The sequence below is a fragment of the Eurosta solidaginis genome, chromosome 3, assembly GCF_040869045.1.
Source record: "Eurosta solidaginis isolate ZX-2024a chromosome 3, ASM4086904v1, whole genome shotgun sequence".
Classification (NCBI taxonomy): Eukaryota; Metazoa; Arthropoda; class Insecta; order Diptera; family Tephritidae; genus Eurosta; species Eurosta solidaginis.
This window is the reverse complement of record NC_090321.1, coordinates 214,451,563-214,560,100: the sequence shown is the minus strand read 5'-3', so window position 1 is coordinate 214,560,100 and position 108,538 is coordinate 214,451,563. Positions and strand designations below refer to the sequence as shown.

Below are 108,538 nucleotides of genomic sequence, written 5' to 3'. Positions count from 1 at the left end.
GGCAGTAATAAGAGCGGTCATTACAAAGGGGCGCAGAGTCATATCCTGAGAGATAACTCCCTGGAAATATTTGCACCTTGTGCTTGTCATAGTTTAAATTTATGTGAAGTGCAAGCTGCTGAATGTTGTGCAGAAGTCATCACATTTTTCGGTATTATGCAGAAATTGTATAATATCTTTAGCGCAAGCCCTCAGAGATGGGAAATTCTCAAGGAAAAAACTAATTGCTCCTTGCACAGCATGTCACAAAAATCTGCTCGTGTGAATAGTGTGAAACCTTTCGCAACTCACATTCCCCAAATATTGAAAGCTATTGATGAAATCAAGCTTTTGAATCTGAGTTCAGAAACAGTAACGGATTTGAAAGGTTTTGAAGCATATGTGGGGAAATTTGAGTGTATCCTCTTACCCTCCATTTGGCTCAAAGTGTTGACGGTAATCAACCATCGAAATTTGGTACTGCAAGCTAGAAATTCCACACTGGACGTGGAAACAGAAAATATACGTAGCCTGATTGATGACTTGAAGAAGTTCAGGGATCAATGGTCGATCATACTACAAGAATGTAAGGTTCTGGCAGGGAGTATAGGAGTTGTGAATACCTTCGCAGAGAAAAAAAGGAAGATAAGAAAGCGCCAGTTCAATGAATTACCTGGCGAATCACCTGAGTTTGATTCCAAAACTCAATTCAAACAACAAGTTTTTTACGTTCTTTTGGACTGCTTGATTGGTAACATGACAAGACGTTTCGAAGCCGTAAATGACATTGCGATTAAATTTAGTTTTTTGTGGAAGTATCAGGATCTGACGGAAGAAGAGCTCAGAGAAAAGGCAGCGGCATTCTGCACGATTTATGGCAACGATATTTCTACGGATCTGATAGATGAAATCATTCATCTCAAAGCCATCCACTTAGCAAATTTGGGATGTAATTCGCTGCCACCATTTCAACTTCTGAACAAATTTCATGACTTGAAGATGGAAGTATTATTTCCGAACATCTGCATAGCATTAAGAATATTTTGCACACTTCCAGTCAGTGTGGCTGAAGAGGAGCGTTCTTTTTGTCTATTATCTTGAGTGAAAAATTTTTTACGTTCTACTATGAGCCAAAATCGCTTGACAAGCCTTGTAACATTGGCGTTGGAGTCCAGCCTTGCTCACAGCATTACTTTTGAATCGGTAATTTCCATATTCGCAGACCAAAAAGTTCATATTTAGAAAAAGTTAATGTAAGCAAAACAAACAATGAAATCTAACATTTCATTTATGTACATAAGTGCTCCAGTAAATCTTATTTTATATGAAATAAAACTGACAATATGAATTGAAAAATTTATGTATGTTATGTAATTTTTTTTTACTGGATTGAGTTTATTTTTTAGGGGGGCCCGTAAACGCGAACTGTGCCAGGGGCCCGGCTCGGCTCTCTGCGGCCCTGCAAGCGCCCAGTTGATTTCAGTTGTTGTGGGGGATATTTTATTAAGTAAATTATAAACCAATTGCGTATGATTTTATTTTAATTTACTTATAAAAGTAAAAATGTCTAACAATCTCTGACTGGCAAGTTATAGGGACATTCCATTGACCCGCTCAGCTCTCAAGCTCTCAGCTTATTAGAACTCAGCTTAAGGTCCAGATTTCATATATCACAGTAACACTTCACATCACAGCAGATAACTCGCATTCACTACTATGGGTATAATAACAAATAACTCACACAAAGCACCGAGGTTTCTTATCACTCTGTGCTCTTGTTGTTGTTGTAGCGTTTCTTTGTTTGCAAAAGTTTTGGGGAGTGTTATCGATGGTAACGGTCCTTCGCGGATAAAGATCTGATACCACATTGAACCATTTAAGCCATCCCGTCACCCACCCCTAGTTCCATGAAGAACTCGCCACAACCTTGCCTACCAAAGTAAGAGATTTTGCCACGAGTAGGTGAGGTTGAAAATTGGGTTGGAGAAGTTATAAATTGCGCTATACAACCCCTCGAATCCCTGACTCGCTGCGTTGCTTTACATTATGAATAATTTGCCCTTAAACCTTCTTATGAAAATGGCAGGGACAACAGTTCTACGGAACAGTTCCTTACATTTAGCATAAAAAACCGATACAGAAATGCTTTTATTTTTGTTATAGCCAAGGGATCGGTTTTTTATTGAATTTTTAGTGTTATCTGTTTCATAACAAGCCGATGAATCGTCGATAACACATCGATAAAAAATTGGCAGCACTGCGATAAGAAAACTATAACTCGGTATCAAAGGGATACATTTTTCATATCGTTAATTTTTCGATAAATTTTTGCTGAAACATCGATAACTTTGTGATAACATATCGATAAATTTTCGAAGAATAAACCATTACTTCCCGCTAAGGTACTGTTAACTTTTCGATAGCATTTCGTTAATTTTTTGATTCATCGATAGTTTTTTCATTAAAAATCGATAAATTTTTAATAAAAAATTGGTTACTTTTCAATAACTGTGTGATAACATATCGACAACTGTTTGCAAAATAGTTTATAACACATCGATAAAAAATTGGTAGCACTGCGATAAGAAAACTTTGATTCTATATCAAATCGATAACTTTTTCATAACAAATCGTTAATTTTTTGATAACTTTTTGCTGTAATATCGATAAATTTGATAAAATATCGATAAATTTTCGAAAAATAATCCATTACTTCCCACTAATGTACTGTCAACTTTTCAATAGCATTTCTATAGAAGCATTGGGCGGCAGTAATCAACCTAGCTAAAACATCGAGTGCCCCCTTGCTGAAACACCTGTGATTAGTATCTCTGTTGATCAGCCTCGATGTTCCTTTCTTCAGCGGTTTTTCTACAACCTAAATTATTCCTTCCTGCTTCCTAAGCTAACGAGTTCAACGTGCTCTTGATCCCTCTAATTTTGTGCTCCCCATAACCATCTTCTTTTCAGAGCTAAAAGTTGATAGTGGATTATTCTTCTGAATTCGTTAGAGGTATGGTTAGAAAGCCGCCCCGAGTGAAATCCTTACATTCAATTGCTTTCCTTACTCTGTGCATGCTATATGTGTCTATAAGGTTTCGTATGCGAAGCCGATCCGCCTTGGGGTATGAAGACCTTCCGATAGCTGTTGATGGTACTGTGGTGCAGCTTGAAAAGTGCATTTTATGTAGAACTACTGACATTATGCCGCTAGAGGACGCCAGTAGAGCGAAGTTTACAGGGCCTCGTTGAGATCGAAAGCACAGTGTGCGAGCACCACCGTAAGTTGAAGAGGGAAGTCAAAGCTAGAAGCTTCAATTTGGTCACAGTAAATCATCATTGAGATGGTCGGTTGTTGGGTTTGTGTTGTGTTAACGGTCGATCGATCTTGTACCTTAATGGGGCTTGTTAGCGGAACGTATCGGATCTATGTCTGGCAAAAGACCATCAACATTGATAGCAAAATCTTTGGGCAATCGCTATAACAACAACAAGATAAGGACCAATTAATGAAGAACTGTGATTTTTTAGTTTTTATTCCCGCAAGCCCGGATGAGTACTACAGGGTTAATTGCGTCTCATCTCACTAATTTTGCTTAAATAAAAACCATAACAACGAGATGTTTGCTTTCCAAATATTTTTGTTTTTCATGTTTTGATCTCAATTGCAAATATTATTTTTCTTTATAATTGAAAAAATATCCTTTCTTTTAGCTGGTTTTGAAAATTGAATCACGGCTTAAACCAGTTCGAAAGCAATTTTATTGTCCATGATGATAACGGCAGAGTTAAATGCCACTTGATAAACATTTACTTGTACATTTGGACGTACATACAGATAATAATTTTTTATTGTTTATTTACCAGGTAATTATGTGCGTCTTTGACGGCCGCCGTGGTGTGATGGTAGCGTGCGCCGCCTACCACACCGAAGATCCTGGGTTCACGCCCCGGGCAAAGCAACATCAAAATTTTAGAAACAAGCTTTTTCAATTAGAAGAAAAGTTTTCTAAGCGGGGTCGCCCCTGGACAGTGTTTGGCAATTACTCCGAGTGTATTTCTACCATGAAAAGCTCTCAGTGAAAACTCATCTGCCTTGCAGATGCCGTTCGGAGTTGGCATAAAACAAGTAGGTCCCGTCCCGCCAATTTGTTGGAAAAATTTAAAGCAGCACGACGCAAGTTAGAAGAGAAGCTCGGCCTTAAATATCTTCGGAGTTTATCGCGCATTTCATTTGTTTATTTTTTTAATTAAGTGCGTATGTATGTATGTAAGCGCGTGTACAGCAAATTGAAAAATTCCAGTAGAATTGTTAATTTCAGAAGTTCATATTGTTTTTTGCGTTGTGGTGGTTAAATTGACCTTGAGATTTACAACTTTTACAAATAAATAGTTGACACGAATACAAACATATCCACGTAATTTTGTACGAACGTATACTTACATACATATGAAAACTACTATGGACTTCTAGAAATGTTGCACTGTTGAAAAACGGAAGTTGCGAGATTACCAGCTTTTTGTAGGGTCCCATATTTTGCTCATTCTTGCTCTTTTAGAAGGACGATTACTTGTTTTAAAATATAAAAAATAAATCATAAAATATGCATGCATTCAACTCCGACGCAATGCATTAACCTCATCTTATTCAATAGCATCCCACTGTACACAACCATCTTTGGTATGTAGGCGCATGCGCAGCTACAGTCACAGCTGATCAACATAATCAAATTGGTGTAGAACTGCAATCATGCAGATTAAACACTTTAAATTAAAGGGATTGGCTTTTTGAGGTTATCAAATGGTTGTTGTTAGATTATAAACAAAGGTAAAGAAGATACAATGCGATGTCTGCATAATATTGGCATTATATGTATGTATATTAAGGTGAGCCTAGCAAAAAAAAGCATGCGTACTAAGTACTCTTGAAGTTCAATGTGTAAAAATACAGAGGTAGGTCTAGCAAAGTAATATTTATACATTAACTAACGCTCGTCCAAGGGTTGAAGTTACTTCCCTAAGGAGGTAACTTTACCACAAACAGGGGTACAGTTCTTTTCGATAAAAACTCAAATCCAATTTTATAATTTAACTAAAACGGGAAAAAAGTACGAAGCGCGTTATACCTCTGAAGAGATTTAGGCCTCGTTCTCTTCCGCTCTTCGTCGTGCTGCTCTTTGATTTTTCGTACAAATTGGTGGCAACCCCGCTTGTTTCTAATTGGAAAAACTTGTTTCTAAATTTTTGATGTTGTTTTGTCCAGTAGTTGAACCCAGGATTTTCGGTGTGGTAGGTGGAGCACGCTACCACCGCGCCACGGCGGCCACCAAACTTTATTATTTATCGACCGCGAATTATTGTCATCGGTTTATCGGTTTGTTATCGCGGAGTCATTGCCTTCTTATTGGTTTCTTATCGGTTTGTTAGCAAATGGTGACCGATGTGCCATCGATTTTATATTATATATCAGTTTCTGTAGCAAATCTATCGTTGCAAACCTATAACTCATCGTAATAAAATGCAAAACACGCCGATAACAAATGGGTAACAAATCGCATAAGAAATCTACAACTTTTCGATAGAAAATCGATAGCTATTTAATAAAAAATCGATAACTTTTCGATAACAAATCGATATTAAGCAGATAAAAAATTTATAACATTCTGATATCAAAACAATAACTTTTCGACAAATATCCGATAACTTTTCGATATTTCTCCAAAGCAAATCGAAAACTTTTTAAAAACCGATTGATAACTGTCTGATAACAAATCGAAAGCCTTTCAACTGCAGTCCGGAATTTTACAAAATGATTAAAGGTTTGCTAGGAAATCGACAACTTTTATCTAAATCGATAAATTTTTGATTACAAATCGATAAAGTTTCGAGAACATATCGATAACAAATAAATAATGTGACGACAAACATTTCGTAAAGCTTCTTTCAGAAATCTATAACTTTTCGATAAATATCAATAAATTTCGATCACTTTACGATACGATAACGTTTTAATAAACAAATTGATAACAAATCAAAAACTTTTCGAAGCCAAATCGACATATTTTCGATAAAAGATAAATAAAAAACTGATAACAATTGCATAACACTTTAATAAGACAGAAGTAACACTACGATAACAAAGCGATAGCTATTCGATAACATATCTATAACTTTCCGATTAATAATCGATAATAAATCGACGAATTTTCTATAACAAACCGATAACTCAACAATAAAAAAAAATAAATGTAAGGCGCGATAACCTCCGAAGAGATCTAAGGCCGAGCTTCTCTTCCAATTTGCGTCGTGCTCCTCTTGATTTTCCCTACAAATTGGCCGGACGGGACCTACATGTTTTATGCCGACTCCGAACGGCATCTGCAAAGCAGATGAGTTTTCACTGAGAGCTTTTCATGGCAGAAATACACCCGGAGTGCTTGCCAAACACTGCCGAGGGGCGACCCCGCTTAGAAAAATTTTCTTCTAATTGAAAAATCTTATTTCTAAAATTTTGATGTTGCTCTGCCCGGGAGTTGAACCCAGGGCATACGGTGTGATAGGCGGAGCACGCTACCATCACACCACGGTGGCCGCCGACAACTCTACCATTCTCACTATATCACAAATATATAGTTTGTTTTTTGCCCACCCTAATGAACATTTGTATGTCACATTGCAAAATTGTGTTGGCTTTAGATGCAATATTTTTTAAAGGAGTCGAATTTTAAAACAGATTAGACTAACAAAATCTTGAATTGGAATTCGTTTTTATGATGTCATTGTTTGTAACACAGACATCATAATTGGTATCATCTTCATTCTTCGCAAGTTCATAACGGTCACTGACTTATACAATTAAACTCTGTGATTCTCGAATTACATTGTCCACGCATTCGCAGCTCATTCGACACTCATTTTAGAAGTATCTCATTTGCAATTTCGTTCCTTTGGATATTGCTGAGCTTTGGGAAGCAGCAATGCGTGACGTTGAGATGTGTATTTGCGCCAGCGAATTTGATTAAATTAGATTCGAATGCCTTGCACGCTGCTAGGTGTCATAAAATATCGTCATATTATGTGGACGATGTACAGTGACAGTCCTCAGGTCAAGTGTAATACAATGCCAGACCTTTCTACGGTCTTTTCTCAACCTTACTTCAGTAGGAAGATGTATATCGTTTAGTTTCGGCAAGTTGCCGAATAAAATCTTGACTCACTGCGTAACAAACGTGTACCTTAAGTTACAATGACGATCCGACTCCTGAACATAGAATCAATGCATGGAACTTGAAAGAAAAATTGTAAAGTCGCACTGCTTAAATTGAAAGACAAGCTCGCCCTAAATCTACACTAAGGTACTATATCGCGCCAAGTTGCTATTATTATTTCTTTTCTGAGGGGGGCCCGCGATTTAGATGTACTATGACATTTTTTTTTTTAATTCAGGAGAGTCTTTAGTTGTCCCATGTGCAATTTTTAAGCCGAATTTCAAAAGCAGCGAAAATCTGCATTTCCGTTTTAATATTATAGTGAAGTGTGAAAAATAAAAATCTATATATATAAAAAGAAAGGCTTAAATGTGTGTTAGTTGGTCGCCGGTGTTTGAAGAGATGTGTCGGTCGATTTTGTTCAAACTTTGGTTTGGTTGCGATCGACGTACAGGGTTTCGAAATATAGGCCGAAACGTGGACCCGAGTACCCCTAGAATGTGGATAAGAAACGAAAGCTGTTGATGAGTGCTTTAGTAGAAGGTAATTTTCATACCCCTGGGTGACTAGGGTCTCGAATTATAGGCCAAAACGTGGGCTAGTCAATGCCTAGACAGTGTTTATACAATATGGATATCACATGAAAGCTGTTGATGAGTGCTTCAGTACAGAGTAATATATTATCCAGAGACAGACTGGGACTGGGATTAGGACTAGTGCTGGGACTGAGACTCGGATTGGTACTGGGACTGGGACTGGAATAAAATACATACCACCCTCTGTGACAGACAATAAGGGATGCAGAAGATTGAGAAGAAATTGAGAGAAGAGAAAAGAGAGAAGGAGATTGAGAAAGAGATAGAATGAGACGAAGATGGAGATAGATAAAGCGAAGGCATAGGGCAGAGTCAGACGGAAAAAGCTTATTAAAATGTATGCAGATAGGCCAAATTTAAGGCAGGACAACGTCTGCCGGGTCTTCTAGTGTTATATATAAAATTTGTTTAAACTTTTTATTTGTTTCTAGTATTTGCATATGTAAGACTTTGTGCGCAATATGCAACGCGAATCATTGTCATAAGAAATTAGCACTTACTTGTTTGTCGTGAAATTGTTAATTGCAAAAATGCACTGAAACTCTAGAATATTTTTACTGATTTGTACATAATTGGGAATTCGAAATACATATATATATGCATTAACCTCGGTTGAGGTCAGCGCTAATAATTTTTACTAAATGATGATACATATCCCAGCAAACATTCGGAGTCAAAAAAGTATCATAAAAGGCACCAAAATCGGAGTGCGTGCACTCATCATGAGCTCATTTAAGATTCCGAAATGAGTGTATTTCCTTTCTTATAATTGTCGTCCGATATGAGCCTTATTTCATACATAAATAGGAATCTAAACAGACTCCTATTACGCTCATAATTTACTTCTTATATGACTCATTTTTATGCACTCACTTTTACGCATTTTATAAGGGAAAAGATTGTCACATTCAGGGCAGATTTTTGACACTAGGTATTATAAATATAGTAGCACACCGGGAAACTTTATTGGAAAGTACGATATTTGGAATAGCATCCCTTAAAAGTGGGGCGTACCGACGTCAGCACTAATCTAAGGCATACGAAAGCGCGACACACCAACCGGGTACACTGCGGAAACAATTAGTTGTTGCAATCAAAAAAGTCCAAAATACTTACTTAATTGGCGCCTAACCGTTTAAACGATTATGGCCGTACAACAAGGCGCGTCAGTCGCTTCTTCGTTGGGTTAACTGGCGCCAATTGGTCACACCAAGGGAATTTAAATGGTTTTCACCTGGTCCTTCCAGCGAAGCCATTCGCGTAACATGGCCTAGCCAGCATAGCCGCTGCGCTTCAATTCGCTAGACTATGTTGATGTCTGCGTAAATCTCCTACAGCTCATCATTAAGTCTTCTTCGGTAGTTGCTGTCGCAAAAGCGTGGAGTTCCGTAAATCTTTCGAAAAACTTTTGTCTCGAACCCTCTCAGAGTCGCTTCATGTGATGTTTTCAGGGTCCATGCTTCTGAACCATATAGTAGGACTGGTAACTTGTAGAGCATGATTTTCGTTAGCCGAGCGGGGACTTTACTCTTTAATTGCCTACCTAGTCCAAAGTAACATTTATTGCCAAAATACTTACATTGTTAACGTGCTGATATTTAAGGAATTATTAGACGAAGCGTCCATTAAAGAAAAAGTGTCAGCAAAGTGAACAGTAAGAAATTATGATTATATTCAAATTTAATTTAAACGAAAAAATTTCCAAAATAAAATATGAATATCTGTTCCGATTCATAAAATCTATCTATAAATCTTATAAAATAAAGTCGCTAAATGCCATGTACGCACATAACTTCACACAGAATGCTCCGATTTTAAAACGGTTTTTGCATTTGAAGATATATATTATAGGGGCATGGTAAATTGCCAAAATGTAGTAAAAAATCATAAAATTTTTGTTTACACACCTATAACTCATAAACGGATGGATGGATTTCAAAAAATCGACTTTTCATTAAAACTTCGAAATATTTACCTTCGATCTGCGTCAAAAAAAATACTTGACTCCTTTCTTATATCGGCCAAATTGCTTAAGCAAAAGTAACATTTTTACCAAAAAATGTGTTTGTGTGGTTGTTCGCTGTGAACTGTGCGCGCTAATTGCTTTTGAGTGAGGATGATGCGACACATACATACGTACATACACAGCATTCGCTGCGTTATTTAACTTCGGGCGTATGTTTATAGGTATGTATGGATGTACATCACTACATAGTATAAAACAAAGTCGCTTTTTCTGTCCCTATGTCCCTTTGAATGCTTAAACCTTTAAAAATACGCAACGGATTTTGATGCGCTTTTTTAAATAGATAAAGAGTGATTGAAGAGGAAGGAACTGATGAACATATTTGGCTGAAAATCGGTGGCGGAATAGCTTAGAACCGTTCTGGATAGGGTCTTGAGATCAAAACGTGGACCTGGGTAATCCTGGGATATGTTTGTACAATATGGGTATCAAATAGAAGCTGTTTATGAGTGCTTTAGTACAGGGTAGTTTTCATACCTATTGGTGACTAGGGTCTCCATATTGAGGCCAAAACGTGGACCCGGGTATCCCTAGAAAATGTTTATACAATATGGATAATAAATGAAAGCTGTTGATGAGTGCTTTAGTATAGGGTAATTTGCATACCCCTGGGGTGACTAGGGTCTCGAGATATAGGCCAAACCGTGGGCCCGTGTACCCCTAGACAGAGTTTATACAATATGGATATCAAATGAAAACTGTTGATGAGTGCTTTAGTACAGGGTAGTTTTCATACCTACTGGTGACTATTGTCTCGAGATATAGGCCAAAGCGTAGACCCGGATACCCCTAGAATGTGTGTGTAAAATGGATATCAAACGAAAGCTGTTGATGAGAGCTTTAAAGTAATTTTCATTGTGATATTCGATTTAGTCGAATCAACCGGGCAATATTGATAAATATGCATGCGAAGCCGAAATAAAGACATGAATTAATAATACCCACATACCTATTTACATACGTACTATTCGATTTGCCTGAAATTTGGTATATAAATTTGCTTATATTAGTATTTACTATCCTTTTTTCCGGGAAGTAGACCAGAGACGGACTGGGACTGAGACTCGGAGTGGGACTGGAACTCGGAATGCGACTGGAAAAAAATAGATACCACCCTCTTGGACTGGCAATAAATTATGAAGAACAATGAGAAGAATATGAAATAAGAGAAAAGAGGGAAGGAGAAGGAGACTGAGAAAGAGATAGAGTGAGACGAAGATAGAGATAGGTGAAGCGAAAAAGACGAAGGGAGAAGTGAATAAAAGGATTAAGAAAAAGTGAAGAGGGGGAGGGCAGAGTTAGATGGAAAAACCTTATTAAAATGTATTCAGATAGACCAAATTTAGGGCAGAACAATGTCTGCCGGGTCTGCTAGTACTCATATAAATAGATCAATATTATTAGCGCTCCTACAATGTTTGAGGGGATTCTTTTCTAAAAAAATATTGGCTGGCTGAAAATGTTCTATATGCTTATGTTTGTGCACTAAGGAGATTTAATCTGTCTAAGAATAAGGAAGGATGTGCATACCTATGTTCGTATGCAGCTTATGGGACTCCGAAACCACTTCGCCGATTTTGTTCAAATACGTAGAATAGCTTCACAGCAACCCGAAGAGTGTTCCTGTGAAGTTTCTTTCCGGGAAGTGGTCCAGGGACTGATCTATTCGAACAAATTTTATTCATGGTTCGATTTGTTTTAGGCTTTTTATCATAAGCCACTGAAAGCTGATGTTGCGATTCAGTCGGAAGATGCTTTCACTTATTTAATTTTTCAAATTTAAACTGAACTTTATTGACTTTCTCATGGCCAGAACAATAATTTTTTCTAATGATAATTATAGTTAATTTTTAATTTTTCTAAATTTGAAAAATTGTGTTTTGTTTTTGGAATAGTAAGTAGAAAATTTTTCAGACAACCTGCCATAGCTGCGCAGATAGATCCATTTCGAAGGGTGCTAAGCCTTCATCATCAGTACGCTTTAGGCATGCAACACAAATTTTCAAATTTAGAAAAATTAAAAAATAACAATAATTATCATTAGAAAAAATTATTGTTCTGGCCTTGAGCTCGAATCGAACCTTGAATCATTTATCAATAGGCCGATAAAAACAAAAACAATACCTATCATCCGGTGGCAAAATCCTGGGCCAGATAAATAGTTTTCATGTAAATGCAACAACAACGATTTGAGCCAGATAAATCCAGATAGAAGTCTGGTTCAATTTGTGAGCCAGATAATTTGTTAATTACTTCTTTTTAGGTTGGCAACGCGACCTTAAATATACCTACTTTTTCAAAAATAGATGTCGCTGCTTAGCCTTTCGCCGTATGAGTTAAATGAAAAAGAGCGGCGACATCTGCCTATCACATTTCACGTGTGCGAAAATTTCACGACATCTGCTTCTCAAGTCTCTCAATGATCCAGAGCATTCCCGTGAGAATTGAGCGTGAGCCGGAGCTGTAAAACTCACTGAAAGACGGCAAATTTATTGACTTTCATTTTCCAGCCCTTTTATTGTAAATAATTATTATTATGGCGGCCACCGTGGTGTGATGGTAGCGTGCTCCACCTACCACACCGTATGCCCTGGGTTCGCACCCCGGGCAAAGCAACATCAAAATTTTAGAAATAAGGTTTTTAAATTAAAAGAAGAATTTTCTAAGAGGGGTCGCCCCTCGGCAGTGTTTGGCAAGCGCTCCGGGTGTATTTCTGCCATGAAAAGCTCTCAGTGAAAACTCATCTGTCTTGCAGATGCCGTTCGGAGTCGGCATAAAACATGTAGGTCCCGTCCGGCCAATTTGTAGGGAAAATCAAGAGGAGCACGACGCAAATTGGAAGAGAAGCTCGGCCTTAGATCTCTTCGGAGGTTATCGCGCCTTACATTTTTATTTTATTTTTTTTTTTTTTTAATTATTTGCATGCAGTTAAGAACTATATTTTAATGACAGCTGAGCAGAGATCATAGAGTATATTAATTGTGTTCTCATAACGGTAATCCGTAACAGCATAAACTATTCTATATATCAAAATGATCTGGGCAAAAAAAGAAATTCATCTAGCCATGTCCGTCCGTCCGTCTGTCCGTTAACACGATAACTTGTGTAAATTTTGAGGTATCCTGATGAAATTTGGTACGTAGATCCCTGGGCACTCATTCCAGATCGCCATTTAAAATGAACAAAATCAGACTATAACCACGCCCACTTTTCGATATCGAAAATTTCGAAAAACCGGAAAAGTGCAATAATTCTTTACCAAATACGGTTGGTGGGTTGACTTTTGACGCAGAATAGACAATTAGTAAAATTTTCGACAATGGGCGTGGCACCGCCCACTTTTAAAAGAAGGTAATTTAAAAGTTTTGCAAGCTGTAATTTGGCAGTCGTTGAAGATATCATGATGAAGCTTGGCAGGAAGATTACTCCTGTTATTATATGTGTGTTAACTAAAATCGAGCAAAATCGGATGAATTTTTTTTTAAGTCAAATTTTAACAAAAAATTTAATATCTTTACAGTATATATGTAAATTGTGTCAACATTCAACCCCAGTTATGGTATGGTACAAAAAAATACAAAAATAAAAGAAAATTTCAAAATGGGCGTGGCTCCGCCCTTTTTCGTTTAATTTGTCTAGAATACGTTTAATGCCATAAGTCGAACATAAATTTACCAATCCTTGTGAAGGATGGCCTAGATTCTTTGACGATAACTGTTTTCTGTCAAAATGGGCGAAATCGGTTGAAGCCACGCCCAGTTTTTATACACAGTCAACCGTCTGCCCTTCCACTCGGCCTTTAACACGATAACTTGAGCAAAAATCGATATATCTTTACTAAACATAGTTCACGTACTTATCTGAACTCATTTTATCTTGGTATAAAAAATGGCCGAAATTCGACTATGAACACGCCCACTTTTTCGATATCGAAAATTACGAAAAATGAAAAAATGGCATAATTCTATACCAAATATAAAAAAGAGATGAAACATGGTAATTGGATTGGTTTATTGACGCAAAATATAGCTTTAGAAAAAACTTTGTAAAATGGGTGTGACACCTACCATATTAAGTAGAAGAAAATAAAAAGTTCTGCAGGGCGAAATCAAAAGCCCTTGGAATTTTGGCAGGAATACTGTTCGTGGTATTACATATATAAATAAATTAGCGGTACCCGACAGATGATGTTCTGGGTCACCCTGTTCCACATTATGGTCGATATCACGAAAACGACTTCACATATACAACTAAGTGTAACTCCCTTATAAAACCCTCATTAATACCTTTAAAGTGATACCCATACCGTACAAACACATTCTAGAGTCACCCCTGGTTCACCTTTATGGCGATATCCCGAAATGGCGTCCACCTATAGAACTATGGCCCACTCCCTTTTAAAATACTATTTAATACATTCCATTTGATACCCATGTCATACAAACACAGTCCAGGGTTATCTACCCTAGGTTCATTTTCCTACTTGGTGATTTTCCCTTATTTTTCTCCAAAGCTCTCAGCTGAGTGTGTAATGTTCGGTTACACCCGAACTTAGCCTTCCTTACTTGTTTTTTTTTTTTTTAATGCCCTAAGTACTTGTGTAATGTGTACTGAGTACGTAAAATTGATAATTTTCCATAAAATACTCGAGTATTTCGTACTCGATACTTTTTTCCAAGTACTGAGTAAATTATAAATACATTACCTCGATACTTTTCGCCGATACTTTACCAAGTGCCGATGGTCTACATGTTTAAGATGCCGAAAGTTAAGTAAATTAACACCATAACTTGAGCATAAACTGAGATCGTCAACGATGAGGCAAAAGCTCCGCACTCGATTTAAACCGACTTTTTGAGAATGGTTGAATAGGACACGATTCCTGCATATGGTGGTAATAGTAAAGTACGTGTTTATTGTCCATAATCACTAGCCCCAACAAAATAAAACTTGTCATGCAATAGAGCGTTTTCATTCTTTTATGAAACTGTAGTGGATGGAGTTAGCAGCTTTTGCAGCATCGTTGACGATGTATTGGTATTGAAAACGGGCGAAATCAGATTATATCCACGCTCACTTTGGGAAATGAAAAAAAGGAACAATGCTTTAACAAATACTGATGAAGTGGGGGAACTTAGCGAATGAATAAAAAAAATTACGAAGTTACAATATAAGTTTATAACAATTTTGTAAAATGGGAGTGGCGCCGCTCTCATTAAGCAGAAGAAAATTTTAAAATTTTGCAAGACGTAAATCAAAATCTATTGATATCTTTTACAATTTGACGTGTATTTTTCAATTATATCCGATCAAAAGCGGATAAGGACCACACCTGAAAAAAAGGGATTTTAAATCGTTTTCCACCTGGTCCTTCCAATGTAGTGGGGGCCGCCCTCTACCTCTGCTTCCATAGGCGGGTTCCGATATAAACACTTTCTTGGCCGGAGCATCATCTTTCATTCGCATAACATGGCCTAGCCAGCGCAGCCGCTGCGTTTTAATTCGCTGGACTATGTTGATGTCTGCGTATAGCTCGTACAGCTCATCATTAAATCTTCTTCGGTATTCGCTTTCGCCAACGCGTAGAGGTCCATAAATCTTTCGAAGAACTTTTCTCTCGAACACTCCCAAAGCCGCTTCATCTGCTGTTGTCATGGTCCACGCTTCTGCCCCGTATAGCAGGACGGTTACGATAAGTGACTTGTAGAGTATGATTTTCGTTCGCCGAGAGAGGACTTTACTTTTCAATTGCCTACCTAGTCCAAAGTAGCATTTATTGGCCAGATTGATTCTTCGCTGGATTTCAGTGCTGATGTTGTTGCTGGTTCCCAAATAAACGAAGTCTTTTACTATTTCGAAATTATGGCTGCCAACAGTAGCGTGGTTGCCAAGGCGCATATGCGCTGACTCTTCGATGACAGCAGGTACTTCGTTTTGTCCTCATTCACCATCAAACCCATCTTTACCGCTTCTTTTTCCAGGAGTAAGCAGAACTAACAGCGCGGGTGTTTAGGCCGATGATATCAATGTCATCAGCATATGCCAGTAATTGCACGTTTTTATAGTATATTGTTCCAGTGCGGTTAAGTTCTGCACTAGTATAATTTTCTCCAGCATCAAATTAAAGAAATCGCACGATAGCGGGTCACCCTGTCTGAAACCTCGTTTAGTTTCGAACGGCTCGGAGAGGTTCTTCCCAATTCTAACTGAGCTGATGGTGTTGCTCAACGTCATTTTGCACAGCCGTATAAGTTTTGCGGGGAAACCAAATTCAGACATAGCGGCATATAGGCAGCTCCTTTTCGTGCTGTCGAAGGCGGCTTTAAAGTCGACGAAGAGGTGATGTGTGTCGATTCTTTTTTCACGGGTTTTTTTCAACATTTGGCGCATTGTGAAAATCTGGTCGATGGTAGATTTACCAGGTCTGAAGCCACACTGATAAGATCCAATCAGCCGGTTCACGTTGGGCTTCAATCTTTCGTATAAAACACTTGAAAGGAACTTATAAGCGATATTAGGAAGCCTGATTCCACGATAGTTGGTGCGTTTTGCAGTATCCCCCTTCTTGTGGACTGGGCAAAGAACACTTAGATTCCAACCGTCGGGCATGCACTATTCCGCCCATATTTTTCTAAGAAGCTGCTGCATGCGCCTCAACAACTCCTCGCCGCCGTATTTGAATAGCTCCGCAGGCAATCCGTCAGCGCCCACGGCCTTGTTGTTTTTCAATCTGGTTATTGCTATTCTAACTTCGTCATAATCGGGCGGGGGGAAATATATTCCATCATCATCGATTGCGGGATCGGGTTCTTGATCTCTGCGCGGTGAATTGCTGCTTCCATTTAGGAGAACAGAGAAGTGTTCCCTCCATAATCTAAGCACTCTCTGGACATCACTTACAAGGTCGCCGTTTTCGTTCCTACAGGAGTTTGCCCCGGTCTTAAAACCTTCCGTCTGTCCCCGTATTTTTTGGTAAAATTTTCGGGCGTTATTCCTGGTGGCTAGCAGCTCAAGCTCCTCGCACTCACGCCTTTCTGCTTCTGCTTTTTTCTTCCTGAAAAGGCGTCTCGCTTCCTTTTTCAACTCACGATAGCGTTCACACATTCCTCTTGTCGCGCTCGCTTTTAACGTAGCCCTGTAGGCAGCGTCTTTTCTTTCAGTTGCAACGCGGCATTCTTCATCGTACCAGTTGTTTTTCGTGGTCGCCGGTAACCAATTTTTTCCTCGGCGGCATTACGAAGTGCTTCGGAGATATGCTCCCACTGCTCCTGTATTCCTTCAGGATGAGTTGTGCTCTCACAGAGCACGTGTGCGAGTCGAGCTGTGAAATCATTGGCAGTCTGTTGTGATTGAAGCTTTTCGACGTCTAGCTTTCCTTGTGTTTTTTGTTCCTTGGTTTTAGCCGCTTTGAGGCGGGTGCGTATTTTGGCTGCAACGAGATAATGGTCCGAGTCGATGTTAGGTCGTCGGATCGTGCGCACATCTGAAACACTGAAGGCATGTCGTCCGCCTATCACAACGTGATCGATTTGATTGCGAGTATTTCGATCAGGAGACAGCTATGTTGCTTGATGCATGTTTTTATGCATGAACCTCGTGCTGGATATGACCATGTTTCGAGCACCGGCAAAGTCAATCAGCCTCAGTCCGTTAGGAGAAGTTTCATTGTGTAGGCTGAACTTTCCGACTGTAGGGCCCAAAACACCTTCTTTGCCCACCCCGGCGTTAAAGTTACCAAGCACGACTTTTATATCGTGACGGGGGCAGCGCTCGTATGTGCGTTCTAATTGTTCATAAAAAGTGTATTTCACCTCATCGTCTTTCTCCTCTGTCGGCGCATGGGCGCAAATTAATGATATATTAAAAAATTTTGCTTTTATTCGAATAGCGACGAGACGTTCGTCCACAGGTGTGAACGCCAGAACTTGGCGACAACGTCTCTCTCCCACCACGAATCCGACGCCGAAGCTGCACCTATTCGTATGGCCACTCCAATAGATGTCACAATTTTTTATCTTCTTTCTTCCTTGCTTCGTCCAATGCATTTCTTGGATGGCGGTGATGTCAGATTTTCTGCACCAATCTCATTCAGGGAGCGGACGTTCCAGGTGCATGCTCTCAATTCATTGTCCTTCAAACGTTTGCCATGATCGTCATCAATAAAAAAAAAAAATAAATCTAAGGCGCGATAACCTCCGAAGAGATCTAAGGCCGAGCTTCTCGTCATCAATAGAGAATGTATTTATCCGAGGCTTGTTGTTATATTTCATTGGAGTATGGTTTTACGTGGCGGGTCCCAAGCCCAGCGGGGGTGAAAATATTACTTGGCACGTTTATATAGCGAGCCGCTTGCTCCAAGACAGACACCCGCTTGCAGCCGCACCTAGAGGTGTACAGACGCTGCCGATGAGATCTCCCCCGGCTAGCCCTTAAACCGATTATGTCAGAGTGGCCTAGCCAGGTTGTCGCCTTCTCATATTAGCTCACGGATGTTTAGCGGCTACCCAGAGGATACTTGGCCGCAAGCGACCGGCAGTAGTGAGTTGCTTGAACCGCATGCAAACGAATCGCTCTGGCCATTCCCAGGTGAATGGCGGTCAGAAGCTTTCCCCACTTCCGTGGACTTCTACACACGGTTCCACCCTCTTTTCTACTAAATTCAAAACTTCCGAAGTACTCATTTGGATCGAGTATAGTCGATACTTTTTACTGAGTATGAGTACTAGCATCGTTACTTTGATCCGAGTATTTTATATGATTACCGGTATCGATGCTTTTTTTAAAAGTTCTATCACTACTTGTGTGTATAATCTTATCCTCCTCCTATTTTGGCAAACTTCCATCACTCAATAGGGTGCTTCGTTAAACCATATAAATATTGTTAACAAAAAAAGTGTGATATCTTATCCGCTAACTACTTGACAGGGTGTTCAAGATGGCTACTTTTTAGCGTTTTGGCAGCGGGCCATACGGCCAGCTATCTTCAACGGGTGATAGAAAAAGATACAGGATGAGACCACGATGGAACCACGATAGTGACTTTGGAAATCAGATGATCCATTCTATTTGTAATTTTGACGTCTATGCCGAAGATATCGCACTTGTCGTATCCACAATGCATATAAATTAATAAGGTGCAAAATTATATTCAATAATACACGCTGTTATATGAGCGCACCTAATAATATTCTTATTAACTTAACTGTCGATCAGCTGTATTATTGCCAAAAAAATTCTGATTATTATACAAATTAAAAAATGCCAAGATTAAGTGAAAAATCAAAAATAGAATGTTTTTATTAAGATATTCTTGTAAATGACTTGTTGATGTTAGAGATTTCTGATGAAAATTACGGCTGTTATGTTTGCAAGGTTGCATTCGTTTACACCATGAAATGTACATGATTCCCCCTAATGATATTCAGTCTTTTTCTCTTAGAGCTCAGTTTGAGCTAATGATAATGATGATGATGGGATTGTGTGCCTTCACTTGAGTACTACTCATCAATTGAGTATCATAGCCTATCACCAAAACCCCTCTACCCCCTTAAAATTCACATATCAACACACATTCATCCAAATGTGCAAAAATTTATCAGTGATTGTTCTCAATATGTATGCTTATTGTAAATTAACCAAAAATTTATTTATTTACAATTACATATGGATGTATGTATGTTAGGGCGGGTCGATTTGTGGGGAGGCAAAAAATCGCCTATTGCTCTGTGAAAATCATATTTACCCCTGGGGGTAAAATGCATGTAAAGTGCAAAACCGGCGATTTTTTGAAATGTTTGTATGGTGAACCCCCAGGGGGGTTCCAGGGGGTGTGCCACTGGCATCGGTGGGTCGGGCCTCCAAAGTTAGTGGGGGTCGGTCATACATTTGGACTCGATTGGAGCACTCTAAATGGGTCAAAGTGGGATTTTTCAAAATTTACCCCTACCTGGGGGGGGGGGGGGGGCATCAGAATTCGTTTTAGAGGTATGGTTCCATCGGCAAAGTTTCTTATTTTGAATCCTAGAATACGATTTTCACAGAGCAATGAGCGATTTTTAAATCGACACGCCCTAATGTATGTATATCTCAATACATTTATTAGGCATTTGTTTGCTTTGTCACCAAAGCGCGAAGATCAATTCAACAGTTTATTGAAGAGGTCAGTAACATATGAATAATACATATAAAAAAATCAGGAATATTATGGAATAACATTCGTTGGCTCTTGTTTAAAGAATTGCTAATATTGTTCGGAACTCCGCTTAAGTTGAAACAATTAGAAGTTTTCTAAAAGTAAGAGCAAAACTTAAAAGAAGACACGTACAACCTGCGTATACCTTTTTCAAGAACAGTAGTCACACTGCAGGGGAGGTCAGTAAGTAGTAACCAAAAATTCTATTTCAGAACTAGACCTAAAGTATCAAATAAGTACTAGTAGTAAGTTAGGTTAGGTTAGGTTAAAGTGGACACCTTCGCTGCCCAAGCCGAGACTCACGTAAGCCACTGTAGCCTGTGTAATACCACGAAGCAGCCCTTGTTTCCTTTCTGTATGAAATGGTTCCTACACCAATGAAACTAAACCAGCACATTTGCCTAATATAGCGCAGAAGGTCGTTTATATTTGCGCATCCTAGCTCCGCAAGTCACCCAAAGCAGACATCGGCACCTGTTATTCGACTAGGCTCGACAATGGCATAGATAATGCTTTACGTTTTCTACCTCCTGCTCGTCCCTGCAGCTGCGCCAGCAGTTACTTGTTTGCAGGCCCATACATTGAAAGAAAAAGACTGGTAAAATCAACCGAAATACGAGTAATTTCAACCGAAATTTCTGTCAATTTTTATCCATCGCAACAAGATGTTGAATCAACTGCGCACAAATCGTTGATTCGTAATTGACCGTTTTAGTAGTCGAATGAACAAAAAAAAGTTGTTACGACAGCTTTGTACGAAAGTACCTATGTTGCGGCATTTGCAAGGCAGATGAGTTTTCACTGAGATCTTTTCATGCTATATACATACGTAAATATGTGCATATGTACATATAGTACACAGCATACATAAGTACAAAGTAGAGAGCGCAGTGAGCGTAAAATTCTCTGAAATTTGCTCATGTATTGACTGTTGATCGCTGTTAAAATGACCAGTTGGATCAGTTGTGTTAACAAAAAAATCAGTTATATTGACTAGGAATCTGTCAATTTTACAGAATTTTGTTAACTTAAGAGCGACAATTTCTCTTCTGTTGAAATGACTAAACGAATTTGCTCGCTCAACAAAGAACTCAGTCGAATAAACCATAATTCGATCAATTTCACCGAATCTCCGTTAAGTCAAGAACAACAGAACCGATTTGTTGATTTTACTAGCACCATTTCTTTCAGTGTAGTAGCACCATGGACGCCCATAAGACGATGATCTGTTAAAAGACCCACTAATGGGCTAATAGAGAGGCGATTTAGCAGTATGACTGATTTCGATCTTGTTTCTGGACCAAATTTGCCTGTACATCCTACATGTTGCTTCTACGGCCTTACTCGCGGTAGCTTGTTTCGTGAACTGGAATCCCAGCCAGTGCTTGCAAGTATACAAAGGAGTATTCTACCAGCCAGCAGAGGTGATTGTTGCAAGCTGCTACATTCCTGTTACTGTGGCATGGAACTCATATTATGCTCAGGTCGCACTTATCAGCTAGCTTGTTAAGAGCTTCCCTGCACTTCAACGCCACTTGTGACGATGTATCATTACATTGCAGGGATTTTATGGCAGCTTGGCTGTCGGCTTCACAGATAGCTATAAGCTCATCTTGAAAAACAGTGCAGTGATCTGATAAACGTAGCCTCTTATTTGTGTTGAGCTTCCTTGTAAATATTCCAATGCCAACTCTTTTTTTTTTTAGTTTAGAGCCGTCCGTGAAGACGGAGATTTCTTGACTTCCTGGTTCCATGCAATTTGCCCACCCGCTTCTCTCTTTGATCTTTGTGGAAAATTTGTTGTCCCAGCAAAGGGACGATATTGTGTGGTTTAGATTCATGAATGTATTGGGGACTTGCTTCAGGATCGGGGTATGCAGTCCCTCCAAGGTTCAACTGCGCTGGGCGTAGCCGCGTTACAGGTGGTAGAATATTTCCTATAAAGGTCAATAGGGAGACGAAATAGTATCGTTTTAAAGCTTTGGTGAGAGAGGTGGTGAGGGCACCGCTAGTAAGGTAAGCATAGCCGCCATCCGCTGCATCTTTCTTTGCTCTTGCTAGATTCGATATGGACGAGTTACAGATGTATCATCTATTTTAAATTGAAATATTATCGGTATCTAATTCACAACAAACCTATGATGCGTCGTTAACAAATCGGTGACATGTCGATAATAAATTGGAAACACTCCGATGATAAATCTATAACTTTTCAATAACTTTTTCGATAAAAAGCAAAAAAAAATTACTAACACTTCTATAACACATCGAACATTTTTCGATAACAAAAAGGCAACTTTTTAATAAAATATCGATAGCTTTTCGAAGGTAAATCTTTATCTTTTCTATAACATTTTCATAACATTTTGTTGAGAACATGGCGATAATAAATAAGAAACATTCCGATTACAAAGCGATAAATCTTCGTTAACACATCGATAGCTATTTGATAACATATCGACAGCTGTTTTATAGATAATCGACAAATTTTCGATAATTTCTTGAAAATCTTTCGATAACTTACTGACCAATTCTCAATAACAAATCGATAACATGTCAATATCGAGTCATTAACTTTTTGATAATATGTCGATGTTTATCGATAAGTAATCGATAACTTTTCAAAAATGAATCCATAAAATTTCGAATGAACGTATGTCTCGTCTATAAAATCTCGACAACTCATCGATAATATTTGTTAATTTATAAAAATTGGATAACAAATCGATAACTCGTCTCTACCTCATCGATAACACATCTACAACAAACGTCTCCCTTTCCTTTCGTTTCGAGTCTGAAGTTCTGGAGCTCGGAGTACTCCATTCTGTTCAGTTGAAGCACCTACGAGAGATCGTTCTGTTTTTCTCTTGTCCCTTTTCGGCATCCTTTGTTGTCATTATTTTTCTTAACCACAAAAATACTCCCAGAAGAGTAAGGAGGTACTGAATCCTGTACCCTCCGTTACTGACACCTTGCTTTACTGGCCTTGATAACTAATAGTTTAGCTCCTCCGCCTTAAGGCATTTTTGATTGTGATTGGCTCATACTACAGGCAATCCAAACGCGGAAAGTTTCTAAGCCGCCCTCTGTCTTGTACTCCACCGTTCACTTTTGATTTTCCACACTCCTTCCCTTTTTTCTTCTTCCATTCCCTCTATTTATCACTTTATCTTTAGCTTCCCTTTTAATTTTTATCTTCTCTTCTCTTCGTTAGAAGTGGAAGAGAGGGCTATACCTTATCTTCTCCTTTCACGTGACCTCTCTCTGTTCATATTGCGTTCCTCCTTCCCAGTCCGCCCCCAATGTGATTTTCCGGACCGCTATTCTCTGTCTACTTTTCGAAACCCACTTCCTCTTTCTTTTACCCCATTTCCATCCCTTATCCATTTCTCTCTTGCGTTCTTCCCGAAGATTTTGCGGAATTCCATCGATGTTGTTGGTCTTTTTCCGGATATTGATTAGGTATGTTCCGGAAAAATAAACCATTAAGGTACTAACTGCGTGAACCTGCTAGGTCATTCAAACCTCTCCTTTCGTGAGGAACTGGGTGCGCCAGAACCTTGCCTGTTAAATAAACAATTTTCGCAATGGTAAGGGTTGAAGAAGCTATACATTTCGCCTTTCGAGAGAGATTTGCATTACTCCTTGTCAAAATCGGCTTTTTGTGGGTTATTTCTCTTCCTTCTGTAGTCCACCTTCCCTCCTTTCTGTCGGTTTCCGCAATCCATGCTCTTTCTGACTTTTTATTACTTTTATTTATCATCCCTTTCCAAAACCGCTCTCCTCCTTGTTTCTGCCCTTCTCACCTCATCTTAACCATCAACCTCCCTACCTTATCTGTCACATTCATTCCCCATTTACTTGTTCCCCTCCCACTCATCTCTCACATACATATATTGGATCGCTATACTAAGCATTCAATATCCACTTGAAATTTTGGAGAGAAATGGAGAAATATACTTTTTTCTTTTCCGAAAACTACCTAGAACCTTATTTTTAAATTACATATTCAAATATTTTATTTGAGATTTCGCGTCTCCCTTTCACTATATTTATCCCCATTTTTCCTATCAATCCTCCATTTTCACTTCCCCACTCCCTAACCAATTTCCTTATAATTAACAGTACAAACACATTTTCCATTCTTGAAAGGAAAAAAAGAGTATTGATATGTTATAATTTTTTTTTTTCAAATCTGCTTTGTACGCCATCTCATGCGCCTAAAACTATGCAACCAACTCAGCATAAATAACACACACAAGTATCTATGCACATTTTTTAATTTATTTTTGGAGTTTATACATTTCACATTAGCAATCATACTTCACCATATCCTAGTAAGGGCATACATCGTTATGTATTGATATGTTAGAAATTTTCTATTTCTTAATACTAGCTTTTAATTCCTGAGCTTAGTATGTAAGTATGTTATGACATCTTTAGATTTGACTTAGAATTAAAGTTAAAATTATATTGGCAAACAAACGCGTTTACTTATAATGATAAGCTACTTTTAGGCTGCTGGCTTTTCAGTGCAAGCTTAAGTCGACTGGAAGTAAATCAAAATGCTCGTTAAATCAATGCACTTGCGCGTACGCCAACAGCTAAAAGTATGCTACATTTAGAATACCATCATTTATTCTATATCTTTCACTAAAGGGCCAGCTAGAATAGCAGCTGAATTATTGAGGCACTCACTTAAAAACAAACGTCCCATACTCCTCAAAGTATGCAACGAAATATTCATGTCCATAATTTCGTCATATACAGAGCAGATGAGTCCGTTTAATGTTATATTATTTACTTAATATTAGTATATTAAACTTATATATAGGTATAACTATCAAACTGGATAGATAGCGATCACAATCAAGTAAATACGAATATCTACAAAAAAAATAAGGTTAGTACATTCACGGCAAGGTGAAACGCGAACTTTTATATGAGCTAAAGGAAATGTCGATAAAATTCGATACTCCCAAGCGTTAGTAAAAGTTAATTCTTCTTCGTATGATTAGTACAATTTTTATTTACATATTTAGGTCTAGTATGCAAGCCTCAACAAATTTTGTGAAAACAGATTTTTTTTATAAATTGCTGCTTCTGAATGAGCTTTTTTACTAACACTTAACATTTACTTGAGATTTCTCTAAGCCTGTTTCAATGTAAATTTGTATATTTCAAGTAGTGTATATTAGGCTTTTTTATTTTGACTTAACCCAACTTGTTGTTAGACTTTTATAACAGCTTTTTCTTGCTACCACCTTTGAGTATCAAATTAGACCAATTACAGTAGGGTACTTCGAAGGCCAGTGAGAATAGGACAGCGAGTAAATAGACGATGACTATAAAACCGGATGTCAGCACACTCTGAAATAGGGGAAAATAAAATTATATATAAAAATTAAGCAATTACAGCGTTTATTACAAAGATGGACAAATTTGTGAATCAGAAGTCAGAATTTTTAAATTGGTTTTGATTTTGGAGATATTTGTACCTGAACGTGCTAAAAACACATATTCTGATGTATTTTACTTTGCTTTTTCTTCGTGAAAATTTATCTTTTTGTAAAACAACATATCGTCGCTGCGCCAACAAATTGAGTTATATGTTTTTTTTTTCGATTTTTTTTATTACATATTTATTTAGCACTATCTGCTAGTCACATTTCTGCATTTGCCGTTTTCTGATATCTTTCTTTGGTTAGAAGTTATCAAAAACAGCTATATGCTCTCAGTAGTAGAAATGCTCTGTAAAATCAGTTATACATCTACTTGCGTATAATTGTTTTTGATTGCAGGCGAACCTGCTTTTATTTTTGTGTACAAAAATTATTTTAAAAAAGCTATGTACATATAGTTCAGGTGTCCCGAAGACTAAACATAGATATTAACCATCCTATTATTGAAATACAAGCTTTAAAACAGGTAAAAAGTCATAGACTTAAAATAACGCTTTAGATTACCATAATTGTACATTTTTGGACAGTTGAAATATGAATAAAATGGGATGCAATCTCAATGAAGAAACCGGCTTATTCGAGGACCTCAACAGTGATAGCGGCCAAAATATGGAAGCAACGGGATGCTTCCTTAACGAAGAGACTGGATTATTTTATATACCAGAGGATAACCCGAAAGATAGCGAAGAAATTGAGTCAGAAGGTAAAATAGGGAAGGGGAAACGAATACAAAAAAATCGGAGATTGAGACTTTTAGGAAAAAAATATGAAGGATTGAAATGGGTAAAAAATGAAAAGAATTTAAACGATATTGTATTTATTCAAAACTATAAATCTATGTTAAGACTCGTATGCATATACGTGCATACATATGTATCTAATAAAAACTGAATTATTTGCTTATTAAAATTATAACCTTGATATTTTTAATTACATTTACAAGAATTGGCGAAGAATTGTATACACATCTTTCACGATTTCTTACCCCCACTAGCAAATTGAAATAATTTGTAAAAAGAGCTATGTGCTGTAAAACGGCGCAAATGCTTCATGCGAAGTGGTTGGTCAAAAAAAGTAAAAAAAAATTGCACAAGTCTATTACATATGTGTAGTATAATTAGTTAACAATGCAAACTAGAAAAAATATTCTGTAGGATCACCAGGAAACGGTTTTTTTGCTCTCCTGAAAAGTTGCTGAAAAACGTATAGCTCTTTTTGTTGGCGCAGCGACGATATACAATTTTATAATGTAGCTGTTTTCTCTGAAAAAGTAGTTTTATTTTTTGAAAGTCTCGCTTTGCGATTTGTGATAGTGTTCTTTCAATTGTATTAGGCTTGCTATATTTTCTCCATACAAAATTTTTCACAAATTTGAAGTCTACTTTTAGGCACCTTAGTCACTCAGACACTGCATGTAGGCGCTTTCTGTAAACGTTAGATATTTAGCATTAAATTATATTAAATTAATAAAACGAAAGACTTAAGTAGAAAGGAATTATATCGACTACACCAACTGCTACACTACTCAAAAACCCAATATAAGAGAGCCTGCCCGAAAGTATGCTACACATATTGCACAAAAACGTTTATATCAATATAAAATAAAAAATATTAAATGTAAGGCGCGATAACCTCCGAAGAAATTTTAGGCCGAGCTTCTCTTCCAATTTGCGTCGTGCTTCTTTTAATATTTCCTACAAATTGGCGGGAGGGGACCTACATTTTTTATGCCGACTCTGAAAGGCATCTGCAAGGCGGATGAGTTTTCACTGAGAGCTTTTCATGGCAGAAATACATTCGGAGTGCTTGCCAAACACTGCCGGAGGGATACCCCGCTTAGAAAAATGTTCCTCTAATTGAAAAACCTTGTTTCTAAAATTTTGATGTTACTTTGTCCGGGGCGTGGTAAGCGGAGCGGGGAAAAAATAGCGCTTTCAACCGGTACGTGTATATTTTCCATGAAAATTTGCTATTTTTGAATACTATGGACACATTCAGTCTACGTGAAGCCTCGAAAACAAAACGATAAGAAAAAATCTTATTCGATATCCAGATCTAGCAAGCCGATAATGACCTTTCGAAAAGTATTGGCACATTCCAAGTCTGTACTTTTTCAACAGAACTCCTCCTACCGGCGCGTCTTCACATAATTCAACAAATTATTATTATGGAAGAGATTATATGAGTCCTTATGACATTGCAAAAAAGAGCCTAAGAGACTGCCATAATCTAGTCCAGTGGTGCGTGAAATCAAATGCATATGTGAATAGGCTTTGCATTTGGTAGCGAACTTCACATCCACACGATAAATTCTTCAGCGTAACGAGAGAGAGTTTACGGCACAATTTTAATTGCCCTAAAAGTGATAGCAACGTACCAAGTACAGACGTATGTATCTCTGAATACAACAGAACACTTGCTTGCATTTCATTCGCGAAACATTCGTATATCGTCAACATGCAAACTTCTTAAGTGCGGTACCGATAAGCGGAGGTCTGTACCTCAAACCTCCCTCGAGCAGACGAATTTCGCCTATACCTGATAGTGACTTGGGTAAACAACTTTTATTGGTGAGTCTAGGGATGACTCCCTTTTTACGACTCGTACTTTCCTCTCTCCAATACATTGATGCACTCGCTGCATTCGGGGACGGACCAACCTCGCTTCTACTGCTAAATTTGGCACCAATCAACCACTCGCCGTTTTACCATTCATCTGTCGATCCTAAAATATTTACATTCCATCATCATCTATTCACCATAAACTATCCACTGATCTACAGTTAGCTAGGTCCGCCGATTTACATCTACATTTACATCTACCACTCATCACCAACCACCCATTCGTTCATCATACACCACTCACTATACGAATATTCATTATAACTTAAATCCACTGGCCTTTCTGAGCTTCAACCAACTACCTACCGATTCAGCGAACCATCAGTAGTTTCTAATATTCGATCAGCTATCGGTTCACCAATTCAAGTTTAGCCGACGCGCTGGACTTATTTAGTCTATTTAAGGTCCTCACATACCGGCCAGTTCAACCTAACTGGTAATTTTGGATATCCGTCAATTGATTCATTAATGACTCCTTAAGACGGTTGCATTTAACATCAGCCATTCGCTGTCCGACTCTACTGGCAGCTTTAGCAACGTCCACCGAATCCACCGTAACCCTCCCACTATGCTCTTAACCTTTCCACACCTAGTTAGAACTCTCCGTTAAGTGTGTGTATGTATATCTGCCACAAATACCACTAGAAAATTAGCGTGCTGCATCTCATCAATTAAAACCCATTGTCACACCCCGCTAAATCGCAGGGCTGCAACATCACAATCATGAAGCTAAGAATCATTCTTTTACTGGTGTTCGCTTCCCAAAGAAATTGCTTAGATCAATAAGCTATGCTTCCTCTCGGGGAGGATCGAAATAACAGCATTACCTTCATTTGGCCTCTTCTCACGTCTGTGGGATAGGGACATTTTTTGGCTCTAAAATGCAGATTATTGCTTCATCAGATGCTGCCTTTCATTACGAAACTTCTTTTTTGAAGAATAAAGAGATTAACAGGGGAAAGCTCTTCCGCACGAACTGCCTTTTACCTGGTTTTACTGCATCGCAGGCTCATGTCTAATGCTCTCTCTGCCGTTTGGTTATATTGACCTTGGCTACAAAGGGCGGGACAAACCTTAATGCTGCCCTAGCATGTGAGAGGACTATCTTACTCTCTACTTCGCGCCCTTCTCCCTTATTTGCCTTAACTTAAAAAAAAAAGTTATGGAATGATTCGAACCACTGATATGCAAGTAAAGCGCTCTAACCGCTAGACCATGAAAATGAAAACTAGTCGAAATGAAGACCACTTAAAAACGATTCAAACAATTCGGAATCGAGAACACCGGAACTCAGAACAAGCCTGATTGTGTTGTGGTCACCCCCATACCTAATCTCACTTGCTCCTAGCTTGACGCTAATGATTTCTTTTATAAGATCACCTTTAATATCAAATCAGAAAAGAAATATTTCAATGCTTCTAATCGAACCCCTTTTAGGCCCAATTTATGAAGAAGGTTACTCCCGTAACCTTACAGAAATTTAATTCTTAGGTTATCGAAAAAATATTTCATTTGTTGCAAAACTTTACAAATTTCCATACGAGTTTCAAAGCAAAGAAAACTATGCTGCTAGTAAATAAATGCACAACAACAGCGAAGTAAGCGCCCACATATACATGCAAACAGCAAACTAAGAGCGAAGAAGTAAGAGAAGACAGACACATCAACATGTAAACCACAGATAAAAGTGCAGAAGCTACCACCCACACATACATATATTTGCGCATATAACAAGAAGCCAAACGGTAATATGAGTACCAAAACAAGTAAGGACGGGACTGTCTTCGGATGTGCCGAAGACTTCATACCTTTCATGAATGGGGCTGAACAATATTCTTATCCCGTTCGTAATCTCCAAATAATCGGATGTATAAGATAAAAAATATATAGTGAACAGATGTACATACCTAAACGATTTTTAAGATAAATATAAAATAAAAATTGGCAAAAAACCCCCTTATCTGAACGATCGGTTGTATGGGATATATATTATATATAACTCCGATCGAAATGATTTTTACAGGAAATCTTCTATGATATATTACAATAAATATCACCAAGTTTAACGTTTTTATATTGGAAATTAATGGAGAAATTGCCAAAAATCTTTCTATCTGAACGATCGGTTGTATGGGATATATACTATATATAGCTTCGATCAAAGTGATTTTTTCAAGATATCTAGAATATATATCAACGAGTTTCACGTTTATACTTTCTAAATTGCGGCCGGAAAGGCCAAAATCGTCTTATCTGAACGATCGGTTGTATGGGAGATATATGTTATAGTGGTCCGATGCTCCCGGATCCGACAAATGTCTAATATAATACAAAAATACATCCTTGTGCCAAATTTCGTTGAGATATAAGATATAAATTTGAGGGACTAGTTTGCGTTCAAACAGACAGACGGACGGACATGGCTATATCAACTCAGTTCGTCGCCCTGATCAATTCGGTATACTTAATGGTGAGTCTATCTTCTATATTTCTCAACGTTACAAACATCGGACCAAAGTTAATATACCATTTCATCTTCATGAAAGGTATACTGAGAAATAAATAAGCAACTGTTCGAGAAAGCTGTTGATGAAAAGTCTAGATCCTTGGAGAAATATGCGAACGAGGCAAGATTATAAAAGCAGCGCAAGCTGGGGAATAATGATTCAGTTTGACACTATAATTGAAGTACGCGAGTAATCTAATTGTGAAGTACTACTACCGTAGTGTAGACAAAGAACATTTTGCTATACAGAATATTTGAGTTATTTATTCTACAGTTCAGAGATTCGAACGGTAATAGAAGCGCAGAATAATCAACAGTTTCCCAAAATTCATTACAATATTTTGTTGTTAGAAAGCTGATAAAAACAACACGCTAGCATGTGACAACCTATGTATGGGCTTACAGTGTTTTCTTCGGGGCTTCAAAATCTACTTAGATTAAATATTTCACTTAAATATCCAATTTAAAACAAAACAAAAACTCACCAACACCAACGGATCCGCATGCGTACTCGCGTTTGTTAAACTAAAGACGAATGCTATTACAAATGGATTTAACAAATATATAGCATAGGTCACTCGATTAATATGCTGAAACACCTTCCCCTCTAAAATGCGTGACCACCAAGTACCACGTCCCGTCGCACTGCCCAAAATTGTCCAACAAATACTCAGCCCAAAAAGAAATCGTCCAGCAACAATTAACGTCACAGAAGCCAGCACGGATAAATCACGTTTAAATGTTGAATAAATACAACAGAAAAATGTTAGAATTGCTAAATTCCAAAAACATTTTTCTTTCATTTCACTTAAATCGAATTGTGATTGACGTTCCAGTAGATTCCATGCCGTTATAGCACCCATGACATATGGTAAGACGCGTACAAAAGGACTTATATAGATATCAGTGCCTGTGGCAAAGGCTGAGTCGAAGGATAATTGAAATTTGGTACCAAAACCTATCGAATATGTCCAAATAATGGTGCCAGCGAAAATGGTCACCGTAAAACCTTTGACTAAACGTGGATTTCTGGAAAAGAGTATGGTATATGTTAGGTAAACGTATAAATGTAAAAGTAATCACTTAAACTCACTTGGCATATGTGAAGAGTAATATTGTCGCTAAAACATAGTATTGCATTTCACACGCTAAAGACCAGGTCCAATTGAGGCACATCTCATTGTGATCCCAGTAATTTTGTATGAAAAGTAAATTACGCCACCAATATTTCGAACATTTTTCATCGAAACGATCACTGATATGATAAACGGATATATCGCGTATGTAGGCGTAGAATAAGTCCACTGTGCCTACTATCAGCAAATACAATGGGGCAAGTCTGCAAGAAAATTTAATAATTAGTTAAGTATTTCATATGCAAAATAAAAAAGTGTTTTATTATATTAGGAAGTAAATTCTTTATTGGTTGAAAGCATCATTATGAATATTTTAGTCCGTCGAAATTCTGTATATTTAGCAGGCGGAGCTCTCGCAACCCCAAGCTACTCACGCAAGGAGGGGGTTGCACGACATAGAAAGCTGAAGGTGGTCATAGTAAATTTTTCTCGAAACAGTCGGGTTAGTACCTTTATTGTGCTAATTTCTGGAACGTTTCGTGCAATTTTGCGGAACGCTCCGCATCTATGATCATCAACATAGATATAACTTTTCAAAAGCTTCGGGCAGTGTTTTTATCGCTACAAGAATATCTAGAAGAAGCTCAACAATAATGGAAAATCCCAAACTTTAACGTACTTCCTCTGCTTGGTTAAGAGCTAAGTCTTTCTGATACCACGATATATCTAAGAGTGCTAAGTGCTAGGGGTATGTAGCCAGAACAATCGCCATTATTTAACCAAGGTAGTTGAGAAACCTACATGAATTGAAAGCCACGCCTAACGATCTGCTAGGATGTAATATTAATCATGCCACCTCTTTATTAAGGAAACGGCATCCGCAAGTAGCCCAGGCTTCGGAAGTTAGAACACTAGAAAGAGCCTACCTACGGGAATGGATGTATCTCCCTAAAAGTTAATGATTCCTACATCACAACAAAAACGGAATATACTGTTTCTATGACAGTCTACCTGGAAGGATCGCAAAGTTATGCTCATTCAGAAGTTCGACAGCTCAGCTTTCTCAAGCATATCCCAAATAATCTGTGTATCGGAAGTGGAAAATTTTTCAAGTTCAAATCTATTCGTTTTGCGAAAACTTCGTTACCTAGGAAGCAAACAAAGGATGACTGGATACAAATAGTACAGGTAACAGGGTAGCCAGCTCCTGGGTAAGCAACGATACCATTAGGTTAGTCAGTGTAAAGAGTGTGTCATGAATCGGAAACATGAACCTACCCTGTCGATATAGTGTTCCTCCAATTTGGGCTCAGAGCACAAGAATGGCAACAACCAGAGAAACGAGATAGCCGATGAGTTACAATGGAAAGAGGGCTTCGCACCCTTGAAACCCTTCAACGGCTGAAGGGTAACTAAGGGAAAGAAAAAAAGGGAAATAGAAAAGAAGGAAGGCCAAAAAACTGAAACTGAAACTATACCCGAGATGAAACCAGTACTGAAACCAGGATCGTAACCGTATCATACACTAACTACATAAGGAGCTGAAATCCAAAACTTGACCGAAACGGGCACCGTAACCGAAAATAAAAACAGAATCAAAATCGAAACCTTAACCAAAACCGGATAGAGACTGAAGCCAAACCGGAGCCCAAACCAAAGCCGCAATGGAAACGGGCACCGTAACCGAAAATAAAAGCGGAATCAAAATCGAAACCTTAACCAAAACCGGATAGAGACTGAAGCCAAACCGGAGCCCAAACCAAAGCCGCAATGGAAACGTAACTCAAACCGAAACCGACATCAAAAACGACCATATACCGGCACCAATACCAGACGGAAGATGAGACCGAAACTAAAGTCACAACCGAAGCAGTAATGAAACATGAGCTTATTTCAAAACAGGAACAGATATAAAGAACTCGGAACTCAAACCGGAACCGAAACCGAACCTGGAACCGAGTCCAAAAAGTATCATAAATCGAAAATAAAACCAAACCCTGAGCTAAACCTCAATCACAATCGAAATTCCAACCGGAACCGCAAATGGTATCAGAACCGGAACCGGAATGATCATAGGAGGAAGCTGTTCCCATCGACCTATTCGCGCTGGAAAATGGAAGCTAGGGATTATAGATCACATAAAATCCGTTAGTCTTGAAATTAAGCGAACAAACGCTCCGGCTGTAGCAAAAACCGCTGAAAATAGAACAAAGAGGCAGATCAAAATGATATCAATCGCTGATGTGAAATCACTGATCAAAATGTTACCAAAATGCTCAGAGAATACGTGAACTTAAAAAAAAAAAAAAAACAGAATAAAAATGATATTAAATGGGATTAAAAGAAACACAGTGAAGGAATCTGCAGGCCTGTCAAAACACCTCTCTCAGAACTGCCACGGGATATCTTCTTATGTCGTCAAAACATCATCCACCCAGTGAGGCGAGAATACTCCCCATAAAAGAGGAAACAAAAGGCTGAAAAGTCTGTGTTAAATGCTCAGAAACCTGGACATCACAACAGACAACTGATTGATGACATTCTGCCTCTCAGGAATATAAGGGGAGACCTCCGCAAACAGTACGTAGAGATCCAAAATGAGCCAGCAAAGTCTTGTGCCGATAAATGCCCGTTCGCATAGTCCAACATCCGAAACTCGCAGCACTACCTAGGACTACCTAGGAAGACGCGTATCACTCTGGCACGACTTCGATCTGGATGCTGTAATAGGTTATTTATCCAGAATCAATCCCAACATACACAATGTATGTCCTCCAACCATCTTTGCAATTACAGTGCACAACCAACGCCTCTTGCACCCATCTCTATTTTGTCCAACCTAATTAAAATTGCAAGTATCCTTGGAATTCTTGACCATGACAAATTGTGAGTGATCGCAACTATTGTAAAGAGCGAAGGACTGCTAAAAGAAGAATAAAAGGTATGAGATCCGAAATGCGATGGAGCCAGAACCAAAAATGCGCCAGCAGTGAGAGTTGTAGATAAAGAATGTAGAAAAAACTACGAGCAATCAAGAGTAGTGGCAACATATCACCAACTTCGAAGAAGCCATAAGAAAAGACCTTGTATAAATTTATCTACGCAAAGATGTAGGCCAAACTTCTCTTCAAATTTTCGTCGTGCTTGCTTTTAATTTTTCCACAAATTGGCGTGACGAGAGTTACATGTTAAATGCATGTCAACTCTGTACGGCAGATGCAAGTAAGATGAATTCTCATTGAGAAGCTTTTCATGGGAAAAATGCAAATGAAGTGTTTTCTAAACCATTTAGAAACCACACTAAGAGGAAAAAAGCGGGACTTGGACGAAGGATGCTGTTTAAAACTGAGAAATATTAAAAGCCAACCCAAGCCATTTCCTAGGACATCAAAATGCTAAAAGTGGCAGAATTAAAACTAGTAGCGTCTCTTAATGCGATATTTCTGCACTAGTTTGAAAGTAGTGCGATTTGATTAAGTGTCCCAGACTAGTTCCAGAGACTGAAATATACACGCCACCCAGTAGGAAATCGAAAGGTATAAATAAGCATATAATTACCTTAGATAACGATGAAAAAGTAATTTGAAAAACTGCTTCACATTCTGCCACAAACTATTTGTACGTATTATCTCCAATTGTTTAGCATTTCGTAAAAAGTTGTAAGTTTGAAGGAAACCACTAAAAGAATAAAAAAATTTACATTTCAAACACAAATAAAGCATAATCAATTAATTATACTTACCTTATTGTGAAGAAAACATCCACCAGCAACGGCGCCGAGCTCACATATTGAAAGAAAATATGCTCGCCATAAGAAATAAGAAAAGCTTTATTATGCACTGTAAAATATGTATACCATGCCATATGAAAGAGTACAATCCATATCGAGCATACCGAACGCAATCCATTAATAACAGGAATTTCACGTGATACATTTTCTTTCAGTGTAAACATTTTATCGTAATTCTCCAAAAAATCAAAACATTTCACAAAGTCACGTAAATTTCGGAGCGCATTTGGACCCACACCCGCCGCCAAGGCATCTATGGAGTGGCAAGGCTTTACGTCATCACTACTGGCATTCAGCTGTTGTGCTGTAATATTAACAACTCCATTCGCTGTAATATTAACAACTCCATTCGCTACTACATTCTTCTGCTCTTTCCGCTCCGCCGTCGGTTTCATACGCAAAAAAGCTGCCGCCAATAACATTAGGCTTGTAAATGTCAAGAAAGCAGACATCATTTTAAAATTAAGCCTCTTGTAGAAACTTTCACGCAACTTAAAATCTTTTACATAAACAACTTGCGCTCTGATATCAAAAATATCATTCTCTACAAATATGCCTTCTTCGAAATATGCTTTGGAAAGTTCTTTGATTTCATCCGACGTACACGTTGTGGGCAAACAAAGTCCAATGTGTATAATTTCTTCTGACATCATTTTGATCTCGATCTGCCATGGAGAATTATGACGTAAATAAACTACACGATAGCTGACATCGAAGGGCGATGGTTCGGTGATGATGGCATAATGCATTATGCGTTCATAATTTCTGTTGAGTGTTAGAGCGATTGGACGCTTGACAGCGCCGCAGGCCTCACGACTGCCTAACCAGAAGTTTTGACCGAAAACAAAGCCAGATGGTTTAGTGGCCGATGCGTCGAGCACTGAAATGAAGAGAGTAGTAGCCTTTTTGTATTTACGACCGGAATGTCCATCCAAACGAAACGAAACAATTCATTTGTACGGTTTAGTGCAGTTCATGGTGCAAAACCGTATACAGAATAATCAAATACTTTGGGGCGAATTTCATATTATTTCTATATTGTTAAGTACATTGTACGAAACTGTGCCGAACTTGTATGGTACACTGAAATGTTCGAAGCAGGGAATGAAACTTAGAAAATAGTAAAATCGTACATTTCGGAAACGATGCAATGGCAAGATATTAGAACAAAATTATAAAACTAAATTGTACTAAGGATTGTACCAAATTTATTTCGAAAAGATCCCAATTCTAAGCCAAAATTGTACGAAATTATTCCGAAAAGATCCTTGACTGATATTCCATGTATCCACACATCATTCAAAAATGATCCTCACCAATCCCCAAGAAGATTAAAAAAAAATCATATTAACTAATTTTCAGAGGGCTTAGGTTTAACTGGCCGGTCCATGAGGACCTCGCGCAGACCGAATGAGTCCTTAGTGTTACCATAAGTTTGTTTTAACGACCAAACAGGGCCGGACATCATTCTTAATACCAGAAAACCCTTTAAAGATAAGTTAGGGATCTTTCCGGAATATTTTCATACTGTTTTGACACAAGTTTGAGATATTTTTGGAATGACTTTGGTACAATCCTGGAATAAATTCGGGATTTTATTCAGGACTTATTCGTACCGTTCCCGCTACTACTTCTAGATCTGTTCGAATATATGCAGCGGCATCTGAGGTCATCCTCGAGAACTTTTGGTATTTTTTCAGGTTTGTTTTGCGGATTTATTCGAAAAATGTGGGGATAATTTCGGGATTGTTCTGAATGTTATTTTAGGAACATTTCAGGATTACTTCAGATTGAGGAATTATATTGGGACTGTTTTGTGACTTTTTTGACATTAAGGGAGGAACATTTTAGGACTATTTTAGAATTATTTCCAAACCGATTGGCTTCAGCACCATTACGTAACAACTTTCGGAACAATGTCGAAAGTATTTTAGGTGTTCATCGGCTCAATAACAATGGATATTGACAATTTATCGGTTTCTCAACAGTTTTTATAATTGTTGCTATCGATAATTTATCGGTTTGCTGTAGTAAACCGATAACAGCTCGACATTTCTTGCTTACGAAAAGATTCCGATAACAAGCCGATAAAGGTCATGATTGATAGGAAGCCAATAAAAAGCACATAATTAACCGATATTGGCGGCCACCGTAGTGTGATGGTAGCGTGCTCCGCCTACCACACCGTATGCCCTCCTGGGTTCGCACCCCAGGCGAAGCAACATCAAAATTTTAGAAATAAGGTTTTTGAATTACAAGAAAATTTTCTTAGCGGGGTCGCCCCTCGGCAGTGTTTGGCAAGCGCTCCGAGTGTATTTCTGCCATGAAAAGCTCTCAGTGAAAACTCATCTGCCTTGCAGATGCCGTTCGGAGTCGGCATAAAACATGTAGGTCCCGTCCGGCCAATTTGTAGGGAAAATCAAGAGGAGCACGACGCAAACTGGAAGAGAAGCTCGGCCTTAGATCTCTTCGGAGGTTATCGCGCCTTACATTTATGTTTATGTTTAACTAACCGATAACTCGTCTACAACAATCGTATATCTGTTATTATCGATAACAATACGATTATGTACCGATAATAAACCAATAACTCGGCTATATGAGTTGGTAACGCTGACGAGCCGATAACAAGCCCATGGGGCTTTTCTCAAAGAGTACCAAAATTATACTGAAATGGTCCGATATTGCAAATAGGTCATTTTGGTTTGGTTTTGGACAGCAAACCGGTAAAGCTTTTCAAAAACAGTCTCGATATTAAACTCAAAGCGCCCGAAATTACAGTTATCTGCCTTTATCGATAACAAACTCATAACACATCAATATGAAGTCAACAACAAGCCGATTTTATCTGCTATCGATGACAAATTTTATTTTGATAAAAACTCGTTAACAAATTAGAAATTTGTTAGATTTTTTGCTATCGATATCAATTCGATAATAATTCGATGAAGCTTTTATCAAATACTCTCGAAATTATATCGAAATGGATCTTAAATATTTCTGGTCATGGAAAAGTACAAAGCGATTCCGAATTAGTCCCGAAATAATCACGCAACGTTCGCGTTCGTCCAACGTAATTAACTATGTATATTAGACTGGGTCGATTTATTAACCGATATCGCGCCATCAATTTTTCGATAGGATTTGGGCTCAGGAAAAAAGTTCCAGTACGCATACCCAAAAAAAATTATCGAGCCTGCGAAATTTTATTTTTTTTTTACTTTTTTCGACTTTGATTTTTAAGGTTTTTTCAGGACCTACTAAAAAATTTTCATTTGATTTGTAAAATTTTCATGTATACCCTATCCGACCCAGAAATGTCCGCTAAAACATTGTCGATAACAGTTTTTTGAAAAAAAAAATATCCGTCCGTCCGCCTGTCCGTAAACACGATTACTTGAGTAAAGTTTGAGGTATCTTATTGAAATTTTGTATGAAAGTTCCTGGGCACTAATCTCAGACCGCTATTTAAAATGAACGAAATCGGACTATAACCATGCCCACTTTTTCGATATCGAAAATTTCGAAAAACAGAAAAAGTTCGATAATTCATTACCAAAGACGGGTAAAGCGATGAAACTTGGTAGATGTGTTGAACTGATGACGCAGAATAGAAAATTAGTAAAACTTTGGACAGTGGGCGTGGTGTCGCCACTTTTAAAAGAAAGTAATTCAAAAGTTTTGCAATCTGTAATTTGTCAGCTGAGTATGTAATATTCAGTTACACCCGAACTTAGCCTTCCTTACTTGTTTTATTTTGTTTTCGGTATTGTACCATGGCTTGTGCTGAACCGTACAAATTAATCGTACTTTTGCATGCTCTGATTACAACAAATTATATCACATAAGCGCACGTACCTTTCATCGCCCATGGCTCCTTGCGCAAGATTCCATATTGTATTTGTTTCATTTGTCGGCTACAAGCTGCATTGACATTACTACCATTCGCCATACTCGCTAAACCAAATATAATCGAGCTTCGTCTTAAATATTCATATAATTCGTAATTTGTTTCTTTCAAGTCCAAATCCTCAACGTCACCTTCATCATCTTCATCTTCATCATAATCAACTCGACTAGTATTTAATTTTGGTGGCATGTAATGTTTAGCATCGTAATATTTATTATCGCTTGTGTTGTATTTGTTGTAAAGGTGTGTCGCTGTATCTGAGGATCTGTTGTGCTGGTGATTGTGGTTTCCATAGTAGAGGGAGCTGTTATGTTGTGTATTTACCATAAACTGTAAGCAGATAAAGCAAGCTAAGATAAGCAAGCCCTTATGCATTGTAATGCGCGCAGATCTACGTGATCTCATAGCTATGGCAGGTTTAAATAGGTGAAAATGTTGGTTAAGATATTTCCAGAGTGATTTGTGGTTCCTGTAAGAATAAATAATTTAATCATAAGTTCTCGTGTTGCTTCCTGTATAATAGGGGATTTTTTAGTTGTAGGATACTGCTTGCATTATAGAGCTGGTATGCCTCCCTGAAAAACAATCTTTTCATATTACCGAGCGTGATTTTCCCACCAAGTTTAATGTTTAATTACATAGCATAATAAGTGCCTCCCTAAGCTAGAAACCTTGTCGATTTTGCGAATATTGTGCAGAACTGCATAGCACCCAGCTCAGTGGCTGATCAATTTGGAAGGTAATAGCAGAGCGAAGGAATAGCGGTGTTCTGCGAGCAGTTTCTATTGGAAGACTTTCAGCCAACGGGTATACTCGCCTGATGTATTTGAATAAAGCCATCGCGACATCGGAACATAGCGCAAAGAATCTATGGCCTCTGATCGCGCCTTGTAGGGATGGGCGTACGTAAAAGATGACTTAGCTTTTAATGAATTTAAGCTTTAGAAGAGAAAGAATAGCCGTGAAGTCCGAAAAAGAAGAGAGCACTGTAAGCGTTGTTTCGAACCTGGAAATCAAGATCGATTTGTTGTATTGTGGCCGTAAGATAATCCAGGTGGGTTGAAGGCAGTACGTTGACAAGAATCATTCCAAAACCAGATTGAAGTCCTGGCTGAAAAGATGCGACAAGCCTGCTTATAAAAGGCGGTAGAAAGAAAAAATCACTCCCCAGTTCATGGAGCGTTAAGCAAGCTACTCGTAATCACAAGACTATAAACTGTAAATCTGTTATGTACAGCAAAGAAGGAACTTGCAACAACGGGGAACCATTTTCCCCCAAAGTGCAAAGTAAGGCAAGGTGGAAAAGTGTAGCAGTGTACCAAGATATAGTCAAGTGGTTGAAATACACTGAAGGGACGTAGCAAACCGGCTCCAACTTATTCCGTGATTCTAAAGGTAGAGAACGGTTTGACATCGCTTTTACCTGCGAACATGGACGAAATAACACAACTCCCTGACTGTAGTGCCAATAGCCACTTTTGTACTAACAGCGCTTATGTTAGTCTGAGCTGTAATGAATGTAAATAAATTACTTAAGGCAGCGCCTATATAAGAACCACCTATAAAAGCAGACTGCCTTCAAAAGACAACAAACTTGTCCCTCAGCCCCATTGCGGACTGAACCACACAAAACTCCGTCATAGGACGGTGCTAGTGGCACTCGACTGGTAAAATCTTTTGACACAGTCAACCACCGCGCACTATTCCAGGACATGGAAGATTTTTCCCTTCCCCTTGTCTAAAAATATGCACTACAAACGTTCTGCGTGGTTGGCAAGATTCAACTTAAGAACGAAACATCAAAGCCTAGGAGAATTAAACAGGATTGGTGCAAGGTGGTTTCCTATTTTTTTTAAATTTATACATATCAAAGCTCCCCTCACCACGAGAACGATCTACCAACATTTCCCATGCCGACGACTTCAAAATAATTAGCTATCTACCCCGTCTTTCTTTTTTTTTACTAGGACGATCCGACCAAGTTCACGGCCACTCTGTTAAAGACAAGCAAGCAATTTGTTTTCAACAGTCAGTCACCCAAAAATCTTAGCTGTAACGCTCGAAAGCACTTTTACATTTAAGACACATGGTATCTAAAGTGCAAACCCGCAAGAAAATCTTCAACTCTTGTGCCGGCAGCCCAACTTACAAAGCAGTTGGTCGGCAGACTAAAAAAAACTAAGAAAAGGCTGCACGCGTGCCAAAATACTGCACTCATAACTATCACGGGATATCTACATATGACCACGGAACCCCACATACATAGTGAGCCCAAGAAAGCTTAACTTAAAGGGGCATAATGAAATTCCGAACAGCCTGTTTTTGCTGAAATGTCACAAAGCGGGGCATCCCAGCGAACATCTCCTTGATCTAGCCCCACCGCCCAGATGAACAAGAAAATATCTACGTAAGCACGACAGTGAGACACCCACTAATTCAGCCGATTGGATACAAGTCGTGCCTGGTGAACGTTGCATAAACTAACTAGTATCGAAAAACTATGATATTGATGTACATTAGACTGGGTTGATTTATTAACCGATATCGCGCCATCGATTTTTCGATAGAATTTGGGCTTAGGAAAAAAAAAGTTCCACTATGCATACCCAAAAAAATAATTTTCGAGCCTGCGAAAAAAAAATTGCGAAAGGGTAAATTTTACGACCAAAACACTCCCCAAAACCCAAAAAAAATTTTTTTTTCAAAAACTGTTATCGCCAACGTTTTACAACGGTTTAAAAAAAAAAAAAGTATTTCTTGGGTTTTGGGGAGTGTTTTAATCGAAAAATTGACCTTTTCACCATTTTTTTTTTCGCAGGGTCGAAAATTATTTTTTTGGGTATGCATAGTGGAACTTTTTTTCCTGAGCCCAAATCCTATCGAAAAATCGATGGAGCGATATCGGTTAACCATCGTCCATACAAATCTACCCAGGTTAATGTACATATATGTACAGTGAAATTCCCCATTACGGACAGTCCTTATAACCGGACAGCTCCAATAACCGGACAAATTTTGGGCACACAGGTTTTTCATTAATTTTTTCATACAAATATCATCCTACTAAACGGACACTCTAAAAAGCGGACGCGGAGAATTACCGTCCCCACGGGAATGCTCTACGTCATTGAGAGACTTGAGAAGCAGATGTCGTGAAATATTCGCACACGTGAAATGTGATAGGCAGATGTCGCCGCTGTTTTTCATTTAACTCATACGGCGAAAGGCTAAGCAGCGACATCTATTTTTGAAAAAGTAGGTATATTAAAGGCCGCGTTGCCAACCTAAAAAGAAGTAATTAACAAATTATCTGGCTCACAAATTGAACCAGACTTCTATCTGGATTTATCTGGCTCAAATCGTTGTTGTTGCATTTACATGCAAATTTATTTATCTGGCTCAGGATTTTGCCACCGGATGATAGCTAATGTATTTCAAACCATTTTCATAAAAAAAATTCTCATAAACGGACAAAATTCAAAAATATCACAAGCAAGCTTTGTTGTTCATTATAAAAATGAAATAGGTGATTCCCCTTTTAATATGTATGCACACATTCAAGCTATGTGTGTCAAATTAAGGATAGTTTTCCATTCAGTCATGCGAATGGTTGCGTTCAAAGTTCGTAATAATATGGCGCCGAAAAAAAAGGTAGGTACTTTTTATTAATGGAAAATTGGAAATTATTAATGTTTTCGAAAAAGATAAATTATCAGTACGTGGAGTTGCAAAAATGTAAAGTATAGTGAGCCCAAAAATTTAATGGTAGGAGGTACACGTTTCAATATTGGCAAAACACAACAATTCGTTCTAAATGGGAGTCTGGAGTTAATGTTCATCAAAAGCGGAGTTTTCTTAAAGAAGGCGGCTCTGAAATAGACAAGATGTGTTTTAATTGCTTCGCTAAGGCTAGAAGTCAAAACATTCCGATCTCTGGTCCCATTTTGAAAGCAAAGGCAATGGAAATTGCAGGAAAACTGGGTGTACTTAATTTTAATGCTTCAGATGGATGGTTAAACAAATGGCGAATAAGGAACAATGTTGCTTTCAAATGCGTATCTGGTGAAGCTGCAGATGTAAATCAGGATGGTTCGAACAGTTTAGGACAAAACTGCCATCTTTGTTGACCGGTTACAATCCTCAAGACATTTACAACGCAGACGAAAGTGGGATTTCCTTTCGTGCCTTACCTGACAAAATCCTCGTTCTTAAAACCGAAAAACGCGTGGGCGGTAAACTATCAAAGGAAATACTCACAATTTTTTTCTGTGCTAACATGGCTGGAGATAAGGTGCTGCTTTTGGTTACAGGTAAAGCAGCCCGTCCTCGACCTTTTAAACATGTTTCAATCGCAAAACTGCTAGTGGATTGGAGGCTTAATAAAAAAGCATGGATGACTCGAGAAGAAATGAGTGAATGGCTGCAGCAGTTCAATGGAAGAATGAAAAATACAACGGCAGTTAGCCAACCCCTAGATCAAGGTATAATCCAAAATTTTAAATTTTTTTATAGAAGCTTAGTGTTAAAACACTTGCTATCTAAAATTGACAATACAAGTTCAGCCTTAGAGTTCTCAAAATCGATTAATGTACTAGAATCTGTGTATTTCATCAAAGCATCTTGGGATAAAGTGGAAGCTACAACCGTACGAAATTGCCTCCGTAAAGCAGGATTTTTGGAAACTTATCAGGATCTTCCGTATTTTGATCCCGAAGATGACATTCCACTGGCAATATACATATGCTAGGCTTCAGGAAGGACTAGATTTGGCAAATGATTTGGAAGGTTTTCTCCAATATAGAAATTCAATTTGATTCAGAAGATGAATTTTCAGAAGAAATAAGTGAGCCTATAACATCATATGATGAGGCTTTAAAACATGTTGCGCGCTTGAAAAAATTTGCAAAAAATGACTATGTAGCTTTTCAGCACTTTAAAAATATCGATAGTCACTTTGAAAATGAACGTTTTAAATTAAAGCAATCAATGTTTAATCAATCAAGCGTTACCCAATTGTTTCAATCAAACTAGAATTGAAATGTAAAGACTTGTACAATGTACTTAATCGATATATGTATGTATATATATTTATATGTAACTAGTACCGCCTGTGGTCGAAATTCGACCAACTCTTATTTTTTTCAACTCAGTCTATGCATCCAGTGTTGGGGGTAGCGAAATAATGCATTAATAGTTAAGCAGTGAGCGGAAATATACCAAACTGGTCTAACTTACTTAAATTTTTCATTAAGACATTGTAATTTTTATTGTATTTTCTTAAATTTTCTACAAAATTTTCAAATGTAATTATAACGTTTTGGTATGGATCTCCTTAAACAAAAATATAAAAAATATGTAAAATCAAAAGAAAGTGACATAGAATTAAGGTGAAATTACTTGACATTAAATTGAAAAATAGCTTTTTCCACACCACCCGGGAGGTCCCCGTTGGGGCGCTACCGAAGTTAGTTTTGGGTGCTCGTTTCCCCAGTAGGCCTATATCTCCCATATACATATATCGCCCATTTACTTCAATAGTGTCATAATTCAAAAACACGAACTTTAAGTAATGTAATATCTTTGTAGCAAATTTAATATACAACGTGATAAAAGATAATACAATAAAATAAAATAAGAAACATCAAAATAAATTAGCATACAAGACAATATACACATTTTAATGTAATATCTTTGTAGCAAATTTATTTATTTTTTGTTCACTATAAGACGTGCTATATCTAAAATGAGCATAAAATCTGGAAATGCAAAAAACATTTGGGTCAAATTTGCAATTAATTGTTATAAATAAATAAATTTAGTGAGTTTGAACAAAGGTTGACTCATTATTTCTAATTTCATTTTTTTTAAAGCACCTAAAATAAAAAAACAAAGAATCTGTTAAATAAAGACCTATGCTTTTACGTGTAAATAAAATTTGTCCAAAAAAATAGGCCGGTTAAGTTATTACTTCTCTTTAAAGTTTTTTTGTGCGCTAACAATTATTTTAGAACAAGTTTTTAAGGATTTCGGTACAAACCAATATAGGTAATTGGAAACAATGGGAAACAATATTTTATTTCAACAGAAAATGAGCGAAGCAGTAGTTCTCTCACCGTTTGGCGTGTACAAATATAAACATATGTAGAGATGAAACATTTGAGCAAAGCGACAATTGAGAATTTGGAGCTATGTACTCAGGGGGTTTGTGAACATAATGCGTCCTACAGATGGCAATTTTGATAGTTGCACAGATTTTCGAATTTACAAAAAACTTTTTCTATTAATTATAAACAAATAGAGTAATATTTGTTAACAAAAATAGGCCTATGCACTGCGGCTGATCAATACGAATCGATTCATATAACTTTTATATGATTTTACGTATGCTAAGTATGCGAAACAGCCTGTCAATTGATTGTATGGAAATTTTGTTAGCGTATTAATATATAGATAGTGGGTAATATACTGCCTATGCAATATTTCGACCTAGAATCGAAAACGATTTTGGGTCGTTTTTTTGCGTTTAATATACAACGTGAAATTTTCCGATTCAATCAAGTTGCATTTAAACAATAATAAACTAAGCTGAAATAAAAGATAATATAATAAAATAAAATAAGAAATATCAAAATAAATAAAAGACAATATACTTTGTAGCAAATTTATTTATTTTGTGTTCATTTAAGGACGTGCTATATATAAAATGAGCATAAAATTTGGAAATCCAAAAAAAATTTTAGTCAAATTTGCAATTAATTGTTACAAATAAATATATTTAGTGAGTTTGAACAAAAGTTGACTCATTGTTTCTAATTTCATTTTTTTTAAAGGACCTAAAATGAAAAACAAAGAATCTGTTAAATAAAGACCTATGCTTTTACGTGTAAGTAAAATGTGTCCAAAAAAATAGGCCGGTTAAGTTATTACTTCTCTTTAAAGTTTTTTTGTGCGCTAACAATTATTTTAGAACAATTTTTTAAGGATTTTGGTACATACCAATATAGGTAATTGGCAACAATGGGAAACAATATTTTATTTCAACAGAAAATGAGCGAAGCAGTAGTTCTCTCACCGTTTGGCGTGTACAAATATATACATATGTAGAGATTAAACATTTGAGCAACGCGACAATTGAGAATTTGGAGCTATGTACTCAGGGGGGTTTGTGAACCTAATGCGTCCTACAGATGGCAATTTCGATAGTTGCACAGATTTTCGAATTTACAAAAAACTTTTCTATTAACTATAAACAAATAGAGTAATATTTGTTACCAAAAATAGGCCTATGCCTGCGGTTGATCAATACGAATCGATTCGTATAACTTTTATATGATTTTACGTATGCTAAGTATGCGAAACAGCCTGTCAATTGATTGTATGGAAATTTTGTTAGCGTATTAATATATAGATACTGAAGTATGCAAATATTCTTTACTTCCAAAAATTTCTTAAATAAACTATGTACAATACAGTTTATATGTGTGTGGTATATATTTTGTGACTTTATCCCTTATAAGCGGATATCTCCCACGGACAAGAACACTGCGACGGTGAGTGTCCGGAAATAAGGAATTTCACTGCATATATAATAACTTGTATGCTATGAGATAAAATTCTGACGCAGAGGCTGACTAGTGTATTATTGCTATTATCCTGATGCATATACTGACTAGTATGGCATCTGGTATGATTTTAGTGTATGATAGTTTGCAACTGGTATGATGCTGATGCAGAAACTAGAAATTGATATTCCATAGGACATCGCCGTGTTAAAAATACCAGTTGCTAATATGGAAAATACCCACAACTCGAACTAGTTGAAATTGTTGGGAAACAAGTAGGTATTCAACTAGTTGGTTGACTGCAGGTTATGTATGTATGTATGTATGCTTATATTTATTATTATCGCATAGAAATGTAACTGTTACATGATTAACGAAAACAAGAATTAATGGAAATTCACTAAATAAAAATTCATTTTACCAAGTTCGCTTTTGTTTACTATAAAACCTCGCTTGTCATTCATTCATTCTTGCATTGAACTTGGCCCTGAAGACTGCACACATGCATATACATAAACATACGAGTATACATGTACGGAATTAAATGACTGCAGGCGGCTGCATGGTTCTTTGTCTACATTATCATTTAGATTACATTTATGTTTTTAAATTAATTACATTTTAAAGGCTACAAAAAATATAACAGTGCATTCACATGTAATCAAAAATGTGATATTGACGACCTTATTCTGACCATAACCGGTAACATTGCAAAAAGACAGCTTTGCAATTGACATAAAATGAAAATGTGAATGAAATTGAATGTTATTGAAAACAATACTTACATGAAGTTTTAATAATACTAAAAGCTATAAAATAATTAGGTTGGTCTTAGGTACTAGCCATTACACTCCTCATCAATCTAGGGCGTTGATCAGACAATTAAATAAAAGCGTTGGACGCGTGAAATTTCTAAAAATGTGAGGCGTAGCATAACCTGATTAAGGTTCAGTTGGTTTTATACATGATTTTTATACCTTTCATGAACATGAAATGGTATATTAACTTTGGTCCGATGTTTGTAACGTTGAGAAATATAGAAGATAGACTCACCATTAAGTATACCGAATTGACCAGGGCGACGAACTGAGTTGATATAGCCATGTCCGTCTGTCCGTCCGTCCGTCCGTCTGTCTGTTTGAACGCAAACTAATCCCTCAAATTTTGAGATATCTCAATGAAGTTTAGCACAACAATGTATTTTTGTATTGTATCAGACATTTGTTGGCTCCGGTAGGATCGGACCACTATAACATATATCTCCCATACAACCGATTGTTCAGATAAGACGATTTTGGTCATTCCTGCCGCAATTTAAAAAGTATAAACGTGAAACTCGGTTATATATATTCTGGTATATCATAGAAGATATCCTGAAAAAATCACTTTGATCGGAGCTATATATAGTATATATCCCATACAACCGATCGTTCAGATAGAAAGATTTTTCGCCATTTCTCCCTTAGTTTCCAATATAAAAATGTGAAACTTGGTGATATATATTCTAATATATCATAGAAGATTTTCTGTAAAGATCATTTCGATCAAAGCTATATATAATATATATCCCATACAACCGATCGTTCAGATATAAAGATTTTTGGCAATTTCTCCCTTAATTTCCAATATAAAAACGTTAAACTTGGTGATATTTATTCTAATATATCATAGAAGATTTCATGAAAAAATCATTTCGATCGGAGATATATATAATACATATCCCATACAACCGATCGTTCAGATAGAAAGATTTTGGGCCATTTCATTATATTTATCTTAACAATCGTTTAGGTATGTACATCTATGTATTTCTTATCTTATACATCCGATTATTTGGAGATTACGAACGCGATAAGATTATTGTTCAGCCCCATTCATGAAAGGTATGAGTTCTTCGGCACAGCCGGAGACAGTCCCGTCCTTACTTGTTTTAATTATTTTATTTTCAAGTTTTTAGTCTTTATTTAATTGCCTATTATTTTTCATTCTATTTAGTTCATTTAGAGACTCAGTATTACAAGGACTCTTTCCTGACAATTTGTTACAATCTAAGTTCTCAATACATAATCCTTCCAAAGACTTTACTCGACTTATGCTTCTCCCTCTCGAACACCAAAATATTTTGATGTCACTTCTACCGGACTGTATATAATATTTGTTCCAAACATGAGCCAAATCGGACATCATAGGTCGATTTCTATTCATGTATGTATTATGTGTTCCAAATATGGACCAAATCGTTAGCTATGTCCGTCCGACCGTCTGTCCGTAAACGCGATAACATGAGTATATGTTGAGGTATTTTAATGAAATTTGGTATGTAAGTGCCTGGATACTCATCTCAGATCGCTATTTAAAATGAACGAAATCGGACTATAACCACGCCCACTTTTTCGATATCGAAAATTTCGAAAAACCGAAAAAGTGCGATAATTCATTACCAAAGACTGATAAAGCAATGAAACTAGGTAGGTCGGTTGACCTTATGACGCAGAATAGAAAATTAGTAAAATTTTGGACAATGGGCGTGGCACCGCCTACTTTTAAAATAAGGTAATTTAAAAGTTTTGCAAGCTAATGTTCGGTTACACCCGAACTTAGCCTTCCTTACTTGTTTTTCTTATTATTGCATTGTCATAGGGTTCTGAACTATATTCCAAGTTTCAAGCTTGTAGCTTATCGGGAAGTTACTTAAACTTCAATTACAAAATTCTGTTCGCCCGGCCGTTCAAGTCAAGCTAAATAAAACCGTTTAAAAATTGCAAATATAGTTTGTAAATTCTTATAAACTAGTATGTATGTAGACGAAATTCGTATCATTTTCTATACATAAACTAACTTACTGAACACGTAGCTGTAACAAGATGTTACCACCTAATCTTATGGTTACGATATCTTCCGCAAACTCTTGCAAGTACGTGTTCTGTAAATTATGTAAAAATGTTGTAAATTATTTCTTTCACATTTTTATTTTATCCACTACTGCGAGGCTTGCGACTAGCCAACATTACCGATTACGCTCAGAAATTATGCCGAAATTATTGTTTTAAGATTTTTAGTATATATGTATGTGGATGTGATCAACATTTTACCAGAACTTTTTTTCAGAAAAATGGCTAGATGGGCAAAAAAATAAGCTAAATAAAACTAAAAGTTTAAGGCTAACTTTTTGTGTTTTGTTAGTTTTTTAAAGAACGTACATTATAAACATTTAATACTTCTAGTAAAAAACTAAAATTAATTTGTACAATTTCATAGAAAATAAAATGCATCTGTGTTTTATAAAAATTGTTTAAAAAGACGCATTTGACATTCTTTTACTATTACTACTACAGCATTTCTGTTAAGTTGAATACTAAATCTCGCAAAACAAAAAAACAAAAACTGTTCTAAGTAGGTTTCAAATAGCTCCAGAGTTTCTGAAAAGGAGAAAAACACTTCTGCGATTTTACGGACAATTACTGAATTTTTCCAAAAGTGGTAAATTTAAAAAAAAAAAACTTGAAAGCCATAAAAAAATTGCGTTCGCGGTAGCTTTGTCTACTTGCGACCTTACACTGAAAGAAAAATTCTGGTAAAATCAACCGAAATGTCTGTTAATTTTATCCATCGCAACAAGATGTTGAATCAACTGCGCACAAATCGTTGATTCGTAATTGACCGTTTTAGTAGTCAAATGAACAAAAAAAGTTGTTGCGAAAGCTTTGTACGAAAGTACCTATGCTGCCATATAAATAAATAAATGTAAGGTGCGATAACCTCCGAAGAGATCTAAGGCCGAGCTTCTCTTCCAATTTGCGTCGTGCTGCTCTTGATTTTCCCTACAAATTGGCTGGACGGGACCTACATGTTTTATGCCGACTCCGAACGGCGTCTGCAAGGCAGATGAGTTTTCACTGAGAGCTTTTCATGGCAGAAATACACTCGGGGCGCTTGCCAAACACTGCCGAGGGCGACCCCGCTTAAAAAACCTTCTTCTAATTGAAAAATCTTGTTGTTAAAATTTTGATGTTGCTTTGCCCGGGGTGCGAACCCAGGGCATACGCTGTGGCAGGCGGAGCACGCTACCATCACACCACGGTGGCACTTACTAACCGAACGTAAACTGGGCTTACATCAAATATGCTGGCACACATTAAACATTATACACTTTATTATTTTGTTTTATTAAACGCACTTCCACCAAATTTTATATTTTATAATTTATTTAATTTATAGTTTTGAACTTCGCTTTGCAAATAGAAAGGAAAATAGTAGCCACAAAACTGATTCTCAATTCTTTCAGTTGCAGCTCAGCTCATTCTCAATTTCTTCTCTCGCATGTACTTGCTACACTTGACTGTTTCGAACAAAACTTGTATGTTAATGTATGTTTGACATAACATTTTAAATAGAGAACTTGTAAGTTAAAGAAAAGTAAAGAATCAAATCGCAGGAAGGTAATTCACCACTGGAGTAACTTTACATGTAATTCGGCACGTTTAATTTTCGTAACACTTTAAGTTGAAACGATTCCAAAACAACTCAAATTTTTATTTTGTCGGAAACCTCAACATTAAAAAAGGATGTTTTTTATTATCTTATTAGATTCGTTCGCGTGAGTGAAAATTCATAAAAACTTGAACAACTAACTTTGGAAAAATCCTGTTCGTTCAAGCAAAACTTTTGCAACAAGAGGGCGCAATTTTGCATTTCGCTTGGACGAGAAGTTGCAAAATTGTACCCTATAAATAGGTGTCCCGGTAATTTTTTGCGCAGTAAATTCAAAAAAGGGTTTTTCGTTTTATATTGATAACTGAAAAGCTAGTTTTTTATTGTTTTCCCATTTTGTGTTTTTTTTTCGATTTGGTGGTTTTCTTATTTTGGTATTTTTTTTAAACAAGTGGTACCATCGTCATAAGTACAAAGTAGAGAGCGCAGTGAGCATAATATTCTCTTTGAAATTTGCTCATGTATTGACTGTTGATCGCTGTTGAAATGACCAGTGAGATCAATTGTATTAACAGAAAAATCAGTTAGATTGACCAGGAATCTGTCAATTCTACAGAATTTTGTTAACTTAAGAGCGACAATTTCTCATCTGTTGAAATGACTAAACTAATTTTTTCGTTTGACAAAGAACTTGGTCGAATTAACCATAATTCGACCAATTTCACCGAATCTCCGTTAAGTCAGAACAACAGAACCGATTTGTTGATTTTACTAGCACCATTTCTTTCAGTGTGGAAAAACAGTTATGTTCTCTGAAATCAAAAACTTTAGTTCGCTCGGAAGTAGTTTTGAAACAGATGAAACCGCTTATTGAATCGGATGGCAAACATACGGAACTAAATCTATATTAGGTTGATGTTGCTTTGATAAAGTTACCATTTCTCGATTTCTGCCTACCATAGGTTAGGTTAGGTTAGGTTAGGTTAGGTTAGGTGGTAGCTGCCCTGATAGGGGAAGCTCACTTGTACAACATGAACAACTATGGAGCAGCAAACCACAGGGGGCCAACGGAATGCCGGAATCCCTACAGCCATCTTCATCTGATTTAGTTGTACCCATGCGGGCTAAGAGATCCGCTTGATAGTTGCGCGGGATATCACTATTACCCGGGACCAGATCTGTTAAATTTAAATTAGCATTAGTAATCAATTAATTAGAGAGTAATCAGAAAAGGCTTTTTTGATTATTATTTTTTTTTTTTTCGATAATTTTTCATTTTTTTATATTTTTTTTTTATTATATATTTTTATACTCACTCACAGAGTATATTAACTTTGATTGGATAACGGCTGGTTGGACAGGTATAAAGGAATCGAGATAGATATAGACTTCCATACCTTAAAATCATCAGGATCGAAAAAAAATTTGATTGAGCCATGTCCGTCCGTCCGTCCGCCTGTCCGTTAACACGATAACTTGAGTAAATTTTGAGGTATCTTGATGAAATCTGGTACGTAGGTTACTGAGCACTCATCTCAGATCGCTATTTAAAATGAATAATATCGGACTATAACCACGCCCACCTTTTCGATATCGAAAATTTCGAACAACCGAAAAAGTGCGATAATTCATTACCTAATACGGATAAAGCGATGAAACTTGGAAGGTGAGTTGAACTGATGACGCTGAATAGAAAATTAGTAAAATTTTGGACAATGGGCGTGGCACCGGCCACTTTTAAAAGAAGGTAATTTAAAATTTTAACAAGCTGTAATTTGGCAGTCGTTGAAGATATTATGATGAAATTTGGCAGGAACGTTACTCCTATTACTATATGTATGCTTAATAAAAATTAGCAAAATCGGAGAACAACCACGCCCATTTAAAAAAAAAATTTTTTTTAAGTCACAAAAAATTTAATATCTTTACAGTATATAAGTAAATTATGTCAAAATTCAACTCCAGTAATGATATGGTGCAACAAAATGCAAAAATAAAAGAAATTTTCAAAATGGGCGTGGCTCCGCCCTTTTTCATTTAATTTGTCTAGGATACTTTTAATGCCATAAGTCGAACAAAAATTTACCAATCCTTGTGAAATTTGGTAGGGGCTTAGATTCTGGGACAATAACTTATTTCTATGAAAAAGGGCGAAATCGGTTCAAGCCACGCCAAGTTTTTATACACAGTCGACCGACTGTTCTTCCGCTCGGCCGTTAACACGATAACTTGAGCAAAAATCGATATATCTTTACTAAACTCAGTTCACGTATTTATCTGAACTCACTTTGAATTGGTATAAAAAGTGGCCGAAATCGGACTATGACCACGCCCACTTTTTCGATATCGAAAATTGCGAAAAACGAAAAATGCCATAATTCTATACCAAATACTAAAAAAGGGATGAAACATGGTATTTGGATTAGTTTATTGACGCAAACTATAACTTTAGAAAAAACTTTGTAAAATGGGTGTGACACCTACCATATTAAGTAGAAGAAAATGAAAAGTTCTGCAGGGCGAAATCAAAAGCCCTTGGAATTTTGGCAGGAATACTGTTCGTGGTATTACATATATAAATAAATTAGCGGTACCCGACAGATGATGTTCTGGGTCACCCTGTTCCACATTATGGTCGATATCTCGAAAACGACTTCACATATACAACTAAGTGCAACTCCCTTATAAAACCCTCATTAATACCTTTAAAGTGATACCCATACCGTACAAACACATTCTAGACTCACACCTGGTCCACCTTTATGGCGATATCTCGAAAAGACGTCCACCTATTGAACTAAGCCCCAACCCTTTTTAAAATACTCACTAACACCTTTCATTTGATACCCATATTGTACAAACGCATTCTAGAGTCACCCCTGATCCACCTTTATGGCGATATCCCTAAATGGCGTCCACCTGTAGAACTATGGCCCACTCCCTCATAAAATACTCTTTGATACACATGTCATACAAACACATTCCAGGATTACCCCCGGTTCATTCTCCTACATGGTTATTTTCCCATATGTTGTCACCGTAGCTCTCAACTGAGTATGTAATGTTCGGCTTCACCCGCACTTAACCTTCCTTACTTGTTTTTTATTATATTTTTTCATTATATTTGATTTATTTTTCTGCTTTGTTGAAAGAAAAATTCTCATTTGTTGCATGCAGGGAATAATTTCTACATACAAGTACATTTTAGGATGCAATAGTAAATCGTAAGCGCTTTGAACGGCTACTCATTACCATTACTTACTTACTTACTTAATTGGCGCTTAACCGTTTAAGCGGTTATGGCCGTCCAACAAGGTGAGCCATTCGCTTCTTTTCTCTGCCAACCGGCGCCAATTGAACCCACCAAGGGAGTTTAAATCGTTTTCCACCTGGTCCTTCCAGCGGAGTGGGGGCCGCCCTCTACCTCTGCTTCCATACGCGGGTTCGGATAGAAATACTTTCTTGGCCGGAGCGTTATCTTTCATTCGCATAACATGGCCTAGCCAGCACATCATTACCATTAGTAATCATTATTATTATAGGTCTGACCGGGACCCAGACAATCTTAATTGTAAAATATTTCGATGCAAGCGCAAGCGAAGTCAAGCACTGCCAGGCCACCCTCTATCGCATTGTAGTTCAACTCAAGGCCTTAATAGCCGCTTGGCTATCAGAGTATCCCTAATCGTACTAGCACTGGATATCATTTCATCCACAGCATCCTTAATAGCAGCAACCTCCGCTTGGAATACCCTGCAGTGATCAGTCAACTTAAACTTGCGGCTTACATTTAGCTCCGGCAACATTTCCACTCTCACTGCCCGTACAACTCCCACTCTCACTCCCCCTTCCACTTCCACGCCCGCTCTCTCTCCATCAATCCTTCTACCCCAACCACCTCAGTTTCCTCATATCATCGATGTTTTTGAGAACCCGCCTATCGATAAATTGCAATAGCACCTTTAATAGCACAAAGCTTGCCCTTTAAGAGGATTCAGAGGAAAAGCAAAGCAGCCATGGTGGAGCAATGAGCTGAGTCTTCTAAGAAGACAGGTAAAAGAAATGTTTAAGCTCGCAAAGACCGCGGAAAGCGAAGCGTGTCGGGACGAGTACAGGGACCTACTGAGGATCTACAAGCGTAAAATTTTCAGGGCGAAGAGAATCTCATGGAAAAGTTTCTGTACGGACATAGAGTGCTCCAGCAAAACAGCACGGTTGAAAAAAGTCCTGGCAAGGGGAAACATAGTTCAGAATAGTGAGGAATCCCTTGAGGTGCTTCTCGACACACATTTCCAATCGGGAGACGGTTTAGAAGAGCCAGCAGACATCACTCACACTTCGATCACGGAGCGGGTAGTGCCAGGCTTGGTGACCGATACCAAGATCGAATGGGCAGTGAAAACGTTTTCTAAGTTTAAATCGCCAGGCCCAGACGGTATATTCCCGGCTATGCTACAAGTTTCAAGTACGGCGGTCGTGGAATGGCTTAAAATAATATTCGATGGGTGCATAAGGCTGAATCATGTACCGCACTCTTGGAGAACTGCTCGTGTAGCTTTCCTAGCAAAGGCGGGTAAGATCGGTCACGTGTATCCAAAAGACTATAGACCCATTAGCTTAACACCATTTCTGCTCAAAACCTTTGAGAGGCTGATAGATGTGTACATAGAGTCAAACGTGGATGGAAAGTTACTCTCCACAACAAAGCATGCGTACACCAAAGGCAAGTCGGTAGACACCGCATTGCATAGGGTGGTAATAAGCATAGAGAAATCCTTGGAATATAAGGAGTATGCTCTAGGAGTCTTCTTGGACATTGCCGGGCCTTTCAATAATGTTCCTAAATGGGCGATTATGGATGGTCTTAATTACATTAAAGTACATCCCGCCTTAATCAGATGAATCGGCTGCATGTTAAATTGCAGGAAGATTACATCACAATGGGGATTGTACGAGGGGTGCTATCACCTCATCTGTGGACGCTGGTCATCAACCACCTACTCAGGCGATTCGATGAGGGACCCGCAAAACTTACACCTTACGCAGATGACGTTGCAATTGTCATACGTGGAGAGCGTCTTCCAACGATTAGTTCTTTGATGGATCGGGCGCTTCGGGATATTCATACCTGGGCATCTAATGTCGGGTTGAAAGCCAATGCGGAGAAGACGGATATGGTTTTGTTTACAAAGAGGTACAAGGTCCCCAATTGGACCAGACCTAAGTTAGGAGGGGTGACCTTACAAGAGAAACCTTGCACAAAATACCTAGGAATCATCCTAGACAATAAGCTGTCATGGAAGCTCAACGTGGAGGAGAGGGAGAAGAAGGCATCAATGGCACTCTATGTATGTAAAAGGATGCTGGGGTGTACGTGGCGCCTATCGCCCTCTCTTTCTCATTGGGTTTTTACAGCGATTGTAAGTCCTATTCTATACCATGGAGTTCTTGTTTGGTGGAAAGCCACACAAAAAACAACATCCTCAAAAGATTAGAGGGGGTATGCAGACTATCGATGCTTAGCATTACGGGAGCCCTGAAAACAACTCCGACGGTTGCACTGTATGCCATTCTGCACATTCCACCTGTAGACCTGGTAGCAAAGAACATAGCGTTAACAACTGCAACCAGGCTCGGTGCCTCGGGATAGCTTCAGCGCCGACCATATGGCCATAGTAGTATAGCGTCATCAATTACAAGACGAACAGACTACCTGATTCCCTATCTGCGCTTCGATGGAGATCTTAAGGCCACAATAGAGGCGGACGATTGGCGCAAGGGTGCTCAATGGCGGGAGAGGCTATACATGTGTACACAGATGGTTCCCAAGTAGTGGGAGGAGTAGGGTCTGCGGTATACTGTGCTGATCCGGAAATAAACAGATCCTACAAGCTGCCATATTACTGTAGCGTTTTCCAAGCGGAAATACTAGCCGTAACCAAAGCAGCAATTAAGGCAATAATTTCGCATAGCACAGCATCTAAATGCGTGTTAGAGTGTAAGAAGTCTCTGGAGAGAGTCGGGACAGGGAGAAGCATACATCTATATTGGGTCCGAGGGCATATGGGAATAGATGGGAGTGAAAAAGCGGACGAACTAGCTAAAAAGGACGAATCCCTTGAAGCTTGCTCCGTAGACGTCCTAATTAGACCGGGCGAGATTAAGCGAAGGCGAGAGGTGCACATGATCGACCAAGCGGGAAAGGCGTGGGTTCAAGCGCGGGGCTGTTAAGTGTCGAAGATTATGTGTAGGTCTTACAACCTTAGACTAACAAAATTGCTTCTATCATTAAAAAGAGAGGACTGTAGACTCATGACGGGTATTCTGACTGGACACTGCCTTCTAGCGTCACATGCCTTTAAATTAGGCTTGGTCAGTGATAGCAGATGTAGGAAGTGCGGGTTGGAGGAGGAAACGATCGAGCACGTACTGTGCTCGTGCCCTGCACTTGCCAGGCTAAGACTCCAGCTATTAGGAGTGATACAGCTGTCAGATCTAGAAGCAGCAAGTGGCTTAAGTCCTAGGAAGCTTCTAGTATTTGCCAAGAGGACGGAGTTATTTTATAACATAGGTCCTGGTTTTTGATAGAGTTTTTCAGTTTGGTCGTTAAAACAAACTTCTGGTAAGACTACGGACTCAATCAGTCTATGTGAGGTCCTCACGGACCGGCCAGTTCTACCTAACCTAACCTTTTAAGTATACAAAACCTAAATGTTCTAACATACTTGGAACAAATATTGCTTTAAATTTTCATGGAAAAATTCCTAAAAAAAATTTGTAAAAGGAGTTTGTCTAGCCTCCTGTAAAATTTAAACGCCGTCACATAAGCGGTTTTGCAAAGGTATCGACAATTTGTGGAATCACTATACCAAATTTTTCTAATAGGAACCGTGACACCGCTCACTTTTTCTAAATTCGCTTAATACATACTAAAGTAGATATCGTCGACGCCGCGGTAAAAGCTGCTAACTGCACTTTTCACTTAAAACCACTTTTTAATGTCCAGAATCGCTATGATTATGTGCAGATCTAACGGCCTTAAAATAAGAAACTTGCCACTAAAAACAATGGGGCTGGCGTGACATATATAAAATTTGGCCTCGACAGTGATAGCAGATGTAGGAAGTCTGGCTTGCAGGAGGAAACGATCGAGTACGTTCTGTGCTTGTGTCCTGCGCTCGCCAGAGTCCAGGTATTAATTGTGACACAGTTTTCAGATGTAGCAGTAGCAAGTTATATTACTTATGTGTGAAGTTTGCAAAACATAGCGGAAACTTAGGAGTTTAAGGATGTTATTTTATAAAAAAAAGTCAGAATGAAAAAATTAAGAGAAACAATGTAGTATACCTGAATTTATTTGAGCTGCATACTAGAATAAGTTTTAAGGTAAATTGGAAAATTTATTTAATTTTGAATTAATTTGGTGACATTCTTATTTGAACCGAAGCGGGCCATTTTTTTGTTACTTACTTACTTAATTGGCGCTTAACCGTCTAAACGGTTATGGCCGTCCAACAAGGCGCGCCAGTCGCTCCTTCGCTCCGCCAACCGGCGCCTATTGGCTCACCAAGGGAGTTTAAATCGTTTTCCACCTGGTCCTTCCAACGGGGTGGGGGCCGCCCTCTACCTCTGCTTCCAAAGGCGGGTTCCGATATAAACATTTTCTTTTTGCCGGAGCATCATCATATGTTGATGTCTGCGTATAGCTCGTACAGCTCATCATTAAATCTTCTTCGGTACTCGCCATCGCCAACGCGTAGAGGTCCATAAATCTTTCGAAGAACTTTTCTCTCGAACACTCCCAAAGCCGCTTCATCTGCTGCTGTCGTGATCCATGCTTCTGCCCCATATAGCAGGATGGGTACGATAAGTGACTTGTAGAGTATGATTTTCGTTCGCCGAGAGAGGACCTTACTTTTCAATTGCCTACCTAGTCCAAAGTAGCATTTAAAGGCAAGACTGATTCTTCGCTGGATTTCAGTGCTGACGTTGTTGCTAGTGATGATGCTGGTTCCCAAATAAACGAAGTCTTTTACTATTTCGAAATTATGGCTACCAACAGTAGCGTGGTTGCCAAGACGCGTATGCGCTGACTCTTTACTGGATGACAGCAGGTAATTCGTTTTGTCCTCATTCACCATCAAACCCATCTTTACCGCTTCTTTTTCCAATTTGAAGTAAGCAGAAATAGCGGCGCGGGTGTTCAGCCCGATGATATCAGTGTCATCACTATACGCCAATTAAGTGCACGCTTTTATAAAATATTGTTCCAGAGCAGTTAAATGTTATCCAGCATCAAATTAAAAAATTCCACGATAAGGTGTCTCCCTGTCTAAAACCTCATTTAGTTTCGAACGTCTCGGAGTTATCCTTTCCAATTCAGACTGAGCTGATGGTATTGCTCTACGTCATTTTGCACAGCCGTGTAAGTTTTGCAGGGAAATCAAATTCAGACATAGCGGCATATAGGCAGCTCCTTTTAGTGCTGTTGAAGGCGGCTTTAAAATCGACGAAGAAGTGATGTGTGTCGATTATTTGTTGGCGCATTTTGTCCGTGATTTGGCGCATTTTGAAAATCTGTTCGATGGTAGATTTATGAGGTGTGAAGCCGCACTGATAAGGTCCAATTAGCCGATTCACGGTGCGCTGCAATCTTTCCAGTGTATTAAAAATATCTATTAAGGTTGTATGAGAACACATGTTGATGACATCATTATATGATGGCCCAACTATAAGCGATAACACTTATACATTCATTTACACATGGACAAAAAAAAAAATGTGACCATTTGATCTTCATATTGCATCAATCTGCCGTTTTCGGGATCGAGAATAAAAAAAATTGTATGTCAGGGTTAACTTATTTGATAACTAGTAGAAAATAAAAAAAAAAAAAGATATTTACAGACAGAATTACATAAACCTTTACACATATTTAATATCGTGTAATATCTCTTATGGGCACTTAATAAAGTGCAATTCATTTGCATCAATTTTTGGCTTAAAGATCACAAAAAATTATCAGCAAATATTATTAAAATTATAGTAATACATGGATGTAAGTTAAATATAATATTTATTATAATTTGTAATGTTTGCACCTTTTAAGTGCATACATCAAAGTAATTCAAACCTACAAAGCTAATATTGACCTTGAAAATCTTAAAAAAGTACACCAAACCTAATGATGTTAAGATATAATAATGACAAGCTGATTAACGCAAAATGTTGGTCAAATAAATGAATAGCTAAATATGTATTTGGTCTATACAAAAATCTGAAATTAGTACAACTACATACATAATCAAGCGCATGATTGCCATCTTGTTGAAGAGCTAAATCTACCATAAATGGTTTTGGCTAAGATCTCTTATCGTCGTTGGTGTGCGAGCGAGCCAACTGAGTTGCAGGCGTAGTATGAACATCAAATCAAATATCAAGTATAGCCAAACTATCATAACCTTCAAGCTTTATTAGCGCATCTTATTATTATACTCAGCGTGATTGGATAACGGTTGGTTGTACAGGTATAAAGAAATAGAGATAGATATAGACTTCCATATATCAAAATCGTCAGTATCGGAAAAAAATTTGATTGAGCCATGTCCGTCCGTCCGTCCGTCCGTCTGTTCGTCTGTCCGTTAACACGATAACTTGAGTAAATATTGAGATATCTTCACCAAATTTGGTACAGAAGCTTATCTGGACAAAGAATAGATAATAAAAATAAATAAATGTAAGGCGCGATAACCTCCGAAGAGATCTAAGGCCGAGCTTCTCTTCCAATTTGCGTCGTGCTCCTCTTGATTTTCCCTACAAATTGGCCGGACGGGACCTACACGTTTTATGCCGACTCCGAACGGCATTTGCGAGGCAGATGAGTTTTCACTGAGAGCTTTTAATGGCAGGAATACACTTGGAGTGCTTGCCAAACACTGCCGAGGGGCGACCCCGCTTAGAAAAATTTTCTTCTAATTGAAAACTTTATTTCCAAAATTTTGATGTTGTTTTGCCCGGGGTGTGAACCCAGGGCATACGGTGTGGTAGGCGGAGCACGCTACCATCACACCACGGTGGCTGCCAATAGATGGGTATTGAAAACGAGCGAAATCGGATGATAACCACGCCCATTTTTTATATATATAAATTTTATAAAACACAAAAAACGTGATTATTTAGTAAATAATACACCTAGAATGTTGAAATTTAACGTGTACACTGATATTGAGACTCTTGATCAAAATTTGAAAAACTTTTTTAAAATGGGCGTGGCACTGCCCACTTGTGATAAAATCAATTTTACAAATATTATTAATCATAAATCAAAAATCGTTAAAGTTATCGTAACAAAATTCGGCAGAGAGGTTGCCTTTACTATAAGGAATGCGTCAAAGAAAAATTAACGAAATCGGTTAAGGATCACGCCCACTTTTATATAAAAGATTTCTAAAAGGGTTATGGACGCGTAAAAAAGCTATATCTTTGCAAAAAAAAGAGCTTTATATCAATGGTATTTCATTTCCCAAGTGGATTTATAACAATAAATAGAAAAAACTTCAAATTAAAAAAAAATGGGCGTGGCACCGACCTTTTAATGATTAAGCAAATTTCTATGTTTCGAGAGCCATAAACCGAAGAAAAATTAACATATCGTAATGATATTGTATACACATATATATCCTTATAGCAGAAAATATTTCTAGTAAAAATGGACGGGATCGGTTAAAAGCCACGACAACTTAGATATAAAACAAGTTTAAAATGGTCGTAGACTAGAATAATAAGCTATAACTGAGAAAAAAATAGTTTCGAATCAATGATATTTCACTTATCAAGTTTTATTTTAAGAGGACATGGGGAGACATTTTCCATTTAAACGGGCGGTGCCACGCACCTATTTCGATGAAGCATTACAAAACATTTCTAGAACCTCAAAAAAAAATCCCTCGTAACGAAATTCGAAAGAGTAACTTATCTGAAATGAACTGTACAATTCAAACTCACGCTGAGTATATAATGTTCGATTACACCCGAACTTAGACACCTTTACTTGTTTTATTTGTTTTCTGTTTTACATCTAAATATTTGTTTCTGTGCTTTTTTTTTCTTCTTTGCAGAAATAGGATTGCGAAAGTCACACAATTTATATTCAATAAAAGGTGCAAACCATTTTAAATATTTGCACACACAAAATTTATTTTCCCAAACGAGAAACAAAAAAACATCGCATATTGTATATAAGTAGCGAGCATTCCATGAAAAATCGTAAATTTTCGCCAATTACGAAATTAGTATTTTTAATGCAAACATATTTCCACCAGCGTGGTGTGATGGCAGCATGCTCCGCCTACCACACTGAATGCCCTGGGTTCACACCCCGGGCAAAGCAACATCAAAATTTTAGAAATAAGATTTTTCAATTAGATGAAAATTTTTCTAAGCGCGGTCGCCCCTCGGCAGTGTTTGGCAAGCACTCCGAGTGTATTTCTGCCATTAAAAAAGCTATCAGTGAAAACTCATCTGCCTCGCAGATGCCGTTCGGAGTCGGCATAAAACAAGTAGGTCCCGCCCCATTATAGGAAAAATTAAAAAGTAGCACGACGCAAAATTTGGAAGAAAAGCTCGGCCTAAAATCTCTTCGGAGGTTGTCGCGCCTTACATTTATTTTTTATTTTATATTTCAAATATATTACACTTAAACGTACCAAGGATGAAAATTTTTAAATTAGTATCAGAAATAAGGAAAGAAAAATTAGAATAAAGAAAATTTGGAAAAAAATAATAATAATAATTGGTATAGAAAAAAAATGAAAAATCAAATAAGTACCAACCCTAAAACGGCACAATAGTCGTTTTTTTACACGTTTATATATCTACATTCGTGTTAAAAACGCTTAGATAATGTTTAGGAGAACCGTCTAGTGGCAGTGGTTAAATAACTAGGTACAGAACGGGTTGTACCGAAAAGTGGAGACACACACCACTGTTACCATAGTGTATAACATATAGCTGAATCGTTGCGGTGAATAGTGGGCACACATCATTTGTAGAGGAGAAACATAGCCACATATTTGAGTTGCATCGGAGTATAATGCGTATTGAAATTTAGGAGTACTAATTTTCTGCGCAGCAATTTTAGAAGTGTAGATAAAGTTTAACGATTAGCAGTCCATTGCCGTCATCCGGTGGCAAAATCCTGAGCCAGATAAATAATTTTGCATGTAAATGCAACAACAACGATTTGAGCCAGATAAATCCAGATAGAAGTCTGGTTCAATTTGTGAGCCTGATAATTTGTTAATTACTTCTTTTTAGGTTGGCAACGCGTCCTTTAATATACCTACTTTTTCAAAAATAGATGTCGCTGCTTAGCCTTTCGCCGTATGAGTTAAATGAAAAACAGCGGCGGCATCTGCCTATCACAGTTCACGTGTGCGAAAATTTCACGACATCTGCTTCTCAAGTCTCTCAATGATCCAGAGCATTCCCGTAAAAATTCAGCATGAGCCGGAGCTGTAAAATTCACTGGAAGACGGCACACAAAAAGTTTAAGCGTAATCTCTTATGTGAAAGTGGGCGTGGTCCGTAACCGATTTCGTTAATTTTTCTACAAAGATTTCCTTATAGTAAAGATAACCTCTCTGCAGAATTTCGTTACGATAGGTTTAACAATTTTTGATTTATGATTAATAATATTTGTAAAATTGATTTTATCACAAGTGGGCGGTGCCACGCCCATTTTAGAATTTTTTTCAAATTTTTATCAAAACTCTTAATATCAGTCCACAAGTCAAAATTCAACATTCTCGGTGTATTCTTTACTAAACAATCAAGTTCTTTGTGTTTTCTAAAATGTTGTATATATAAAAAGTGGGCGTGGTTAATATCCGATTTTGCTCATTTTCAATACCAATCTATTCTGGGTCCAGATAAGCTCGTGTACCAAATGTGGTGAAAATATCACAATATTTACTCAAGTTATCGTGTTAACGGACGGACGGACGGACGGACATGGCTCAATCAAATTTTTTTCCGATACTGATGATTTTGTTATATGGAAGTCCATATCTATCTCGATTCTTTTATATTTGTACAACCAACCGCTATCCAATCAAAGTTAATATACTCTGTGTGCAAAGCACGCTGAGTATAAAAATGCGTCATATTTGTCTCGTACCAACCGTGGAATGCTCCGTAGAAATAGGAAAAAATTGGCTCAATGAACTTTATTAAGGCTGATCACAAGATTATAAATTATTGTACATTAATTAATTAATTGTTACATTGGCCCAAACAATGTTTGCATATATACGCATTAGGATGGCGCAACCCAAGAGAACGAATAATTAAAATTGAGTGCTAAGCCATCTCAGCTAAAACGCAAAATAAAGCTTCAGGTAATATTAGGTTAGGTTAAACTCGCTGGTCCATATGTACTTTTAGTATCCTTATCGAAGGGCTAGCACGGGATCACGTGGTCTGCCGCCAGTACTAGACAACGGATAATGCCTAGTTGCATTTGCTAACGCTATACTCTCGGCCACTAGATCCACATGTGGTATGAGCTAAATAGAATATAGTGGTGCTTTCGGGAACCATTGGTAATCTGCATCCCCGTTCTATTTTCAAAGTACAAAAAAATATGTATATTTCGCGCGTCTCTTCCAATTTGCGTAGTCATCCCTTTTAATTTTTCCTACAAATTGGCAAGATCAAAACTGACGTTTTATACCTACTCACTGATAAACCTTTTATGGCATTAAACACTCAGAGTGCTTGCCAAACAGTACAGAGGGGCGACCCCGCTTAGAAAGTAATTGAAACCGGTATTCCAAGTATGAAATGTATTCTGCTGAGCTACCTACCCTTCCTATCTTAGGCCTGGTCCGATTCGTGATTGTAGACCTCCTCGTGAACTGGACCCGATCCGCCATCTCCGCGTTCGGGGTCGATCCGACGCCAGATGCCAATGCATATATATCCCAGAGCAGATGATTGATGACCACAACATAGGTGACTTTATCCGTGCTCCTGCTCACTGATTTCCTTTAATTACATAGAGCCCATTTCATATGCAGTGCCGTGTCTACCGACTGACCGGGGTACACATGCTATGGTGTAGAAAATAGTCCATAGACCATGTTCGACTTTATAGGTACATCTATTGAACTCTCAAGGGTTTTAAGCAGAAAACATATCAGAGTAACGCGCTTGAAGTCTTTTAGGCTGAAATTTACTGGTTTTTGCCACCCAGTTAGGAAGTAGACGCGAGGCGTACTCCAAGACTTCGATACTTGACTCAGTCCTATGCACCTTTCAGAGATTATCTTGAGCCATTCCTGTTCGTCATCTCTTATAATTATGGCATGACAGAGAATATTACGTTTAGAACCAGTGACTTAATCTTGGTAAACTTTTATTGCCCAATCAAATTGGGTACTAATGACCCAACCCTAGCATTGCTTGCTCCTTTGGCGGAAGATAAGTAATGTCATCTTCAGATGGAAAATATGCTACGATAAGTAAGGGCCTTTTCAGAATCACATGTCTACTCCACATCATCTTTTTTATCTGTCAGTGAACTATTTCGTCCTTTGATTACTTCCCTTAATGTAGCTTCTTTGCTGCAGCATTCGATGTTTGCACAGAAGTTTTTCCATAAGGATATCTGTGCTCTGCTAATTTCCCATTCGTAAGTCACCAATAGATCCTTATGGCGGCTTTGCTATGCCCCTGGATGCAATAGGTGAAGCTATGCATTTTGCAGAGTCCATACTGGTAATTGGCTAGTACATCACGAGCTGTAGTGTCTTTACTACGGCTTAATAAGCAGACTTACCGAATAAAAGTACTTAGAGCGAGTGACATATACAAATTGAAGAGCTTTCTTAGATAGCTAACACCCACACGTTCCAATGTTTTTTTTTCATAATCATAGCAATGCCTTTTTGGGCTGATGGCTTTTGCAGTTTTAGGCCTTCTTGTGGGACTTCTCAACTTCTATGACAATTCTCTATTTTTTTAAGGCTAATTAAATACATAATAATTATATTTTAGTCTTACTAATTTTTCTCAAATATAAATCGATCCACACTAGTATTAAGGCGTTGCGTGTGTAGGTAAGTAGATTTGTTAAAAACAAAAAGCAGCATATATTTTGATATCTGCTTGCAATAGCCTGTTTCAGCAATGGCCTTTGAATCGTGTGTATGATTTGTATACCGTTCATGAAAATGAAATGGTATATTAACTTCGTCACGAATCTCAAATAGATAGACCCACCAATAAGTATACCGAAATTATTAGGATGAAGAGCTGAGTTTATTTAGCCATGTCCGTCTGTCCGTCTGTCTGTTTGTATGCAAACTAGTCCCTCAATTTTTGAGAAATCTTGATAAAATTTGGTTATCGGGTATATTTAGATTTAAATTTACGATTAGACATTTGTCGGAACCGGCCCTGTCGGACCACTATATCATATATCCCCCATACAACCGATTTTTGAGAAAAGATGATTTTTGTCATACCTTTCTCAATTTATCAGATTGAAGCTTAAAACTTCACCATATGCTTTAGTATATTGCATAAATTTTTGTCTGAAAAAATGGATGAGATCTGTAGTATATATAGCATATATTCCCAACAACCGATTGTTCAGATAAGAAACTTTTCATAATTTCTGCCCCATTTTAACAGCTGGAAGCTTAAAATTTCACCGAATGCTTACGTATAGAGCATTCATTGTAGTCTGAAAAAATTGTGTAGATCGGTGGAATATATAGTGTAATGAATTCTGGGGAATACTGGTTATTTTCAGCTTTTTGCTAACGTTCGTATCGCTGAACTGTCGCATAAATAACTCCAATATTCAGTATTGTTAAATAGTCTTATTTTAGACAACCTTGGGATTAGTACAATTATATTTCACAAATTAATTACTCACGTGCTTCACTAAAAGCGTGTTTAAATCAAACTGTTTACTGATTCCTCAGCTTGTGCTGCTTTTATACTCTTGGTTTTTTTGTTCACCCATTTTTCCTAAGGTCTAGTAATTTCGCGAACAGTTGTATCTCATGATTGGTTACCAGCTATATATATATATATATGCATATTTGTAGTTTATGCTTTTCAACTAGCCATATACGTGTGTATGTGTGAGTAACTACTTCGGCTGATGACTAAATGTGTGTGTGTGAGATATCTCTTCGTTGCCTTGTACATAAGTGTCGCTGCTTGCTGTGTTTTGTTTGTTGCGATTATTAACTAACAGCATAGTGATGTCAACGTTCGCCACAATAGTATATATCCCATACAACCGATTGTTCAGATAAGAAACTTTTCGTAATTTCTACACCATTTGAACCGCTAGAAGCTTGAAATCTCAGCAAATGCTTACGTATATAGCATTGATTGTTGTCTGAAAAAATCATAGAGATCGGTGGTATATATATTATATACCTAATATAAACTGTCATTTGTGACCACTTTTTAACGGCTAGAAGCTTCAAATTTCATCAAATATTTACGTTTACGTTATATGTTGTTGAGATAAGTGATTCATTGTCATAGCTATTTCATGCAGACCAGAAAAAACGTGAAACTTTGCATCCTCACACAAAGTACTTACCCATATTTTAATTTGTATTTATCTTAAAAATCGCTTAGGTATGTACATCTGTTCACTATGTATGTATTTCATATCTTATACACCCGATTATTTCGATATTACGAATAGGATAAGATTATTGTTCAGCCCCATTCATGAAAGGTATGAAGTCTTCGTCACAGCCGAAGACAGTCCCGTCCTTACTTGTTCATATTTTTTGTTGTAAAATAGTGATTAAATGCAGGAAAGGTGTTAAAAGCAAAACTGGCCAACAAAGTAATCTTCATAAGCAAAGCAACAAATTTAAAGGAGTGTGGCTCGGTGTGGGTGTCGTGGAACAAAATTATTGATTTTGTATGTGGTGTTTCACTATACCAAATTTTGCTAATAAAACAATGTTTGTATAGTGAAAAAATAAAAAATAAAATAATAAAAAAAAATTAAGTTAAACGGTTTTATTGAAAACAATACTTACATGAATTAATAATGATACTAAAAGATAGAAAATAATTAGGTAGGTCCTAGGTAAGAGTCATCACACTCCTCATCAATCTAAGGCGTTGATCATACAATTAAATAAAAGCGTTGGGAGCTTGAAATTTCTAAAAATGTGAGGCGTAGCATAACCTGATTAAGGTTCAGTTGGTTTTACTTATGGCTATCAATAGAAATTTAACGCGTCCAATGCTTTTATTTAATTATATGATCAACGCCCTAGATTGATGAGGAGTGTGATGACTAGTACCCAGGACCTACCTAATTATTTTCTATCTTTTAGTATCATTATTAATTCATGTAAGTATTGTTTTCAATAAAACCGTTTAACTTAAACATTTTTTTTTTAATTAGTTTTTTTTTCAAGTTTTTAGTCTTTATTTAATTGCCTATTATTTCTCATTCTATTTAGTTCATTTAGTGACTCATTATTACAAGTACTCTTTCCTGACAATATGTTACAATCTAAGTCCTCAATACATAATCCTTCCAAAGACTTTACTTGACTCTGCGCCACGTATGCTTGTCCCTCCTCCAACTACAAAATATTTTGATGTCACATCTACCTGACTGTATGTAATATTTGTTCATAATATGTGCCAAATCGGATATCATAGGTCGCTTTCTATTCATGTATGTATGTATTATGTGTCCTAAATATAAGCCAAATTGGACCACAACTACGATTTTTTTGAATACGTCGATCCTTGCGCCACCTAGCGTCGATTTTTTTCATAAGTCGCTTTCTATTCTTGTATGTATTATGTGTTCCAAATATGAGCCAAATCGGCCCACAAATACGATTTTGTTGAATGTCTCGATCCTTGCGCCATCTAGCGGCGATTTTTTTTGTTTCATAGGTCGCTTTCTATTCGTGTATGTATTATGTGCCAAATCGAACCGCAATTACAATTTTTTTGAATATATCTATCCTTGCGCCACCTAGGGGCGATTTCTTCTTTCTTATTATTGCATTATCATCGGGTTCTGAACCATATTTCAAGATTCAAGCATGTAGCTTATCGCGAAGTTACTTAAATTTCAATTACAAAATTCGTGCGAGCCAGCCAACAGCCAGTCCGCCAGGTCAAGCTTAATAAAACCATTTAAAAATACGTCAAACAACAAGTTTTATTGTAGCCTCGTATCAAGCTTTATCCAACTTTTTTCAATCAAAATGACGCTGCATCAAAATAGCACCTCGACCTTGTCGCTTGATGCTTGGATGCATGTGAAGATCAAATGGACTATTTCAGAGCAGAAAACAAGACCTTAAATAATAAGTAAAGCAAAAATAAAACTAACCAAACAGCCAATACATATTCACACTTACATGCACATGCTACATATTACAAATATAGTCAAGATATTTGTATGTATTTTAAGTACTAACTGGAGGCTGGAGGTCATTTTTATAGAAGCGTTTGAAGCAACCAATAATGGACCTAACAACTTTGCGCCCAAATAGAAATGTTTGTGTATATATGGGGTATTCCATCCCATTTCGACCAATTTTGAACCCGACCCCTTTAGAATTTGCTGAAAGTTTTTCTTCTTTTTCTAGCTTACGAAAGACGTTTTTCAGAAGTTTTTCAAATTGTTTCATCCAACTCAAAAAAAGTTATGAATTTTAAAAAAACACCGTTTTTGTTTTCAAAATGCTATAACTTTTTCAAAAATTTACCGTTTGGGATCTTTTTTTTTAATTTGTTTTTAAATGTACTTTTCGGAAAAAATTCAAAAAAATGTTTAAAAAAAAAAAATCTCGGCCCACTCCGGGATTAGTGGGGATGATTGCAGAATTGATTGAAGTTTTTTACGAGGAAAAAAAGGGCGAAATTCAAAAAATCTTGAAAAACTGAAAAATTACAAAAAAAAAAATTTTAAAAATTGTTTTGAATTTTTTCCGAAAAGTACATTTAAAAACAAATTTAAAAAAAAAATGATCCCAAACGGTCACTTTTTGGAAAAGTTATAGCATTTTGAAAACAAAAACGGGGTTTTTTTTTTTAAATTCATAACTTTTTTGAGTTGGATGAAAAAATTTGAAAAACTTCTGAAAAACGTCTTTCGTAAGCTAGAAAAAGAAGAAAAACTTTCAGCCAATGCTAAAGGGGTCGGGTTCAAAATTGGTCGAAATGGGATGGAATACCCCATATATATGTATATGTGTGTATGCATGCAAGTAAAGCGCCTTCAGCTACACAGATTATGCTGCCGTTTATTTTGGGTAAAATAAATCTTTCAAATCATGCGACTAATTTTATTACGTAGCCGGCTTCGACGCACACGCGCAACTCACTTGAAGTCAAGAGGAGCCCAAATAAACAAATAAGTAAGACACACACAGTTGCAATTTTTATACCCAGGTGTACTTGTACTGATTGGATAACGGTAGGTTGTACCTCCATAGATCAATATCATCCGTATCGAAAAAAATTTGATAAAGCCATGTCCGTCCGTTTTTCTGTCCGTTAACACGATAACTTGAGTAAATATTGAGAAATCTTCAACAAATTTAGTATACGGGCTTATCTGACCCAGAATAGATTGTTAATGAAAATGAGCGAAATCGGACGTAACCACGTCCACTTTTTCGAGGTCGAAAATTTTGACAAATGGAAAACATGAGATAGCTCAAAAACGAATACCGCTAAGCTAATGAAAGTTGGTAGGTGGATTGTCTTTATGACGCAAAACATAAATTCAAAAAATTTTGGAATATGGGAGTGGCACCACCCACATTTAGAAGAAGAAAATTTGGAAGTTTAACAAGCCGTAAACAAAGAGTCGTTAAAGATATTGAAATTTCGCAGAGATACTATTCTTGCCAAATTATATAGACTGAGTGAGGATAGTTAATCAAAATCTGTTAAGGACCACGCCCATTTGTCCATATATGAATTATTGCACAGCCTTATAACACTATTAACCACACAAAGCAAACGGTAACAGCATTTGAAGTGCACAGCTGGGTATATAATAATTGGTTTCTCCCGAAATTAGACTTTCTTACTTGTTTCATTTGAAAAAATATGCACCACGTTCTTGAGCATATATACCAGCACTTTAATTTTTGTTTTTTAATTTTGTTTATTTACCTAAATATTTTTTAAAATTTTAACTAAAATTCCCCCATTTGTCATATCATACATACACATGAACAACTATAAAAATAAGTTAAAAATCCATTTGATGCTAATTGCTTGGGCAAACAATAACAACTTTGCGTAAATTTTTTGTTGAAATTTGCATATTTTTGTTGAGTCACTGAATTTCAGGCTATTTGAATATTTTTGTAAAATGTAGAGAGTTCTGTTCACACATGTGATCGGTTGAGTGAAGGACTATTCAATACCGATGCCAAAAACGAACTATCTCAGAATGTTTTCAAACGCATTTTTTCGCAGAGCTCGGCTGAAAACCACCTTCTGTGTTTGTTTTAAACGCATTGTGAAAATTGAATTGATTCTTTTTGTTTTATTGACCTTCCGACAAGGTGGACAATTGTTGTACTTTGAAAGGATTTTTCGTTATCGCTTGTCAAGTTTAATTTGGAGACAAATCGGTTTCGGCGTTGCGCCATCTTCAGTGTCATTATTTTTTCTCATTCAAACAAATATATCCAGCAAACTGCGCGGAATCAACCTTTTTAATATCGCATATAAGGTCCTGTCAAGTGTATTGTGCAAAAGATTGAAGTCCACCGTGAATCGGTGGATTGGATCTTATCAATGCGGTTTCAGACCTGATAAATCTGTCATCAACCAAATTTTTACAAACGCGCCAAATCTTGGAAAACCCCGCAAAAAAAGAATTGACACATATCATCTCTTCGTCGATTTTAACGACGCCTTCGACAGCACGGAAAGAAGCTGCCTCTATGCCGCTATGTCTGACATTGGTTTCGTCGCAAAACTTATACGGTTGTGCAAAATGATGTTGAGCAGCACCATCAGCTCAGTCACAATGGGAAAGGACATCTCCTAACCGTTCGAAAATAAACGAGTTTTCAGACAGGGTGATCCCCTCTGTTGCGATTTCTTTAACTTGATGCTGAAGAAAATTATACTAGCTGCAGAAACAAGATTCTATAAAAGCGTGCAAATGTCGGCGTATGCTGATTAAATTGATATCATCGGGCTGAACACCTGCGCCACTATTTCTGCTTACGCCAAATTGGAAAAAACAACGGAAAAGATGGGTTTGATAGTGAATGAGGACAAAACGAAGTAGGTGCTCTCATTGAGCAAAGAGCCTGCGTATTTGCGTATTTTCATCGCAACCCGCCTATGCAAGCAAAAGAAGGGGGCGCCCACCACTCCTCTGGAAGAACCACGTGGAAAACGATTTAAAATCCCTTGGTGTCACCAATTCGCGCCAGTTAACAGAAAGAAGAAGCGACTAGCGTGCCTTATTGGACGGCCATAACCGTTTATACAGTTAAGCGCCAATTGAGTAAGTAGTTAAGAAACCAATGCCTCTAATAACGATTTCTCTTTTTGGTCCAACTTTTCTTCTTCTGGCTCTTATAGCGAATCAAAGTTAGGATATTATTTCGTGTCCATAATAGTAATAATAGAATGATTAAGCGCGATATATTTTCTTCCACTTTTTTTCTACAAATTGGGAGCAGATAAACATTATTGTCGTGTTTGTGGCAGAAATACGTTCGCAGGTTTTGTCAATCCATTGCAAAGGGACGAATGCGTATTATGTGGATATTATTTATTAATTTTTGCAGAGAAGAAAAAACTTAAAACGCACTCGGAGCATCTATGTATGCAGAGTTGCGCACACTTATAATTTATGCAAAATGTATTTAACAAAAAAACGAAAGACTTAAGCAACGAACTTGAACTTATTATGGATATTTTTAAATATTGTAATTCCTAATAATATCGCGAATTGAAAAATTTTTTAAACATGGAGTTTTAATCAAAATATGTGCAATTGAAAATACTTGGGAGGAAAACCGTCACACCACGTTTTACAAGTACTATTGCCAACAAATGTTTTATGATTATACTTCAGCTCTATTTTATTTCTACTCTTGAGCTAAGCTATTCGCAGCACATTCTTTTTTGGGCTTTCCCACAATTCGATGGCGATTTGCAATATCGATGAAGCCGATGGATATTTTATCTTATACCATCTTGTAAAGATGGGGAAAACTTAGCGGAAAAAAGTAACATTTTCAGCAGTAATATTGGCCTTAAATTTCACTCCTTTGGGATCTAGAGAGGAGTTATTGATAAATTTTGGAAGAAGACATCTCTTTCAATATATTCGCATAGCTTAATCCACTCTTTGAATGGTGGCCTTTACGTATGTAGTTCTTTCGCTAGTAAATCAGTTCAGCTGAAAAACCAGGGCTGCAAACCGCTTCGAAAATCGAAGCGGTTCGGTTCAGTGGTTCCAACCACTCAGGAAGAACTTGAACCGGTTCGTGGCTACCTCTGAACCGCCGCACCGGTTCGGTGCAAGTGGTTCAAACGTTTAATACTAAGCTTTGGTAGTATACAAAATTTGAAATTCGTCACTTGGGATCTGTGTGCAACCAACCATCGATATGTACCTACTAAACATACAAATAAAATACAGTTATTGAGATCAAATCCATGTATGTATTTATTTATAAAACTTATCAAAATGGTTTGTTGATTATTATAAAATGTAAGGAACGAAAATGGTAGAATGCATGACTGTACCTATAGGGAGTATTTACAACGCATATATTCTGCACGTAAGAAAGTATTCGTATTTTTAAGAGAAGAAAAACTAGTCAATTAGCTGCTTTCAATCTTAATATATAAAAAACAGGTGTCACAACATTTTCGGCCGCGATGGACTCCTAAACTACTGAACCGATTTTGAATTTGTTTTGCGTCCCGTGTGTAGTTTGATCTAACTTGAGACATAGGTAGGTTATATCTCAGTTTATAGTCGCAATATTATTTTATTGAAAATGTTTTATTTGTTTATACGTAATAATAAAATGTTACGTATACGCAGTGGTGCACCTCTTTTCAGTTGGGTTGGTATGGATATGTTTGTGCACGTGCTTATTTAACTTTACATATATATATATATATATATATATATATATATATATATAGCACATCACCAGGGCCAGCGAGAGGGGGCCGCGATTTGAGGTACTAAGACATTTTTTTTAATTCAGGAGAGTCTTTAGTTGTTCCATGTGCAATTTTTAAGCCGAATTTCAAAAGTAATGACTATCTGCATTTCGTTTTAATATTATAGTGAAGTGTGAGAAATAAAAACCTATATATATTAAAAGAAAGGCTAAAATGTGTGTTAGTTGGTCGCCGGTGTTTGAAGAGATGCGTCGGTCGATTTTGTTCAAACGTGCCTATTTACATACGTTCTATTCGATTTGCCTGAAATTTGGTATATAAATGTGCCTATATTAGTAATATTAGTATTTACGGTCCTTTTTTCCGGGAAGTATAGCAGAGACGGACCGGGACTGAGACTCGGAGTGGGACAGGGACTGGGACTGGAACAAAATACATACCACCCTCTGGGACTGGCAATAAGGGATGAAGAAGAATGAGAAGAACTTGAGAGAAGAGAAAAGAGAGAAGGAGACTGAGAAAGAGATAAAATGGGACGAAGATGGAGATAGATGAAGCGAAAAAGACGGGGAAGGGGATTAGAATTAGGAAAAGGTGAAGAGGCGGGAGGGCAGAGTTAGAAGGAAAAAGCTCATTAAAATGTATGCAGATAGGCCAAATTTAGGGCAGAGATGCGAGATTACTACACAAACTAAAAGATGAAAATGTAAATTTCTTCTTTGCTTTTCTTAGGCATAAAGCTTATAAATGTTGATATACGGTTATGTGAAAAATAATATGGTCACCCTATGAAACGGTATTGTTCCTAAATTATGTTTATTTATTAGTTTTTAGTAATTCAAATGTTAAATATCATTCTAACTATAAAACAAACTATATATATATACATTTCAAAAGCGTACACAAAGCTCGCAACAATTAATCAAAATTTCATCAGTTTTCCAGGCTTATTAAAAACTTTCAAAAAATTTCTGAGTGCGCAGTTTTGTAGCTCATCTAACCGTAGTGAAATAATGTGCAAGTTTCAAGAGGGTGTTCCCATTTTTTTCCATACACCGCATGAACAAAATTTGTTTTTATATGGAAGATATGGGCAACACCCTGGAGGAAAGTTTTTATTAAATATTAACGGTAATTCTCATCTACTTGAAACTTGCACGCTATTACACTACAATTGAATGAGCTTCAAGGCTGCACATTCAGGAATATTCTAAAAGCTGTTAATAAAAAGTTTTGAAAATTGATAAAAATTTGATAAATTTTACTTTAAAATATTTATAATTATACATATGTATGTGGTTTGTGTTATAGTTCGGACTATGTTGTGAATGAAAAAATGTTATAAATGAGAAATGAAAAAGCTCTTTCATATACAAAGTTGTTATGCACGGGGTTTGAACTTATTTTGTAAATTTTTTCACAAGCTTTTGACCACAGGCGCAAACAGTATATGACTATCAAAAGTGACAACTCACGGCGTTGCCATCGACAAAAAATTTATGCAATTGTATCTTAGAGTTGTACATATTTTCAAGTAAAGTGGTGAATTAAATAAGTTAAAGTGTTTTTTGTTGAAACTTTATTTTGAACGAGCGGAACCATTTTTTTAGTGGTTTTCGGTTCGGTTTTTGGAGTTAAGAAAACAAAAAACAGTTCGGTTCGTGGTTCGGTGCAAAGACCCAAAATAGCGGGTGGATCGGTTCATGAACCGATTCGGTTCAAACCGGTTTGCAGCCCTGGAAAAAACACCTTACTTGATGGTGATATGACCAACATTTAGCGTCAAAAACGAGAGTTAGAGTCAACGTACATAAAGTATTCGAAGCACGTTATTATTGAACTTGAGAAAGCAATACATAGTGTCTTACACTTAACGTTTACTCAACAACATACATATTAACAACAAGTGACGTGTGCTTACAATAAAGTCACAAGATTAATTTTACGACAACAATTCGCTCAATATTTGACACACAAACACCAAATAGTAATTATGGGTTATTATGCACGCCATTCGATTAAATTGGATTGCAATTGGTAGACCACAAATGGAAATGGGTTCAAAGACTGAGATTATGTAGAAAAAGTATGCTTACAAAAACTTCGAAAAATTCGAATAATTTTACTCGTTTGTAAAAAAATAACTAAAGAAACAGTAATTTAAGTGAGATCTTTAACCAAATTAAAAAAAAAATACTCTTCAATAAACATCAATAAAATACACGCAAACACATTCGTGCCGCCTGAAAATACGGATACCTATGCACATGCGTAACATCTTTTGTTTATTAATTGGTATTTCTATTTGTTGCTTTAATGGTGTGATCAATTTATACTTATTATTTTAAGAATTCATGAGCTTAACATCGGCTTATAATAATTGAATACTCAATTATTATGTTTTTCTAAGAGAAACTGAAAAGAAAGGAAGAAACATTTACTGGCATATTGCTTCTTTCTTTCTTTTCAGTTTCTCTTAGAAAAACATAACAATTGAATATTCAATTATTATAAGCCGGTGTTCAGCTCACGAATTCTTAAAATAATAAGTGTTAATTGGTATGAAAGGATAACATGCTATGGCGAATAATAACCTCACTATGCTGCTACTAAATAAATGCACAACAAAAATAAAGCAAGCAGCCACACTTGTGTACATGTACACATTAAAGCAAGCAGTCACACACAGTTATGTACATGTACACAGTAAAGCAAGCAGCCACAATTATGTACAAGCAAAGAAGAATATTTCATACACATAATCAGCAACTCGAAACGAAGAGAGATTTCTCATACACATATGTATGGAGTCATAAGCTAAGAGCAGAAGATGTTACTCACACATACATACGCATATAGCTAAATAACCAAGTATGAGATACAACCGTTCCATAAGGCATCATCGTGAAAAGTCTAGACCTTAGGAGAAATATGTGAACGAGGCAACAGAGTGTATAAAAGCAGTGCAGGCTGAGGAATAACTAATCAGTTTGATTTAAACACGCTATTTGTTGTGAAGTATAATTTTGAGGTACTACTCCCAAAGTAGTCTAAATAAAGACCATTTTGCAATACTAAATATTGGAGTTATTTATTCGACAGTTCTGCGATTCGAACGTTAGCAGAAGGTTTGAAATAAGCGGAATTTCCCTAAATTCGTTACAAGACATAAAATCATAGAAATGAAGCTAAATAGTATAAGCGTGTTAAAAAGAACTAATCTCTTCTTGATAGGGAAAAACTGCTAGCATACTAAAGATACGGAGACTTTTAAAACAGACTGTACTTATAAACAAATCTGGCCTACTGACTCACTAAATCTGCGTTTACTCGCATACACCTAAAAGATATTACAAAATACAGCACACAAAGCACACGATTCATAATATACAAACGTACATAACTGCACACATACATATAAACATTAAAAATTGAAATTAATCAACTGTTGTTGAACGCTTTCTGTTGCCATTGTGGATGGTCATAACCACAAACAATCAAAGCCGGTTTTCATTATCAACTTAAATGCAAACAAACAACAACAGAAAAAGTGCCAAAAGATATGCGTAACTGTGTTGAAGAGCGTGAAGAAAGAAGAAGAAGAAGAGCAGAAAAGCTCTGTTGGAGCAAATAAAACTATAATAAGTCTTTAATAGTTGTTGTCATTTATTAAATATATTTATTAACTTCGTGAGTGCATTAACATCCACATGCGTTCACCACAGCAACTGTTGACTAAATCCATCCTTCTCTCATCTCGTACAGTCTCGGGTCGGGTCCACTACAGATCATGTCCACTACAGTAAATGTCACATGTTTTAATGGTTGCTTTTGTTGTTGTATTAACGATAAAAACACTCCCCGAAGGCTTTGGGGAGTGTTATCGATGTTGATAGTCCTATGCCACCATTAAGGTACTAGCCCGACCATCTCGGGAACGATTTATATGACCACATTAAGCCTTCTAGGCCATAACGCCCTCCCCACTTCCTAGTTCCATGAGGAACTTGTGGTCGCCAGAGCCTCCGCTGTTAATGAAGCAGGCTTCACCACAGGTAGGTGAAGTTGACAATTGGAATGGATAAGCTATATATTGCGCTCACAACCCCTTGAGAGGGTTGCGCTACACAACCTCTTACGACAGACATACTTACTTACTTAATTGGCGCTTAACCGTCTAAACGGTTATGGCCGTCCAACAAGGCGCGCCAGTCGCTCCTTCGCTCCGCCAACCGGCGCCAATTGATCACGAGCGTGGTTGCCAAGGCGCATATGCGCTGACTCTTTGCTCTATGATAGTAGGTACTTTGTCCTCATTCACCATCAAACCCATCTTTACTGCTCCTTTTTTCAGTTGGAGTAAGCATACCTACCGCGGGTATACTCTAAGACCTCTAACCCGCTGGGGGGTTATTTAACTGTATGCTTAAACCACGTATCTCTTAGATTGCGATGATGACAGCATTTTTCTTGACGAGGATATCAATCTGCTCGGCAACAAACGCAATCACCATAACCAGAGAATTCCAAGTTAATTACTACTCTCTCCCGCTATCTCTCTCTATCTTTCTATCTATATATCTATCTCTCTCCCTCTCTCTCTATCTATCTCTCTCTCTCAAATACCCACCACTTACTTCACTTGTATAGTCTGGCAAAGGCAAGATCGGGGTATATAATGCAAGATTCAATCAATTTTTTTGCCTGTTTCTTTTTTGTTGGTGTTAAAAATCCGCTTAAGAAAAGGGCGCTGGTATAACTGTTAATTTTGTTAAAAGTGCAAGCGAGTTTAAAGAATTAAAATAAGCAAAGCAAGTCAACCAAGAGTAGAAATATTAAAAAAAAGGAAAATGTGAAGAAGGAAAGCTAAAGAGTGGGATAGGAAAGAGCACAACAGGTGTATGAGTATGGTGATATGTTTAAAAGTAATATGACTATAATATCATTCACTCGAATGAACCAGTACATGATTTGTATTGAAAACGTTAATGGTAAGAGCTCACGATTTTTAGAGTGGTACATGACGAATACAAACAACACGAATGTAATTTACAACAATTTCACTAGTAATAAAAAAAATAAACCAAAAAAACTATGAACATGAGATAACTGTTTACAGACGAGACGGAGACAGTCAATTTTTGACACAGTGGCATATCAGGTGGCCAGTGTTGGCGAAACGTGACCAAAAAACTACAATAACAACAATAACTAAGTAGTAATAATAGCAATTTATTTACATATATACCAACTTACTTTATTTTCTTTGCTTCATTTTGCATCATTTCGCCGCGACCTTGTAAAAAAGCTATGTATAAAATAATATAACAAAAAAAAAAACAACGCTTGTATTCGAACTTTAAATATAAACAACTAAGGAAGGTTAAGTTCGGGTGTAACCGAACATTACATACTCAGTTGAGAGCTATGGTGACAACATAAGGGAAAATCATCATGTAGGAAAATGAACCTAGGGTAACCCTGGAATGTGGTTGTATCACATGTGTATCAAATGAAAGGCATTAAAGAGTATTTTATGAGGGAGTGGGCCATAGTTCTATAGGTGGACGCCATTTAGGGATATAGCCATAAAGGTGGATCAGGGTTGACCCTAGAATGCGTTTGTACGATATGGGTATCAAATGAAAGGTATTAATGAGTATTTTAAAAGGGCGTGGACCTAAGTTCTATAGATGGACGCCTTTTCGAGATATCGCCGTAAAGATGGACCAGGGGTGACTCTAGAATGCGTTTGCACAATATGGGCATCAAACGAAAGGTGTTAATGAGTATTTTAAAAGGGAGTGGGCCTAAGTTCTATAGGTGGACGCCTTTTCGAGATATCGCCATAAAGGTGGACCAGGGGTGACTCTAGAATTTATTTTGTACGATATGGGCATCAAACGAAAGGTGTTAATGAGTATTTTAAAAGGGAGTGGGCCTAAGTTCTATAGGTGGACGCCTTTTCGAGATATCGCCATAAAGGTGGACCAGGGGTGACTCTAGAATTTATTTTGTACGATATGGGTGTCAAATGAAAGGTGTTAATGAGTATTTTAAAAGGGAGTGGGCCTTAGTTTTATAGGTGGAAGCCGTTTCGAGATATCGTCATAAAGGTGGACCAGGGGTGACTCTAGAATGCGTTTGTACGATATGGGTATCAAATGAAAGGTGTTAATGAGTATTTTAAAAGGGAGTAATCCTTAGTTCCATAGGTGGACGCCGTTTCGAGATATCGCCATAAAGGTGGACCAGGGGTGACCCTAGAATTTGTTTGTACAATATGGGCATCAAACGAATGGTGTTAATGAGTATTTTAAAAGGGAGTGGGCCTTAGTTCTATAGGTGGTCGCCTTTTCGAAATATCGCCATAAATGTGGACCAGGGGTGACTCTAGAATGCGTTTGTACGATATGGATATCAAATTAAAGGTATTAATGAGTATTTTAAAAGGGAGTAATCCTTAGTTCCATAGGTGGACGCCGTTTCGAGATATCACCATAAAGGTGCACCAGGGGTGACCCTAGAATTTGTTTGTACGATATGGGTATCAGAAGAAAGGTGTTAATGAGTATTTTAAAAGGGAGTAATCCTTAGTTCCATAGGTGGACGCCGTTTCGAGATATCGCCATAAAGGTGGACCAGGGGTGACCCTAGAATTTGTTTGTACAATATGGGTATCAAAAGAAAGGTGTTAATGAGTATTTTAAAAGGGTGTGGGGCTTAGTTCTATAGGTGGACACCTTTTCGGAATAGCGCCACAAAGGTGGACCAGGGGTGACTCTAGAATGTGTTTGTACGATATGGGTATCAAATTAAAGGTATTAATGAGGGTTTTAAAACGGAGTGGTGGTTGTTGTATAGGTGGTCGCATTTTCGAGATATCGCCATAAAGGTGGACCAGGGGTGACCCTAGAATTTGTTTGTACAATATGGGCATCAAAAGAAAGGTGATAATGAGTATTTTAAAAGGGAGTATTCCTTAGTTCCATAGGTGGACGCCGTTTCGAGATATCGCCATAAGGGTGGAGCAGGGGTGACCCTAGAATTTGTTTGTACAATATGGGTATCAAAAGAAAGGTGTTAATGAGTATTTTAAAAGGGTGTGGGGCTTAGTTCTATAGGTGGACGCCTTTTCGAGATATCGCCATAAAGGTGGACCAGGGGTGACTCTAGAATGAGTTTGTACGATTTGGGTATCAAATTAAAGGTATTAATGAGAGTTTTAAAAGGGAGTGGTGGTAGTTGTATATGTGAAGGCGTTTTCCAGATATCGACCAAAATGTGGACTAGGGTGACCCAGAACATTATCGGTTGGATACCGCTAATTTATTTATATATGTAATACCTGGCAAGATTTTAAGGGTGTTTTATTTCGCCCTGCAGAACTTTTTCATTTTCTTCTACTTAATATGGTAGGTGTCACAACCATTTTATAAAGTTTTTTCTAAAGTTATATTTCGCGTCAATAAAACAATCCAATTACCTTACCATGTTTCATCCCTTTTTTCGTATTTGGTATAGAATTATGGCATTTTTTTCATTTTTCGCAATTTTCGATATCGAAAAAGTGGGCGTAGTCATAGTCGGATTTCGTTCATTTTTCATACCAAGGTAAAGTGGGTTCATATAAGTACGTGAACTGAGTTTAGTAAAGATATATCGATTTTTGCTCAAGTTATCGTGTTAACGGCCATGCGGAAGGACAGACGGACGACTGTGTATAAAAACTGGGCGTGGCATCAACCGATTTCGCCCATTTTCACAGAAAACAGTTAACGCCATAAAATCTATGCCCCTACCAAATTTCAAAAGGATTGGTTAATTTTTGTTCGATTTATGGCATTAAAAGTATCCTAGACAAATTAAATGAAAAAGGGCGGAGCCACGCCCATTTTTAAATTTTCTTTTATTTTTGTATTTTGTTGCACCATATCATTACTGGAGTTGAATCTTGACATAATTTACTTATATACTGTAAAGATATTAAATTTTTTGTTAAAATTTTAATTTAAAAAAAAATTTTTTTTAAAAGTGGGCGTGGTCCTTCTCCGATTTTGCTAATTTTTATTAAGCGTACATGCAGTAATAAGAGTAACGTTCCTGCCAAATTTCATCATGATATCATCAACGACTGCCAAATTATAGCTTGCAAAAGTTTTAAATTACCTTCTTTAAAAAGTGGGCGGTACCACGCCCATTGTCCAAAATTTTACTAATTTTATATTTTGCGTCATAAGTTCAACTCATCTACCAAGTTTCGTCGCTTTATCGGTCTTTTGTAATGAATTATCGCACTTTTTCGGTTTTTCGAAATTTTCGATATCGAAAAAGAGGGCGTGGTTATAGTCCGATATCGTTCATTTTAAATAACGATCTGAGATGAGTGCTCAGGAACCTACATACCAAATTTCATCAGGATACCTCAAAATCAAATCTTTTTTCGATCCTGATTATTTTGATATATGGAAGTCTATATCTATCTCGATTCCTTTATATATGTACAACCAACCGTTATCCAATCAAACTTAATATACTCTGTGAGCTCTGCTGAACTGAGTATAAAAAATGGCATAAAACCCCCTTATCTGAACTATCGGTTGTATGGGATATAACTATATATAGCTCCGATTAAAGTGATTTTTTCAGGATATCTTCTACGATATATTAGAATATATATCACCGAGTTTCACGCTTATACTTTCTAAATTGCGGCAGGAATGACCAAAATCGTCTTATCTGAACGATCGGTTGTATGGGAGATATATGTTATAGTGGTCCGATCCTACCGGATCCGACAAATGTCTAATATAATACAAAAATACATCCTTGTGCGAAATTTCATTGAGATATCTCAAAATTTGAGGGACTAGTTTGCGTTCAAACAGACAGACGGACGGACGGACAGACGGACATGGCTATATCAACTCAGTTGGTCGCCTTGATCAATTCGGCATACTTAATGGTGAGTCTATCTTCTATAATTCTCAACGTTACAAACATCGGACCAAAGTTAATATGCCATTTCATGTTCATGAAAGGTATAAAAATATAACAATTTCGCAATATGCGTTACTTATAAAAAGCTTTTCTAAGATAGAGACTCACGTGATATTTATATCTTTTAAGGAAGAGATGTGAAAATTCGTCTTAGAATATGCGGTCTACATCTTGACTAACCTTTAAATATTCAAGACGTAAAACGCATCTGGTCCTTAAGACAGATTTGTCTCCGAATATGACGATAGCTTTCTACGCCTGCACTCGACTCGATGGCAAAACATGGGGCTATCTCCCAAAATGGTATGCTGGATATTTAATACTGTTGTGAAGTCCATAGTCATCTATGCTTCCTTAGTATTGTGGCCGAAAACCACGCAAATAACAGCAATGGCAAAATTAAGCGAACTGCATCAACTTGTTTGTATTGATTTGTATCAGTCGTGGATGAGAAAGTCCTCTGCTGATGGAATAAGTGGCTTAGTGGGGATACCTTCCATCCCTAACCTTTATAGAGAAAGAGGCAAAACATACTGCACTAAGACTTAAAATATCTCTAAGCTAAAGAGCGGAAACATGTCAGGGCATATCAATGTAATAAAAAAGTTCATAGGAAACCCTTATTGTAACTACGTGATGCTATCCTTAGAATTTTAAATAATTTTCAGGTGTGCGTTGTGGACAGAACCCTTTGGAAAACAGGGAATCCATAAACTATCCCCTGTCTCAGAGGTTTGGGTCACAGAATAAACAAAACTTGATGACGGAAAAACGGGAGCCGATGTTTATGGGACGAACTTCAAGAAATCGATACTAATGGGTTGCTACTCCACTATACTTCAGGCAGAAATCGTATAGAAGTTTGCCGTAGATATCGTCTACGAAGAAACTTATGCTTGAGGAGTATACTTATTATGTCAGATAGTCAGGCAGTCTTAAGTTCCTTGCATGAAAGTAATGAACAGGCAGACAACCTAGCCAAGCAGGGTGCTTTAGCAGCATTGTATGGTCTGTGGACTCGCAAATGCATACACTAAGGGAACCCTACGCTGGACACTGGATTGAATACCCAGAGGCAAAGGCAGGTCAAATTATGTATACTCCCAGCAACGAGAATATCAGTCTTAATACCATCGTTATATAGAGTAAAAAGCCTAAATTGGTCCATTAAAAGCCTGCACATACAGTAATAGGCAGAAAACTCAAGCAAAATAAATCTAAATAAAGGTCGCAGTGCATCGAGACCTAATAATAATAATAGTAATAATAATAATAGTAATAATAATAATAAATAATAATAATAATGGTAATAGTTTCACTGAATATTTTAATAACTTATTATAAGTACACAGCGTTTGTTTGGGATTTGCATCGTGGCGAATATGGCAAATTTCGATACATATGCTGTACAATAATAATGCAAAGCAAGGAATCACACATATATGTATAAACGGCAGCTAAGAGCGAAAGAGAAAGAGGAAACAGGCACACATACATGTACACCGCAATAAACGGCGCATATTACTCTGGCATATGCACGAAAGGCTACAGTGAGGGCGCATAAGAGCTCAGTCCTTATTACAGGTGTATGTAAATAACAGATGCAAGCGCATAAGTTATTACTCACACATATACACGCATGTATCTAGAAATCAAACGTGAATTTGAGTATAGAAATTAGAAATATATAAGCAACTATTCGAGAAGGCTGTTCCTAGTAGAAATAGGCGAAGCCTGGGAGAAATATGCGAACGAAGCAGCTGAGAGTATTAAATCAGCGCAAACTGAGAAACAATCAATTAGCTTTATTTTAAACGTTGGAAATGAAGTACGCGAGTTATTTAATTGTGAAGAGTATAGTTGTAAATAAATAACATTTTGCAATACTGAATATTATAATATAATATAATAGAAAGTGCTGAATAATGAAGAATTTTATGAAATTCGCTACAGTGCCATAAAAGATGTCGATCTTGATAATATTTTTGAGTAATTTGTAACTGCATTATTTATTATATTTCAATGCTCTAGATGTCTAAAATAAGATCAATCAGATAAATCATATAATCTAACTTCTAAGATAAGATAATCTACCTTCTAGGTTTGACGCAATATATATCAAACACACTCACGCAATGGTTTTAGTGGCATTCTTTGACCCACAAAAACATATCTTTGGCAACCTTTGGATTCCATAAACAACCAAACCGACTTCGATCGAATAACACGGAAAATAAGCAGAGAATGTTTTGAATTCCATTGCCTTCGCCACAGCACTTCCTCAAAGCAAACGGTACCACAATAGGCCAGCATCCATTCGCTGCCGGCACGAAAATCGTTGTATTTTTTCTTCAGTTGAATTCTGAGATGGTCATTTTTTTTTTTTTATTTTTTTAGATATGGCGTTTTCGAAGTGACAGCCGAGATAGCGTGAATTGCATTTAGCAATCGATTTCTATAATGGCAAGTCAATACCCCAACCCAATACTTAGTTAGAAATGTTGACTGCACCACATCAGAAATAAAATTGTATTAACTGTTTCACTCAATCGAAACCGCAAATCATTAAGTTAAATTCGCAGCTGCGAAAATTATTAAATAAATAAATTAAGCAAACAAAGATGTGCTAATAGTTCAATACCATACTTTTTTGATTAACTCTATAAAATTTAATTAGCAAAATGTATATATATATGAGGTGTTTAATAAACAAATAGTAAAATATACTAATCAATAAAAAAAAAACATGTAAGGCGCGATAACCTCCGAAGAGATCTAAGGCCGAGCTTCTCTTCCAATTTGCGTCGTGCTCCTCTTATTTTCCCTACAAACTGGCCGGACGGGACCTACATGTTTTATGCCGACTCCGAACGGCATCTGGAAGGCAGATAAGTTTTCGCTGAGAGCTTTTCATGGCAGAAATACACTCGAAGCGCTTGCCAAACACTGCCGAGGGGCGACCCCGCTTAGAAAAATTTTCTTCTAATTGAAAAACATTATTTCTAAAATTTTGATGTTGATTTGCCCGGGGTGTGAATAGGGCTGCCAACTTGAAAATATTCCAAAACCGGAGATTTAAGTTTCGAAAATGGCTAAATATGAAAATCAAACTAACACTCTCGTTCGTGAAAACCGGTTTTATTTTGTCTAAATATAAGTCTTCTAAAACCGTGTTATAAATTCAAAGACATTTTACTTTCGTGTAGATAAACACATATGTATGCATATTCAGTTATGCATATTTATTAAAACAAAATTATTTAAATAAACGAAAACATTTTAACAATTCAAAAAAGTACTTTTGCAACTATTTGGAGCAATTTTTAATTTTTAAATCCGTATTTCTCAGTTTTCTGAGATAATTTTAAAAGGGTTTGTTGTGCAGGTTGTTTCAAAAGGTTTAAGAATTCTTGGCATGTCATTTTATAATTTATTTAATCATTAATTCTGCCTATATCTACTGACATGCAGTTTCGCTCATTAGTCCATAAATTTCCCACTAATGAGAAAACACGCTCCACAAAATCGTTACGTGTAGGTATAGATAAAATAGTCCCGATAACTTCTGGAAGCTCAGAGAAATCGGTACTTTTGAATAACCGAACCCATTTTAAATCGACTGGGATTACTGAAACATCTATTGATTGAATAAATTGGGAATGTATTTCCTTTAATTTTCTAACGTCATCATATAGCCGATCTTCATTAAAATTTTTTAAGCCAAGTACCTCCACTGTCTTGAGCGCATCGTCGTATGTAACCACATTGATTAAGTCAAATCTGCTAAATAACTTGAAAACCGAATTTTCAAAATCATAATATTGATCTAAGTATTTTATTGTCTTTTTGTATACTTCATTAGCATAATTCTTGAATTTTTCTTGGTCTGAATTGTCCAGAAATTTTAAGTTCGTCATGACTTTGACTCCAAAAAAACTGATATAGTTGTCGGTCTTGTATTTTAGACTTAACGCTAACAAGAATAGAATGTAAGTCGGCTGACGTAACCGTATTTTTTTCAAGTGCCAATATTGCCTCTGTCATAATATTCAAATAATGATGCGTAAAGTAAAGAAAACATTCTGAAAGCGTAAGGTTTGAAGATAAATTTCCGACATCATCATAATTACTGCCTTGTACGAACTGCCATATAACCGGATGACATTTAGATTCCCCCCGGCTTTTAAAATACATCGATATGGCAGGCCACGATTGTATTAAGCGATCAACAGCTTTACCTAAAGTAAGCCATCTGATCGGTCCGTGCCGAATAACTTTTCTGTACTCAATTTCAAAATCTTCAAAAAAGGTTTCTAGTTCTTTGGTGCGCTTTGCACTATTCGAAAACTCGGAATAAACTCTCAAAACTAAGTTTTCAACATCAAAACACAATGTCTTCATAGAAATTCTTGCAGAATTATGGAGGACATGACAATTACAATTTGCCTGTACCACGTTTGTATCATGAAACTTATTTGTAATTTTTTGGTACACAGAATTACGTACACCATAATTTACTGAGACATTATCTGCAGAAAACGCAGAAAGTTGGTTTGTACTTAAATTATATTTTTCTAGGAACTTTTCTATATTTTCAAAAATTTTTGATGAAGTTTCCTCTGCGTCTTCAAAAAAATCCATAAGTTTATTTTGAATACCTTTATCACAGTCAAAATAACGAACAACAATTGGGTACATTTTTTGTGATCCTCTATTTGAAGCATGCCAGTCAAACAAACCACCGCTGTATAGCTAAATGGTTAGCGCAACATGCCTAAAGCGTACTGATGATGAAGGCTTAGCACCCTTCGAAATGGATCTATCTGCGCAGCTATGGCAGGTTGTCTGAAAAATTTTCTACTTACTATTCCAAAAACAAAATTCAATTTTTCAAATTTAGAAAAATTAAAAAATAACAATAATTATCATTAGAAAAAAATTATTGTTCTGGTCTTGAGCTCGATTCGAACCTTGAATGAAGCATCTGTAGCTATAGAAAAGTGAACTTGTGGACGACTAATTTTCAAGTCTTGCAAAGTGGATTTAATTGAACATGGGGCAAGAACCTTTAAAGCAATTGATTCAGCTTTAGTTCTTCCACAGTGAACTTTTTGAGCTGATGATGAGTCTGAATATATTAGTGCATTCAACTTGATTCCGAAATCAGTACTCAAATAACTGTGACTGTGATTTATAGCATGGTAAATAGAACATACTTCTACGATAGCTACCCTCATTTCTTCAGAAGAGTTTTTCTGTGGCATAAATGCTGTCATTAAAGAGTTTGCATCCACGGTCCTAACGTTTTTTTTTTATGATTTTCACTTCCAATGTGCTTAGATAGGGCATTTTCGCCATCCCATTTTACTGTAAAACTTAAGTTACAGAAAATACATTTCGCAGGTTTTTCATCGACTTTGGGAATCCACTTTTTGTATTTCTCATTTTCTAGCCACGACTGTTGAAAAACACAATCATATTTTTTTCTTTTCTGTTGAGGCTCAGTATCTCCGTTCATACTAGTACCTGCGAATAACAATAAAAGGCTGTAAACAACAGTTTCCATCTTTAGGTCCATGCATATGTATGACGTACGTAAAACTTACTTTTGTATAAAATAATAGTTAAATATTACACATCTGTTTCAGTTAATATATTTCAGCGAATTTTTATATTCTACGGAATTTTTTATATCTGTCGGTATAAAGAATGTTCGCATTCGACTCGGTTATTCGATTCCAATTTGTTTATTTCTTTGTTCCAATTCCAGTGTCCTATGAAGGTTTTATTAAGTCTGTTCTTAAGGTGACTCAGTATCGCTCAAGGTCGCCCAAAACTACATTTTCAAGTTTTATCAAATTAAAAATATGAAATTCGTTTTGGACCGTGCAATATCTGTTACAAGTGTATTTTCTCACTTATTTTATTGAAATAAACTACAGCAAATGCTTGAACCTCAGAAAGTTATGTGCAAATATTAAATTTTGAACTAACACTCCCCTAAATCCGGAGAAATACGTCCGAAAACCGGAGACCGGAGACACCAACCTCAAAACCGGAGTCTCCGGTCGAAAACCGGAGGGTTGGCAGCCCTAGGTGTGAACCCAGGGCATACGGTGTGATAGGCGGAGCACGCTACCATCACACCACGGTGGCTGCCAATATAATCAATAAGATGAGCATAAAACGACGCGGAAGAAAAGTTGATCGGCTAACGAAAAGTAATCAAATTTCAATACTTTTAATAACGCCAAAATATTTATACAATACTAGCCTCCATCAGCATGGAAGATATAAGCGAAGTAGTTTAACAGAAATTAATTTTGTAAATATTATAACGAATTTAAAGAAACTCCTGATGACTGTGTCCTTTCTGTTATAGTTCGAATCGCTGAACTGTTGAATAAATAACTCAAATATTCAAAATGGCAAAATGTGGTAGTATTTCACAATTACAATACTCGCGTATTTCACTTAAAGCGTGTTAAGAACAAAATCATGCATTATTCCTCAGCTTGCACTGCTTTTATAATCTCCGATTCCTCGTACGCATATTTCTCCTTAGGTCTAGACTTTCGCGAACAGCTGCTTATTTATGTCTCCTTTTTGTATCTGATATTCACCTTCATCTTCTAGCTACATACATGCGTGTTTTTGTGTGAGTAATAACTTCTGCTCTTACCTGCTGCCTACATGTACATAATGTAATGAATTTAGTGCAAATCCTCTTATTCCAAATCTTCTACTAACGTTCGTATCGCTAAAATGTTGAACAAATAACTCCAATATTTAATAATGCAAAATGGCCTTTACTAAAGTACTTCACAATAACACTGATACTTCACAACCAATAGCTTGCTTAAATGAAACTGATTGCCGTGCCTCTACTGTTGCTGCCTTCTATACTCTGTAACTTCTCGTTCGCATCTCCTAGGCGCTTCCGTTCTAGAATTTACTAGTTGGTTATCAGCTATAAAATTACTACGTTTATAGCTTCTCATATGCGCGTGTATGTGAGCACAATTATAATTGCATACTTTTGGGAGCATCTCAGATAAGATATCTGCATGTGTTTGTGCGTCTCTTCTCCGCTGCGTGTACATACAGACATAATGATTGATCTATTGATGTGAATACAAGTCACTGCTTAGCATCGCTTAGAGATGGCAGTACCCCTTAGTGTTGCTAATATTCGTAACAATATGTATATGAAATATTCTCTTTGCTGTTAGCTTTGCTGTGTACATGTATGCGTAGCTGTTTTTTTTAATGTTTTTGCGCATTTATTTAGTAGCAGCATAGTGATGTATCTAATAGCGTTTTCTTTTCTGGCTTAAGTGTTACGCTTTTTGTACGCCGCGCAAGGGTGTTCTATTCTAAAAAACATGCAACGCCTTTACGGGGTATTTTGTTCTTTTCTTTGCCTGCTCGCAACGCAAAAGCGTTACACTTTTACCCTATATAAAATGGCGATGTGGCAGTGCCACTCTGTGAAACTCTCAATTCGCTATTAAGTTCCACATATACTCTGTTAATATGAGTGAATATGGTGAGTTGAAATGTTATTTGTATGCACTATAAATGTTGAAATTTTTCTGGAGTAGGAGTAACTCTATTAAGGCTTTACCATTTACTTAGGCAACAATTTATTTCAGAAAAGAAAACGCTATAAATGCTAATATTCGCCACATTATTTTTGAAGAGTCGCGCCTTTGCTTAATGAAGCAACATCTTAACCAATGTACTTATCCTTGCGCCAGCAACAGGTTTATTATAAAGGTATTGTTAGTTCCACCTGGCGCATCTACGAAATATAAACCATCTTCCCCACCATTCATCTGGTTAACAATTTTACCCAAAATATACCTTAGTTCTGATAACAATAAAGGCTTTACTTGCATGACTTCAGCAACCAAAGCATCTGTATCATAGTTTAGCTCTCTGAGGACTTCACCATCCGACTCCATTGTTCGCTGCGCGATTGGTAAGCCCAAATCGTACATGAGTTTATTTGTCGGGAAAAAAGCGTTATTCTCAATTAGTTGCAATGCTTCGTTAAGCACTTCTTCAGTGGCGTTTTATCGGAAATTGTTCGCAATGTCCATATCTCCAAAATCATATGAGATATTGATATTTCGTGAAGCCGGTGTCCTTTTCCAAGTCATTGAAAATAATTGTACCAAAGATTCATCCAAATCAATTCAACCGTTCGCGTAGTGGATATAAAGAGAAATATGTATAATAAGGTTGAGTGGCAACCCCAAGTGGTAGCCCTAATTCAAAATATTTCTAATGCAATAAAAAGTAAAATAACTTTTATTTGATATTCATATAGGCGGTTAACGTGTAATTTTTAGAGCTTACGATTTCTCGAACTTGTTCGATTTTCTCGGATCTCGAAAATGTCGCGTGTGTTCGAGAAGAAATTCTAAGTTCTAGTAATTTTTAAGTAATTTCATACAAGTGACAATACCATTAAGGCACTCTTAGGGGCAGCACGGGCACGGTATCTTTGTTCAAGCTATTTAAAATAAGTGCAACAAATTTTAGAAATATTGATTCAGTGATTTAAGCGTCATGCTCTTGCAAACATAGTCGATCTCACACGTTCGCATTAATTATATAAATACGGCAAAGTAAGGTACACAAATTTTGTGGGGAAACTGCTCTTTGGAAAGTTAAGTTATCCAACTAATATCCCAGGACTCTGTTGAAGTAATATTGACTTGTCTTCCGGATGAATAGTACACCTGTGCAAAAATGGTTCCATTGACAACTCCATGAAGTATATATTTATACCTTTCATGAACATGAAATGGTATATTAACTTTGGTCCGATGTTTGTAACGTTGAGAAATATAGAATATAGACTCACCATTAAGTATACCGAATTGATCAGGGCGACGAACTGAATTGATATAGCCATGTCCGTCTGTCCGTTCGTTTGTCTGTTTGAACGCAAACTAGTCCCTCAAACTTTGAGATATCTCAATGAAATTTGGCACAAGAATGTATTTTTATATTATATTTGACATTTGTCGGATCCGGTAGGATCGGACCACTATAACATATCCCATAAAACCGATCGTTCAGAAAAGACGATTTTAGTCATTCCTGCCGTAATTTAGAAAGTATAAACGTGAAACTTGGTGATATTAATTCTAATATATCGTGGAAGATTTCCTGTAAAAATCATTTCGATCGGAGCTATATATAATATATATCCCATACAACCGGTCGTTCAGATAAGGGGGCTTTTTGCCATTTTTCATTTTATATTTATCTTAAAAATCGTTTAGATATGTAGATCTGTTCACTATATATTTCTTCTCTTATACACCCGTTTATTTGGAGATTACGAACGGGATAAGATTATTGTTCAGCCCCATTCATGAAAGTTATGAAGTCTTCGGCACAGCCCGACAGTCCCGTCCTTACTTGTTTTTTTTTTTTTTGTGGAAAAGGTGTTTGTTCTGCCCGAAAATTGGTTTGGCTAGATTTCAAAAGCAGGGACGTCGCAACGAAATTTAGGGGGGCAAACCCAAATATGAAAACCGTTAGTATATATTTATATACATTTTTCATTCAATATTTATTACAACGTTCAATCTTGCTTTCACTACTACTTTTAAAATATATTTCTTAACACGTAGTCTCTCACATACAAATGTCGATTAACTTCACTATATTTGCTCAACGTGTTTATTCGGCTGTCTAGCAGTTCTTTGAAATTTTAAAGTGTTGGTTATGAATAAAACGTTTCCTCTTAATATAATTGTGAAGTGTAAAAATAATTTAAGAAATCCTTTTTCTTAAAACTTAAGTTAAATTATTTCATTTGCCAGTTGGCTCAACTCGTTGGTCATAAAACAAAATTATTATCACCCAACTGATCGAAACATGTTTGCAACGTATCACCAAAAACTGTGTTCTCTAAAAGCGTCCATTGCCTTGGCATTTGTTCTGATTGAGTCACGGATAAAACCCGCTGTTACTGAAAGTCACAACCACAGATCACGTTGCTCGTCAAAAATCACGAGATCGGCCAACATTAGAACGAATTGTTTACATTCAGCCATGAAAATCGTCGATATATGTTCAAACAATCTATGCCATCCGATTATCGACTCTGAAATTAAATCTTTAAGCCCTGTTTACACTTCGAAATATCAAAACATTGAGATGGTTTGGTGAATGACTATAAGTGATTTATGAAAACAGTTGATGGATCAATAGAATTAAATTGACATAAAGTGATCATTATTGCCCCCAGACGGAATGTATGCAGGGCATCCGCCCCTGCTGCCCCCCCCCCTCGGATGCGACATCCCTGTTTAAAAGTGACCCCCACTTGCCCTCTTCTGTCCCAATCTCATTCTCTTCTGCATTATCTTCCATTTTTATACCCAGCGTGCTTTGCACACAGAGTATATTAACTTTGATTGGATAACGATTTTTGGTACAGGTATGAAGGAATCGAGATAGATATAGACTTCCATATATCAAAATCATCAGTATCGGAAAAAAATTTAATTGAGCCATGTCCGTCCGTCCGTCCGCCTGTGCGTTAACACGATAACTTCAGTAATAATTGAGATATCTTCACCAAATTTGGTACACGAGCTTATCTGGACCCAGAATAGATTGGTATTGAAAATGAGCCGAAATCGGACGATAACCACGCCCACTTTTTATATATATGTATAACATTTTGGAAAACACAAAAAACCTGATTATTTAGTAAATAATACACCTAGAATGTTGAGATTTGACGTGTGGACTGATATTAAGACTTTTGATACAAATTTGAAAAAAATTTTAAAATTGGCGTAGCACCGCCCACTTGTGATAAAATCAATTTTACAACAAGTAAGAACGGGACTGTCTTCGGCTGTGCCGAAGACTTCATACCTTTCATGAATGGGGCTGAACAATAATCTTATCCCGTTCGTAATCCCCGAATAATCGGATGTATAAGATATATAGTGAACAGACCTACATACCTAAACGATTTTTAAGATAAATACAAAATAAAAAACAGATAGGTACTTTGTGTGAGGATGCAAAGTTTCAGGTTTTTTGCGGTCTGCGTGTAAAAACTATGACTACGAATCACGTATTTCTAGCCGTAAAAAAGGGGAAAAATTTACAGTTTATATGGGGTATATACTATATATACCACCGATCTGTATAATTTTTTCAGACAACAATATATGCTATATGCGTAAGCATTCGTTGAATTTTGAAGCCTCTAGCTCTTAAAATAGGGCAGTAATTACGAAAAGTTTCTTATCTGAACAATCGGTTGTGGGGGATATATACTATATATATGACCGAACTCATCAATTTTTTCAGGCAACAATATGTGCAATATACGAAATTATATGGTGAAGTTTGAAGCTTCAATCTGTTAAATTGAGTAAGATATGACAAAAATCCTCTTTTTCTGAAAAATCGGTTGTATGGAGGATATATGCTATAGTGGTCCGATCCGGCCGGTTCCGACAAATGTCTAATCGGACACCCAAATACACCCGCTCACCAAATTTTATCAAGATATCTCAAAAATTTAGGGACTAGTTTGCTTACAAACAGACAGACGGACAGACGGACACGGCTAAATCAACTCAGCTCTTCATCCTGATTATTTCGGTATACTTAATGGTGGGTCTATCTATTTTCCTTTAAGGACTTACAATTTTGGGTTTCGTGACGAAATTAATATACCATTTCATTTTCATGAAAGATATAAATATTATTAAACCTATTGTAACGAAATTCGGCAGAGAGGTTATCTTTACTATAAGGAAACCTTTGTAGAAAAATTAACGAAATCGGGTAAGGCCCACACCCACTTTCACATAAAAGATTTTTAAAAGGGTCGTGGACGAATAAAATAAGCTATATCTTTGCAAAAAAAGAGCTTTATATCAATGGTATTTCATTTCCCAAGTGAATTTATAGCAATAAATAGGAAAAACTTCAAATTTTTAAAAATGGGCGTGGCACCGCCCCTTTTATGACTAAGCAATTTTCTATGTTTCGGGAGGCATAACTCGAAGAAAGATTAACATATCGTAATGAAATTGTGTACACATATTTTCCTTATAGCAGAAAATATTTCTAGTAAAAATGGATCAGTTAAAGACCACGGTAACTTAGATATAAAACAAGTTTAAAAGGGTTGTAGACTAGAATAATAAGCATTAACTGAGCAAAATCAATGATGTTTCACTTATTAAGTTTTATTGTAAGAGGAAATGAGGAGACATATTTTTTAACGGGATGTGCCACGTGTTATGTAGAGAAGTAATTTGTCTGAAATGAAATGCACAATTGAAGCTCACGCTGAGTAGATAGTGTTCGGTTACACCCGAACTTAGACACCTTTACTTGTTCTTTTTATACTTGTCCATCCCATAACCCATTTATCTTCCTCCCACTCCCGTTCACACTTCCACTCGCATTTTTATTCCCACACACACTCCCGCTCCTTCTCCAAATTCCATACCTACTCCCACTCCAAATCCCGATTCCCACTAATATCTCTTATTTTTCTTTTTCTCTTTTTCAGCCTATATATTTTTGTATAACTCGCTCTCCTTCTTAACCACCACCCCTTGTTAAAACCCTCATAAACACCTTCTATATCTTACTCATATTGTGAACACACCTTCTGGAGCACACTGGTCCACATTTTGGTCCATGCGTCAAAACTAGGTCGACATATTGATCTAAATCCTATTGAAAACCATCTATGAAACATTACGTAACTAACACAGCTATGATTTTAAAAATTGTTTTATCCGATCTTGAGTTAAAAGTTACCAACAGAACTATGAATCTAAAGCATCCTCAAATTCTACTGAACACTTACACAAAATGTCATCAAAAAGCGTAACATTTAACACAAAGTTTAGCACTTATCTACAAATGTCCAACTACCTAATTGTCTTTGTCAATAGTTGCAATGTAAATGATTATATAAGTACAAAGTATGGTTTACTTAAATAATTACTGTAATATTACGACTTATTTGTATACTATAATTTTGTGGTACTTAAATAACGTGTGAAAATCACGTAGCAAATCGTTTAAACAACTAGCATATTTTATTGGATAACGGCCGTAGTGGAATATTTTTAGTTTTACAGCGCAGGAATATGGATTTATGTGAGGGAGTTTAAATTAGAGGTGTCCAGAACTGCTTGGTAGAGCATCGGAAATCTATTCGGTGGCACCGACATATCGTGTAAGCGCAGCGACAGAAGGAAGGAAAAATCTGTGCTACAAACGTTGCCCAAGTTGTTATTAACATGTTTAATCTGACACGAGAATTTGTAAAAAATATTAACTGAGGTTGTGCCCCGGTAGGTGAGAAGGAAGGGCAATGGGTAACAAGTTGCCTGTACTCTTCCCATTTTCCCAGCACTATCTCTCCGACCAATCGATAAAAAGACAACTTGTGTTGGCAATTAGTGAAAACTTCACTCTCATAAGCAAACTTCTGGAGTTCCTCAGGGCAGTCATCTTGGCCCAATTCTGTTCTTGCTGTTTATAAACGATATTTCTACAACAATCAAATTTTCTAAAATTTTGATGTACCCTGATAATGTAAAAAATGTTCTCTTTTACAATCAAATGTGGACGCATTGCACAATTAGTGAACCATCAACTATATGCCACTTAATCTTAAAAAATGCAAATGTATGTGCTTATCTCGTAGATTACTTCAGACAGCTTCCTACACTCTTAACAATTATAATCTTGAACAGGTTTATACAGTTTTATAGGCCTTGGTGTTATATTGGTCAGTAAACTTAACTTCAACCTTCATATTACTGCAACTGTTAATACGGCTAGAGGTGTTCTGGCGTTTGTAAAGCGATGGTCTAAAGAATTTAGCGACCCGTACGTTACTAAAGCTCTGTATACAACATTAGTCAGGCCGATATTAGAATATAACAATAATCATACTAGAATATAACAAGCATCAACGAGTGGCTTGATAGTAACAATATAATTACGGAATGCCAAGCGGGTTTCCGCAAAAACTACTCAACAATGGACAATCTGTTCAATTTAACTAGTATAGTACGCTTAAACTTCAGTGCGAAGAAGAAAACTTTCGCTTTCTTTGTTGATTTTTGGCACAGTTCCTCGGAATATGCTTGTTTACAAATTGGCTCATATCGGTCTCTCCAGCCACATTATAGAGCTTCTGCGACTCATTTATAAAGATACACCAAGTCAGATATGGTTTGATGGAGTGCTTTCTGAGCCGTTTACTGTCAATCAAGGTGTTCGACAAGGTTGCTTGCTGAGTCAAACTCTTTTCTCGATATATATAAATGACCTAAGTGACAGTCTCTCCGGCGGTGTACAGATTGCGGACACAACAGCAAAAGCTCTTATGTACGCCTACGATATCGTGCTTTTAGCCGACTTGGCACAAGTTTTACAGTAAGTGATAAATGAGCTTTACGATTACAGTATGCAGTGGGGCTTGAGAGTTAACCTCGCCAAATCTAAAATAATAGTTTTCAGGGAATGTAACAGGTCTCCTACTTTTCAATGGAATTATGGGAGCAAGATCATTGAAATTGTTAATGAGTACAAGTGCTTGGTATAACATAAAGCACCTTGATGCGAAACTGGCAGAGGTTAAGACAGCTATAATTGCTACATAGTTAAAACACATAAATAACCCTCGCATTTGTATCTCAAAAAAGATGAAAATTTTTGACGTCGCATGTAGGTCCATCATGTTTTACGGTGCCCAAATATAGGGTGTTGATAAGTTTGAATGCGTAGAGAAACTTCTCCGTTTCTTTGTAAAAAAGTTAATCTTTCTGCCATCTAACACACCAAATTATACGATACACCTAGAATCAAGCTTATGCTCCCTATTCATACATACTTTGCGTACACACATGCTTTATATTTCAAGCTGTTTAAGTTTAACTCCAAACAGACTCCCCCGCGTGGTAGCAGAGGAAGCAGCAAGGCAAGGTTCCTACTGGGTCAAAAAGTGGAAAAACATTTACGAAAGTGTTAACATGATTCCCCAGTCGTACTTCTCCCACGCATCGCTCAAGCTTAGTATTCCAATAGTACTAGAAAAATTTATTCAAAAAGCGTTTGATAATTACACCGCAAGTGCACGGCAGTCTAGGTCACATGACCTCTACTCCGGCTTGATTCCTACGGACTCCACCTATTTTAATGATACGTATTCTGCGTATGCCATAAGTCTGATCTTCCGGGCAAGGGGTGGCTTGCTAAATCTTAATGCTAGAACTTTCAAAAACGTTGCTTCCGTAAACTGCTCTCTTTGCAATCTAAATGGTGTTGAAGACACATACCATTTCATTGGCATATGTCCTATATATAAAGATATTCGGTATAATTGTTTTGGTGAGAAAGTTTTAGATCTGCAGATGGTGATAAATATTCTTAAAGGTTGCAACTATCATTCGCTTTACGTTTATATAAGTAACTCTCTTAAATATAGAAGTCTTATTATGAACGAATTTTCCTAAATGTTTGTTTAGATATAAGTGGTATTAAGACACACAACATTTATTGTTATTGTCTAAAAAAAATATATTTATTTTATATCTAGTTCAGGTTAATTTTGCTTTTACTTTTGTAATTTCATTTTAAAAGAAAATAAATAAACTACTACTACTATAACAATAATTTGGAACCCGAGCTACCAGGTTCATATTGATCGGCTAGAATCAGTCCAAAAACAATTCTCACTTTTCTCCTTAACAGATTGCCATAGGGATTCTACGCATAATCTGCCACCTTATACTAATCGCCTGAAACTTATTAACCTTCCCACCTTTGCTAGTCGTAGGGAAATTCCTGGAATTGTATTTATGATTAAATTACTAAATGTTACGGTCTCTAGCTCATTTCTGTTCAGCGAAGTCCCTTCCCGGCCTTCAAGACATTTTAAACCTCTCTACCTAAAACGTTGTAGAACAAATTTTGAATTAAATGAGCCCTTCCGCTGTTTGTGTCAGAATAACAACTCCCACTCTAGCACATTTGATGTTTGAGACTCGCTTTTTTGCATTAAAAAATCTGTTCTTTCCTCACTTAATAGTAACTCACTGTTTTCATGAACATATTTAATTCAATTTCTACTAATTCTATCCATTATATGTATATATATTAATTACAAATAAGTAATTTATTTTACTTAGCTGATGAGGTTTCCTCTGTAGCTGAGCAGTTTTAGATTTCGACGGTTAACAAACCACTGCTTCACAACGACTCGGCATGAACAGGATTAGCCTGGTTTCATTGGACCACTTGAGGGCAGTACGCTGTCACAACGTACATTAAATTCCTTGAATCAATTTTGACCGAACTATATTGTCGAACATTGGCAGCATTCGCGATGCATCAAGAAGTAGGGACATGGGCAATAGTAGGGAGGGATATTGTTATGCAAAAAGAAACCTGTCTCGTATCAAAAGAAGTATGGCCGGATATGTAGAATGCTAGGGGCTTCAGATGTTAACTGATGAAAATAATCGGTAAAATTGCTCACGGAAACATTTGGGCAAGCTTTATAACTAAGCTTTGAATAAGCTTATTCTTATTATCATAAATATTGAAATTTTTATGTAGCACTGAGAAAATTAATCTCTTAAACATGAAACACCCTAATATACAAATGGGATTTGTTACGCTAAATATTAGTACAGCAAGTGATCGATCACTTAACATGCCTATGGGTTGTAACAGTGCTACACTTAGAGCTTTGTATGCAAATTCATTAACGAAAGTAGTTGAAGTACCTTTAAGAGCTCACGTTTTAGGAAGAACTTTCGAAACAGATTGAAACTACTCTTGAGATTTGAATTGGGTTCAATCTTAGCGGTTTTAAAATGATACTAGATGTAGCAGCATTAGACCTAGCTCCTAAACGGTATATTAAATGACTAGATTTCTCATATACATTTTTCCCTTCGATAATCGGTAATTATAAACAAATTTTAGAGTTTCCGACTTTTTTTCATTGATAAATTATCACCCCTAGAATGTTGTATGCAATTGGAAGTACGAAATAAAAGAGATACCTGAAAATTTGACAGATAATATAGTGGCTAGGGATGGAACATATGTAAATGCGTAGATTATCTATTGAGTAATTAATGTAAATTAGTGCATGTGTAAACGTGGTCTTAGAGAGTAATTTACAATGTTTCAAACTTGTTTAAACCTTGATATATAGGTTAAATCGACTCAAAGTTATACCGATTTAGAAAGCTTTTTTTCTAGACGAATGGAAAGGAGAAAATTTGGCGATTCCACAATGCCTAGTTCCATAGTTTTCCAAACAAAAAAACTAACAGAAGGACGGTTCCAAACTATTTGGTATCCATGTGTTGTCAAATGGCATCCAAATCCATCCTCCGTTCTGGCGTGATTCAGTACAAAAACAAAACATCTGCAAATCTAAGCTTTCACTTCTACTTTCTTAATAAGATAAGTTAAAAATACTGTCTACCAAACGACGTGTTTTAAATAACAAAGTTTACGGAAGATAAATACTACATTTAAAAATTTAACCACTCAAGTGGTTTACAGTTCAAGAGCTCTACTTTACTTTAGGTTGGATCATCTCTGATTTAAAAAAAGGCGTGAGTAAGTACTAAGTACTCGTGAAGTTGGTAAACATACAGGTGCACGTCTTGGAAACCAATGCTTTTAAGATAACGAGAGCTCGCTTAGGAGTTGAAGTTAAACGACAACAGAGGAAACTTTACCTAGAACAAATTACTTCGGGCTTTTTTGAGAAGAACTTCGTCAGCTTCTTATCGGTAAGAAGCGACGCCGACAAGGTTTTGTTTTATTACCGGCTTAATATTGACAGCGAATTATTATGGCTGAGATATCGGTTTCTTATCGGCTTACGATGGCCGGATAAGAGATTTGATTTCGATTTTATAGTTAAGTTTTATCAAATAACACAGTGATTTTTTGATATCAAGCTCATATTTTTATAGCATATCAATAATTTTTCGATAACAAAAATAGATAGTTATCGGTGACAAACTGATTATTTTTCGGTATAATCGATAACCTTTCCATAGCAAATTGATAACTCGTTGATAACTTATCGATAGCTTTTTGATCGATAATCCGTAACTTTGGGATCCTAAATCGGTAATATTTCGATAACTTTTTGATAACAAATCTATAACTTGCTGATTATATTTTAGAAATAAATCGATTAATAATAGATGACTTGCCGATAATTTTTTGGCAATAAATGGATCACTATTCGAAAAATAATCGATGACTCTCCGATAGTAAATCGATAAATTTTCTATGACAAACCGATAACTCATCAGCAAAAAAAAACAGTAAATCTTATTCTTATCGACAGCAAACTTACAATACTTCGAGAACTCGTCTATACTTCCGTGAGCACACGTATAAAACCCCATAGCTGATCAATTACAAACCGTTAACACCTCCATAACAAATTGATAACGCGTAGTACGACTTCGATTCCTTAAATTATAATACCTTAAATTATAATAACAATCTTAGTTGAAGAAGCCAAAGTGACAAGTTTTGACTGTAGTTTAAACTCTCACTGGAAAACACGGTAGCTAATTGAAACGACTTCGTATGATATGATGAAGTCTCAGAACTTTGTATGAATTCAAATTAATAATATCGATCTGGCTTAATCTGAAAAGTAAGCACTTTATAGCTAATTGTGTAAATGCACTTTTATCAAGAACGACAACTTATAATTTTAGAAAGTTGACAATAACTTTTGTTCACGTATGAATTCATAAGGAAATGAGGAAAGTACACAGAGATTTAAAACACCTTGCATTTTCCAGAGATATTGAAACACACCCTTTCCAACCTCCCATTGAAGTTGCACCTTGCTATTTTTCAAAATATCAAGGGGTAGATAAGCGCAATTTATAGCTTCCGTAACCAAAACCTGACCTACGCGGACGAATCCTGTTACAAATATGAATGAATCATACACATATTTAGCAGGCGAGGCTCTGACGACCCCAGTTTTTCATAGAACTAGGGGGTGGGGTGCAGGATGGCCTAGAAGATTCAATGTGCTCATAATAAATCGTTCCCGAGATGGTCGGGAATGGTGCTTTTTACCCGCATGTACCGGATCTATATCCGGCAAAAGACCAACCATATCGATAACACTGCCCAGAATCTTCGAGGAGTGCCCTTATCTCTACAACAATATTCAAAATATTCAAAATATTCAAACTCAATTCTTCACCAAAAATAGTTGCTATATTTTCTGAAGGAAACTCTCCCTAGTCTCCCCAGTCTTTTTACATAGCGCGATTTGGCTCCGTCAATGAACCAAATCCACGACTACATTGTTCACGACTTCCGAATGCGCCTAAACTCATGTAAGTTTGATGATTACCTCAGCTTCAAGACACATGTATCCAACATCGCATTCAAAGGACAAAGGATAGAGTCGCAACAAAAGTTTTAAGTCGAATGCTGACATCGCTTCAGGGAAAGGCGAAAACATGTTTCGCTTCCCACGGCAGCCGGCTCTATGTACCGGAGTGCCACTGAATTTTTTTCCCGACTAAGGGCTGTCATTTCAGTGTAACCCCATTTAATTTTATGCGTCCCTCCCACAAATTGTCATCCTCGAAGCAGCTCTTTGCAGCTGGACTGCTCCATACCCTCCTATTGAACCTAACCCTGGTCCCATGCTGTGGTTCTGCTGCATATGTCGGAAAAGGATTTATCTCACACGAAAAAGCGTTTCGATGTTGTGCTACGCCTCACAAAATTGGCCTTCCAACTTACAATAGTCCCCAAAACAAAGTTGCAGGCCAGCCAAAGCTCCACACCGAGAACTTCCTCGAGATGTCTCCTTGTGATATCTGAATACCAGTTACATCGCGAGGCCAGAGTGCTCAATGTTAAAGAGTACAATGCTGTGAGTTTCCAACAGATAACTGCGGCTGTGTCTTCAAAGCGAGTAAGGAGTAAGCATTGTGATAAAATCCGGCCATACATAACGTAGCCATTTGATTCAAAGGATCATGAGCAGACCCGCAAACTTATCCACATAGATTCGGTGACTTCTTTTAAAGAATCACGCCCGGTGAATCGCACTTCCAAATGTTGTGAAAGGAGAATTCTCTCTTTCCAGGGAATCACGCGTTATCCTAACTCATTTTCGATTCGGATATTGTAGTATCTTCTTACTTATTCAGAATTAACCCCTGCATACGTTATGTACGTCCTGAATGCGGTATGTCTCTACATGACAAACCATCTTTTCAACTGTTATATGAAGCCAACACCTCAACAGCAACTTCGTTTTGGTGCAGACCCAGTTTGAAGCTACTAGTTTATTTGGACTTCCGTTGTAGGTTTTTGTTGATGCCCCACTTGGTTAAGGAGCTGAGAATATTCACGCGGTAGACATGTTTATAGTAAGAGGCGACTTAAATACACAGAGAGTGCGAGTTTGAGTTTCTAGGATTCGTTTCTGAGGAAGTAGTGCTAGTAATAGGGTTAGTGGGCTACGTAACTCTTTCGCTCTGTTATACATTGGCTTTCAAACAGTCCCCCACTTACCGCTCACCTAAATAACTAGTCACAATCTCTTAGTTTGCGTAACAACACTAGGTTATGTTAGGTTGAGTAGTAGCAACCTCTGCAGTTGAAGCACACTTGGATAACATGAAGGTCTGTTGTAATACCACATAATATAACGGTAATGTAAGCTATAGCTATTTATAGAACCGTTGCGTGGCAACACTGCAGTTTCGAATGAGACCGATCACGACCCTTTATAAGTTCTTCAAAAATGCTAGTAAGCGGAGACCGAAATACGTTCACCTAGTTTTGGAAAAACCTGGACAGCCAAGCATGAAGGGTTTCTTTGATTCCACCTAGCAATCCTCCATGCAGCTGTTAGAGGAGGTTTGAAGTAGTTGGGACGTACCGCATGGAGTCCTATTGCGACCCGTTAAAACCACAATAAACATTGATGTATGAGTCGTGATGATCCCAACAATTTAAGCAGATCGCTTCCTGTGCACTTCTGGCCAAAAGGATCTCGCTACCCTGCAAAAGTTGGTGTCCGTCAAGCGTTGGCTTTGTTGACTGGAGGCCCATCCATTGATGAGCAAACCACAAGAGGCCAGAAGTACCCTGTATTCCCCGCAGTCATCTATATTCGGTTCAGCTACATCCAAGCGCGCAAGAAGTTCTAGTTGACAGTTGTCAGGTATATTGGATATGTACGAGGTGTGTTCCAAAAGTATTGCGAATTTTGTGTTTTTTCAAAAATTATTTATTTATTCATTTTTATCTATTTTGTCCCCTTCAAAGTAATCCCCATGAGATATTTTATACACTTGTGCCAACGGTTTTTTCAATCTTCGAAGCACTTCAAGAAATCTGTTTTTTATCTTGTTCACTTCCTCCTTCGATGCCGTCTTTATCTCGTCAATCGTAGCGTGGCGTCGTCCTTTTGTGGGCCTCTCCAGCTTAGGGAACAAGAAAAAGTGACAGGGGGCACATCTGGGGAATACGCTGACTGCGGTTATTATGATTAGTGTGTTGTTTTTGGCCAAAAAATCGCGTCGAATTTGGGCAATTTTGGTAAGAGTTTCGCGGCGAACCGTCTCATGCCCAAATCATTGATAAAAATCGGTTGGCACGAGCCAATCGACATATCTAGGTCCTCAGTAACTTCTTCAATTACATTTTCTTCACTTCGTAAATTTGTTCGCCTGTTATTGAAGTGCTCGGGCGTCCGGCACGCTCTTCGTCGTTCACATCTTCTCGGCCTTCTGAGAACATTTTATACCACCGATAAACGTTGCTTCGGTCTAAGGTAGCTTCTCCGTATGCCACAGTCGACATTTGGAATGCATCCGGGCACTTAATTTCGTTTTTCGCACAAATTTGAATACAGGTTCCTTGATAAATTATTTTTAATTAATAGTTAAAAATCGAAGACGACCCAAAACACGTGCAAGGAAAGCAGCTGTGAACAATTAAGTGAAGATTCAAAATAGCCGAGCTTGTCGGAATAAGTGAGAGACATGACTATCAACACGTAACCTGCGAAAATTCAAAATTCGCTATACTTTTTGAACACACCTCGTATGTCCCGGGATCTAGATGATATTAATATTAAAATAATTCGACGCAACCGCAAACGAGGTCAGTTGACCATAATAGTGCGTAAATAACCGCTTGGCTATCGAATAAGTGTTGAGTTCTCTAACTGCAGTAGCAGTGGCCGGCATCTCATCCACGGCGGTAACTTCGGCTTGGAAGACGCTACAGTGTTCGGGCAACTTAAACTTGTGCCTTACATTGAGCTATCGACAGGAAATCCTTAAGCCAACCTTCCCGTCCAACTTTGACCCATATATGAACCAGTTAATCAGTCCAATACCCCGTAGTATTCCTTTCCCCACTCCTTTTTCGAGGGGACGACTATTCTAAAACTTGCACAAGGGGCTGTTGTTGGCACATACAACAACAACTAAAGAAACAACATTAATTTAAATATAAAAATAAAATTACTAGATTTTAGGTAGTATCTGCCTGCATTCCCAATCGGTGTCCTTACCCTTAATTTTCTTCAACTGTGCGTCACTTATAAATAATTTTCTTGTTTTGCCTTTATCGATTAAGTAATCAACTTTTTTATCATTTCTTTGTACACTTATTTAAATATTTATTCACACATAATGACTGAGGTTGTTGTTGTTATTACTTACTAATGTAAATTGGTTCCCAAAAATTGCACGCATACAAAATTTCGTCGTTTCTTTCTTTATTATTATTATTATTTTTGTTTTTGTATTATTATCGTAATATATGCGTAATATTTTCGGTTGTCTTTGGCCTTCAAGCAATCAGCACATTCATTCATACACCGCTCAATTCCACCACTTTTCCTCACACCACATCAAATTTCATACACTTTTTGCTTTATTTCTTTCCGCACGAACAAAAAAGAACCACGAAATATTTTTTTTAGTTTTTAAAATTTTTTCGTTTCTTATTTCCTCAACAAAATTTCGTACCGCGCAGCGCGAGTAATACCATGCAAATGCTGCTCACCATTGATGCGCTCAAACTTTTATAAAAAGTTTTTATGCGTTGTGGTTGAGAAGCTACGCTGCTGCGTAGGGAGCAACTTCTGCCCGCGCATATAATTACGGGTTTCCAGCATCTACGCGGTCTGGACTATAGAAGTAGATAGACAGTAAGCAAAACTTTGACAACAAAGCAATTCATATGTGCATCCATTCATTGTTCACTTCACCGCTCACGTTTCACACGCGACCAATGCGTCTTGCTGCTACTCATCACTTCATCATGCGGTCGTTCGACATAATACGAAGCTGACACAAAATCACTTTAAACGCATGCGTTTAAAATTAAAACTCAATCTGCATTAAATCACAAGCTGACCACACCACGCACTGCTCAACCCACAGCTGACTGACCCAAACTTGCTCCATCACCAAATTTAAAGCACCGAATTTGCTGAGCTTCAATAATATTGAGTTTATGGTGAAGCCCCCGTGGCTCTGTTTACCCACGAGCGTGGAAAGGTAGAGTGCAGAAAAGAGGCTAAAGACGCACGTAGCACCCACGTCAAGTTTAAATCTAACTACTACATACTCGAATATGTATGTATGTATGCATATGTAAGAAATCGCCAGGTGAGGTCTTGTCGCATGCGCATTATACATAATCGAACGTTTTTTTGGCGGCTATCGATAGCCCTTTAACTTGTCGTTTTTGCTACACACATGAATGCCTTACATTGAAGCCTAATTAAAAGTTGATGCTCATAAATAATATACAGTGACTTCCAAAAGTCTTCGATAATAAAACAAATGCCTTACAAATGTACCTTTGCGGGAGGCATGGGAAGTGGAACTTGGACAATGGAAATTTACCACCTATACGGTCGCATAAAATGTTTAAAATTGAACAGGAGCTGGACCAGTATAGATCTGAACCTAGAGTCATCTTCCTTAGTATATTGTTAAAAAAATCGTACGATAAGTAGTCGTCTTGTTGTTGCTTTGGTTTTTGTGGCGATAAAGACTCTCTCCGAAAGTTTTGGGAAGTGCCGCCGATGTTGATGGTTTGCCGGACATGAATCCGGTACGTTCCGTGTACAAGCACCATTATATCACTAGCCCGAACTAGCCCTCGGGAACTATTTAATAAGACCACGTTGAACCTTCCAGGCCATACCGTCCCACCGCATAATTCCATGAGGATCTTGGGGTCACCAGAGCCTCGCCTGTTAAAGAAACAGGATTCGCCACGGGTAGGTGAGGTTGACAATTGGGTTGGAGAAGTTATATATTGCGCTGGTAATACCTTGAAAGGGTTGCGCTAAATAACACCTGCCTCTTACGGCAGGCATACCTGCCGCGGTTATATTCTAAGCCCCTAGCCCGCTATCCAGGCTTCTTACGAAAGGAGTTATAAGTATACACCTTTCTATAAATCTCTACAATTATACTAGACAATTTTTGATATCGCATGTGCCGATGGGACTTAGTACGAAGCTTTTGGTAAATAATTTGTTGTGTATTTCCAAAGATAGTTTTTTGGGTCATGCAAGATATCACATACTAGCAAATACGAATAGCTCTCGGTGGTGATGATTTTTTGCAAAGCTCCCTGAACATGCCCTCTCGCTGGGTTGAATTCGGATCGAAGCTTTGATATTTCGTCCATTAATTAACAGGTCTATGGGAGAGTTTTCGAGTTATCTTGTACTGAATAAAATACGTAAGTGGTCACTGAGGGTATTGTGTGGACTAGGGCGGTGAACTGCATCCGGATTTTTCAACTATCCGGACAAACCCGATGTTCGAATAACCGGATAGCTAAGCAAAAAATCCGGCTATCCGGATATCCGGATTCACAAA

At 37.2% G+C, this 108,538-nt stretch overlaps 1 protein-coding gene across 3 annotated transcripts; it reads right to left on the bottom strand.

The window, feature by feature from the left end:
• Positions 1-24,313: 24,313 nt before the first annotated feature.
• LOC137246956 (nose resistant to fluoxetine protein 6-like) lies at positions 24,314-107,049 on the bottom strand. Of its 3 annotated transcripts, none has more exons than XM_067778007.1 (7): positions 106,355-107,049; positions 39,315-39,835; positions 35,409-36,336; positions 35,225-35,344; positions 31,684-31,929; positions 31,076-31,619; positions 24,314-25,371 (listed from the first exon to the last, which is right to left on the bottom strand). In XM_067778007.1, exons 2-7 carry the CDS (start codon positions 39,769-39,771, stop codon positions 25,240-25,242), a joined length of 2,427 nt encoding a protein of 808 aa, XP_067634108.1. In that variant the 5' UTR covers positions 39,772-39,835; positions 106,355-107,049; the 3' UTR covers positions 24,314-25,239. The 3 variants fall into 3 exon arrangements, with proteins under 3 accessions (XP_067634108.1, XP_067634109.1, XP_067634110.1); XM_067778008.1 differs by lacking the exon at positions 106,355-107,049 and adding an exon at positions 106,204-106,324; XM_067778009.1 differs by lacking the exon at positions 106,355-107,049 and adding an exon at positions 67,303-67,381.
• Between the last annotated feature and the right edge of the window lie 1,489 nt (positions 107,050-108,538).

Bases quoted from the DNA above. Each gene is read 5' to 3' on its own strand.
- LOC137246956 (XM_067778007.1), bottom strand. From the start codon at position 39,771: ATGAGATCACGTAGATCTGCGCGCATTACAATGCATAAGGGCTTGCTT. The intron at 36,337-39,314 runs GTACGTGCGCTT...TCTTCATTTCAG, and splicing joins GGAGCCATGGGCGATGAAAG to TGCTCGACGCATCGGCCACT. The intron at 31,620-31,683 runs GTGAGTTTAAGT...ACTCTTTTCCAG, and splicing joins TTACTCTTCACATATGCCAA to AAATCCACGTTTAGTCAAAG.